Below are 144,179 nucleotides of genomic sequence, written 5' to 3' on the forward strand. Positions count from 1 at the left end.
TTAGATATTTTTCAGTACTTTCAGTAAAAATCTCATTGGAAAGACAAATTTTTTAATGGCACAGAATCAAAGAATTTAGATGTTGGTTTTAGAAATTCTCTTAGTACCAAGAATAGAAAGGTAATTTATGTACTGAGCAACTTATAATCACCTTTTCTGCTGCTGTCACAAATCAAGTCAACTCTGTATGTTAGCACAGAAGAGACACAGCTAACAGTGAAAGTGGAAAGAATGCACACTGCTCCTTATTAAGTGGAGGAGGAGCCAGCAAGCAGTATCATATTTTTTAGCTTCTAAAATAATAGTAACATCTCCAATACTGTTTCACAAAATCTGGGCAACCCAAGGAGTGAGTGTCTTACCAAAGGGACTCTTCAAGATTTCCTTCAGAATATTACTATGGAACATTTTTACAGGATATTTTAATCACTTTAAAGTATATAAAGTAAAGAGAGTATTGCTGGTAAAAAGTCAACTTGAACAAATGGATAAGACTGGAGGTGGTGTGATACAGTGAAACATTTATGGATCAACCTAGGTTCAAATACTGCCTTTCCCACTTACCAGCTGTGTGACCTTACGTGCGTGACTGAATTTCCTGGAACTTCAGTTTCCTTATCTAAAGAACGGAGATAAATAATTTTCTATTTCAAAGAATTCTTCTAAGGATCAAATGACACTGTGTATATGTCTTACAGCAGGTTGGGTATATATTAAGTATTTAGTCAACTATGGTTTCCCCAGTAGGAAACCAGCACATCAGGGGGGCCTCCAGGCACACTAGCCTACATAAATAGACATTTAAAATAACTACCCATAAAGTAAATATTTCTACAAAATCTTAAATGTATTCTAAATTTACCTATCTAATTTTCTAAATCATGAAATTCATTCTCATCTCTATCACAAATTGCCACAAATTCTCAGTTTGGGAAGCTTGAGTCAGATTTTGCTATGATTGCTATCATATGACAATTCCAGAGCAATCTACACTAAGATACATTACTGCATACTGTACTGTGATTATTTCTAAATGTTTATCAGAACGCAGATTTAGGAAATTATTTAACCATCCATAGGAAGCAGTCTCGACAACTTGTGAGATTTCCAAAGAAATATATTAAGGGAAGATCAAAGGTTATGGTGCGATATTGCATAAAACGAAGCAACTGCTTATTAGAAGACAAAAACCTTTGATTCATTCCTCTTAATTAAAGGAATTAATGAGCTATGTATGCCTATGTGCAAAGAAAGGAAGGTGGAGAAAGTATGTAAATGCACAGGGGCTTTCATAAAAATCTACAGGCTGAGAGTACTTTATTTAAGCTTCTGGAAGAAAAAAATTATCTGAGTTTCTCAGATTCCTCCCTAATGTTTAAGTCCATATTTTTCAGAAAGCATTCGTTTCTATTCTTTATTCCAAAGTAACAGAGGTCTCTATATTTTTATTTTTTCATTTTTCATGCATTCATTTATGGCTGCATTGGGTCTTCGTTGCTGCGCACAGGCTTTTTCTAGTTGCGGAGAGCAGGGGCTACTCTTCGTTGTGGTGCACAGGCTTCTCATTGCAGTGGCTTCTCTTGCTGCGGAGCACAGGCTCTAGGTGCGCGAGCTTCAGTAGTTGTGGCTCGCAGGCTCTCAAGCGTAGGCTCAGTAGTTGTGGCGCATGGGCTTAGTTGTTCGGCGGCATGTGGGATCTTCCTGGACCAGGGCTTGAACCTGTGTCCCCTGCATCGGCAGGCAGATTCTTAACGACTGCACCACCAGGGGAGTCCCTCTATATTTTTACTGCCCGGATAAACTCATTTTTTTCTCTGCTTTTTGAAGTTGAACTCTTTCCCAAGACTTTGCATATACGAAAGTGTTCTGAATTTGGAAATAACTGAACTATTAATTTGAATTTAGAAATCTTTCTGTAACACAGTGATTTGTTGTAGCTCATCATTCTAGATTTTTAATTTTGTCCTTTAAAAATTAGACTTGCTAAAAAGTAATGCACATTCTTGATGTTCAAAGTACAGGGGGAAAAGGTGAAAAAACAAAGTAACATGTATACTACAACCCAACTATAATTAGTTAAAATTTCTTATATTTTTATAACATTTGTTATATTATTATATTTTTATAAACTCTTCTCTCTCATATATCTATATATTTGTAGATAGATCTATATATATATATATTTATATAGATATAAATATATTTATATAGATATAGATTTATCTCCACATCCTTGTATATGAGACCAGACTATATATACCATGTAACCTCATATCCACTTTTCTCTTAATATTAAATCTTCAGCATTTTCTCACATTATTAAAAATACTTCAAAAATATTTAAATGCATTATTTAAATACTCACCCACTTCTGAGCATTTTGATCATCTATTTTTTTCACTATCATAAATAATTCTGATGAACTGCATTTTACAATGCATCAGGTTTAGACCTATGAGGCAAATGTACAAACTCAAACTTAAGGTATATTCTGAAGGAGAAATGGAAGAGGAGATACTAGGGGAAGGAGGGAGACCAGGCATTCAAGCGTTCAGCCTGCGTTTGCCTGAGTGTAAGGGGAAAAAACTCATTACCACTTGACAGCTGCTTCACGGTTTATAAAAGTTAAGGGTTCAAACCTTTTCCCAGTGACCAGATGCCCATGGCTTCAGGTGCTATGGAACGGTCAGTAATTGACTCACGATTTTGATGACAGTTCATGTGAGAGAAGCTACAGGAGGCAAGTGGAACCCCACACAGAGCACCTTGCTCAGACACAGTTTGATTTAAGAATACAACTGTGTACCTATCAATTTATAAAGCATGTAAGCTAAAAGGACTAAAGACTAAAAGGGAACCTAAGGAAGAGAAAGCAGTTAATGCATTACAATGATAGAATTCAGTGAAATAGCTTCTAAAATTTTTATCATTGTGCTTTAGATTTCTTATATTAAAAACCAAGAGAGAAATAGATAAGTATTGGTGAAAAAAACTAATTTTATGACATCATTGCATGAGCAGAAGTTCCTGGGTTATGGGGAGGGAACAAGTAGGGGGTTGGGGGGAGGGTGGTGAGACTTTTAACATTTATAACATCAAAATCCAGTAAGATACTTTGGGATTCCTTACAATACCCCTACCTTATTTTCAAAATGCAATCTCACTAATCTCACTAACACTGTCGAGTTTTAAGCAATTCTCCTGTCTAAAAGTGATCACTGATAAAGTTAACAGCAATCTAAAAACACTCAAGACCAACTAGGCCTGTGAGCCACAACTACTGAGCCTGCACGCCTGGAGCCTGTGCTCCGCAACAAGAGAGGCCGCGACAGTGAGAGGCCCGCGCACTGTGATGAAGAGTGGACCCCGCTCACCACAGCTAGAGAAAGCCCTCGCACAGAAACAAAGACCCAACACAGCCAAAAATAAATAAATTAATTAATAAACTCCTACCCCCAACATCTTCTTAAAAAAAAAAAAAAAGAAAACACTCAAGACCCGCACACTATAGTTCCTCTTTACTAATTTTGCCACTGCTGTAGCCATTGCTGCTTTGTACCTGGCATATAGCTTCTGGCCATGGGGATAATTTGATAGGTTCTTTAATGCCCAAAGAAAAGGTACTTGAGATTCAATTGTGTTTTTTTTTAACATCATTAATTTAAATATTACAGTAATGTTAACTGGTATCTTTGATAGTTAGCTATTCTCCTAGAAGAAAGCTACGAGTTCCTGCTCTACTGACTCATGGTCCCCTTTGAAAATTAGATGAGAGCTATGTATTCTCTGCATAGAAAAATGTGCATGCACACATATAAAATTCTGCAGAAAATTTCCAGAGGTCCTTGGACTCCCTGAATCCCTGTTAACCTCTATGCCAGAAAGAGAAGAATTTATAGAGAAATAGTAAACAGGCTGAGAGGTGTAAAGGGAGATAAAGGAAGGATGGGAAGTAGACAAGGAAGTTTCCCATTGTAGGCCAGACTTGGCCTAGACTTTCCCTATTGACTTTTCACAGCAGCTCTCTGTACTACATATCATTTTCTATGGTCAAGGAAACCAAGGTTCAGAGAGGTTACCTAACTTCCCCACAAGGTCATACTGCTGGAAAGTGGCAGAGTCAAAATGCAAGCCTGGTCTCCTGACTTTTTAAGTCCCATGTACATTTCACTTAGGACTTACTAAGTCAAATTACTGCTTTTTCATCTTGGACTTCCTAATATAGAACTGACCTATTAGAATAACCACCTAGTAGACTATAAACTCCCTGAGAGTAGAGTCCATGTCTCACTCATTTTATATCTCCAGTGCCTGACACACAGAAGGCACTCATCAAAGGAGAAATGAATATATAAATTAACACCCTGGGGCAACAATCCCTTAGACAGTGGGAGAAGCTACATGCAGCTGTGTGTGATCACAAAGATCCTTATCATCACTAAATATTCCTTTAGATGACCACTGGGCACAGACTTCAATACATTTTAAACTACAAATGGTAAAACTCTTGTACAGAACCAGCATTTAATTCTTTTGAAAAATAACCTATGTATAAAACACAAAGTGGCTTTACAACAAACCTGTCTAATGTTATCATGTCAACAACATCTTCTGATAGTGAACTATTGCACCTTATGAAAACCAAACTCATGTTGAAAATAAGTGCATAAATTAGGACTGTTTTCAAAAGACACTTTACAAATGTTATAAGAAGTTAAATGTATTTTTGTTGTTTTTGCAATAATTGCTCTGAAGATGAAAACTAAAGCACCATTTCAATGTAGTAAAGGTAATTGCTGCATTTACTGCTCATGTCATGTTGATGTATGACCATGTATCAAAGGTCATCCTTCTGTACTCATACATTATCAAATCTGAAAGCACAATATCTGATTCTGACCAACCTTTAAACTGCCCACAATGTGTGTGAAAAATAGATGAAGTTCTACCTTGGGTTTAAAAAAAAAAATTGACCCATGTTTCAGAAGCAGAAGGGTCAAGAAGCCAGTGGCGAGGTTAGATATCAGCACCATGAACCTCGCAGTGTCTTAACTTATCAGTGAGGTCTAGTACAACGATCACAAGCTAAAATTGCTGTACTAATGAAGACAAAGGTCTAAAAACTTACCACAGGCCCTCTGACAGAGGGCAGTATCTTGTGGACAATTATGCAGAGATAAGGAGATAAATCACCCTTTAGAGACAAGAAAACCTATAATGCACAAATGGAATTGTTTACATGTCTATTGGAGACACTGTTAAAGACAGAAGTGTTGGCTGCCATACCTTGTTACTCATCTGCAACACAGTAGCCCTGAATCCCACTTCTTCATTAGAAGGCAAGTCATCTGCTTCCCTTCTCCTCTTCCTGCTCCAAACACACAGCACTACTGTCCAATTTAGTAGCCCTGTGCCATCCTGACCTAAAAGGAGTGCTGAGCATTCATGCTTGCTTCAAACTATTGCTTACAATTGTGTGCTGGGAGGAGAAACTGGTCTTATCAGAATCTCCTAAAACCTGAACAGCTGCTGCTCTTGCCTTTGCTGGTTGGGGGAGGGGAGGAGGTGTGGCAGGGTGGGGCATCAGGCAGCAGGGAAGGAAGAATCCCCACTCTTCAGTAAGGACTGTGGCTGTCTTTAAATAAATAAAACGCCATTTAATTCCATCAAGCCCAACTACAGGAGACGGCCTTATTGAAGAGAAGAAAGATCATACAAACATACAAAAAGAATCCAGGTCTTCAAAAACCAAAAGAAAAAAAAATTTGAAAAGAATACACAACGTCCACCTAAAACATGTTTCAAGCATATCAATTTTATTTCAGCCAATTCTCAGGTTATTTTATAAAATCCACAACATTCTATACTGAAAACTCATGTATTCTTTGGCTGTATGAACACTCATAATTGAGAATACAAATTCACTCCAAAATTTGACTCCTTCTTGTTCCTAGGAAAAGGGTTTTTTTTAAGCATACCACTATAAATTAATAAAATATGTCAACTCTTGGCAGGTAGGCCAAGCCTTTAGAATTCTTGCTATAGACAATAAGGCACAAGTAGCCTTTCTCATTTTCAGAAAAAAATAACATAGCTGACTATAATTCATAAAATATACCACACTAATGCAAGTTTTAATTATACTTGCCATGTACTGCAAACTTTGCCTTTAATGATTTTTTGAGGAAAGTACTCAATTTTTAGGTCTGAATTCCTATAGCTTATATATTGAAAGAGGAAATATTCTTAAATTATATATATATGTATAGAGAGTGCGTGTGTGCGTGTGTCTGTGCGTGTGTGTGTGTGTCCAAGCTCCACCAATGTCCAAAAAGCAGAAACTTAATCCAGAAAATTCCTAACTTAATGTCAGTTGCAACATTAAATGGTCAGAAATGAGATAATGAATAAAAATAAACATAAAAACAAGGTATTTTTTAAAAACCCATTCCACAGGTAAGTAAAATATGGGATCAGGGGTGGGGGGAGTATAGGAATCTTCAAGAATGGGAGTTTGCTAAAGAACACAAATTATACATACAATTTAGAAATCATACCCAAATAATGGACTCACATGAGTCAAGGAGGAGCTCTGACACTGTGGTCCCCCCCAGCACACCAGTTCTTAGGCCTTCTCCAGGTCTGTTCATTCAGTTATTGAGCATCTATATCAGGCATTAAGAATTCAAAACAAATGAATCCTTCCCACCCTCAGTGTGCTCCCAGTTTCCATTTTCTTATATCTTGAGCCAGTCCTTCTCACTTTCTAGCCCCAATTACTGTATTTGTAGGAGTTTCAGATGGAAGTAGCACACCAACCTCTAGTGCTGATCAACTCGGGTCTATCTCTTATAGAAATCCACTCTCTAAACATGCCAGGTTTTAGTTTTGTTTTAATTTGTGCTGTTTTGTTGGAAGAGAAAAAAAGTGAGAAAATAAAAACTGAGAAACATGGCCTTTCTTCAGTGTTTACAATCAAATGATTGTAAATTACAATCAAATGAGGGAGGCAAACATCAGGAGACTACAAGTTACACCTGGTATATAAAGTACAATGGGAACAAAAGGCAAGTGACTGCTTAGGAAGGCTGAGGAAATCACTCAGATTACAGACAGAGTTAGTTCTTAAAGAAATGAGAGTTGACAAGAGTAGCATCATGCAAGATCAGTGCAGGGCACCTCTCAGAGGTATGAAAGACTCACCTGTGGTCAGAGCGCAAGGGAAAATAGTGGGAGACGAGGCCGGAAAAGTGATTTAGATTCTGAAGGCATGCTTACAAGCCACCTAAGGAGTTGGCCATACACAAAGGAGCCTTACAATAATTTTTAAAGTCTGTGTTTTAGAAAACTACAACAGCAATGTGGACAATGTATTAAAAAAAAAAAAAGACAAAAGTGTCAATTGGAATTTTCCTAAATTGTGAGAAACAAGCTTTCTGGCCCTTTCCCTTCTCAATAATTCAAATAATTTGAGATTTGCAAAATTCTTCACACTATAAAATCTGCATTAAGACTGCAGTGGCATTTCCCATTGTGCGTGTGTGTACATGCACGCATACTACCATGCAACAGATAATTTATTATCTCTTCTATACGCCAGGCACTAGGAATATAATAAGCAAAACCAGACGTGTCTTTGCCTTCAAGGAGTTCATAGTCTGGTGCAAAAGATAATATTATGAAAGAATTTCAAGGGGAGAGTGTGTGTGAGTGGAAAGTCTGACAAGTGTTAGGCTAAGAGAAGATTGCCCTGAAGAAGTAACAACTGAGTTATCACAAACATGAGAGACCCAGGAGCCTGGGTCTATTTCTTTCAGCTACCAAAGAGAAAGAAATAGAGGGTAGTGAAAAGGACAGGACTTCAAGATCCCAGGTTCCAGTTCCATTTAAAATATCCATCAACTAAGTGATCCTGGGAAATTAGTTTAATCCCTGCTTGACACGATTCCATCCTCTCACATAGCTCATAGTCTCACACGGACGGTAAGGGAACGTATATGAAAGTACCCAGAGCACAGTGCCTGACAAAGAATAGGTATTCAAAAAAATGTTCATGTAATTCCCCACTTTCTTTATCCTTCAAAATCAGACTAAGATAGAAATATTTATTTCCACAAAAATAAATGATTTTTCCCAGTTTTCCTAAATCAAGTGCCAGGGATCTGGTAAAAGTCTTTAGCAGTTGAAGATTTGGCCTATTCTCATACAATCCTGGAATAAGAACTTAAAAAACTAATTTAGGAGGGAGATTTTTGAGAACTCTTTTTAATCTTCTCAGAGTGCTTCCAGATTCTATCAGTTGTGCTGCCAAAGAAAAAAGGAAGGCATAACTATCTTTTTAAAAAGAGAAAAATGCATAAAGCAGAAACTCTAGGTTTTAAAAAACATCAAATAATACAGAACTATATAAGTGGATAGTATCTTCTTCTCCTAAAACTACATGCGTAGTATAAATTAAACTACATATAACAGGACCTTTGAAGGAGAAAGAATGGGAAATTAAATGGAATCTAAGTTTCATACAAAGGCAAACTGATAAAGGTAACTGGAGGGATATCTACTATCCAATAAATGCAACAATTTTTTAAAGGAATTTTAAAATAGTATTAAAGTAGAAAATGTAGATTAGTTTCTGAGGAGGAAAGAAATTAGACAAATAGTTTATGGATTGATACAATTTAATAAGGTTTAATTCTGTACTCATTTCAATTTTTATTATGATTATATTCTCATAAATGTACTTTTCTATATTTATATGTTTATCTTTCCAAACTCAGAGCCTGAATCTGTGGACATTAATCAAACACTTTAAAGGAGGTCCCCAGCAAACTTGTTAACCAATCTCATTGGCTTCCATCTTTTTTTATGCATAATAAAGTCAACTGACCAAGTGACCATGAACAGAGACTGACTGGGGCTCCTGTTTTTTTTTTTTTTTTTTTTTTTTTTGTGGTACACGGGCCTCTCACTGTTGTGGCCTCTCCCGTTGCGGAGCACAGGCTCCGGACGCGCAGGCTCAGCGGCCATGGCTCATGGGCCCAGCCTCTCTGCGGTATGTGGGATCCTCCCGGACCGGGGCACGAACCCATGTCCCCTGCATCGGCAGGCAGACTCTCAACCACTGAGCCACCAGGGAAGCCCGGGGCTCCTGTTTTTTAGCAGCTGTTCCTCTTCAGCTGACCATGTTGTTGTGTGATTATCTCAACTGGTTTTGATCAAGACAGAAACTGAAGCTCTATCACTGAACTGTTTAAAAATAAGACACTAGTTTCTTGTATTAAAATTGTTTGCAGTTACAGCAACAACACAAAATCTCTGTTTGTTTTATGTCCACATTTTACTTATTAACTTGGTAGAGTTAATATATTTAGGTCTTTAATAACTTTGAAACAAGTCAAATTACAAATTTTAAGATTTAGCAGATCATTGATTCACAACTATCTCTATCTTGGTCTATCTTTACATAAGTACTTTTATTATTTTTAATAGCTCTTTGGGAGTTCATAAACTATATCTAAATCCCTTCTATAATTTTTACAATGAACTGAAGTTATACTAGATGACTTACCACATTATTTTTCTTTCAATTTTCTAAAGCAGCTCTGTTCTCCATAATTGTTTCAAAATAGCTACCATAATTCCATAAATTATCCTCATTCTTCGACCCTTCCGCTAACTGATCTGCACACAAGCCAACAGGTAATACTGTAGAGTAATACTCTAAAGTGGTATAAGAAAAAAAATAAGGAAAAAGTTTTAAGATAGTTAAGTAGTTACTGTCAGCTGGAAATAGAAGTAAACATGTTACATATTTTAAATAATCTTAATCTCTAACACCAATATTGATTGTATATAAATGGTGTGTAAAATGTATAAAAATGGTGGTTTAATATAAAGCATCCTACATTAAGAGCTGAGATCTGAGTTCTGACTTGGCTCAGGTGCTAGCTCTCCCTATGACTTTGTATAAGTCATTTAGTATTTCCAACACTTAGCATACAATATTTAATGAAAAAATCATTATATAATTAGAATCTTCCCCCCACCTCATGAAACGGTAGCTCTTCTGATTCAATTATGTTCACCAAACAATAGTGATTGTGTCTAATGCATACAATGAGAAAGACCAATTATAAGAATAAAGGGCAAAAGTTTAATAACAATAATTAGCAAAATTTCTAAACCTGGGTTCTAACTGGAACTATTTCAATTGAATTCAACAACTACTTACTGAGTGTCCCCATACCTATGTGAGTGGAAAGATACCCCAGGCAGAGAAAGAGTACCAGGAGACTGGGGGATTAGAGAAAGAAACACTGCATATGCAAACCACTGAAAACGGTATAGCTACATTAAAAGCATGGGGGAACAAGGGGAGAGGAACAGTGGCAGTAGCTGTGGTGAGAAATGCCAGAGTTAACTAGGAGCAAAGTTACACAGGCTTTGTGGGCCATATGGGTAAGTCTGGACTCCATTCCAAGAACAATTAGAAATAATTATAGGGTTTAAGCAATGGTATGACATGATTTGTTTTCCAATTGTGAAAACTCTTTCAGGCTACAGTGCACAGAATAGATAGCTGTGGGCAAGACTGGAGACGAGAAAACCAGTTAAGTGACAGTTTTGAGATGAAGGAGGCTTGAATTAGAAGGCAGTACAACAGTAATAAGAAGTAAGACTTCTGAAGTCATTTGCCTGCATTCAAACCCCAGATTTTCCACTTACCAAGCTGCTTACTCCCTATACCTGTTTTCTCATCTATAATCCAGAGGAAAAAATCCTCACAGGATTCTTGCCAAAGAACCAATAAAATAATACTCATACAACAGTTGGCAGGTTGACTGGCACATAGTTAGAATGCAAATGTTTACTATCATTAAGTAATGTTAATGGGATGGAGAAATGAGAATATAACTGAAAGATGTTTAGGATACAGGAATTGACAGTTAAGGTACAGGAAAAAGGGTAAAGGAATGAGTGAACAGATTCTAGTTTCTGGCTTGAATAGTGGCACTATTTGATGAGATGAGAAACACAGAAAGTCTGAAGTGTTCATTTTTTAATAAATTGATTGAGAAAGACATTCCAACAGGCATGTGAATATATCGCTCTAAAGTGAAGGAAACAGATCAAGGGTGAAGATCTGAGAATGAGAGAGACAGATGGTAATTAAATCCATTGGGGCTGACCAGAACCTCTAGAGAGAGAATACATAGAGTGAAGAAATGCTGATAAGGTATAAAGTATGAAACACCAACATTTAAAGGATGGGCAGGGGAAGAGAAACCTGCAAAGGACACTGAGAGAAAGGGGCCAGAGGAATAAGAACAATAGTGTGAGAAGTCAAAAGCCAAAAGAAAAAAAGTGTTTCAAACTAAAGGAAGTACTCAACAGCGTCAATACTGCCAAGCAGTGGAATAAGTTAAGGACTGAGAGTTTTCACTGGATTTAGCAACAAAGTTATTCATTCACATCATAAATGTGTCAAACATTGTGCTAGGCCCTGGAGAAACAGAGGTAAATAAGACAAGAGCCCTGCACACACAGACTCTAAGTCTTGAAGAGACACAGTAAACTAGTAAACAGATAAAATACTTACACATTATGATAATAAAGTAACATGACAGAGTAAAAGGCAGAGGCCAGCTTTAGATGCGGAGCTTGGGAGGGCATCTCTCTGAAGAAAGAACATTTAAGCTGAGACCTAAGATGGGAAAGGGTTTAGCTTGGTCAGAGAACTGAAGGAGGCCCTGAGACTGCAGCATAATGGTGGAAGAGCCAAGGAGAGAGAAGCCAGGTCATGACTGTAGATTATGCTGAGGGTATAGTGGGAAAAATTTAGATGATGACCTGTTGAGCATTAGTAAGTAGGGAAGTTAAGATCACTCTAACTAACGGCACTTATTAGTTTGCTTTTCCTCATTTATACTGGTCTTAATAATCAGAAATAGGAAATTTTACCACTCTTTCAACCATTAGCTGTTTATTACAATGTCAGGATAAACTTTTCTATTTTAAAGGGTACTATATGATTACAGTATGTTACCCATTGCATTAATTTACCTTTTAACCTTTTAACCTTCTTCCATAGATACTTCTCATAATATCTGCTTAATTCTATCATTAAATTATATTTCTCTGAGGTACTCCTCATTTTCCAGTAATGTACATCAGAATTTGAATGTTTTATAACAAGACTCAGCAAGGTGTTACTAAAGTGTTATGGGCCAATAATGCACAAAAAATCAGACGGGCTTCATCAAAAAAAAAAAAAAAGAGAGAGTGTCTATATTCTGTAGTATTATATTCCACAGTTTCAGGTTCCTATTTCCTTAACCTATGCATTTATATACATGTATACGATAAAGAAAAGCTGATGCAGAAAACTTTGGCTTGATTTTGAACAGCTGAATTATATGTGCATATTGTTTTTTCATTTCCTTATCTGCAAGAGGAAGAACTTATAGACCTTCCATATTTCACAAGGATATCAATAGTATAAAATGCTACCATTTACTTAATATCTATTAATTATCAGGCAGTGAGCTAGGCACACTACATAAATTATTTTTAATTGTCCCCATACCTGAAAAAGTAGGTATTATTCTTCCAATTTTATAGATGAAAAAACAGTCTCAGAGAAATCAGCTGACTTGCCCAAGACTGAAGAGCTGGAATTTAAGCCCAGTCCTGTAATCTTGAAAACTCTGGTCACTATACCATGATGCCTCAGACTATTAACAGATTTAGGTTCCTTAAAAATACCTATCAGATATAAGATATTAAATCATAAAGATGAATTTTTAAATGATAACAAATGGTATTTTATTAAATTTTTAACAAACTGTGTACAACTTAGAAATACTTGCCATATACACCATTCCTATATATTCCTCCCTTTGGCATAATTTGATTTCAATTTTTTTTAATAATAGAGAAGAGAGATAAAAGGAAGAAAGAGGGGCTTCCCTGGTGGCACAGTGGTTGAGAGTCCGCCTGCCGATGCAGGGGACACGGGTTCGTGCCCCAGTCCGGGAGGATCCCACATGCTGCGGAGCAGCTGGGCCTGTGAGCCATGGCCGCTGGGCCTGCATGGCCGGAGCCTGTGCTCCGCAACGGGAGAGGCCACAACAGTGAGAGGCCCGCGCACTGCAAAAAAAAAAAAAAAAAAAAAAAAGGAAGAAAGAAAAGATAACATTGTACTTAAAGTACAAGTATTACTATTCTGGGTCAAAAAAATTTCCCAGTTAATCCTTAATACACATATTAAATCCAATGAACTACTATAATTAACTGCCTATTCTCACAAAACTATGTCTCTCAAAATTAAAAACTACAAATGGCCTAAGGATTTCATGAATCAGAAAAATCTAACCTCTGATTAGAACCTCTAAATGTCACTATTTCTCTGAATTTGAAAGGCAACAAGTCTGAATAAAAAGATCATAATTTGCTCTTAGCAGAATCTATTGATTTATTGAATTGTGAGCTTTTCCTCCTAAGACTTTTCAGGTAGCCATGTCAGCCACCAAGATACTGTCTGAAGAAGTCTAGGTATTTAACAAAAAGAAATTGCTGCCAGGTCATCTTTATTTTCCTTAACAAAATACACAATAGAGCACAAAATTCACTTATAATACCATCATTATTTTACAAATATAAATAATGCTCAAAATTCAAGTACAGTCAAGTGCAGAGATAGTTCCTATATGTTAATATGTAAACATAAGCTAATTATATATATCAGGTACCTCTGGCCCAGGTGCAAAAAAAGAGACGTCAAAAGTAACACTGGGGCCTCCCTGGTGGCGCAGTGGTTGAGAGTCCGCCTGCCGATGCAGGGGATACGGGTTCGTGCCCCGGTCTGGGAGGATCCCATATACCGCGGAGCGGCTGGGCCCGTGAGCCATGGCTGCTGAGCCTGTGCATCCGGAGCCTGTGCTCCGCAACGGGAGAGGCCACAACAGTGAGAGGCCCGCGTACCACAAAAAAAAAAAAAAAAAAAAAAAAAAAAAGTAACACTGCACTTGACTGTTCGACTGCATTCTTACTGAGAATTCATACCAATGCCTATATTGTTACTGTAATAACTTTCATACCTCTTAATATAAATGCCTAAATAGACATTTTACCCCCTGGAAAATATCTCAAGAGTTAAAATTCTATCCATTTTAATGATATAGTATTAAAATCTTAATTGAGTTTCATTCCTTAAGACAAACGCTATTAGAACTTATTCCTAACCCAAGTTCTTCCTATGTCAAAATGGATAGTATTTACAGGTCACAAATAAAAAACAAAACTGCTATCATATTTGTTTACATTTAGAATGGAAAAAAATACCTAAAAGCTGTCTAAACAGTGTGGGTTTTATACATTAAAAAGGATTTTACTTTACTGATATCACTTGCTTTTAATTTTAATAGCCAGTAGACCTAACTTTGACATATTGAAATAGCTAGGCAATCTGAAATTCAGATGACATCAAGCATGTCTTTAGAGGGGGGAAAAAAAAAGAAAGCACCACCTAAGAAAGCAATAACTGACATCAACAAGACTACAAATATCCAGCTGAAGGCACGTGGAAGCATTTACTACATTGTCGAAGATTCTCCACTTAGTTCAGGATTAGGAGTAGCATCAGCTCTGGGAACTGCTGATTTGGCTTTATTCATTGAGGTTTCCTCATTCTCGGTCTCTTCTTGCTTCTCCTCTGGTTTCTCTGTGCCAGATGCTTGTTCAATCACTGGGTCTGTCTCCTCTGTATCCGGTATTTTGTCATCTGTCTGCTCTGTACTGTTATCTAGAACATCTTGTTCTTCTAAAGATTCTGAAAAGATAAAGAGTCAAGACTTTAGGTATACCCGAATGTTAAAACTACTAAATAAGATAAGCACATGCAAACATGGACTAAGAAACAGTAGAATGGTCTAACATTAACCTTAAAATCTTAAAAAATATGTACTTAACTCCCTACAGCATACCACATATGAATTGGTATGAATGAAGGAAAAAAAAATTGGGGGTAAAAAACCCATAAACATACTTTTACCTAAAGACCCATAGTTCATGAAATATATGAACTTTCATAATATTTAAGAACTTCAAGATGGATTTGAAAGTTGAATGTCCAAATATATCAAAGTCCCAACAGAATTATGTGCTATAAGACAACAGTCCAGCAAAAACAGCAAATGTATTAACTCCCAGATTATGTTCCCTGAAGGAACTGGTCTCTCTCTTGCGTCCAGGCAACGCTGTGACCAATGTGTAAATGTGTACCTTTGTGTGTGTGCATGTGGTGTGATTTCCCACACTGATTTACATCTCTACTATCCATGACTGTGGAGGTCTGGATCCACCTTTTCCAAAGGCATGACAAATCTTTCCTCATCCCTCTGCAAGACAAGTCCTCAGGATTTAAACCTCTGGGTCAGAATATGCTACATACCTTGAATGCTAGGGAGAGAAAGGGAAGGGTCTTTTGCCCCTGTCTCCACAGCAGAGGCCAAGTAAGGGTCTTGGTTCCTACCTGAAAACTTACTCCCTTCAAACTCTCTTTTGAGTTTCATTAAATTCAAATCTCTTAATAATAATTTAATAATAACAATAATAACTACTTTAATTCTTTAAAGTTTATAGAAAGGGATAGGAAATGGAATGACAGGAGCAGAAAGCTTTGAGCCACCCAATTTCCAAATCAAAGATAAAAACCTAACTTTGAGGTGTTTCTTTGTTTTGTTTTTGTAATAAACAGCAACTAATATTATTGTTACAAGAAATATGGTTAAACTACATCGGCTAAGCAAATAAGCCGATTTTCATACCATCACAGAAGATCCCTTGCAATAAACTATAAATGTTAGTGATTCAAAAAATCTGGAGGAAAGGTCAGTCTACACTAGTAAAAAGTTCTAGTTTTGTTCCTTATATAGTACAGGCCAGAATTTTGCTAAATAAAATTAATTAATAGTTCTGCAAAGAAATTATGTGCTATATGCACACATATTGACATGGAGGTCTTACAAATTCATGGTTTTATCATATCAGTTTTAATAAATACAAATTATCTATATATCACACACTCTATGCCAAGAGTCGAAAAATATTTTTTAAATTATATTTAAAACAGATATCTTAGACCCGTTTACAGAATTAATTACGATCTCTTTCTCTCTTTTTATATATAGAACAAAAGGCCAAAATTGCATAGTTAGGGACATCCAAGTTAATGAGGTTTTACCGTATGAAAATTTCACATGCTCACAAAAAGTAGTGAGGAATGTTCACATGTCACAAAAATGCTAGTTTTATCTTAAAAGGAACTTAAAATGGCACTGCTGCACCACTTGGAATCTTACAAAAATCCAAAGCAGAAAAGCAGTAGGTCATTTGAGTTGTGTTACTTGAATGTTCCACTGCTCAAAGAAAAAGCAGAAAGTGAAATGAAACTCTATGGACATGTACAGATCATTTCTGCTATAAGGGCAAGCAAGCTCTTCAGTGGAAAATTTCAGGAGTCACTAACCATTTGTAATTCGACCTTCACATATTTATCCAGAGTAGAATTTTAAGAGTCATGGTTTTCCACAACTCTCTGGCCATAGAGCAATACTTACTTGCCAAGAACTTTACAAGTGGTTATAATTTAGTAAGCCCTCCAATAAAGTCACATGAAATGAAAAAAAAAAAAGCTCAAAATTCAGGACTCAACTCATCAATAAACGTGCTTAGGTGAACACAGGCCCACATAGTTTGTCATATTCTGTTTGACAGATTGCCTCAGTACTAAACTTAAAACAGGAGAGGTATCAAAGTTCATGATTTATTGTATTAAAGCTCTGTGATGTAACTATTTTCAGAAACAGATACATCCCCAGTCAAATCCGATTTAATTTAAAAATTCTGGGATCTTAAAGAAGTAGTTAATACAAAGAGAAGAACTATAATACTTAACTTTTTTTTTTTTTTTTTTTTTTTGCATTACATGGGCCTCTCACTGCTGTGACCTCTCCCATTGCGGAGCACAGGCTCCAGATGCGTAGGCTCTGTGGCCATGGCTCACGGGCCTAGCTGCTCTGCGGTATGTGGGATCCTCCCGGACCGGGGCACGAATCCGTGTCCCCTGCATTGGCAGGCGGACTCTCAACCACTGCGCCACCAGGGAAGCCCTAATACTTAACTTTTTAATGTCTATAGAGATGAATCCTAAGAAATACCACGTGCTGTCATAATTAGAAAATAGCATTATATACAAAACTTGCTCATCAATACTGCACTGTATTTCAGAAAATATACAGAAGACTAAAAACTGGTGAAATGATGAGTAGGGCTGGAGAACAATCAAAAAGCCTAGTCATGACTACTTTTCTTCCCCCAGGTTAATTTTTAGAAAAGTAATTTTAATAGCAGTTAACACTACAAAAATTTGGTATGTGTCATAGTGTCTATAATGCAGATATCAGCTAGTCTAAACGACATAGATATTCAGTGTCTGGATGCCAATGACATTTTGTGAGAGGTCATCTCAATAAGCTTGAAGTAAACTAGGTGTGCAAGATTAACAGAGAATTAATTACATATCAGTTTAATAACTAAACCACAGAGCTTTATAACAAGTTTATTAAATATATTTCAAAAGTACTTACTTTATTTCTGTGGGGGGGTGTCATTTGCCTATTCTAATAAAAACAGTGAATTTTTTCTGTGAAGTTTAAAACAGCTTGGTGGTATAAAATACATTACAGTATATGTCAATATTTGGGCATAAAATACCAAAAGAGAAACCAGCTTTCATGTTCATACTAATAAAACAGGCCTACTCTCCCTGTGCAGCACCAGTTTAAGACTAAAATTGATGCAAGTTACATGAATGACCTAATTCAATCTGTAAGAAAATTTTAAAATTTGACATCTGTAATGCCAAGAAAACAATAGATCACAATGTGATAAAACAAAAATTACCCAAGGGATTTGCTCCTTACCTGACTCCTACCCCTGCCCAGTTCCCACCCCAATATCCTTGAGAGAGAAACTTTTTCCACAAAATTGTAACAACTGGCTTCCACTTGTCTGGGCAAAGCTTCAGTTCAGCTAGACAGAGCTCAAACTCGTAAAACTGAGTCTAACTGTACAGTGAATACCACTGCCTCACCTGTAAACCACACACATGCAAAAACATCTAAGAAGATCACCTTACCTTTAGGTTTTTATTCTAGCTCTTAAAAGGATAACTTTCTAAGAAAATTAAAGAATAGTCTAGCAAAACAATTTCATATATCTCCAAAAGAAACACATAACTTCCACAGCAAAATACATGATTCTATTTAGATTATACCTTCCAAAACCTCTCATATTTTAGTGATTTAGATTCTTACTTCTTATTCCTTTTTACAATAACTTAAAAATTTTTTTTGCCTTGCTAACACATCAGTACCTGCTATATGCATAGACTATAAAACTTACCCAGAAGAAATTTGTTAAATTAAGATGGACAATTTGTCTTTGAACTCACAGATTTTAAACAAACAGTTTTTGCAAGATTTTTCTGCCTTAAGAAAAATGGCCAACTTATATTTAAGGATCAAAGACATGAATTTCATCCCAAAACTCAACTCAATGGTTCAACGAACAAAATTCAAATAAATGATAACCACTTATGAGAAAACAGCTTATCTTAAACACACAGAATGTTGTGTAATTATTTACCACTGGTGAACAAATCCATTAGATGAGACTTTAGAATGTCATTATTAAGTAATAATGTAAAACTATTAGGTGAAGGTGTTTTAGAAAAGGGAATCAAAAGGCTAAAAGATCTATATGTCTAAAACAAACATACAAAACCATACTACAGGCAAGTTTACATCTTGAGTAAGCTATACATAGCTAAATATAAATAAAGGTATAAGTTTTTTTGATCTGATAAATACACAGAATTCAATAAAATTTATATTATCAAATAGTTCAATTTCCTAGAGCATCATAATAAGCAATACTAAAAACAGAATTTTCCCTAGTTCAACATAGCCTAATGGTAACAGTATATTGCTAAAGGAAGAGCAGAAATCAGATCAAGATAAATTTCACCTTATATAAATTTTAATCACTATTTTTGATAGTACTGATTAGATGCCACGAGTTTTATTATTAGCAAGTTATTGCCAGTTGAATAAAAACTATATTCTACTAAAATAATTACATAAGATCTAGCCAAATATAACTGAACAATGAAAACGATATTAACATTTTTCAAACATGCTAACTCCAAATCACTTTACTAAAATACTAACAGTGTAGAACCCTTGTACTCTAATTATTACCATATCTAACAAAAAGAATGCTATGTATCAGTTATTTTGGAAAATACATTTTTTAAAAAAGCAAAACTGATAAACCCACTTTAACATGGCTTAGCAGAGACTCAAATATTACCGTACTATTCATTTCACAGTAAAAGAAACCGAGGAACCAAAAACCAGTTCATTAGTTTGCCATACCATATCTAGTATGCTTTTAGATAAAATGACAATCCTAATATCTTGCTTTCTCTGATAGTCTATTACCAAAGCATCTGTATACACAGTTCTAGAAAAAATACTAGGAATTCAAATGAGCAATTAATGGGAGGAATTTCTTCTAGGTCTCCTTCTTTGATGAAAACTTTCCAAGGTTTCATATGTTGTTCTAAAGAGTGGTCCAAAAATTTCAAAAGCCTTGTGCCTCATCCTAAATGCAAAATCTTCCAGTAGCAGGATCAAGACAAAACTTAATTTCAGAGTCTTGCATCATAAATTGAAAAAAAAAAAAAAAAAGGTTTCTTCTATTAACTCCAGATTTATATAAATGGTGTGGAATATTTTTTGAAAAAAAATTCAGATGGAAGAAAGTTACCTTTTGGTTCCATCTGTAAATTCAGTAATGCAATTTCAAGGAGCTATTTCAATACTTTAAAAAAATATAAATATTAAAACAGGGAAGTTTTTCTTTCAGACCTCAAGTTTCTATGTCAAAAGTGTAGAAATCAGCAATCTAAGCCGTTAATCACATTGGCTGTCAGCAGAGAGAGTAGCTGATTGAGATGATATGCTCCTTACTTCATAGTTCAATTTAATCATAAAGGTATGCTACTAGCATTCAAATGAATGCAGCTTCATCCGTTCATCAGAAATACTTCCTGTCGTTTACTAATAGAATCCAGCTTGGAATTGATAACTGTATATCAACAGTGTTGAGACAGGGGTCTTCAAAAAAATTTTCAGTTTTCTGGAAAGCCAAAGAAGTAAAAAGGTGCTCATAATAGCCATTTTGCTGAATCCAAACAGAAGAATGAAGAAGTTACTACTCTACAGACTATCTTAACCAAATGGAATCGCTTCAGTTTCTAGCACTGTGGAACTATCAGACCCTGCCTCAATGTCTTCACCTATTAACGTTACCTTATTAGGGTTGACTTTGAGCCAGTTAGACTTCATTCCAGAGATTTCTGACAGAAAATGAGACATCTGGGGTATTGCTCCTCCTAGATTAGATGAGAAGGAAAGGTATAGCTGGGTGTTGTTTTGCTAACTGTGCATCTTGACCTTAGCAGAAGATATAAAGTATGGGACTCATTATCAAGATATCTATTTTGTTGGCTGTTTTTTCTTTTCTTTTGTCCCAACTATTGGCTTTCAAATATTCACTTTAGCTTTCATAAGCAAGGTTACTCATGGAAAGTACTCCAATTTTTCCTCTAGGCATCTTCAGTACGGAATTCTTTAATTTTCAGTTCCAAGAGGCTTGCAATGGCAAAGCAGATGATTTGCATGTGACAGCATGCAGCTCAGAGCATGACTTAAGCAAAAGAAAAAATCTGATATTGTGTTTGGAGTCGATGTTGCAGACTTGGAGAAGACGAATGCACTGATTCAGTGTTGGAAGTACAGAGGCCTCTTGTCATGGCTATCTGTATTCAAATTCATTTTGATATTTATTAGTAAGCCAAAAGCCAAGCCCAAGTCAACACAAATATTTTAGGTTCATTCTTCGAAGTTAAAAAAAACAAAAAAAGATACTCAAAGTTTCATACTAAACTTTAGATATGTGAAAATTTACTGCCTCATATATTATTCTCAGTTTAAGCACTTTTTCTACTACTCAGTGATTTTATAAAGAAATCAAATATATATAACTGATAATTTCAAGAAGTTAAAAAGATGCATATTGACTACTACTTAAACTATGTGAACTAAACTTTCCATATGGATTTTTTTTCTGTACCAGGTAAAGCACCAAAATATCAGGGCCTTTGTCATAATTTTAGCAATCTTCATAATTCAGAGCTGCTTAACAAGCAGCTCCTTACCCAATATTAATAACAAGAAATAGCTGGCAATTAATAGTCAGATCTTCCATCTCATCTTTTCCATTTTTTCATGAAACTTCCTCAAGAATTCCTAAAACGGAATTAAAAGTTCTAAAACTCAATGAATCCTGATAACTTCAGTTTCTCTAAAATAAGGTTGTTTTACAACAAAGGCATTCATCAGCAGTATTAAATCTTGTGGACCTCAATAAATTGTTTGTTTCAAAGGAACACCAGTCCTATCAACATAGTCTTCCAAAAAATGTAAGGCTGACTTTCCAACTCCAAAGTTTCCGGCTTTCAAGTAACTTCTATTCATTGAAATGGTAGGCACAAACCTATTTTTATCAATGTTAATTATAAAGCTTATAAGAAATTTACCCTTATGAGTAGTAGTTTCATAATTCTCATACTGCTTCATTTAAATAAATTGAAAAATAATTTCATGAAAACATTACTAGTTAAATCTCCCAACAGTTATTAAAAGAGGTAACTCCATAAATAATATTTATCTAGCTATTTCTAGATGCTGCTTAACACAGTATAACCTGTATTTTAAAACTGAAACACATCAGGGGCTTCCCTGGTGGTGCACTGGTTGAGAGTCCGCCTGCCGATGCAGGGGACACGGGTTCATGCCCCGGTCTGGGAAGATCCCACATGCCGCGGAGCAGCTAGGCCCGTGAGCCATGGCCGCTAAGCCTGCGCATCTGGAGCCTGTGTTCCACAACGGGAGAGGCCACAACAGTGAGAGGCCCGCATACCGCCAAAAAAAACAAAAAAACAAAAAAACTGAAACACATCATACCAGTTGCACAGGAGGCCACAGTATCAGAACAACAGCTGATATACGCATGCTGCAAAATCTGATCCATTCTTGTCTAAAACATTATTAAGAGACAAAACTTTAAAATTAACATATTCATACCTTCACTGATCTGGTTCTCTGATGAAATCACACTTCCTGAGGGCAAGGAACCAACTGTGCTTGAGCCTTCCAAAGTCTGCCCCTTCTCAAAACTAAACTCTGGAAGTCTTGGAGCCTGGGGTCTGGTTTTTCTTGCAGGATTCAAGAAAAAACAGTAGGCACAACGAAAAGCTGCAGAGAATTAAAAAAAACAAAACAAAAATCATAAAACCAAAGAAATTTTAAGGACTAATCAAGTAACTCTCAAGATTACTTTTACAAGCAGTCAAAGAAACCTTCAAAAGTTACTTAGCCCTTGTGAAATTACTCGTGATTTTAATAATATTATGGCAGGTGTTCTAACCAAAGTTTATTTTAAAGCATACTCTCTAATTATTATTAAAATTATAATATCAATTTAAAGCAGAAAAGATAAGCTACATAGCAGGTTAACTAATAGCAAAACAATATTAATAATGATCTAAATGTGTTACAGAAATTATATTTCTAGTCACCGGAATCATTAGGTATCTTAAAATCCAGAATTTTGCTCACTTGACCCAAAAAATGTAGTATGTCATATTTGAGAAGTATAATTAATTTAGTTCAATATTTTTAAGTACTAGTAGCTGCACATAAAAATATTATGAGGAGCTTTAAAAAAATGCTGATTCCTGGACCCCACCCCAGATCAATTAAAGCAGATTATTTGTAGGTGGGACCTGGGCATCACAATTTTTAAAAGCTCTTCATGCGATTCTGATGCACAGTGAAGTTTAAGAATAACTGGCCTAGGGACTTCCCTGGCGGTCCAGTAGTTAAGACTCCATGCTTCCAATGCAGGGGAAGTGGGTTCGATCCCTGGTCGGGGAACTAAGATCTCACATGCCGTACCGCATGGCAAAAAAAAAAAACAAAAAAAAAAACTGTATACTGCATGAAGAAAAAAACCTGAGTTGTCTTTCCTACTTTGCTCTGTGTTCTACAATATGCCTGAACAACATATAAAGAGTAGTACCTAAAATAAAATGGCATTACATGGGAATTGGCATAGAATGAAATATTTAAAACATTTAAATCTAACTGCCAAATAATTCTTACCAATGTATTCAAATTCTTCTTTCAAAGCCATGCCATTGTGAGAAAAACACTGCTGACATATAAGGGCATACCTACACCAAAAGGAAAAATGAATAGACCAGTTACAAATGCAGATAAAACCCATGGGAGAGGCTACTTCAGCCATCACAGCTAAAGTACACAGTACATAGCATTTAATATAGCTAAACATGTCATAGTAGATTAGATATTACTTATAAAACAATAAACAATACTCTTTAAACATGCTAACAGTCAAAATTTCAACTATTTTAAAATATAATTTATACATCAAATTAAAAATAAACTAAGAAACACTCAAATGAAAATATTCTTGTCCATCATCGGATGAATGGATAAAGAAGATGTGGCACATATATACAATGGAATATTACTCAGCCATAAAAAGAAACGAAACTGAGCTATTTGTAATGAGGTGGATAGACCTAGAGTCTGTCATATAGAGTGAAGTAAGTCAGAAAGAGAAAGACAAATACCGTATGCTAACACATATATATGGAATTAAAAAAAAATGTCATGAAGAACCTAGGGGTAAAACGGGAATAAAGACACAGACCTACTTGAGAATGGACTTGAGGATATGGGGAGGGGGAAGGGTAAGCTGTGACAAAGCGAAAGAGAGGCATGGACATATATACACTACCAAACGTAAGGTAGATAGATAGTGGGAAGCAGCTGCAGAGCACAGGGAGATCAGCTCGGTGCTTTGTGACTGCCTGGAGGGGTGGGATGGGGAGGGTGGGAGGGAGGGAGATGCATGAGGGAAGGGATGTGGGAACAGATGTATATGTATGACTGATTCACTTTGTTATAAAGCAGACACTAATAAAAAAAATGGAAAAAAAATAAAATATAATAAGAAAATATTCTTACTAAGTAAGCAGAAACATATCTGATAACAGAACACTTAAATTTTAATGTTTTCTAACATATATTCTTGGGGATGACAGACCCCAAATCTGTGGTCAGATAAGACTGGAAAAGATGAAACCTCTTAGAGATTCACAGTATTATTAAAACCTCTGAGATGTCTTGTAGTAAAGAAATGAATTTAATTTTGTTTAGTCCAGTCCAAAGGTTAATTTCTGTACATCATGATTCCTGTATCTATCCCAGTTACACTTAAACATCTTCTGCATTTTCTACTTATGTAATCTTTCTGTTCTCTGCATATGTACTTAACAAATACTTGGCCCTATCAAACAACATACTCTCTGTTTTGAATAACATATAATTTTTTACATTAACATTAAATTCTAGTCCCTTTATTAAAACGATAATATTAACCAATAACCTTGTCAAATATCTACTCTAAGAATATCCTAAGAATTACTTAAAACTCTATACTATAATAATTGCTCTGCTCACATCATACCTATAATCCTAGAGTTATTATAAGGATCAATTAAGATAATAACTGGAAAAGCATTTTGGAACTGTAAGTGCCAAATACATGAAATTGTCCTCACTGTTATTAAAATTATCACCATCAAGTCCAGTACTCACATTTATAAAACTCCATTTCTTACAACCTACCAACTTTTCACTATTTACATGCTCTTCAAGTTCAGAAGAGTCAATGAAATGATTCAGTTTCTCTAAAAATTACCTTATAGTATGGTTATAACATAGCAGAGTTACAATAGTTTTTCTGTTATATATAATACATTTTTAAATGTTTTATCTAGATACTTTAAGCTATTACTAAAAAATAATTGAATATGTACTCTTTTGCAGCGCTATAAAATACTCCATTATGTTCTAAAATCAGGAAACAAGAACCACAAAGTTGTAGAACATCTAGTACATGTGCACACACACATACCCTAACCAATAATCTTTTCTTCATTTTCATTTATCTACCACCCTAGTAAACATTACCTGTTCTGTGGACCATCACCAACTAAATATTCAACAATTCTATCCAGAGCACCTCGTTCTCGGGGCAGAATAGGTCTTGCTAAAGGTGGACCAGGAGGATGAAGACCTAGTAAATAAATAAATATATATATAACTTATATGTATAAAATACATTGAAACTTTAATTCAGTTGCCAAAAACTATCTATGCTTGTCAGAACTTTTAAATGATTTTAACAAAACAAAAATAATATTGTTATTAACCTCTGTATTCAAATTTTCATTGAAAATACTGTACTACAAAAAATATATTTATACATGTGCTATATTAGAACCAGGAACATAATCTATTAAGGAATAAAGCTATGTTGAGTTCTGTACAAATTAATTTTTTAAATGCTCAGACCCTTAAAAGTTTATGTAATAATAAACTAGGGGACTTCCACTTTGTACCACAATAGAATAACCAGGGTCAGATTTAATCTTCCCACCTGAAACAACTAAAATACTGTGTAAAATATGTGATGCAATGGTTTTAAAGACACTGGATATCAGGCAATGTAGGATAAAGATCCCTGAAAGACAAAAAGCAAATAAGATGAGCCTACTGCCAACTGCCAACAAACAACTGTCCCCAACCTGTTGCCTGGAGAGAGTTTCCAGGTAGCAACTCAGGCAGGGTAAATCCAGGTGAAGTTCATCAGTCTCCTTGAGTTGAGGAGATAAAGCTGGAACTCTGGGGAGGCCAAGACAGGTTGAGTTCACTGGAAAGAGTACCAGAGAGGAGAGAATGCACAGAGCAAGAACACCAAAGATCTGCCCAGGATGCATATGAGGAAGACTACCTGAGGACAGAGAAATAACTGCCCCAAAATACTAAAGCTACCAGTGCTCACATGGGATCAAAAATATCACATGTTCCCACCAGCCAGGGTGGAAAACTTCATAACTCACAGGTCATCGGGTAAGTATTCAGAGGAGCTTTGTATAGGAATATGAAAACATCCTGTACCCAATAAGGTTAAATCTACAATGTCTGACATCAGATAAAAAATTATTAGACATGCAAATTAGCAGGAAAATACAACCCATATGAGAAAAATCAATCAAAAGTGACCCAGAAATGACAAAGATGACAGCATTAATAGACAAATATACTAAAACACTTATTATGACTATATTCCATATGCTTGAGAATCCAGAGGAAAGATTTAATATGTTAAGTAGAGACATGAAAAAAATTTAAAAGATCCAAATTGAATCTCTACAGATGAAATCTATAATATCTTGATTAAAAAGTCCACAGATGAAATGAATAGCAGTTTGGACATTACAAAAAAAAAATTAGTAAACTTGAAGGCAGAGCAACAGAAACCATACAAAATGAAACACAAAGTCTAAAAAGATTTTTAAATGAACAAATCATCAGTGAGCTGTGGAACAACCTCAAGCACCTAGTATACATATAACTGAAGTTCAGAAGAGGAGAGAGAGGGAAAGAAAAATATATTTGAAGAAATAATGCACAAAAATTTTCCAAATTGGATGAAAACTGTAAACAAACACACAGACCCAAGAATATCAACAAACCCTAAGCACAAGAAATATAAATAATATTGTGCCAAGGCACAGCATACTCAAACTGCTTAAAATCAGTGATAGAAGGAAAATCTTAAAAGCAGTCAGAAAAAGATACATTATATACAGAGAAACAGAAATAAGAATGACAGATTTCTCCTCAGAATATAAGCAAGCCAGAAGACAGTGAAACAGTATCTTTAAAGTTCTGAAAGAAAAACTATCAAATTAGAACTCTGTATTAATGAAAACATCTTTTAAAAATGAAGGCAAAATGAAGACTTTTTTTGGACATACAAAACTGAAAGAATTCATCACTAGCAGAACTGTACTACAAGAAATGTTAAAAGAAATCCTTCAGGCAGAAGAAAAATGACATCAGACAGAAAGCTGGATCTACACAAAAGAAAGAGGAGTACCTGGAATCGTTACCATGTGGGTAAATATATAAAATTTATTATTTAAATCACTTTAAAAAAAATCAGTGGCTTAAAGAAAAAGTAATACATGATTTCCCTTCCTGTCCAAAATTTCCCATGAAAGCTTTTGTAAGCCAAAATGGCATAAAGTGAAGAAGCAATTACCTTAGGATACATCTTGCTAATGGATGCACAAAATAAATTGAGATAAAACACAGATGTTCACAGACAAAGTTCAAAGCTATGGCGGCTTGATGCTGAGATGCTGAGTGTAGTTCCCAGGGAAGGAGCTTGGCGGTGCCACTCTTGCTGCTCAGGATGTGCGCTGCCTCTATAACAGCTCACTGCAAAACAAATGCTAAACGCTATTTTTGCTTTCCACCTTTTTTTGTAAAAGTGAAAACCCTCTTCCGATTTCTTTCAGTTAGTGGAAACAGGTACTAATGTAGGTCTTTCATAAAAGCAAAGTGGTGTAAAGTGAACTTTCAAAATGTGGGGATATCTGTAATTTCTTCTGGGGTTTATAATACATATATAAGCAAAATGTATGACAACAATAGCACAAAGGCCAGAAGGAGAGAAACATAAGTACACTGTAGTTCGATTCGTAAACTATGTGAGAAGTGGTATCATATTACTTGAGATGAACTGTGACAACTTAAAGATACATACTGCAAACTCTAAAATACCTGCTAAAATAACAAAAACAAAAAAGCACTATAGCTGATAAGGCAACAAAAAAAATTAAATGGAATCATAAAAGACACTCAACCCACAAGAAGGCAGAAAACAGGAGAAAGGTAGCGGAACAGATGGGACAAATAGAAAAAAAAATAGCACAATAAAAGATTTAAACTCAAACCTAAACATACTAATCATTACATTAAATGTATGTGGCCTTAACATCCTCACTATAAGGCAAAGATCGTCAGAATGGATAAAAAAGCAAGACCCAATAGATGCTGCTTACAAAAACCCCATTTTAAATATAAAGACACAAACAGGTTAAAAGTAAGTAACAGGAAAAATATATAAATACACTAACACTAATCAAAAGAAACTTGGAGCACTTGTATTAATAGCAATCAGAGTAGGTTCTGGAGCAAAGAATATAATCAGGGATAAAAAGGGTAATTTCATAATGACAAGGAGTCAATTCATCAAGAAGACATAATAATCCTAAACATATATGTGCATCATAACAGAGTTTCAAAAACTAACAGAACTACAAAAAGAAACAAAGACACAATTATAGTCAGAGATTTCAACAGCATTCTCTCAATAATTCACAGAACAAACAGACAGAAAATCATTAATGACATACAATACTATCTACTACCAACTTGACCTAATTGACATTTATAGCCATTCTACCCAACAGGAACAGAATATATATTCCTTTCAAGTGAACATAAAACATACACTAAGACAAATGATAGTATGAGGTATAAATCAAGTCTCAATACATTTAAGAAGATTCAATAATACAAAGTATGTTTTCTGATAACAATAGAATTAAATTAGAAATCAGCAACAAAAGACATTAAGAAAATATCCAAATTTTTGGAGAATAAATAATAGACATATAAAAAATCCAGGCTTTAAAGAAAAATCAAAAAAGAAATTAGAAAGCATTTTTAACTGAATGAAAACAAAACAAAAAAAACATGTCAAATTTATGACATGCACCTAAAGCAATACTTAGAGGAAAATTTATAACACTAAACACTATACCACTAAACACCTACAAAACAGGATAGGCCTAAAATCCATGAATTCAGCTTCCACCTTAAGAACCACAAAGGAAACAGCTAATGAAACCTGAAGTAAACAGAATAAAGGAAATAATAAAGATCAGAAAGGGAATTAATAAAAGAGAAAATACAGAAATAATAGAGAAAAGCTAGTTCTTTCAGAAGACCAACTGAATTGATAAACCTCTAGCCAGACTAATCCGGGGGGAAAAAAAAAGGAAGATACAAAATACTAACGTTAAGAATGAGACGGGAAAAAAAAAAAAAAAAAAAAAAAAAAGAATGAGACGGACTTCGCTGGTGGTGCAGTGGTTAAGAATCTGTCTGCAAATGCAGGGGCCACAGGTTCGAGCCCTGAACCAGGAAGATCCCACATGCCAAGAAGCAACTAAGCTCATGAGCCAAAACTACTGAGCCTGCGGTCTAGAGCACATGAGCCACAACTACTGAGCCCGTGCGCCACAACTACCGAAGACCAGGCACCTAAAAGCCTGTGCTCCACAACAAGAAAGCCACTGCAGTGAGGAGCCTGCACACTGCAACGAAGAGCAGCCCCCACTTGCTGCAACTAGAGAAAGCTTGCATGTAGCAATGAAGACCCAATGCAGCCAAAAATAAATAAATGAATAAATAAATTTACAAAAAACAGAATGAGAGAAATGACATAAATAGAGATAGTAAAGATATTAAAAGAATAAGAAGGGGGGCCTCCCTGGTGGCGCAGTGGTTGAGAGTCCGCCTACCGATGCAGGGGACGCAGGTTCGTGCCCCGGTCTGGGAGGATCCCACATGCCGCGGAGCGGCTGGGCCCGTGAGCCATGGCCGCTGAGCCTGCGCGTCCGGAGCCTGTGCTCCGCAACGGGAGAGGCCACAACAGTGAGAGGCCCACGTACCGCAAAAAAAAAAAAAAAAAAAAAAAAAAAGAATAAGAAGGGTATATTATGAATAACTTTATGCCAGTAAACTCTAAAAGTTAGATGAAATAAATTCCTCGAAAGACTACCAAACTACCACAACTCACTCAACAAGAATAACATAACTATTCAATTTGTTAAAATTTTGTTAAGAATTTTTGCATCCATGTTCATGAGGGATATTAGTCTGTAGTTTTCCCTTTAAAAAACTGAATTTTTAGTTGAAAAAAAAACCTTCCACAAAGAAAACACCAGGCTCAGGTACTTTAACCTGTAAAATTTTAATTTATTATTAAGAAATAATACCAGACCACAGGACAGACAGCAGAAGCAAGAAGAACTACAATCCTGCAGCCTGTGGAACAAAAACCACATTCACAGAAAGACAAAATGAAAAGTCAGAGGACTATGTACCAGAGGAAGGAACAAGATAAAACCCCAGAAAAACAATTAAATGAAGTGGAGATAGGCAACCATCCAGAAAAAAATTTCAGAATAATGATAGCGAAGATGATCCAGGACCTCGGAAAAAGAATGGAGGCAAAGACTCAGAAGATGAAAGAAATGTTTAACAAAGACCTAGAAGAACTAAAGAACAAACAAACAGAGAGGAACAATACAATAACTGAAATGAAAAATACAATGGAAGGAATCAATAGCAGAATAACTGAGGCAGAAGAACAGATAAGTGACCTGGAAGACAGAATGGTGGATTTCACTGCCACGGAACAAAATAAAGAAAAAAAAATGAAAAGAAATGAAGACAGCCTAAGGGACCCCTGGGACAACATTAAACACACCAACATTCACATTATAGGGGTCTCAGAAGAAGAAGAGAGAGAGAAAGGATGCGAGAAAATATCTGAAGAGATTACAGCTGGAAACTTCGTTAACATGAGAAAAGAAATAGCCACCCATGTCGAGTAAGTGCAGAGAGTCCCATACAGGAAAAACCCAAGGAGAAACATGCCAATACACATAGTAATCAAATTGACAAAAACTAAAGACAAAGAAAAATTATTGAAAGCAACAAGGCAAAAATGACAAATAACATACAAGGGAACTCCCATAAGGTTAACAGCTGATTTCTCAGTGGAAACCCTACAAGCCAGAAGGCAGTGGCATGATGTATTTAAAGTGATTAAAGGGAAGAAACTACAACAAAGATTATTCTATCCGGCAAGGATCTCATTCAGATTCAACAGAGAAATCAAAAACTTTACAGACAAGCAAAAGCTAAGAGAATTCAGCACCACCAAACCAGAGCTAAAACAAATGCCAGAGGAACTGCCCTAAGTGGGAAACACAAGAGAAGAAAAGGACCTACAAAAACAAACCCAAAACAATTAAGAAAATGGGAATAGGAACATACATATCAATAATTACCTTAAATGCGAATGGATTAAATGTTCCAACCAAAAGACACAGGCTCGCTGAAGGGACACAAAAACAAGACCCGTATATATGCTGTCTACAAGAGACCCACTTCAGACCTAGGGACACATAAAGACTGAAAGTGAGGGGATGGAAAAAGATATTCCATGCAAATGGAAATCAAAAGAAAGCTGGAGTAGCACTACTCATATCAGATAAAATAGACTTTAAATAAAGAATGTTATAAGAGACAAGGAAGGACACTATGAAATGATCAAGGGATCAATCCAAGAAGAAGATATAACAATTATAAGTATGTATGCACCCAACACAGGAGCACCTCAATACATAAGGCAAATGCTAACAGCTCTAAAAGAGGGAATTGACGGTAACACAATAATACTGGGGGACTTTAACACCTCACTTACACCAAAGGAAAGATCATCCAGACAGAAAATTACTAAGGAAACACAAGCTTTAAATGACACAATAGACCAGATAGATTTAATTGATATTTATAGGACATTCCATCCAAAAACAGCAGATTACACTTTCTTCTCAAATGCACATGGAACATTCTCCAGGATAGATCACATCTTGGGTCACAAATCAAGCCTTGGTAAATCTAAGAAAATTGGAATTATATCAAGCAACTTTTCTGACCACAACGCTATGAGATTAGAAATCAATTAAAGGGGAAAAAACGTAAAAAACACAAACACATGGAGGCTAAACAATACGTTACTAAATAACCAAGAGATCACTGAAGAAATCAAAGAGAAAATCAAAAAATACCTAGAGACAAATGACAATGAAAACACAATGATCCAAAACCTATGGGATGCAGCAAAAGCAGTTCTAAGAGGGAAGGTTATAGCAATACAATGCTACCTCAAGAAACAAGAAAAATCTCAAATAAACAATCTAACCTTACACCTAAAGGAACTAGAGAAAGAAGAACAAACAAAACCCAGTTAATACAAGGAAAGAAATCATAAAGATCAGGGCAGAAATAAATGAAATAGAAACAAAGAAAACAACAGCAAAGATCAATAAAACTAAAAGCTCGTTCTTTGAGAAGATAAACAAAATTGATAAACCTTTAGCCAGACTCATCAAGAAAAAGAGGGAGAGAACTCAAATCAATAAAATTAGAAATGAAAAAGGAGAAGTTACAACAGACACTGCAGAAATACAAAACATCCTAAGAGACTAGTACAAGCAACTCTGTAACAATAAAATGGACAACTTGGAAGAAATCGACAAATTGTTAGAAAGGTATGACCTTCCAAGACTGAACCAGGAAGAAATAGAAATATGAACAGACCAATCACAAGTAATGAAATTGAAACTGTGATATAAAATCTTCCAACAAACAAAAGTCCAGGACCAGATGGCTTCACAGGTGAATTCTATCAAACATTTAGAGAAGAGCTAACACCCATCCTTCTCAAACTCTTCCAAAAAATTGCAGAGGAAGGAACATTCCCAAACTCATTCTATGAGTTCACCATCACCCTGATACCACAACCAGACAAAGATGTCACAAGAAAACTACAGGCCAATATCACCGATGAACATAGATGCAAAAATCCTCAACAAAATACTAGCAAACAGAATCCAACAGCACATTAAAAGGATCATACACCATGATCAAGTGGGGTTTACCCAAGGAATGCAAGGATTCTTCAATATATGCAAATCAGTGTCATATACCATATTAACAAATTGAAGAATAAAAACCATATGATCATCACAATAGATGCAGAAAAAGCTTTTCACAAAATTCAACACCCATTTATCATAAAAGCTCTCCAGAAAGTGGGCACAGAGGGAACTTACCTCAACATAATAAAGGCCGTATATGACAAACCCACAGCAAACATCATTCTCAATGGTGAAAAACTGAAAGCGTTTCCTCTAAGATCAGGAACAAGACAAGGATGTCCACTCTCGCCACTATCATTCAACATAGTTTTGGAAGTCCTAGCTATAGAAATCAGAGAAGAAAAAGAAATAAAAGGAATACAAATTGGAAAAGAAGAAGTAAAACTGTCACTATTTGAAGATGACATGATACTATACCTAGAGAATCTTATTAAAGATGCCACCAGAAAACTACTAGAGCTAATCAATGAATTTGGTAAAGTAGCAGGATACAAAATTAATGCACAGAAATCTCTTGCATTCCTATATACTAATGATGAAAAATCTGAAAGAGAAATTAATGAAACACTCCCATTTACCACTGCAACAAGAAGAATAAAGTACCTTGGAATAAACCTACCTAGGGAGACAAAAGACCTGTATGCAGAAAACTATAAGACACTGATGAAAGAAATTAAAGATGATACCAACAGATGGAGAGATATACTATGTTCTTGAATTGGAAGAATCAATACTGTGAAAATGACTATACTACCCAAAGCAATCTACAGATTCGATGCAATCCCTATCAAATTACCAATGGCATTTTTTATGGAACTAGAACAAATCATCTTAAAATTTGTATGGAGACACAGAAGACCCCGAATAGCCAAAGCAGTCATGAGGGAAAAAAACGGAGCTGGAGGAATCAGACTCCCTGACTTCAGACTATACTACAAAGCTACAATAATCAAGACAATATGGTACTTGCACAAAAACAGAAACATAGATCAATGGAACAAGATAGAAAGCCCAGAGATAAACCTCACGCACATATGGTCACCTTATTTTTGATAAAGGAGGCAAGAATATACAGTGGAGAAAAGACAGTCTCTTCAATAAGTGGTGCTGGGAAAACTGGACAGCTACATGTAAAAGAATAAAATTAGAACACTCCTTAACACCATACACAAAAATAAACTCAAAATGGATTAGAGACCTAAATGTAAGACCAGACACTATAAAACTCTTAGAGGAAAACATAGGAAGAACACTCTGACATAAATCGCAGCAAGATCTCTTTTGATCCACCTCCCAGAGTAATGGAAATAAAAACAAAAAATAAACAAATGGGACTTAATGAAACTTAAAAGTTTTTGCAAAGGAAACTACAAACAAGATGAAAAGACAACCTTCAGAATGGGATAAAATATTTGCAAATGAATCAACAGACAAAGGATTAATCTCCAAAATATATAAACAGCTCATGCAGCTCAATATCAAAAAAAACAAACAACCCAATCAAAAAATGGGCAAAAGACCAGATATACATTTCTCCAAAGAAGACATACAGATGGCCAAGTAGCACATGAAAAGGTGCTCAACATCACTAATTATTAGAGAAATGCAAATCAAAACTACAATGAGGTATCACCTCACACCAGTAAGAATGGGCATCATCAGAAAATCTACAAACAACAAATGCTGGAGAGGGTGTGGAGAAAAGAGAACCCTCTTGCGCTGTTGGTGGGAATGTAAATCGATACAGCCACTATGGAGAACAGTATGGAGGTTCCTTAAAAAACTAAAAATAGAATTACCATATGACCCAGCAATCCCACTACTGGGCATATACCCAGAGAAAACCGTAACTCAAAAAGACACATGCTATTTGCAAATGAAACAACTGACAAAGGATTAATCTCCAAAATTTATAAACAGCTCATGCAGTTCAATAGCAAAAAACCAAACAACCCAATCCAAAAATGGGCAGAAGACTTAAATAGGCATTTCTCCAAAGAAGATATACAGACTGCCAACAAACACATGAAAGAATGCTCAACATCATTAATCATTAGAGAAATGCAAATCAAAACTACAATGAGATATCATCTCACACCAGTCAGAATGGCCATCATCAAGAAATCTAGAAACAATAAATGCTGGAGAGGGTGTGGAGAAACGGGAACACTCTTGCACTGCTGGTGGGAATGTGAATTGGTACAGCCACTATGGAGAACAGTATGGAGGTTCCTTAAAAAACTAAAAATAGAACTACCATATGACCCAGCAATCCCACTACTAGGCATATACCCTGAGAAAACCATAATTCAAAAAGAGACATGTACCAAAATGTTCATTGCAGCTCTATTCACAATAGCCCGGAGCTGGAAACAACCTAAGTGTCCATGATCGGATGAATGGATAAAGAAGATGTGGCACATATATACAATGGAATATTACTCAGCCATAAAAAGAAACGAAACTGAGCTATTTGTAATGAGGTGGATAGACCTAGAGTCTGTCATACAGAGTGAAGTAAGTCAGAAAGAGAAAGACAAATACCGTATGCTAACACATATATATGGAATTAAAAAAAAAAAAATGTCATGAAGAACCTAGGGGTAAAACGGGAATAAAGACACAGACCTACTTGAGAACGGACTTGAGGATATGGGGAGGGTGAAGGGTAAGCTGTGACAAAGCGAAAGAGAGGCATGGACATATATACACTACCAAACGTAAGGTAGATAGATAGTGGGAAGCAGCCGCAGAGCACAGGGAGATCAGCTCGGTGCTTTGTGACCGCCTGGAGGGGTGGGATAGGGAGGGTGGGAGGGAGGGAGACGCAATAGGGAAGGGATGTGGGAACAGATGTGTATGTATGACTGATTCACTTTGTTATAAAGCAGAAACTAATAAAAAATAAATAAATAAATAAAAAAAAGACACATGCACCTCAATGTTCACTGCCACACTATTTACAATAGCCAGGTCATGGAAGTACCTAAATGTCCACTGACAGACAAATGGATAAAGAAGATGTGGTACATATACAGAATGGAATATCAGCCATAAAAAGGAACAAAATTCGGTCATTTGTAGAGACGTGGATGGACCTAGAGACTGTTATACAGAGTGAAGTAAGTCAGAAAGAGAAAAACAAATATCATATATTAACGCATATATGTGGAATCTAGCAAAATGGTACAGATGAACTGGTTTGCATGGCAGAAATAGAGACACAGATGTACAGAACAAATGTATGGACACCAAGGGGGGAAAGCGGGTGGAGGGGGTGTGACGAATTGGGAGATTGGGATTGACATATATCCACTAATATGTATAAAAAAGGTAACTAATAGAACCCGCTCTATTAAAAAATAAAATAAAATTCGAACAAAGAAATAATACCATTTCTACACAAACTTGTCCATAAAATTAAAGATGAGAAAATACCTTCTCATAGTGAGGCCAGCATTACTCTGATACCAAAACCAGAAAAAAAAATTACAAGAAAAAACAAAAAACAAAAACAAAACTACAGACCAATATCCCTAAGGAAAATTGATGTAAATATTTCTAACAAAGTTTTAGCAAATTGAATCCAACAATATATATAAAATAATAAAACATCATGACCAAGTGAAATTTACCTCAGGAAAGCTAGGTGGTTTAACATCTAAAAATCAATGTTAAAAAAACCAATCAGGGACTTCCCTGCTTCCCTGGTGGAGCAGTGATTAAGAATCCGCCTGCCGGGCCTCCCTGGTGGCGCAGTGGTTGAGAGTCCGCCTGCCGATGCAGGGGATACGGGTTCGTGCCCCGGTCTGGGAGGATCCCATATGCCGCGGAGCGGCTGGGCCCGTGAGCCATGGCTGCTGAGCCTGCGCATCCGGAGCCTGTGCTCCGCAACGGGAGAGGCCACAACAGTGAGAGGCCCGCATACCACAAAAAAAAAAAAAAAAAAAAAAAAAAAAAAAAAAAAAGAATCCGCCTGCCAATGGAGGGGACACGGGTTTGAGCCCTGGTCCGGGAAGATCCCACATGCCGCAGAGCAACTAAGCCCGTGTGCCACAACTACTGAGCCTGCACTCTAGAGCCCATGTGCCACAACTACTAAAGCCCCTGTGCCTACAGCCTGTGCTCCGCAGCAAGAGAAACCACCACAATGAGAAGCCCATACACTGCAACGAAGAGTAGCCCCCGCTTGCCCCAACTAGAGAAAGCCCACGCACAGCAACAAAGACCCAATGCAGCCAAAAATAAATAAATTTATTTTTAAAAAATCAATCAGTGTATTTCACCATGTGCAATAGTGATGTTAAAACAAAAAAACAAACTAAAACCCTACATGAGCATCTCAATAGATGCAGAAAAAGCATTTGACAAAATCCATCATCTTTTACTGATAAAAACCTTTGCAACTAGGATTGGAAGGGTACTTCCTCAATCTGACAAAGGCTATCTATTAAAAAGAAACCAAAAACCCGATAGCTTACATCAGGCTGAATGAAGAAAAAGTAAATGCTCTCCTCCTAAGATCAGCAATAAGGCAAGGATGTCTGCTCTCACCACTTCTATTTAACACTGCACTAAAGGTTCTAGCTAGTATAATAAGGCAAGAAAAAGAAATGAAAGGAATCCAGATTTTAAAAGAAGAAGTAAAATTGTCCTTACTTACAATCTGACAGCCTAAGTAGAAAATACTATGGAATCTATAAGAAAAAAAAGCTATCAGAACTAACAAGTGAGTTTAGCAATATTACAGGATACAAGATCAATATACAAAAATCAACTCTATTTCTATATATGTTAGCAATGAACAATGGAAATAGTTAATAAAGTACCATTTAAAATAGGATAAAAACATGAAAAAATTAGATGTACGTTTAACCCCCAAAAGGTGCAAAACCTATATACTGAACACTGCAAAACATTGTTGAGAGAAACAAGAGAAGATCTAAATAAATAGAGAGATACATTGTGTTCATGTAATAAATTAGCCAGTATCAGAGGAGATGAATGGAGAATGGGGAATGGAGGAATAACCCAGAATTTAGTTAATGATTACATCATATAAAAACAGTAGCAACAAAAACAAAGAATTGCACATTCAAACTTTATGAATTGTTAACTCCACAGTCTCTGAAACTGAAACAGAACTGTGTGCAGGAGATACTCTGAACTGAGAGACTACACAGAAGGCACTGAGAAGAAAGTGAGAGAATAAAATAAATAAGATGTGATGTTTGCCTTTGTAAAACAAGGCCAGATAAGAGTAAGATAGGCAGCAATGGAGGTACGGGGAGACCTCGTAGAAGACTTTGAAACAAAATGCGGTCTTGTTGGAATAAACCCTGCAATACATGGATAAAAGGTTTTCAAAATGACTGTGACAAAAACTTTAAAGCATTAAAAAATGGCTTTAGGGCAGCAATATGATATTAATATGTTAAAAGATAAGAAAGAGATTTGCTTTGTAAATAATCACAAATCTAAAGGTTGTTACCATCTTTAAAAAGGCAAATGATGTAGAATTATAGCTAGTAAATGAAATTTAGGTTCTAGAATAAGTTTTTAGTATTACAAATCAAGTACATTTTTCAGATTTCATCAGTTATTGGTATAGTCGTACTAACAACATTCAATCATTATCATCAAAACATTAACTTGAATGTAGACATTAAGTGTCATCCCTCATTACCAAATTTTCAACTTGAATAAACATGCCAAATTAGATTTTGAAAGCATTTAAGCCAACTTAACTTTTGCTGGAGTATTTTACTCCTACATGTTTAAAATGAAAATGTCCAGAAAGGAATCTGGATAAATAAAACGACAGATTTCATAAAACTATCTTAACTCCCTTGCATACTAATAACTTTTAAAATAACACATCTTTGTATTCATGCTGTTATGGGTAACAGTAATTAATAAAAACATCAAGAGCAATCATTGTAGGAATACTGGTCATTTTTACACAGCTTGGCAAATTATCAAGTACCTGCTGGTTATTAATTTCCAAACATATGGGAGCCCTGTGGTAATACACATTAAATTGATTCTCTTCCACAAATATGGCATAATGAAAATATGAATTATTAATCTTCTCTGTAAGAAATCACTTAACTCATTCATACTTTTGGCAATGTACAACTTAAATACAAAGTCTTTTACACAGAAACTAATTAAAAACTTCAGTAAAATATGTTATATTTACATGATCATGAAATGGTAGGCCATTGCTCCTGCTATAATCCTGTTCTTACATGTGCTAGTATATAATTTTTATTATTTTATATAAATTGCTAAACTTTAATTTCTTTAAAACTAGTTACACAAATGTATATAACTCATGCATTCTCACAAAAAAGTTCTTTCATTAAACAACTAAGAACTTTACAAATATGGGTATCTTGGATCAACTAGATAACAACTGAAAGATGAATAATTTTCAATCACTTTAATTTACTCAACTTCACAAAATATATGGCTGCCTTGAGTGACATCATTATATGTCAAGTTTAAAAGTATTTTTTCAATAACCAATAATTAAAAGTTATGTTTTGTATTCATTTCATTTGTAGCTAGCTTTCTTAATGCATTTATAAATTAATAGTTTTCTAGTTTTCTAAAATCTTATACTGCTTTTTTTGAAGAAAAAGCAGGAAAAAAGGTCTACTGCATTAGTAACGTTTAGATTGCTTATTGATTTTATTACATAAGTGCCCTGAATACCTGATATCAACTACTAACTAGCCTCAAAATCATTATAAATTATATGTAATTAGTCATGAAATATGAAAGTAATCTAAATTAAAATTAAATATTCTAAAATAAGATAAATAATTTACTATCATATTCAATAATCAGACATGGAAATCTACATAAACTAATGTGATCTGCTGATGTAGTGGACTTCCATGTCCCAATCACACTCCAAAAGAAAGCTGCAGGGTAATATTATCTATTACACTCCAAAAATGGGATCTCCCCCTAGAGATCTACAGCACTGAAAAAAGAGAATCCAAAGAAATGAAATAGTAGTAAAGGCAATATGTTATTAATTCAATAGAACTTTATGTTAAAGTATCTGTCAGAAAATACTAAGGTTCTATGGCTTAAAAATAGAAAAATCTACCAAGCCCACACTAACATTAGTAGTATTATACACCACAACACATGAATATTCTTCCTGAAATATGTTAAGTAATTGTCATATTTAAAAATATATATGAAGGGGCTAGCAAAAAGCATGAATACATTCCAAAAACGTTCTCTTCTATCCTCATTTTATATAAATCTGGGACCATTCTAAAGCTGAATATAAAAAGATATGCTATACTGTTGACTACAGAATACTACAAAGTTTTATTGCCATTTAAACAAAGAAGCCATAACAGTTAAATGAGCTCAAGAAATAGGTTTCAGTAGCACAAGGTGCCAGCTGTAAAGAGTTATGGCTAATTGCATATGGAACTCCTGCTTAATCAGATAACTGCTCTTCTATTTCCAAATGAAATGCCATTTCCATACTGTCTGAAAATGGTCCGTTTTATTGGTAACCAGAGAAAACAACAGAAACTGTAAATAACATTAAGTGCTCTGTTTACCCATTCCAGGCACTGTAGTAGCAGGGGATCCAAAACGTCTTGGTAACACATTTGACGAGAGGGCTGGAATAACAGTTCTTTCTGGGGGTCCACCAGGGGCCGAAGTGTCCTTTGGTGGTCCAGGAGATACTGGAACTTTTGGGGGAGAGCCCTGGCTAGAGCCTGCTGGTGCTGGAGAAAGGTTTCTTTGAGCTGCAGGTCGCTGACGAATCTCTGAGAATAAGAATAAAAAGTATATATTAGGTTCAACATCCAACATACCACCATTAGTCAATATCACAAATGACTTACATTTAATAATGTTTTGTGGCACTAGAAAGCATCTGTAGGGTCAAAACTACTTGTAATAAGAAATCTATAAAATGTGACACTGAAAGCTGACTGTAGAGTACTCCACTTCTGAACCTACAATTCAACTACATGTATATATGTACACAACAAGCCTTGATCTAAGTCTACCTGCTGATATTATTTTTCAAAATAAATTCAAATAAAATAAAATCATCACCCAGTTATGCATCCTATCTTTTTACAACAATCCTTCCCAAGTTATGATAAAGAAAGTTTATCAGAAATAGTGAAAATGCCAGTGAAAACTGTAGAATTGTTTTTTCAAGATAAAAAAATGGTAATGCTAAGAAATGAGTAAATAAGTATATTCTGTAATTATCAAGTATTTATGAAGTAATTAATCAAAGTAGTCATAGAAATGCTGAAAAAGTATTCTTTACTATTAGGTACCATTAGCTTCCCATTCTCCTTTATACTATTGCTATCTTTTTGGGTAAACTTTTTTTGCCAATACAGTTTACAAAGGAAAACTTCCACTCTGCATAAACAATATATTATCATAAACAAATCTTATCTTTTTCTTGCAAAAATTACAAGAAGTGGGCAAATGTGCCAAATCCAGGCTGCTGCCTCTTTTTGAAACACAATAATGCTGTTGTTTACATACTGTCTATGGCTACTTTAGAAGAGTAGTTATGACAGAGACCATATGGCTCTCAAAGCCATTTACTATATTTACTATCCAGTGCTTTACAGAAAGTTTCATGATCCCCTGCCTACTCGATAACATAAAATTCAATCCTGTCGTTCCCCATACCCACCAATATCTTACTTGAATGTCGATGGTAAGATCTCAAATAAAGATGCACTTCTAGCTTTTTAATTCTACATATCACCTTAAATTATCACAAATCCTGAAACTGTAGGCTAAAATTAAAGAAGTTAAATTTTAATTAGCATGACTGGTAAAAAACGCATACTTCCAGAAGCAAAACAGTTTAGATTTGGACTCTATTTGACAGTTAAAGATTTTCATGAAAAGTTCATTGCAATCAAAAGTACAGCTTGAGCATCAGATTTCAGTTTACTATAATCTAGTCTACTAGTTAAGAACATGGGCCCTGCGGTCAAAAAGGTTTGGTTAGAATCCTGGCTGCAGCTACAAGACGACAGGTGGGCTAACTTCACTAAGTCTCTGTCTCTTTATCTGTAAAATTAGGATAATAATATCCTAACTCGGAATTGTTATGAGAATTAAATAAGATAATATCTGTAAGTTGATAGCTCACATTTACTAAATACATATTTCAGATGACAGTGTTTTCATACAGCTAAGTATTTCAAATCACCATTTATCTGTAATTAGTGGGACCAACTAATTTTCCATTGGTTCTTAATTTAATCTCTAACCTAGCCACTGCAATAATAAATTACAAGCATGTCATCATTATATAAATGGAACTGCCCTTATACTTGGCTATTTTCCTTACAGTTTATAGAAAACTTCAGATTTTACCTAGACTAAGTGTATCTTAATAACTCCTGCAAATTAGCTGGTCACTTAATATCTTTTATTCACAAGGAACACCTGAAAAGATGGTTACACATTAGGAAAGCCATTAAATGCTGCAAAAGGTACTGAGATCAATTAAATCATATAAAGATCTGGTCACTGGAATTAATTTTAAAAAACAAGGCATCAAATGCTGTAAATCATTTCTTTAGCAGATTTTTAGGTAAAACATAACTCAAAAATTACATTTTTCTTGCAGATAAATAAATGCTTAACATTTATTAGACTACCTTAAAAGTTACTATTATCCTTTCACTTCTTGAACAAAGACTTGAGACTGCATCCTCTGAGTGTGCATTTACCCAGTGAAAATTAACTAAGGCACTCTATTTTTTAACATCACTCATATGCTACTGAAAGGTAAGGTCTATAACTAACTATTTAACAAAGAACACCATATCTAGCATTCCATAAAAGAGATGTGGCTTAATAATTTCTAAATCTAAAATTAGGCAGACAAAAGGGAAAACTGATACAGAAGAGTCAGGAAAGGGAGAAAAAGTTTCAATGTTTACAAAGGAAAAGCAGGTAACAAAGAGCTACCATGACAAAGGTTGAAAACAGCTAGCAATACAATACCAAATCTATATTTGGTAAAGTGTTATGGAATATTCTGGTAGTCTCAATTTAAAATATCTAAGATTTATCTACTTTTAGCTACATGGCACTTACAAATGCTTTGTATTATAATTCTCTTAAAAAGTTTCTACTACTCAACAAAGTCATATCGGTTATATTGAACATTTCCCACATTTAAGGGTAAAATACCATCCCCCAAAAAGATTTACCAAGCATTCTATGTCAGTCGGGTTAAGTATAAGGACTGTCCCATAAAGCCACCTCTTGGCCAGAGGATGTTTTAACATCTTTATCAATGATCAATCAACTATTCAATAAAAATCATACCAAGTATGAGAACATGTCTATAATTTTAAATTCAAAATGAAGCAGACTCAAAATGAGATTAAAAACTACTATTTTATGATAAACAAAAGGAAGAAAACAAAGTTTAGAATAATAAGATAGTTGTTAAAAGCAGAGATTCTGAAATCAAACTGTCTTGATTTAAATTTTAGCTCCACCCTGTTTATTAGACGTGCATGCAGCCTTTTCCAAGTTGACATCTCTCAGTTCAGCTTCCTCACATAATGAGAATACTTACCTCCATGGTTGTTACAAAGAACAAGGGCCTCATCTGTCTTCTACTTACTTGACCCTTTGCAGAATATGACAACGGATATCATCCCTACTTACACTTCAGCTTTCTAGATGCCAGTTTAGTTCTGCTCTTAACTTTGATCATTTCTTCTTTTTCCTGGGCTCCTCTTTCTCCATCTACACTTAAATGTTAATGTTCTTATACAGGGGTCCCCAAACACAGGGTCGCAGACCAGTATCGGTCCACGGCCTGTTAGGAACTGGGCCGCGCAGCAGGAGGTGAGTGGCGGGCGAGCGAGTGAAGCTTCATCTGCCATTCCCCATCACTTGCATTACCGCCTGAACCATATCCCGACCCCCTATCCCACCCCTGTCTGTGGAAAAATTGTCTTCCACTAAACCTGTCCCTGGTGCCAAAAAGGTTGGGGACAGCTGTTCTTATAGGTCCTCTTACACTATTTTCTCTCCCTGGGCAATTTCACTCGATCTCATGGTTTCAATAAATATCACCTATGCTTCCCAATGACTCCTAATCTGTATCTATAACTTCAACTTTTTTCTAAGCTCCATTTGAAATAATTAACTACCTATAAACCATATCACCTGGATTTAACTCCTACTCAACAGATCCAAAAGCTGTGTTGTATCTTCAACACAAACCTACTACTCTGATTCTTATGTTCCTTATCTTGCTTATAACACTAACATCTAACCAGTTGCTCAAGCTAAAAATCTTTACTCTTCCTTCGACTCCACACTTTCCAAATCTAATAGCCATCAAGTCCTATCAATCTATTCTTAAATCTGAATTATCTCTTAAATGTCTTCTGTTTTCAACTTCTTTGCAATAATCTATCTAGTGTAGGCCCTTATCTCTTACCTATATTAGTTGGTAACCTAATTGATTTCCATGTGTTCAGCCTTGCTCTCTCCAATCCATTCTCCATGTTACAAAAAAAGAAAAAACCAAAACCAAACAAACAAAAGCTGTTCTTTCTAAAATGCAAAGCCTCCAGTGGTTCCCATGTTGCATATAAGATAAAGTCCCAAACTCTGTAATGCTGCATACAAAATCCTTCATAATTATTCCTCCCTCACATAAACCTTACCTCCCTTTTTCAGGCATATGGCACTATTTGCAGTCCCTCAAGGTACCAAGGTCTCTTCTTGGTATCTTAGAGTAGACCTGAAGAGTCCTTTCCCACCATGTTCTCAAAGCAAATTGTTATTAAAACATATGCACTGTGATTCGTGATGACCTTCACTGTGGTCCTTGGTATGTTAAGATTATTTACATGTGCATAACTTTTTTAACCAAGAGCTAATAGGCAGTAACTGCATCTTTATAGCCCCAGGATGTGGCAAGGTACTGGCACAGAGTATGAGCTTAATAAAGTCTATGAAACAAATTTATGTTCCTCCTGCACTTTAATAACGAACTTCCAACTGCCTATTACCCAACTTACGTGGTATAGTAGGCAGAATAAAGGCCTCCCAAACACATCCATGTCCTCATCCCCAGAAAATATAAATATGTTATGTTACATGCAAGAATAAGTAAGGCTGTACATGGAATAAGACTGTTAATCAACTGAATTTTTATTGCCTGCTACATTGAGAATTTCAGCCTAATTTCAGGAGACCATACAAAAAAGCTATCTTCAAGCAGAAAATTTTCTAATAATATATACCACTTGCCAGCCTTTAGTTGAGTTTACTTTTTTGTTGCTCTGCTTTTTAAAGAACTATTAAGCAAAATGTACTCTTAATTTATTGAAACATTTTTCTTCATCACCTTGATGATTTATTTCTACTCTAGTTTGTCTCCTACCTCTCTCAATTTTAAACAACCTGCACCTTGCAGTTCACCAAGGTCTCATTTGGTTAATCAATTTTTTACAACATTTAAACAAAATCTATGAATCCTTTAAAAAAGTTTCCTTTTATTTCTTTTGACAACACACTTATTAAGCAACCACTATGAGTAAAGCACTACTGAATGGAATTCAGAGTTGCAATATAAAGGTGGCAAGCAAAGATAACACAAAATTATAACATACACTAATGCAAGGTAAGTGCCACAAAAAAAGGAAACAACAAAGTACCATGAAGGGTTCAGGAAGGGGGATATTAAAATCAGTGACGGGATGAAGAAAGGTTTCATGGTAATGTTGGCATTTAAGATGAACACAGAAAAATGGATGGGGATAGAAATGCCTTTGTTACCTGTATTAAGGTATATGTAGCAGTTTTAAAATAAGAGTCCAAAATTATTTGAGTCACCTCCATTCAAATGGGAGAAGGAGAATGCCTATGTCCCCTCTCTTGAATCTGTAATACTGCTGTTTGACCAAGAGAATATAGGTGTGCCAGCTTTCAAAACTACTTTCTGTCTTTGGGGTGGCTTGCTCTTAGAACCCAGCACCACATTAGGAGCAAATCCAAGTGGCTCCATTAGAGAGGTCCATGTGGAGAGGAACCAGTGGCCAGCACCAATTTGTCAGTCATGTGAGTAAGCCATCCTGGTAGTAGATACTCCATCCCCAATCAGGTAGCTCCAACCCACGTTGGGTAGAGATGAGATGTTTCTACCAAACTCTGCCGAAATTGTAAATTAATGAGCAAAACAAATGAATGCTGTTTTAAGCCACTAAGTTTTGGAGCGGTTTGTAATACAATAAATAACTACAACGGTATAGCTATAACACATAAGAACACCCAAAAAAGTGCATTTGCTATTTTATGTTTTCACAGATTTTCTTTATCAAATGTACATCCCCCAAAACAGCAAAGTATGAAGTATCATTCCATTTACTATCAAGAGCAAAAAAGATTCATGACTTCTACTTTAATCTTCCATATCTGCCATGGAACACAAGTGAGTAAACTCTAAAAACCTACTTAAATAAGAAGTTGTAATCCATTTGCTAGAACCATTAACTTTTTTTCAATACTTTTTGATTTCAAGGTTAGCTGTGGCAGGATATAACTTACTTTCCTTTTGTTAATCTCACTAGTACAAGATGCACTTGTACACTAAATCCCATCCCTTCTTGTCTCCTCATGGATGGTTCTCCATCAATTGTCCCCACTCTCTCCATCATCAATTATTCCATGTCTTCTAGGCCGTTCCCAGTAGCACATAAACATGCACATGCTATCATTTCTTTCATACATCATCCTCACTCATACACACAAAATGCTTCCCCCTCCAGCTACCCATTTTTTCAATTCCCTTTACTCAAAAGAACTGCCTCTTCTCATTGTCTACAACTTCCCTACTCCCTTACTTTCTTAAATCTACTCTAAACAGGCTTTTACTCCATTCCTCTACCAAAACTATTCTTCTCAAGGTCACCAAGTTCCTCAACATTGCTAAAACCTATGGTCAATTTTCGACCCTCAACTTACTTGGCAGTAGTATGTGCCACAGATGACCATGACCCAGAAACTTCAATTAGTGTCCAGGACACCACACACTCTTGGGATTTCCTATCTCACTGACCACTTCTTCTCACTTTCTTTTTCTGGTTCTTCTTCATTACTCCAAATATCTTAATGTTAGAGTACCCTAGGGTGGCCTTGGTCCTTTTCTCTTCTTTCTCCACATTTACATCCTTGATAATCTCATCTGGTTTCATGGTTTTAATAGATACCATCCAAATACTGATGACACCCAAATTTATATCTCCAATCCACATAATTCCTGTTTGCCAGACTCATATTCAACTACATCCTTAGAATCCCCACTTGGACATCTGTCTAACAGGAATCTCAAACATACATATCCAAAATCAAACCCTGTTCTTCACCACCTCACCTGAAACCCCATCCAAAAAGTGCTCCTCTTGTAATTTCTACCATCTCAATAAATGGAAACTCTATCTTCCCAGTTACTCAGGCCAAAACACTGAAGGTCACCTCTGAGTCCTCTGTCTCCAACCCAATATCCAATCCATCAGGAAATCTTTTAGGTTCCAACTTTAAAATATATGCAGAATCTTAAACCACCTCTTATGTTACTAAACAAAGGTTCAAGCCACCATCAGCGCTTTCCTAGATAACTGCAAGAGCTTCGTAAGTACTTTCCCTGCTTCTACCTTTGCTTCCTTTGCAGCCTCAACAGTCACCTTCCTTTCAAAACATAATTTAAATCATGTCAATCCTCTGCTCAAAACAAAAAACAACATTTTTTAAAAATTGAAAACTGAAGTTCTTACAGTGGTCTACATTCTACAAGACCCCACATGATATGACCCTTTGCTACCTCTCTTACTGTCTCTCCTACTGTTCTCCCCATTGTTCAATCCAGTCCAGCCATATTGGCCTCCACGCTATTTCTAGAGTAATCTGGGCATGCTCTCTACTCAATCTCTGCACTTACTGATCCTTCTGTCTGGAATGTACTTCCCTTAGATATCTGCATGACTCATTCCCTCACCTCTTTCATGATTTTAATCAAATGTCACCTTATCAATGTGGCCTTCCCTGACAACCCTATTTAACGCTTCAACCCACCCTCACTCAAGACAGTCCCTATACATCATCCTTTCTTCATTTTCCTCTATCTAACACTATACAGATAAACTGATAGATAAAATTGTCTACCCCCACAACATGCACAAAGGGAGATTTATTTTTTTGTCTCTTTTGTTTTACTACTATGACCTCAGGGTGTAAAACAATGGCTGACAGCACACACTCAATAAACATTTACTGGAAAAAACAAAAACAAATGAATAAATCAGAAATTAGTACATACAAGTCAAATTTATTCCCATATACCAATTAAAACCTTAAAAAGGAGGTCCTCCCCAAGGACTGAGGAGTCCAATCCCATCACTGGGCTCCCCAGCCCAGGGGTCCCACACCAAGATGAGCCCCCAAAATGTCTGACTTTGAAAACCAGCAGGGTTCACATTATGGAGAGCCAGAGGGCTGCAGGAAACTGAGACTGCTCTTAAAGGGTGCAGGCAAAAACACACTCAATTTGAATTCAAGCAGAAAGGCAGCAGTGTGAAAGGTGCCAGGGTCAGACCTACTTGCCGATCTTAGAAAGCCTCCTGCTGGGACTCCCCCTGGGGACTGAGATGTTGGCAGCAGCCACTTATGTGATCTCATATTGCCTAGATGACACCAGAACTAGCAGGCACGCTCTGGAATCCTCCCTTGAGCCTATTAGCACCAGGGGCCTGCCTCGCCTACCAGTGTGCTCACATCAGTTGCCTGTCACTGAGCCTCACAGCCAGATGTGCTGGGGGGCCTGCACCGCCCACCAATGTATCCCCCGTAATAGCACAAAGCAGGTCCTCTCAGCCAGCTGGGCCCAGGGGCCAGCCCCACATACCAGCAAACCCACGGCAGTTAGCCCCGCAACAACAGAAAGGCACACACAGCCCACACAGGATACACCCCTGAAGCATCTGGCTCTGGTGGACAGAAGAGAGCAAGTGCCTGGGCCCCACAGGACACCACCTACATAAGACCACTTCTTCAAGATCAGGAAATGCAACGGGCCTACCTAATACAAAGAAATAAACACAGAGAATGAGGCAAAGTGAGAAGACAGAGAAGTAAGTTCCAAATGAAAGAACAAGACCAATCTCAGAAACTAAATGAAATGGAGATAAACAATCTATCTGATAAAGAGTTCAAGGTAATGATCATAAAGATGCTCACGAAACTCAGGAGAAGAATGGATGACCACAGTGAAAACTTCAGCAGAGTAAGAAAGTACTTTAAAAAATCAGAGCTGAAGAATACAATAACTGAGATGAAAAACACACTAGAGGGAATCAATGGAAGATTAGATGATACAGAAGAATAGACTAGTGATCTGAAAGACAGAGTAGTGGAAATCACCCAAACTGAACAGAAAAAAGAAACAGAACTCAGAAAAATGAGAATAATTTAAGGGACCTCTGGGACAACATCAAGCATACTAACATTCGCATTACATGAATTCCAGAAGGAAGAGAGAGAGAGAAAGGGGCGGAGAAGTTATCTGAAGAAAGAATAGCTGAAAACTTCCCCAGTGTGAGGAAGGAAAAAGACATCCAGGTCCTGGAAGCACAGACAGTCCCGAACAAGACGAACCCAAAGAGGTCCACACCAAGACACATTATACTTAAAATGTCAAAAGAGAAAGATAATGAGAGAATCTTAAAAGCAGCAGAGAAAAACAACTAGTTATACATAAGAGAGCCCCCATAAGACTATCAGCTGACTTTTCAGCAGAAACTTTGCAGGTCAGAAGGGAGTGGCACAATATATTTAAAGTACTGGAGAAAAAAAGAAACAACCAAGAATACTCTACCCAGCAAGGTTATCATTCAGAATTGAAGGAGAGGTAGAGTTTTATACACAGCAAAAGCTAGAGGAGTTCATCACCACTAAACCAACCTTATGAGAAATGTTAAAGGGACTTCTCTAAGTGGAAAACAAAAAGCCACAACTAGAAATAAGAAAATTCTGAAGGAACAATCTCACCACTGAAGACAAACATATAGTGAAAGTAGTGGCTCAATCACTTATAAAGCTAGTAGAAATGATGAAAGGCAAAAGTAGTAAAATCATCTATATCTATGTAGTTAAGGGATACACAAAATAAAAGGATGTAAATTCAAAACATAAAACATGATGGGGGGCTAAAAATGTAGGGCTTTTAGAAAGTGTTTGAAGTTAAAACAAGATCATCAACTTAAGACAGACAGCTATATACATAGGTCATTATATATGAACCTCATGGTACCTAAAACAAAAACACACACACAAAACAAAGGAATCCAAACATAACATTAAAGATATTCATCAAATCACAAGGGAAGAAAGCAAGAGAACAAGAAAGAAACAAAGAAGAACTATAAAAACAACCAGAAAACAATAAACAGAATGGCAATAAGTACATACCTATCAATAATTACTTTAAATGTAAATGGACAAAGTGCTCTAATCAAAAGACAATGGATGGCTGAATGGATCAAAAAATCAAGACCAGGACTTCCCTGGTGGTGCAGTGGTTAAGAATCCGCCTGCTAATGCAGGGGTCACAGATTCAATCCCTGGTCCGGGAAGGTCGCTCCCACATGCCGCGGAGCAACTAAGCCCATGCGCCACAACTACTGAGCCTGCGCTCCAGAGCCCGCGAGCCACAACTACTGGCCCATGCGCCACAACTACTGAAGCCCACGCGCCTAGAGCCCGTGCTCTGCAACAAGAGAAGCCACTGTAATGAGAAGCCCATGCACCACAATGAAGAGTAGCCCCCACTCAACGCAACTAGAGAAAGCCTGCACACAGCAACAAAGACCAATGCGGTCGAAAAATAATTAATTAAAAAAAGAATACTAGCAACCAAATTGAACAATACATTAGAAAGAGCATAAACCACAATCAAGTGGGGCTTAAACCAAGGATGCAAGGATGGTTCAATATCCACAAATCAATTAATCTGACAAACCACGTTAACAAGACAAAAGATAAAAATCCTGATTATCTCAATACATGTAGAAAAAGCATTTGACAAAACCCAACATCCATTTATGATAAAAACTCTCAACAAAGTGGGTATAGTGGGAACATACCTCAACATAATAAATTCCATATATGACAAATCCAGAGCTCAGACTCAACAGAGAAAGCTGAAAGCTTTGCCTCTAAGATCAGGAATAAGACAAAAATGCCCACTCTGATCACGTTTATTCAAAATGTACTGGAAGTCCTAGCCACAGCAAGCAGACAAGAAAAAGAAATAAAAGCATCCAGGCTGCTGCCAGTGTCCTTGTCCTCCTGCCACCTCCTGCCTCTGCAGGAGACATTCCAACACTAGCAGGGTGTTATAGACTGGAAAAGTCCTGGTTTAAAAATAAAGAGATTAGGAGAGGACAGACAGCAGAAGCAAGAAGAACTACAATCCTGCAGTCTGTGGAACAAAAACCACATTCACAGAAAGACAGACAAGATGAAAAGGCAGAGGGCTATGTACCAGATGAAGAAACAAGATAAAACCCCAGAAAAACAATTAAATGAAGTGGAGATAGGCAACCTTCCAGAAAAAGAATTCAGAATAATGATAGTGAAGATGATCCAGGACCTCAAAAAAGAATGGAGGAAAAGACTCAAAAGATGCAAGAAATGTTTAACAAAGACCTAGAAGACTTAAAGAACAAACAAACAGAGATGAAAAATACAATAACTGAAATGAAAAATACACTAGAAGGAATCAATAGCAGAATAACTGAGGCAGAAGAACAGATAAATGACCTGGAAGCCAGAATGGTAGAATTCACTGCTGCAGAACAGAATAAAGAAAAAAGAATAAAAAGAAACGAAGACAGCCTAAGCGACTTCTGAGACAACATTAAATGCAGTAACATTCGCATTATGGGGGTCTCAGAAGGAGAAGAGAGAGAGAAAGGACGTGAGAAAATACTTGAAGAGATTATAGTCGAAAACTTCCCTAACATAGGAAAGGAAGTAGCCACCCAAGTCCAGGAACTGCAGAGAGTGCCATATAGGATAAACCCAAGGAGACACACACCAAGACACATAGTAATCAAATTGGCAAAAATTAAAGACAAAGAAAAATTATTGAAAGCAACAAGGGAATAGCAACAAATAACATACAAGGGAACTCCCATAAGGTTAACAGTTAATTTCTCAGCAGAAACTCTACAAGCCAGAAAGGAGTGGCATGACATATATAAAGTGATGAAAGGGAAGAACCTACAACCAGATTACTCTACCCTGCAAGGATCTCATTCAGATTCGATGGAGAAATAAAAAGCTTTACAGACTAGCAAAAGCTAAGAGAATTCAGCACCACCAAACCAGCTCTACAATAAATGCTAAAGGAACTTCTCTAAGTGGGAAACACAAGAGAAGAAAAGGACCTACAAAACCAAACCCCAAAAAATTAAGAAAATGGTCATAGGAACATACATATCAATAATTACCTTAAATGTGAATGGATTAAATGCTCCAACCAAAAGGCACAGGCTCACTGAATGGATACAAAAACGAGACCCACATATATGCTGTCTACAAGAGACCCACTTCAGACCTAGAGACGCATACAGACTGAAAGTGAGGGGATGGAAAAAGATATTCCATGCAAATGGAAATGGAAAGAAAGCTGGAGTAGCGATACTCATACCAGATAAAATAGACTGTAAATTAAAAATGTTACAAGAGACAAGGAAGGACACTACATAATGATCAAGGGATCAATCCAAGAAGAAGATATAACAATTATAAATATATATGCACCCAACATAGGAGCACCTCAATACATAAGGCAAATGCTAACAGCTATAAAAGAGGAAATCGACAGTAACACAATAATAGTGGGGGACTTTAACACCTCATTAACACCGGAGGAAAGATCATCCAGACAGAAAATTACTAAGGAAACACAAGCTTTAAATGACACAATAGACCAGATAGATTTAATTGATATTTATAGGACATTCCATCCAAAAACAGCAGATTACACTTCATCTCAAGTATGCATGCAACATTCTCCAGGACAGATCACATCTTGGGTCACAAACTAAGCCTGGGTAAATTTAAGAAAACTGAAATCATATTAAGCATCTTTTCTGATCACAATGCTATGAGATTAGAAATCAGTTACAGGGAAAAAAACGTAAAAAACACTAACACATGGAGGCTAAACAATACGTTACTAAATAACCAAGAGATCACTGAAGAAATCAGAGAGGAAATCAAAAAATACCTAGAAACAAATGACAATGGAAAAACTATGACCCAAAACCTATGGGATGCAGCAAAAACAGTTCTAAGAGGGAAGTTTATAGCAATACAATCCTACCTCAAGAAACAAAAAATATTTCAAATAAACAATCTAACCTTACACCTAAAGTAACTAGAGAAAGAAGAACAAACAAAACCCAAACTTAGTAGAAGGAAAGAAATCATAACAATCAAAGCAGAAATAAATAAAATAGAAACAAAGAAAACAATAGCAAATATCAATAAAACTAAAAGCTGGTTCTTTGCGAAGATAAACAAAATTGATAAGCCATTAGCCAGACTCATCACGAGAAAGAGAGGACTCAAATCAAAAAAATTAAAAATGAAAATAAATTTACAACAGACACCGCAGAAATACAAAGCATCCTAAGAGACTACTACAAGCAACTCTATGCCAATAAAATGGACAACCTGGAAGAAATGGACAAATTCTTAGAAAGGTATAACCTTCCAAGACTGAACCAGGAAGAAATAGAAAATATGAACAGACCAATCACAAGTAATGAAATTGAAACTGTGATTAAAAATCTTCCAACAAACAAAATTCCAGGACCAGATGGCCTCACAGGTGAATTCTATCAAACATTTAGAGAAGAGCTAACACCCATCCTTCTCAAACTCTCCCAAAAATTTGCAGACAAAGGAACACTCCCAAACTCATTCTATGAGGCCACCATCACCCTGATACCAAAACCAGAGAAAGATACTACAAAAAAAGAAAATTACAGACCAATATCATTGATGAACACCGATGCAAAAATCCTCAACAAAATACTAGCAAACAGAATCCAACAACACATTAAAAGGCTCATACACCATGATCAAGTGGGATTTATCCCAGGGATGCAAGGATTCTTCAATATACGCAAATCAATCAATGTGATACACCATATTAACAACCTGAAGAAGAAAAACCGTATGATCATCTCAATAGATGCAGAAAAAGCTTTTGACAAAATTCAACACCCATTTATCATAAAAACTCTCCACAAAGTGGGCACAGAGGGAACTTACCTCAACATAATAAAGGCCATATATGACAAACCCACAGCAAACATCATTCTCGATGGTGAAAAACTGAAAGCATTTCCTCTAAGATCAGGAACAAGACAAGAATGTTCACTCTCACCACTGTTGAGTTTTGGAAGTCCTAGCCATGGCAATCAGAGAACAAAAATAAATAAAAGGAATACAAATTGGAAAAGAAGAAGTAACACTGTGACTCTTTGTAGATGACATGCTACTATACCTAGAGAATCATAAAGATGCCACCAGAAAACTACTAGAGCTAATCAATGAATTTGGTAAATTTGCAGGATACAAAATTAATGCACAGAAATCTCTTGCATTCCTATACACTAATAATGAAAAATCTGAAAGGGAAATTATGGAAACACTCCCATTTACCATTGCACCAAAAGAATAAAATATCTAGGAATAAACCTACCTAGCGAGACAAAGACCTGTATGCAGAAAACTATGAGACAATGATGAAAGAAATTAAAGATGAAACAAACAGATGGAGAGATGTACATGTTCTTGGATTGGAAGAATCAATATTGTGAAAATGACTCTACTACCCAAAGCAATCTACAGATTCGATGCAATCCCTATCAAATTACCAATGGCATTTTTTACAGAACTAGAACAAAAAATCTTAAAATTTGTATGGAGAAACAAAAGACCCCGAATAGCCAAAGCAGTCTTAAGGGAAAAAAACGGAGCTGGAGGAATCAGGCTTCCGGACTTCAGACTATACTACAAAGCTACAGTAATCAAGATAATACGGGGCCTTCCCTGGTGGCACAGTGGTTGAGAGTCCGTCTGCCGATGCAAGGGACACGGGTTCGTGCCCCGGTCTGGGAATATCCCACATGCCGCGGAGCGGCTGGGCTCGTGAGCCATGGCCACTGAGCCTGTGTGTCCGGAGCCTGTGCTCCGCAACGGGAGAGGCCACAACAGTGAGAGGCCCGTGAACCGCAAAAAAAAAAAAAAAAAAAAAAGATAATATGGTACTGGCACAAAAACAGAAATATAGACCAATGGAACAGGATAGAAAGCCCAGAGATAAACCCACGCACATATGGTCACCTTATTTTTGATAAAGGAGGCAAGAATATACAATGGAGAAAAGACAGTCTCTTCAATAAGTGGTGCTGGGAAAACTGGACAGCTATATGTAAAAGAATGAAATTAGAACACTCCTTAACACCATATACAAAAATAAACTCAAAATGGATTAGAGAGCTTAATGTAAGACTGGACAGTATAAAACTCTTATAGGAAAACATAGGAAGAACACTCTTTGACATAAATCACAGCAAGATCTTTTCTGATCCACCTCCTAGAGTAATGGAAATAAAAACAAAAATAAACAAATGGGACCTAATGAAACTTAAACATTTTTACACAGCAAAGGAAGCTACAAACACGATGAAAAGACAACCCTCAGAATCGGAGAAAATATTTGCAAATGAAGCAACTGACAAAGGATTAATATCCAAAATATATAAACAGCTCATGCAGCTCAATATTAAAAAGACAAACAATCCAATCAAAAAATGGGCAGAAGACCTAAATAGACATTTCTCCAAAGAAGACATACAGATGGCCAAGAAGCACATGAAAAGGTGCTCAACGTCACTAATTATTAGAGAAATGCAAACCAAAAGTACAATGAGGTATCACCTCACACCTGTTAGAATGGGCATCATCAGGAAATCTACAAACAACAAATGCTGAAGAGGGTGTGGAGAAAAGGGAACCCTCTTGCACTGTTGGTGGCAATATAAATTGATACAGTCACTATGGAGAACAGTATGGAGGTTCCTTAAAAAACTAAAAATATAATTACCATATGACCCAGCAATCCCGCTACTGGGCATATACCCAGAGAAAACCATAATTCAAAAAGACACATGCACCCCAATGTTCACTGCAGCACTATTTAAAATAGCCAGGACATGGAAGCAACCTAAATGCCCATCGACAGAATGGATAAAGAAGATGTGGTACATATATACAATGGAATATTACTCAGCCATAAAAAGGAACGTAACTGGGTCATTTGTAGAGATGTGGATGGATCTAGAGACTGTCATACAGAGTGAAGTAAGTCAGAAAGAGAAAAACAAATATTGTATATTAACGCATATATGTGGAACCTAGAAAAATGGTACAGATGAACTGGTTTGCAGGGCAGAAACTGAGAGGGAGATGCAGAGAACAAACGTATGGACACCAAGGGGGGAACGTGGCCAGAGGGAGGGGGGTGGAGTGATGAATTGCGAGATTGGGATTGACATGTATACACTGATGTGTATAAAATTGATGACTAATAAGAACCTGCTGTATAAAAATATAAATAAAATAAAGTTCAAAAAAATAATAATAAATAAAAATAAAGAGATTAGGAGCAGTTGCTCTGCTGACTTGCTGTATAAAAAAAAAAAAAAAAAAAGCATCCAGATTGGAAAGGAAGAAGTCACTGTCACTATTTGCAGATAACATGATATTGTATATACAAAACCCTAAAGACATCACCAAAAAACTTTTAGAACTCATTAATGAATTCAGGAAAGTTGAAGGATACAAAATTAATATATAGAAACCTGTTTCATTTCTATTCACTAATAACTAGCAGAAAGGGGAAAAAAAGAGAAAACAATCCCATGTATAATTGCATCAAAAATAATAAAATAGTTAGGAATAAATTTAACCAAGAAGGTGAAAGACCTATACTCTGAAAACTATAAGACACCGATGAAATAAATTGATAATGACACAAATAAATGGAAAGATATACCATGATCATGGGTTGAAAGAATTAATACTGTTAAAATGTCCATACTATCCGAAGCAATCTACAAATTCAGTGCAATCCCTATCAAAATACCAAGGGCGTTTTTCACAGAACTAGAACAAATAATCCTAAAACTGGTAGGAACCACAAAAGACTCCAGATAGCCAAAGAAGAACAAAGCCAGAGTTACTGTGCTCCCAGAGTTCAAACTATACTACAAAGCTATAGTAATCAGAATAGTATTGTACTAGCACAAAAACAGTCACATTAATCAATGGAACAGAACAGAGCCCAGAAATAAGCCCATGTGTATAGTCAATTAATCTATGACAAAGGAGGCAAAAATATAAAGTGGAGAAAGACAGTCTCTTCAATAAATAGTGTTGGGAAAATTGGACAGCTACATGCAAAAGTATTAAATACCATATACAAAAATAAACTCAGGGCTTCCCTGGTGGCGCAGTGGTTGGGAGACTTAAGTGCAAAACCTGAAACTATAAAACCCCTAGAAGAAAACATAGGCAATAAATGCTTGACATCAGTCTTAGCAATGTCTTTTTGGATCTATCTCCTCAGGCAAAAGAAACAAAAGCAAGAATAAACAAATGGGACTAATCAAACTAAAAAGCTTTTGCACAGAGAAGGAAACCAACAACAAAACACAAAGGCAACCTACTGAGTGGGAAAAGATATTTGCAAATGATATATTGAATAAGGGGTTAATATCCAAAATATCCAAAGAAGATACACGACTCAATATCAAAAAAACCAAGCAATCTGATTAAACAATAGGCAGAGGACTTGAATAGACATTTTTCCAAAGAAGACATATAGACGACCAACAGACACATGAAAAGATGCTCAATATTACTAACTATCAGGGAAATGCAAATCAAAATCACGATGAGATATCACCTCACACCTGAATGGCCATTACCAAAAAGACAACAAATAACAAGTGTTGGCAAGGAGAAAAAAGGAACCCTCATACATTGTTGGTTGGAATGTAAATTGGTGCGGCCACGATAGAAAACAGTATGGAGCTGGCTCAAATAATAAAAATAGAACTACCAGAAGATCCAGCTATTCCACTCCTGGGTTTCTATCTGAAGAAAACAAAAATACTAATTTGAAAAGATATATGCACCCCTGTGTTCATTTCAGCATTATTTACAATAGCAAGTGTCCACCCATAGATAGGTAAAGATGTGGTATGTATTTATGTATACAATGTAATATTGGAATGTATACAATGGAATATTACTCAGCCATAAAAAAGAATGAAATCTTGCCATATGCAACAACATGGATGGACCTAGGGGGTATTTTTTGCTAAGTGAAATAAGTCAGGCAAAGAAAGACAAAAACCAAATGATTTCACTTATATGTGGAATCTAAAAACCAAAACAAAGGAACAAACAAAACAAAACAGAAACAGACTCACAGATACAGAGAACAAACTGGTAGCTGCCAGAGGGGAGGGGAGTTGGGGAATGGATGAAATAGATGAAGGGCATTAAAAGGTACAAACTTCCAGTGACACAATAAATAAGTTACGGGGATATAATATAGTGTACAGCATGGGGAATATAGTCAATAATATTATAATAACTTTGTATGGTGACAAATGGTTACTATACTTATTGTGGAGATCATTTTGTAATGCATGTAAATGTTGAATCACTATGTTGTACACCTGAAACCAATATTGTATGTCAACTATACTTCAATAATTTTTTTTTTAAATAAAGAAAAACACAAGAGATAAAAAAATGGCAGGGGGGGCATGAGAGGCTGGCAGTCAGGTTAGTATTATGTTCAGTAAATATTTTACTCTTTTTAGTGCTAAACCTAAGCAAATCAAAGAATACTATTCTCAAATTTTATAATCATTCTTAGTGTAATATATATCATTTACACATAAATAATAAAAAATAAAAGAAAGGTATCTACTACACATGAATCCAAGTTCTGGTTCAGAAAACATGCAAGAGAGCTAGTAAAATAAGGACACCGCAATGAGATTCAGTTTGGAGAGCCACATACATATATACATACATCCTTTAGTATTTTTTTCCCTTTTCTATTATTTAAGTTCAGAAATAGGTGAAAGAAACAAAAAGGAAAGAAAGGGAGAGGGAGAGAAGAAGGTGCTGGGGAGAAAGGGAGGAAGGAAGGAAGGAAGGAAGGAAGGGAGGGAGGGAGGGAGGGACTGACGGACTAACAATGGTCCAAAGCAAAGAAATAAAGACAATTTTAAACTCACAGAAACACAGAACTTAAACATAAATAAAATACATGACGAAGTCACCTATAATAACAAGATCAAATTAAACAAGGAACTAAATTATAATTCTCAAAAAGTAGAATAAAGTTGAGATACAGTTTAGAATTTTTTTAAATAGGGAAAAAAATTCCAAATATCAATTAATATCTACAGACCCAGAAAAGTTAGGAATATTAGAATAGTGTACCTCAGAAGAAATATTTTTAAAAAATAGGTTATAGGGCTTCCCTGGTGGCACAGTGGTTGAGAGTCCGCCTGCTGATGCAGGGGACACAGGTTCGTGCCCCAGTCCGGGAAGATCCCACATGCCGCAGAGCGGCTGGGCCTGTGGGCCACAGCTGCTGAGCCTGTGCGTCCGGAGCCTGTGCTCCGCAATAGGAGAGGCCACAACAGTGAGTGCGAGGCCCGCGTACCACAAAAAAAAAAAAAAAAAAAAAAAAATAGGTTATAAGCTTCTTAAGGTCAAAAACCATATTACATTCATCTCTCTATACATACATTCTTTGAAGTGAATGATTCATTTATATTATAGCTAAATGTTAATTCTCCCTAAAAGAATATCCAAAAGCAGTGCTGCAGGAATCCAAAGTAGAGAGACTAGAAATGGTTTTTCTATAGTTACAATATGACAGCAGAAGACAAAAATTGGGGCTTCAAAAGTTTCTAAGGAAAGGTAAGTTTAGATTCTTAAAGGAACTAATGTTGCCTAATATTAATAAATGCTTAAGAATGTCAATAAAGGGCATCATACATCTGTTCTTTTTCAATAAGAAAGAACAGATTTTTGTTAAAGTAACAGCAACAGCTTTCTGCAAAATATCACATTTTAAAAATATATTCACTAAGGTTATTCAAGAAGCACTTTTGAAAAGTTACTACCAGTCATACAAGTAAAAAGTATAGAAACCTGGCCTGCAGGCCAAAAAAAATTTATAATTACTAGTAAGAAGTATAAATTATAGAAAAATTTAAACTGATTATGAAAGTAGGTGTTACATTGCAAGTATCTATGACTAATTTTCTTTTTTTCGGCAGCACAGCGCGGCTTGTGGGATCTTAGTTCTCCGACCAGGGGTTGAACTCACACCCCCTGCAGTTGGAAGGGCAGAGTCCTAATCACTGGACCTCCAGGGAATTCTCTACGACTAATTTATTTTAATCATATTTAAACTTTTACATAATTTTTGATAGACTTTTACATTTATCAAAAGAGCAGGCTAATATTTCTATAAACCAGAATCCTACTTATAAAAGACAGAAAACAGTGGGATTCTTCCCACATACCTCCGCCAATTAGAATACCTAAAACTATATGGCTTATTTAGTACCCATGGTCTTTGTGGATATTTATAAAAGAACTGACTTCTCGAAGTTCTAAATGTCACCCTAACTTTATAAACCAGGCTCCAATTCCAATGATTTATAAGAGTAGAAGTTGAATTTTTGTAATAGTATATTCCATATAGCAACAAAAGCCTTACAAACTACAGGCATACCTCGTTTTATTATGCTTCATTTTACTGTACTTTGGGAATACTGAGTTTTTTCACAAAATGAATTTTACAAATTGAAGGTTTATGGCAACCCTGCATTGTCAGATGATGGTTAGCATTTTTTAGCAATAAAGTATTTTTTAATTAAGGTATGTACATTTTTTTAGACATAATGCTATTACACACTTAACAGACTACAGTATAGTGTAAACATAACTTTAATACACACTGGGAAAGCAAAAAGTGTGTGACACTTTATTGAGATATTCACTTTATTGGGGTGGTCTGGAACAAAACCTGTAATATCTGAGGTATGCCTGTTATTTTATTATACTCTAGAGAAGAGAACAAAAAAGGAAGCCAATACAAACTCAAAAATATCTTTTCACATGCCAGTCTTGGGAATACTTTATGTGACCACTTAAAATAATAACATAATAGTAATGGTTTCACTAGTAATCTGGCAATATAACCTCAAAAAGAAAGAGTTAATGTTATTATATAGCAGTAATTCAATTTTTTTTCTCATTTCTAAATTATATATTTTTTTCTTTCTAACAGTGTTACTTTAGAAGGAACTCAAGTTTGACAAAAATCTTCATTAAATTCCTCAAAAAATAAATCATAAAAATGTAAGAATTTTCATAATAGCAGATATTCCAGGAGACTCTTATTTGAAGGGGGGAAAAAAACCTTACAAAATATTGGTGAAATCACTTAAATTTCAAAAGATTAAAACTAATTATATATTTAATCTCAACAGATAATAACATCTTTACTCATCAACATATTTCTATAAAATCAAAATGAAATAAACTTATTGCCATCTATTTTAAGTCATATCCCAAATTACCAAATATAAATTAACATAAAATCATCCTACATAAGTTTTTCACACTTCTATCACACTTTTGAACTCACTTGGGTAAATATGGATCTTTCCAACAGCAGCAGGAGTTTCTACAAAGTTATTTACCTTGTCCAGGTCTTGCAGTTATAGTTGCTCCAGCAGATGGCGGCTCCAACTCCTGTCAAATACAATAATGTTATTACAGTGACCTACTACAATGTGCGATTTATAATAAAATAATAGTGATATTACAGCCTTACCTTTGCTTTCTTTGAGTCTGGATCAAACCTTTCAAGAATTAATTTAGCCGTTTTATAAGTTTCTTTTTCCATGACTTCTTCAAGCTGCAAACAAAAATTTCCACAAGTTGTCACATTTTAAAACACACATACACTACTTACTTTTATAAGTCCTATTCAAAAAGTGTTCAAGTACAAGGCTTAAAATAAACAGCACATAATATATCCAGATAGCATGAAAGACTTCCACATTCAAATAACTAAAATCCAGATTTTAAAATGGCTTCTAACCTCTAATATGTTACTTGTATTTAACAGCTTTACTGCAAGGAAATACCAAATATTGCTAATTGTTTACATATAATGAGGAGAATAATTACATGCACCAACTTCAATAATGGAATGTGCAAAAATCTATCAGCCATCATTATTGGAAGTTATTAGACATGACAAGCAAATGACAGGCAATTCCTCAGATTTATTTCCTCCTAGCACTTAATGCTATTAATTTAAAGAAGGTTGTTAGCCAAGAGCTTTACAAAATAAAATCTCTGTGCCAATTAACTGCTGTCAGCATCGATTTTAGATTATTTATTAGCAGAAGCAATTAGCTTGCTGCAAAATGCAGTGAAAACTCACTTAACTGGGAGAACAGCCATGCTCTCTCATGGAATTTGCTCAAATGACTTTAAAAGCTGAAGTTCCCCCTTTTTTACTTAGATTCAAACAACTTTAGAGGGAAAAAACTGAACATAATAAGAATTTAAGTAAAGATTTTACTGAGTTCTATGCTCACACTAGGGACTGTAATTAAAGCACTTCATTATTATAGAATTTTATTTACAATGCGCTCAAGTCACTTTATGGCTTAATATGTGGGTTTAATTTAAAAAGTAATCACTAGTAAAGTATCATTTCAGCAGTTACAGCCCAATATCAGAAAAAGTTTAACTTTAGTACAAGACAGTCATAGTTATGACAAATAGCTAATATATACAATAAAAATGCTTTTGCAAAACTTGGAAGAGGACCTTTTCCTTCTCAGTGACCACTGAGAGCCACTTAGATTCATTAAATGTCATGTTTATTCCAAAGGACATTTATTTTAAAATGCAAAGCAGAGAACATTTACCAAATTAAAATACAATTTAAAATATGCTGCCACAATAGTTAATAGATTCCTCATTAAAAACTCAATATAACAATTAAGAAGTGCTTAGATGAATGATTTACTAACCTTGGTTTAGTGAAACTAAAATATTTTTCTAATTATTTCAAAATTATGATAAATTCTCCAACAAGCAAGTTTAAATTTCTGATGTAAAGAAAATGTTTGTAACATTACTACTTTAGGGTTGGGGAAAAACTTGGGATGGGGACAGAGAGAGGGCATGATAGAATCTATCCTCATATTAACATAATCTACATGAAATAGCAAAGAACTGAATCCCTGATCTCTACAAATTAATTTTTGATGGTCCAGACCAGTGCTGTAACAATAGAACTACATGTAATGATGGAAGTGGTTTATATCTGCACAAGAGAGTAGCTACAATGCCATATGTGATAAATGATCACTTAAAATATTGCTTGTGCAACTGAGGAACCCAACTGTAGCTACTTTTATTCCACTTTAAATAATGTAAACTTTAAAAGCTACATGGGTCTAGTGGCTACTTATTTGGACAGCACAATTCTAAAGTAAGACTATTGGTAGGTTTAAAAAGAAGATTAGATACAACTGTGATCTTTAAAACAATACACAAAACTCAAAACTAAAATGCCATTTTATTAAACGATTGCCATTCCTAGTACATCATTCAGCAAGTATTCATGTTTATGTTTATGTACATGTAAAGTATCTTAAATAAAAACATTTTAAAAAGCAAAAGATACAAATCCATTCTCTTTTTCTTTTACATTTACTTTGAAAAATTCTTTTTTCACGTAATAGCTTAATTAATACATATATTCCTACTACATTTTAAGTGAATAATTTGTTTTATAAATAGGGAGACATCTGATCAGTGGGAAGAATACAAACTTGAAACCATGACATCAGAAAAGATCTGGGTTCAAAATACATCTCCATTGTTAATTAGCTGTAGAGAGACTGAGCAAGTCTGTTAGCCTCAGTTTCTCCTTTTGTAGAGCAGAAACATTAACACTTTCTCGTAGCACTGTTATGCAATTTAAATAATGTAGGAGAGTCTATAACAGTACCTAACACAAAAACGCATAATCTTCAATGATACCTCAGTTATTCAGAGTGGATCTGAAACAAGCAGTGTTCTCAAATACCCACCGTATTAATATCAGGATTCAGGAATGAGAAATTGAATTCTCAGAATTCCCTAAATTACAAATTACTCTGTATTCTTCCTAATATTTTACATATTTCAAATAATAATGAATGATGTAACAAAGAGTGAATTGTTTTTCTGTGATATGAGTATACTAAAAGTTTTAAAGTTTTTTATTTAAAAAAGAGAATAATAGGGACTTCCCTAGTGGTGCAGTGGTTAAGAACCCGCCTGCCAATGCAGGGGACACAGGTTCGAGCCCTGGTCTGGGAAGATCCCACATGCCGCAAAGCAACTAAGCCCACGCACCATAACTACTGAGCCTGTGCTCTAGAGCCTGCAAGCCACAACTACTGAGCCCGCATGCTGCAACTACTGAAGCCCGCGCGCCTAGAGCCCGTGCTCTGCAACGAGAAGCCCACGCACCACAAGAGTAGCCCCTGCTTGCTGCAACTAGAGAAAGCCAGTGTGCAGCAATGAACACCCAACACAGCCAAAAATTTAAAAATAAAATAAATTAATTAAAATTAAAGAAATAAAAATAAAAAAGAATAATAAACACATGGTTGCTTATTTATTATGAATCAACATTATTTTGGCAAGATTATATATTTTGAGAACATATAAAAATTATTTCTACCTGATATAGAATTTCATCATAGAGAATACTAAAAGGGAACACTAACAAAATAAATGTCAATTTTTTTAATTTTGAAAGATAATTATACAATATTTAAATTATAACTCTTGAAATAAAATTTTAAAACACACAAAGCATTAATTGCCCTATCCAATATTCTTGATCCTTGTTTCGTAACAAATATTCCAGATGTAGAAAAATGTCTTCTGTTTTGTACTGACTTTGGTCAAATTATTAAAAGAATCTTCAATTCACAGCTTTAGGGTGCATGTTGCATTATTTAAACTCTTATTTTTTAAATGATGAAAATACTGTCTGCTTATCCTGATTTTGTTTTGCTGTTGAAATCAATATTGTTTTTACTAATTCAGATTTTAAATCATTTTCTGATTTCATATAGGAGTATTCTACAATAACAGTAACACCTCTCTCAGCATTTCTTCTGTTAAAGTATTTACAAAGACCTGTATGTAGCCTACAGTGAATATTCAAACACTGGAAAACACCAGCAGATATTACTGGGTAATATGAAAATGTAACATATGAAACTTCTAGTGAGGTTAACAGCCCCACACAGAATCACACGCTAAAATTGCCAATTTAAGGACTTATTTTGCTTCTAAAATTTATTTCATGGAATATCACTCACAGGATTTTATATAGAGTATTCTATATATATAAACTTATTAACATTTATTTGTAAGAATAAGTCACCATTAATAAGAGACAGGGCCCATAAACCAGACTTATGGCCACAAAAGCAAGACTGACTAATTAGATTGTGCCACTTCTCCTCTATGTGCTCCTGTCCTGTTGCCTGAAATGTCCACATTAACCTACAGCTCAGCATGTCAGCATTTCTTGCTCTTGCTTTCAACTGACACTAGTGGATTATTTTGAACCAGTAACATTTGTAGTGATTGTTAAGTTTTAATTCTCAGAGAATTATAATACTTCTTTCCCAGGTTCCCAATTTCTCAACCGATTTTCCTCAGGACTTGGAAAAATATAAATTGCCTGAGAAATGCCAGAAAGGAATTACCACATAGAAACACCTGTACTATTCTGAAAAATGCACAGCATTTTCATGAAGCCACTTAAAGAGGTCATTTTGACTCGAGTTTTGATGGATTTTGATTTTGAACTGTTTTGATGGGATGCTCATGGATACAAAGCGATTATCTATTGAATAGTGATATTTTTTAAACTAAAAGTTAAAAAAAAAAAATGTGAGTGGCAAAATGTACACAACCAGACTTGGGAGGTTTTTTAGGTAACTAAAGATTAATTCCTAGCTTTATTTTAGTAAGTAAATACTTACATTAAGTTCTTAGATTTAAAACATTGTTTTAAAATATTTAAAACATTGTTGTCACTCATTTTCCTTTCTAAGTAATTTAACTTTTTAATCAATTGATAATTCATGTTTATTGTTACAAATTACACTTTGACAAATTACAAATTACATTACAAATCTATCCAGATTAAAGAGAGGCATCCCTGAGGAAACCACCTTTAATAACACCTCAAGTAGTAAATACAATTTACATTCATTTTTTTAGTGAAAGAGAAGGGTTAGGAGTTGGGTACTTTTAAACTGATGGCTATTTTTCCTGCCAGCATTTTTAAAGCTATAAATGTAGAGTTAAACATCAAGGAACAAGATCAGTTTTGATTACATTTTGCTTTTGCTCAAAAGTAATGTCCCTTCTTTTTCCTCTCATTACCAGTACAATCATTAGCTAGCATTGTACTGCTTACAAATTCACCCTTAACACCTACTGTTCTAAACAAAGTATAACGCTACTACTCAAACAAAGCAGCTCTGTTAAGGGCTTGAGCAATAAACGCAAGGGACTAGTTCCCAACAGCAACAGTACTGAAACCAGAAACAATCAAGTCAATGCAAATTGTGTTCCCTAATTAACAAAATGAGTTAAAGCAGCCAACTTATTTTTCTTTAATCATACACTGCAAGAGAAATGCCATACTGAAGTATTCTGTAATATTGATGTCTCATGAACCATTTAGATATACAAAACTATTGAACCTTGAACTGAGCTTCCCAACTGTCAGACCTAGATGGAGCAGCGTTTACGCTGTGATTCCATCAAGGGCTATTAAAGAAGTAAATAGCTTGGTTTGCCCTGTCAAAGAATTTTCTAAGTCTGCTCTGTTACTCTACTGAGAGTTCTTCACCAATCATATGTTCTCTAAGATTCTGTTTTCTGTTCATGTGATGCCACTGACATTGAATCAGCTTCTCATCACTTAGAATTTTTTCATTTTCTTCTTTTTTTTTCTCTTTTTTCTTTTGTCTTCCTCCTTGTCTCTTCTACTTTAATCAATATTTCTCCATTTTGGTACAAGGCTTGGCTCTGATCAACACTACCAGCTCTTCTTTTTTTATCACACCAGCAAACCAAACCAATCATATCATAACTTCTATATTATTGAGAACCATCAGTATTTCCTCACTTTGAATTTCTGGCTGTTCCATAATGTGTAGAATGCCAGAAATATAATAAGATACAATGGAAATATTTCTACGTTTCAATTTAGGACCATCAAAAATATCAATGCAATTTTGATAAATACCTCACTGAACACTGAAGAGGCATCAAATAAAAAAGATAAGGAATCCTTTCAGAATTAAGGTTTCTTTATTTTTCAGTTACTTAAATCCCTCAGGACCAGTGTCTTTTCTTACCAATTCACAGAACAATTTTTAACATTAATCTTAACCTTCAGAATTTTTATTAGTTTCATCCATAATTGTTACTCATTGTGTTAGACTAAAATACATTAAATTGATTTTGCATCTGATTAAATTTCATTAAGTTTCCATATAACATGATACTCCTATCAATTATCATTTTTATACTTCAAAAATAATTATATGAAAGAAGTATATGTAAATTCAAGCCAAACACCAAGTTCAACCCACTTATTAAAAACTATTACATATCAACCTCTAAACATCTAGAGTCCTTCCTCTCTCTTGATCCTCCTCTTTCCAACCCATCTGAAGGATGCATTTAACTGGCCCCACAACAGACACCCATGTGATCAGAACTGCTGATAGAAAATGAAAGAAACCAAAGAAAAAATACTTTGTCTTTCTCTCTCCCCAGTTTTCTTCGGCTTTTTTTTTTTGCATGTTAAATTTGTTTTTTACAACCAATCTTCTTGATTCCTTCTCTCCTCGCCTTATTATGTCAAGAAAATCTGAGAACTGACATATGATGTTTGGTCTTTTTTTGGCCCTAATAATAAATCTGGATACCCACCTTTTTACCACTCTGCCTCATTTAATCCTCCAAAATGATTCATTTACTTACTTCTCAGCTTCCAATTGACATAGACACTCAGACTCTCAAAAGTTCACCTAACTACTTTTTCCTGTCGATCATTATTAACTAGCAAAAATATTCATAACTTAGCTTCACCATTAAACTGTTATCTAAAAACATACTTGTTCCTTGGAGAGTCATTACTTACAACATATAAACATTAATTATTCAGTTCTTAATTTATTATTTTTATATAAATTAACTTAAATAAAGTTAACTTACTATTTTCTTCTTCTGGGATTTTAAATCATCCAATGCTTCATCTAGAAAACAAGATTTAAACCAAAACTAAATCAGATATTAAGATATTTAAGATACAAGAAAAAAAATCATGTCAAATGATATACATTAAGCAACTGCAAGAAAACAGTCTCATTTTAGAATTTCTCACAGATGTGTACAGACAGAAGTCATCTCAATTTTTACCCATATATATTTTATATGTTTGCTTATATTATATATTACAAGCTCAGGAGGGGAAAAAATGGACTTTACATAGAATAAAACACGTTTCCAAATTTTAAAAGATACATATTTTTAAAACGTTTTCAGAAATATTACTTTTTATTATTTCTCCTTCCTTTCAACATCCCACCCATGTTAATTTACAAAATTAAAACCAATTCTCTTTTTATACATTGGTAATAAAAATGTTCTCTTTATTTATGAAGAAAGAAGTACATATTTTATTAAGTTATTTGATCTTCAAGATATTGAGCACTAATTAAGAAAACCTTTGAAAATCTATAGTATTATATACCTGAGGAGGGACTGGAAAGGAAGAGGATACTAATTACTTTTCAAAATTAAACTTTTCCAAGATTTGCCTGTTTAGTTAGGTTGCACTGGTGGAACATAAAGAATCATTTCAAAGAATATAATTTATGAATGTCAATATCTGCTTTACAAATTTATTTTAGATTTCTAGTTTTTCTCTAGAAATACTGAACTAGTATAAATAGGAATACTATTCCAGCTGGAAAGAAGACTTATAACTTGATTTAAACATTTTACCAAATAGAATTTAAATAACTGTTCTTAATGTTTAATTAAATTTACAAATAAAATTATTATCTTTTATTTGAAGTTCTGGAGTAGCAAACATCTGAATACCCAATTCAAATAATACTATTTACGTAAAAATCCAAAGAAATACAAACTTATGAAAAGATGATTTTACTAGGGCTTCCCTGGTGGCGCAGTGGTTGAGAGTCCGCCTGCCGATGCAGGGGACATGGGTTCGTGCCCCGGTCCGGGAAGATCCCACATGCCATAGAGCGGCTGGGCCTGTGAGCCATGGCTGCTGAGCCTGCGTGTCCGGAGCCTGTGCTCCACAACGGGAGAGACCACAACAGTGAGAGGCCCGCGTACAGCAAAAAAAAAAAAAAAAAGATGATTTTACTATATATTTTTTTCAAAGTGTTCTAGCAGACTTATTACTGAAAGGGGAAAAAAACTGCTGACATCTTTAAAGAGAATAGTCATCTTTAGTTAGATAAGACCAAGCCAAATATCTAACCTTTAATGCAGAGACCAGCAATCTTTTTCTATAAAGGGCCAGACAGTAAATATTTTAGGCTTTATGGGCCAAAAGTCAAAATTAGGTGAGCACTTTTAAAGTAGTAAACAAATTTCCACAAAACTTTCATTGACATAATTCAAATATAATAATAATTGAGTTCAATTTTTTGTAACATAGGTCTACCAATGAAAAGAATGGAATCTGGAGGGGTAGGTGGGGGATAACATTTCACTTAATTGAGATTCAAAATTAGTGTCCCCCATCCTCAAAATTGATCACATATGTCAATCTGTTAGTTTATCTGTAATGAAATTTCACACATTTTATTTTTGAAAAATTTTTTTCACACAGATATGTGCTGCTAAATATTGAAATCAATCCACAATCACATGATTTTAATTGAGCATATTCATTGTGTGAAAGGCATTTATAAAATTCTTTAGATTCTTCTCTTGATATTTGCCTTTTATCATGTCATTGCAAATTAATCACTTCCAGTTAAATGGATTTTTTTTTTTTTTTTTTTTTGCGGTATGTGGGCCTCTCACCGCTGCGGCCTCTCCCGCCGCGGAGCACAGGCTCCGGACGCACAAGCCCAGCGGCCATGGCCCACGGGCCCAGCCGCTCCGCGGCACGCGGGATCCTCCCAGACCGGGGCACGAACCCGCCTCCCCTGCATCAGCAGGCGGACCCCCAACCACTGCGCCACCAGGGAAGCCCAGTTAAATGGATTTTGAAATACGGAAATTTCCTTTGTACTTGCATGAGGTCTGAAAAACACTGCTGGAATCGCAGTTTGAGCTCAGATAATGTATCTGCTACAAATCGAGGTGGGAATGGAGATCTTGTTTCTTAACTTCTCATAGCACTTTTAAAAAAATTACCTTTCGTCATTAAATTGTTATTTGCTTTTCTAAATCACTTTATAGCAGTATAGGTTTCACATATAAGGACTGTTTTGTCTTGTACTCTTAGGTTGAATTCATTAAGAACCATTATCAAGTCTGCAGCAAAATCTAATTTCCAAAGCCAGTTCATTCATAATGGTTGAAGGTGGTTCTTCTCATTCAGAAACATTTTAGTCTTGGCTCTGAGCTCAAAACATCACAATAAAACTTTACTACTACTACTAACCATCCAACTGCTTGTATTTCTGATAAAAGTTCACATAACTGATGATGATTAAGTCCATGAGAGCAAATGAAGTTCCCCATTGACAATACTCGTTCAGTAACACATGATAGGTTCAAATATGCTCTGCAAGTACCTGCTGTTGAGTAACACAGTGGATAACCACAGAATTTAAACACCTTACAGTTTCATGAGCTTTGTAAATTAATCCACTAAGCCTCTTTCTGCTTCACACATATTTTTACCACCAATAGTTGTAAATACATCTCAGTAGATTCCACTTCAGCTTGTACTAAATTGGTGTTTTTTTCAACTTCTTTAAAAATATTCTCTCCCAGAGTGTTCTACACAGACTGTTCACAGAGGCTAATTCTTTAGTCACTTCAAGTTCAGTATTGACTCCTGAAATAAATTACAATTGAGCTGTATCAGTAACATCTGTCAACTCATCAAGAGTCAATGACAGGGAATTCCCTGGCACTCCAGTGGTTAGCACTCGGCACTTTCACTGTGGTGGCCCGTGTTCAATCCCTGGTCAGGGAACTAAGATCCTGCAAGCCTCGCAGCATGGCCAAAAAAAAGAAAAAAAGAGCCAATGACAATCACTTGAAATAATTTTTTTTAATGATCTTGTTTTTAAGTTAACTATGTTGCTTCCAGTGTTCTTAATTCTTCAAGCAATTGTTCTTGCTAAAAAGGCTACTAGCCAAGCAAGTATTTTCTCTAAACACATTTTTTCAGCTGCTGCAATTACACAATTTAATTAACTCAGCATTGGTAAATAGCTTTCTTTGCTTCACAAATAAGCCACTCAGAAACTTACTTTGAAGTTCCACTTTCATTTTTTATTTTTATGAAGAAATTCTGCTATGATGAGATATTCCATTTTAAATGTTCTAATTTTTCTAACATTGCTTTTCTGTGCATTGGGAGTATCATGATGAGTACTTAGCATGATAGTCAATGTTTATGTGTATTCTTTTAGTACAATCGCATTCCATAATAAGCATAATGCTTTGTGTTTTGATAATAAAATAGTCCACAATCCATTGTGCCTTAAAAGTGCAACATTCAAAGTCCAATTTTCTCTTGTTTTTACATAATGAGTGTATAATAAATAAAATTAGTGTACATAATGAGTGTATAATAAATAAAATAGTTGCAGTACAGCAATATAAATGGCACGTGAAATGCTGTCAAGTTATAACAGTGTCACTGTGATTTGTTGTGCATCCTACAATAGGCTGAAATGTTGACAGCACCATACAGTCTGTCACAACTACTCAATTCTGCCATCATTGAATGAAAGCAGCTACAGATAACATATAAATGAATGGACATGGCTGTGTTCCAATAAAACAGAAATTTGAACTTCATTCAAATTTAACATGTCACAAAATATTACTCTTTGAATTTTTTCAATAATTTAAAAATGTAAAAACCATTGTTAGCTCATGAGATGTACAAGGTGGTGGGCAGGACTTGGCTCACCAAGTCCAAGTCCTTGGCTGTAGTTTGCCAATCCTTACTTGAAACTATACTAGGTCCAACTTGTAAAACAAAGGAAATACAACTAACAGAGAACAAAAAGCAAGACATGATCAGTAGCTTCAGACTTAAAAAAATATATATATATATATATATACACACACACATATATATATACATATGGTACCTAACTTTATGCTAAAAAGAAGTGTAAGACTGCAAGACAATCTCTTATGAAGTCTATTTTATCTACATGCAATACCTACGCAAATGAATTCGTACAATTTTTTTAAATGAAAGGATCCGTAAAATAAAATTTTAAAGCAAAAAAACTCCTTTATATAATAAGCATGTCCTAATGTGCCTACTTGCAAGTCAAAATATTCACACATTTTCCTTAGAGAAGTGTTTCCAAGGGCTCTTTTAAAATAAATTTTCTTATATTTTTCACTATTTTGTTAGTTCCATGAGGTCAAAGATCATATTTCTTTTAAACTTCTTCCTGTCTTCCCGGTATCTACTATATTACTAAATATCGCCAGAAACAATGCCATAAGCTTAATTTCTCTAATCTGATTAAAAGTATCAATATTTTTTAAAACCACAGCAAACATCATACTTAATGGTAAAAATTAAAAGCTTTTCCACCAAAATCAGGTGCTAGACAAAGATACCTGCTATTCCCACTTCAACTCAATATTATACTGGGTCCTAACCCATTAAACAAGGCAAGAAAAATAAAAAATAATAGGAATTGGAAAAGAAAAATCAGTACCATCAGCCCACATGTATGTAACACTTTACAGTTTTTATATGCTTTCACACATAATATTATCAGTTAAAACTCATAACTGTCTTGCCAAAACAAATATTTGTTTCTAGTTTATAAACTAGCAAACTGAGGTTCAGAGGACTTAAACTTATTTGTAGGACAAAAAGATGGCTAATGTGGCTGCAGCAAAGGTGAAAAAAGGAGAGTGGAAAGAGATGAAGTTAGAGAAATAGACATAAGCCAGAAAGTTGGGGTTAAGGTCAGATTTTACTCTGGTTGCAATGGGAAGCCACTAGAAGAATTTAAGTAGGAGAGATACAAGATCTGATTTATACCTTAAAAACAGACTAGTTGGAAAACCACTGCAATTGTGCCAGCAACAGATGATGATGACCTGAATTAGAATTGTAGTAGTAGTAGTAAAGAAAGTTAGAAGTGGTCATATTCAAGATAATTTTGGAGGTAAAAATGAGAGAACTTTGAAGGGGAGGGAGAAATGCATTGTAAGTTAAATGGAATATGGAGTCAGGATGGGATTTTTCCCCCAGATGATTGTATTGAGACAGGATTATATGCCAAATAGGGACAAGCTAATACAAACAGATAAGGCAAAAGAGATGCAGGTAGGGATAACTGTAAGAGCAAAGTTCATGAGATGGTCAGAGTATCTAGAATCCAGAGCATAAATGAAAGGCTTAGCCAGAGATGGGATCAAGGTTGGTCTTCCAAATTACCATGATGGATGACAGCATACTGAGTAACAGATGGGGCTCACTTTATGTTTTTGGTGGTGGAGATAGCGCTCACCTGTTTACATCTATTTTCTTCATGAAGTGAGACTATCAGGTCAGAGTGGCCAGGTAGATTTTGTGAAGTTTTGTTTATTTGTGGCTTCTGAATTTTTATTTGGTTGGTTGGTTTTATTTTGGTTTGGTTTGGTTTTGGTTTTGGGGTTTTGGTATGGTGGTGGGTATTAGTGATTTGAGGAGAAATACAGTGTCAAATAATACTCTCAAAGAGAAAAAAGTAAATTTATTAGGGAACTATAATAGGGTTGTATAGCAGTGTTGAGTGTCCATTTGATATTTGCAATCATAGATTTAAAGTGAGTCTAGTCAGCATGTTGTATGACTTTCCTCTAACAAATTTAGCTTTCCTGATGCAGATACAGACTAAGCATATAAATGTTTTTAACCAGGATATGGTTTTGCCAGTCACAGATTAAGCATATAACTGTATTTAAACAAGGTATGGTTTGCCAGACAAGTAGAATGGGAAAGAGAGGCAAAGGAGTCAAGGGTGTCTAAAAGGGATGGTCATTGGTCTAGATCACAGAACCTTAACTGGGTCAAAGATAAGTCATACATGAGGAGGGCAGTTTGAAAGTCATGTATCTGTATGAACCTTGCTTGGATCCTGAGTCAAACAAACAAAATATTTTTTAAAGCAAATGACATTTGTAAGATAACTGGAAATTTATTATTTTTATATTTAATATTTTATAATTTTAAGAATTCTCTTTTAAGTATAATAATGTACATTGTTTACACACTTTTTAAGTACATTATGGATAGATATATCTAGGATATACTTCAAAATAACAGAGATGGAGAAGTGGGTGGGGGTAAAAATGAAATAAGATTGACCAGGAGTTGATGATTGTTTAGGTTGTGCGATAGGTAATATGAGTGTTCATTATACTATTCAGTCTATTTTTGTATGTGCTTGAAATATTCTATAATGAAAAGTTAAAACAAGAAAAAAATCACACGTAAAGTTCATTTAAAATGAAATTTGCATATCTTGGGTTAATTATAACTCATAGTTTCAAGACCTGAATATCTTTAAAATCTGCACATATACAGAATACAGGAAAATTGTCATAATTTACATACTTCAATAAAAACAAAAGCCTAGGGGCTGTGAGCCTGAAGAGAATGATGCAATTAATAGAATAAATCAAAAGATGTTTAACTATATTTTACTCCATAATAACGTTTTCTATAAAGATAATTTAATAAATATAATTTCTCTTCATTTAAAGAAATGAATTGTTTTGTGTATTGTGTAAAAAAAAAATTCTAAATGGACAAGACAGAAATAACACAACTGAAAAACAGAACCAGTTTGATCATTCATAACCTTTCTTACACTTTACAGTAAACAGCTCTTCAATATTTACCACGTGTCATTTCAATATACCATTTCACAACCTGTTATTCAATTACAAATTAATGCACCATAAGATGGGTTTTTTAATGTATTTATAAAAACTTCAAAATTAAACTTACTATTTCTTTCTGTTCTCTTGGAAAAGAAGAAAATAAGCACCGTTCTTATGCTCCAAATGCTGTAAAACAAGCAAAATTCAGAAACAAAAACCATCATTAGGATACATGAATTAGAAGCCACATAAAATGAAAACAAACACACATTTCCACTTACAGTTAGGGACATTGTATCCCTTTGTATTTTGAAAATCAAAAAGCACTCCTTTCTTTCAGAAGCCACCAGAAGTCTACCTGTGCTTTCAAAGGAGGAGTTCTCAATCTAAAATCCATGGATCTCCTGAGGGTCCCTCCAAATTGTGAAACTGCCTTTGTGTGCATAAGTGCATTTCTCTGGAGAGACCATTACCCTCATCATTCTCAAAGAAGTCTATGAATCCTCCAAAAGATTAAGAACAAATTATAAAATTCCTTCTTACTAGGTAAGCATCAACTCTAAAACTTTATCTATTCCCATACGTTAGGGAAAAACACGTTTTACAAATCCAAGCCATATACAAATGTAAGTTGCTACTCCTTCCCTGTTATTTTTATTTATTTATTTATTTATTTTGCGGTACGCGGGCCTCTCACTGTTGTGGCTTCTCCCGTTGCGGAGCACAGGCTCCAGACGCGCAGGCTCAGTGGTCACGGCTCACAGGGATAGCCGCTCTGCGGCATGTGGGATCTTCCCAGACCGGGGCACGAACCCGTGTCCCCTGCATCGGCAGGCGGACTCTCAACCACTGCGCCACCAGGGAAGCCCCTTCCTTGTTATTTAATATTAGAGGGATTTTCTCTACTAAATAGGATAAGCTATCTGGAGAAAAAATAAAATCTTACCATCAAGTAAATAACTGATAAGTAAATTTAGCAAAACATCGCCTTTCAAAGATTTTATGAAGGTAATTCTTTAGGCCTTGCATTAGTAAGTCGTCAAATGATACTAAAAGAATTAAAAGAAAATCAAAGAATGATCCTAATCACAAACTTGTCCAGGTCATCTCTTAAATTCAATGTAAATAAAACAAAAATCCCTTCTCCATAGAACATGGCCCAATAAGTATACAAACATTATCCATCATTTTATAAAAGAAATACATTGTATCTAAATGCAAATTCAGATAATAGGTATGAAAATTAGTTCTTCACTCTGAAATATATCATTGCTATTCTTAGGAATTAGCCTGCAAGGTCATCACCAGTGAACCCTGTCTCCTGGTATTCATAACTTTGTGTAGTTCTCTCTCACCAGTGTTGGTCTGTGTGACCAATAGCATGTCACTTCAAGATTAGGTTATAAAAATATGCAGTTTCCATCTCAGGCCTCTTCTTCTGCTTGCTTTCTTTCTCTCTCTTGGATTACTCCCTCTGAGAGAAGTCAGCTGCTATGACATGAGGACATTCAGGGAACTCTACAGAAAAGCCCATTTGGTGAGAAACAGAGGTCTTTGGCAAACAGCCAGTGAGGAGCTGATGCCTGCCAACAACTGCATGTGTGAGCTTAGAAGTAAATTCTCCAGCCTTAGGTAAGCCTTGAGATGACTATAGGCCCAGCCAATAGCTTAACTGCAATTTATATATGAAAAAAGACCCTGGGCCAGAACCATCAGCTAAGCTGCTCCCATTTTCTGTCCCTGAAGAACTCTGAGAGAGAATAAACATTTGTTGTTTTAAGCTACTAAGCTCTGGGGCAACTTGCTACATAGCAATAGATAACTTGTACATGTTCTGGGGGTTGTTTGTTTGTTTGTTTTCGGCTGCGTTGGGTCTTCGTTGCTGCACGCGAGCTTTCTCTAGTTGCAGTGAGCGGAGGCTACTCTTTGTTGTGGTGCGCGGGCTTCTCATTGCAGTGGCTTCTCTTGCTGTGGAGCACAGGCTCTAGGCACACGGGCTTCAGTAGTTGTGGTGCGTGGGCTCAGTAGTTGTGGCTCGTGGGTTCTAGAGTGCAGGCTCAGTAGTTGTGGTGCATGGACTTAGTTGCCCCTTGGCATGTGGGATCTTCCTGGACCAGGGCTCCAACCCGTGTCCCCTGCATTGGCAGGTGGGTTCTTAACCATTGCGCCACCAGGGAAGCCCCTACATGCTTTTTACATGGTGATGATTTATTTTTATGATATGAAAATACCAAAATAACCAGTACCAGATTCCTACATGGTACTTGGACAACTATCTAAGCACTAAAAAAAGACACTGGGCATTGTCCTTATCAAGGGAAGGGAGATGAGAAAAGAGGTTAAACATACAGCTCACAACCCTAAATGATCCTACAACAGTAGAAAAGTCCCATAATATTTCCCCATTGCAAACCCCCTGAAACAGTGGCAAGCTGAGAGAGATGATTTAGGAAAAAAAGTATAGGGAAAGAAAACTGAGAACACAAGAGAAGGAGTTGCAGAGATAATGACTAAAATTCTGAAGAAAATCAGTAAATTTTCTTAAATAGTAGATTTTTTTAAAGCATATATAATTTTCAAAGTATAAAAAGTACAAGAATGGAAATATACTCCCTTACTTCACAATAAAACTCACTAACTTCCCTTTGTGGACAACAAATTCTTCTTTTGGTTTTTATCAGAACTACTGGTGGAGAAAATGAGCTATCAAATAATACACATTTCTAAGTGTCAAGCCTTCAAGACTTGAAAAGGTAGAATATAATAGAGTTAGTTATTCCTTAAGGCTAAATTAAATGAAATTCTTTTACATAATTCTTTAAAATAAAATTTAGGAAAAGAATTAAAGTACTTCAGGAATATGTGTTCTACTTATCCCAACAAAGATGTTGCTCTCCCAATAATTAAATATAATTTATGGAAATACAGCAACATGTTTTGTGAAGATATTAAAGATATTACTATTGACTCCTACTTTGAGAATACTGGCATAATCTCCATTTCCCCCTTCTCTTCTTAGAAATCATCCAAACAGGAAGGAGACAAAAACACAAATTCTTTTTCTGATAAAATTAAGATAAACTAAAACTCAATCCTCAAAATATGTGGAAGTGTTCCCCAAAACAATGGAGATCATGCAGGGGCTCAAAAGAGTAAAAGCAGAGAAGGAAAACTGCTTATCTCACTAAAAGGTAGGAAGATAAAACTTCTCAAAGTGTAAAGCCTAAAACTCATGTTTATTACAGTGAGAATAAGATACACATGCTACAGGCAGAAACTCCTAAGTTTGGTTCCAACAATGAAACAGAAAAGGCAGGGCTTAAAGAGAAATCATTCAGAAATGCCCTATTTACAAAGAATATTCTGTTTCTATGGCAGCAGGGGAGAAAAGTTTTGTACTATGAAAAATTTTATACACAGTTGCCTAACCCTGTTGGCTGGAGAAGGATAAAAGCTGAACAAACTAACACACTAAATCCTGGATCGTAAGGAAAATTCTAGATAGCCTAAATGTAGGAAGACTTGCCTCTATACTCTCACATAAACCTCTTACAAATAACTGGGCCAAAGCAAAGGAAACATACCACATAGCTAGAGATTTTCTATTTAAGGTATAAAAACCAAAAGCAAAATAGAAAATTAGTTTCAAAACTTAGACCAACATCTTTCATCTCAATGAATGTAAATGAGCTAAACTCACTAGAGCAAAAGAAAAAGACTTTCAGACTGGATCATAAAATAAAAACCAACCCTTTAATGTAAACTGACACCTAAAACTGTTTTTGAAGGTTGAAAATAAAACAATGGGCAAAAAATATAGTAGGCAAATACACACAAAATAAAGGTTGTGATCTTAATATGCCACAAGACTGAATTCAAGACTACACCCCCACCAAAAAAAGCTTTAAACTAGAAAAAGAAGGTCATTTTATAGTATTAAAAAGGATGCAGTTTCTTTCCAACAAATAGAGCTGGAGCAACTGCACATCCACGGCAGAAGAAAGAAAGAAAGAGAGACAGAGAGGGAGGGAGGGAGGGAGGGAGGGAGGAAGGAAGGAAGGAAGGAAGGATGGATCTCAATGTGAACCTCACATCTTCTATAAAAAATTGGCTCAAAATGGCTTATGAACTTAAATGTAAAATGTTAGAAGGAAAAAAGCATAGCAAAAAAATAAAGAAGAAAATCTTCAGGACCTATAGATACAGAGGGGTTCTTAACAACAAAAGCACAATCCATAAAATGAAAATTTTAAATAATAAATTTGGCTCTGTGAAAAACCCTTTATAAGGATGAAAACCCAAATTACAGACTGAAAAAATATATCTGCAAACCATATATCCAGCAAAGAACTTGTATCTACAATATATAAAGAACTCTCAAAACTCAACAGTAAAAAGACTAATTATCCAATTAGAAAATTAGACAGCAGACCTGAACAGACATTTCAATGAAGAAAAGATACAGATGGAAAATAAGCACATGAAAAGATGTTCAGCATCACAGCCATCAGGGAAATGTAAATTAAAATCACAATGAGCTATCAATACACACCTATCAGAATGATCAAATCTGAAAATAGTGATAATACCAAATGTTGCCAAGGATGCAGAGAAACAAGATCACTCAAACATCACTAGTGGAAATATAAAATGGTACCTCTACTCTGAAAAAAAGTTTAGCAGTTTCTTATAAAAGTAAACGTGTACTTACAAGCATCTCAGAAATTACACTCTTGGGCATATACCCCAGAGAAATAAAAACTTACATTCAGACAAAAACCTGTACACAAATATTCATGGCAGTCTCATTTGTTAGAGCCAGAAACTGGAAACCATCCTAATGTCCTTTAACAGGTGTTTGGCTAAACAAACTGTGCTACATTAATGCCATGAAATATTACTCAGCAATAAAAAGTGATTACTGTTACACTTAACATCTTGGATGTATCTCAAGAATATGCTGAGTTTAAAAAGCCAATTTCAAAAGGTTACATACTATGTGATCCCATTTTATAACACTCTTGAAATAAAATTATAGAGATGGAAAACAGATGGGGTGGAAGGGGTTAGGAATGGGGCATGTGGAAGAGGGTTGGTATGACTGCAAAGGGGTAGCAAAAAGGAACTCTGTGAACAATTCTGGATCTAAATTGTGGGATACTTACATGAAGCTACACATATGATAAAACTGCATAGAAATATAAAACACATACACACAAATGAGTGTATGTAAAACTAGTGAAATCTGAATATGCTCTATGAATTGAACCAGTGTCGATTTCCTGTTGTGGTATTTAACTGTAGTCATGCAAGATGTTACCACTGGGGAAGGCTAGGTGAAGGGTACACAGGACCTGCTTGTACATCTGTTTTTTCCAATTTCCTGTGAATCTATAATTATTTCAAAATAAAAAGTATTTTTTAAAGGATGTGCCTACAATGAAGATGTAACAAGAATATTTACTCATCAAATAGAAAAGCATAACATTCATAAAGCAAAACTAAAGGAAATATAGGGAGAAGTAGAAATATACTGTTATTAGGATACAGAAGACCTATATAACACAGGAAGGTAGTTTTCAATAATATTAAACTCTGAAAAAAAAATATATATATATATATATATCTTCAAGTGTTCATGAAACACAGCAACGGATCAAATAGCATGCCACCAAAACAGGTCTCAATAAAACCAAAGTAGAAATATTATTAAACAACATTCTCTGAAAGCAATATAATAAAACTAGAAATAGTAACTAAGCCAAAAAACAAACATACAAATACACATTGCCACCTGGAAATAACTCTTAGATTATCAAAACTTAAAAAAAAAAACTTAAAAAAAACTTTTAAAAAATGTAATGAAGTTTTAAAAATAACCAAAGTAAATACATATCACTACCTATCAAGACCTGTGGGATAAAACTAAAGCAGTCAGAAAAATACCATGGCCTCAAATACATGTGTGGTGTATTGTGTTAAGAAATAAGAATGAAAATAAATACATTAAAGCATCCATTTTGAGTTACAAGAATAAAGTAAGCCTATGGAAAAAAAAGAATTAATAAAAAGAAGTAGTTTTTTAAGCTGGTTATTTGGAAGAAACAGCTAATAAAAACAATCAAAAAAGAATTACAAATATACAAAATAAGAAATAATAAGGAAGCAATAATCATAGCTACAAAGAAAATTTTAAAAATCAATGAGACAATGATTACTGCTATTACAACACTATGCAAATACACTTTAAAACTGTAGAATGGTTAACAAAACTAACCTTGGAAGAGAGAGAAAGCCTAAAAAATTAACTACTGTTAAATTTTAGAAGTTAAGAGCTACCCTCTATAAAAAACACCAAGCCCAAAAGACTTCAAATGGAATACTACTAAACCTGTAAAGGACAGATAATGCTAGTACTATTTTAAACTGTTCCAGAGCATTAAAAAAGAAAGGAAAGCTTCCTGATGTTCTTATAAAATGACTACAACTAAGAAAGTAGAAATTTTCCTAGAATTCAAGATTTCAATATTTGATTTCAATATTTAATATAATCTATCATTATCAAGAGATGTAAGATGAAAAATCACATGGCTATTTCCATAGATGATGAAACAGCATTTAACAAAATTCAACAATCTTTCTTGATTAAAAAAAAAAACTAAATAAAATATAAATAGCTAGAAGATTCCTTAACATAAAATATATCTGTCTCAATCCAAAAGTCAGGATAATGCCCAATGGGGAAACATCAGAAGCATTCCCAAGGAACAAGTTAAGGATGTTGACTATTTTCTCTGTAACTTAACATTGTCCTGAAAGTATTAGCCAATACAATTACCAAAGAGGAAAAAAAATCTGAAAGGAGTCAAAAAGTCTGAAAGGAGGTAGTAAAATTATTGCTATTTACAAATAATATGACTGCATACTTAGAAACTCTCAAAGAATCAACTAAAAAACTTATTAGAAACAATAAGACAATTATTATAGTTGAATACAAAATTAGTATAGAAAATCAGTAAGTTCATATATACTATCAGTTCTAAGACATACTAAATACCCTAACTCACATTCATGAAATCATTCCTGTTGTTCTTTTCTGAATGAAACTGATGCTATTTGAAATGTAAGTACAGCATGAATTTCTGTTAAATATTATCCAGTGACTTGCACTATAAAATTATAAAGGTGTTCTAACAGGAATAACTGGAGCCTCAATAAAACAGAATCATACTTTAGATTCAGTAAACATTTTAAATCCATAATACTAAGTGTTTTTACTGTACTAAAGTTAGAAATGCTAAAAGTTAAAATGTAGCAGAATACCTAAAACTCAATTAATATAATAAAACCTTCCTCACTTTTACTAAAGGATTAACATTCCATAAACCTCTGATGATTTTTCACCAACCTTCATATAAAAAGGAATTTTTACTTATTTCGTCCTTTCTGCCAAATTTAAGTGCTTTCTTTCCAACAACTACACAAGCCCAATCCAATTTACTGAAATGTTTTTAAGATGAGACTTAACAATATATAAAGCTAAAAATGAAAAGATACAGGTCTCAATACTTATAACTATGTTGACAATTTTGTCAGTTTATTTAACCATCAAAGGCTTTAGGGAGAATTACCTTCACATTTAGAAAAGTAACAATGATTTAATTTGGTATAAGGAACAAGCTTTATTTATTTATTTATTTTTATTATTTGGTGGGGGTAGAGATATAATTCAACACTGTTTTCCCCCAATGATTTGAAATGCTATCTTTATCATATATAAAAATCATATATAATAAATATTCCTTTTGGGATTTATTTCTGGATTCTTGTATCTCTTCCTTTGGTCTGTGTCTCTACTTAGACCCTATCAAACTTTCAGTTAATGAAGTTTTACAATGCATTTGATGCCTGGTAGACCTCTGCTTCTCATTCTGCTCCTTTTTTAGACTTTTCAAGACTATTCTTATGAGCTTATTTTTACATTAAAAATTATGGAATAAGTGTGCCAAGATTTTTAAAGTATTGTTAGTATTTTTATTGTGTTCACACATTTTTAGATTTAGGGAGAACCAATCTCAGAATAGGATTTGTCTTCCCATCCAAGAATAGGATTTGTCTCTTAATTATGTCTCAGTACATAATTTTTTAAGTACAGAATTATATCAAGTGAATATCTATATTTTAATATCAATATTATAAAAGGGATGCTTGCAAAATGATTTTCTTACCTACAAAAACTAAGAGTAAATACTCCCCTTGAGTAAATATCAAGAGATGTTCAGATACCTTCTCCTTTAAGAGCCAACTATAGTCGATGGGAGATACTTTGTACTATTATTAGAGTGCCATGAAACAAACTTTTAACTTTCCTGAAAAGGCTACAAATTATGTGTTAGCTGCCTAGCTGGATTGAGGAAATATATACCACAAACTGGTTGGGAGGAGGGGAAGTGGGAAGGAGGCATTCCCTGACAGTCCAGTGGTTAAGACTCCGCCTTCCAATGCAGGGGGCCCGGGTTCAATCCCTGGTCGGGAACTAAGATCCCACATGCTGCGTAGTGCAGCACAAAAAAAAAAAAATTGTATAAAATCAAAGCTCTAACCTCAAATGGCTTTCAATTCAAGTAGAAAAGCAAGAAAACAAAAAACAGGAGGAAGGAAACAGGAGACAAAACCACCTTCCTCAGTTCCTTTGCTTAAATTTTTCCCCCTCAAATCTCATTTTAAGAGGAAAACACACATACACATGGAAAGAAAATATGGCCAAATCCTCTGGGAAGGTTAACATTTTATGCTAATTGGTCTCTGAAATGACCTTATAGAGAATGGAATTTCTAGAAAGTTATTATTTGTAAGAATAAGGTATCCAGGAATAAAAGTCTGTAAGATTGCTTGCAGAGTCAGTTAAGGGTAGAGGCAAAGTTTATGGTTGTTCATTCTTAGAAAATGAGCCAACTCCCAAGATAATGCCTATCTGCCAGCATAATGCAGAAATACAAAAATTTAACTGTAAACCAAACCTTCCCTCACTATGGAGCACAATCTTAATAATTCCTATGAAATCAGTTCACCATAATTTCAGTTTCAGTAACAGTTGAAAAGATCAGAGAGATATATATTATTGAATCTGAAAAGCAGAAAACCAATAGACTGGAATCTCACCAAGTTCTTCCCTATTACATCCTAAAAAGAAGACAGGGCTTCCCTGGTGGTGCAGTGGTTGAGAGTCCGCCTGCCAATGCAGGGGACACGGGTTCGTGTCCCAGTCCGGGAGGTTCCCACATGCTGCGGAGCGGATAGGCCCGTGAGCCATGGCCGCTGGGCCTGCGCATCCGGAGCCTGTGCTCCGCAACGGGAGAGGCCGCATCAGTGAGAGGCTTGCGTACCGCAAAAAAAAAAAAAAAAAAAAAAAAGAAGACAAAATAAAATCTCAAACCTTCTTAGGTACTGATATTCTACCAAAAAAGATAATTAGGGAATAGTTATGATTAGGCAATATATGCTCAGTCCTGAATCCATGACCTCTCTGCCAGTAAAAGCATTTGGGAAACTTGGAATGCAGAGACAACAGTCGCTTTTTGCCGTTATCAGGTAGATTTCTAAGCTTTATAATTAATGTAGACAGTGATGAGTAAAGCAATACCTTTTATTGCTCCTTCTGCCTCCATTTCTTTAAGCAAACCCTGGTCTAGACATCAAAACTTTGTTTCCAAAGAAAAAAAGTCCAGGGGTAAGCTTGGGCGAGAGCTCACATTACACACAAAAGGCAATGTCCTGTGGTAAGTCTTCTTTCTGTTCACCACAACATCCACTCTCATGTTGTTGTATTCTATTTCATGCTTTTTTGATTGTCATCAATCAGAAGGACAATTCTATTCTTTGTTGGATAACTGGTCTATGCTTCCAAAAGTGAACAACAGCTCACTGAAATAGAAGCTGCAGCAGTTGAGAACCAGGTCACAGATGTGAATGAGACAAAGTGAGAAATGGCTCTGAAGCTTAACAAGCCAAGAAATACTAGATGCAGGTGATGCAGAACAGGCAGAAGGACACAGTAAGGATAACAAAGCTTCATACTCAGAAGAGTGGAAAAATCAAACTGAAGAAATAAAAAACATTTTTAAAGAAACTAAGTTTTTTTACTTTTTTTAACTTTTTTTTTTTTTTTTTTGCGGTATGTGGGCCTCTCACTGTTGTGGCCTTTCCCGTTGCGGAGCACAGGCTCAGGACGTGCAGGCTCAGCGGCCATGGCTCACGGGCCCAGCCGCTCCGCAGCATGTGGGATCTTCCTGGACCGGGGCACGAACCCATGTCCCCTGCATCGGCAGGCGGACTCTCAACCACTGCGTCACCAGAGAAACCCCAGTTTTTTTACTTTTAAAAACAATTAGTATACAATTTATGTGCAAAACAACAAAAACAAAAAATCTTCTGAGTCACAATAGCCAATCACAATCTGTGCATAGGCATTAGAATTAGCACAGAGAGTTCCCTGTCAGGTATTCTTTTACCACTAGATAAAAATCTTCTATAATCAGAAAATCAATTTTTATATGGAAATGGATGTCAAATGGAGTTTTTTTAAGTACCTAAAGACATTTAAATCAACTAAACATCTCACACTTATTCCCTTTCTAAATTTTTCTCCCTTCTTTTCATAAAAAAAAAATAGAAGGTTAACAAGGGAAAGGGGCTCAGCATTATGAAATCTGAGACTACACCTGGGATAAGAAGCATTCCAAAAGATTTCAAAAGAGAAGAAACATTTTTTAAATGGCAGAGACAATTATTTTATAATATGCATGTACCCGATTTTTGGCTCTTTACCTACATACAAAGTTAAAATTGTATCAGCACCAGGAGTTCCTGAAGACTAAACCAAAAATGTTTACTATAGTAGTCCCAAAGAAAAAGATCCTACCCCACCCACCAATGTCAAACCAAAAAACCTAAGTATCACCCTGATTCCTCCTTTTCCCTTACCTTCCATTTCCTCCCATCAAGTTGTCTCAGTTTTTTACTTCCAAAATATTTCCAAATCATCTGTTCATCTCTACTGCCACTGGGCAGTCCAATCCGTCTTCATTTTTTATTAAACTTCTATAAAAGCCTCCTAGCTGATCTCCCGGTTTCTATTCTTGTCCTCCTCTTACTCCATCTCCATAAAACATCACACACGATCTTCTTAGGCCTCATCATGCCATTCTTCTACTAAAACCTTTACACTCTTTCCATTTCACCCAAAATAAAATTGAGACTCCTCTCTGTGACCCTCCATGACCTAGATTGTGAAAGCTCACCTTGCATCACTCTTCCTCTCCATCACACACTCCAGATATACCTATGTTTTTGACCCTTGCGTAAGTCACGCTCTCTCCTACTTTACAGACTTTGCATATTCCGTTCTTTCTTCTTGGAATTTTTTTATTTTAAGAACACACTGATGTGGGCCTCCCTGGTGGCGCAGTGGTTGAGAGTCCGCCTGCCGATGCAGGGGATGCGGGTTCGTGCCCCGGTCTGGGAGGATCCCATATGCCGCGGGGCGGCTGGGCCCGTGAGCCGTGGCTGCTGGGCCTGCGCATCCGGAGCCTGTGCTCCGCAACGGGAGAGGCCACGACAGTGAGAGGCCCGCATACCACAAAAAAAAAAAAAAAAAAAAAAAAAAAAAAAAAAAAGAACACACTGATGTAAAAAATTCTAACAATACCAAAAAAAAGCACGTGGAAAGAAACGACTACTTAAAATTCCAACACCTGAGAAAATTACCATTATTATTTTGAGGATAATCCTTTCCTATCCTATATCTCTCTATGGATATATGTGCTATTACACACTGTATATATAAATAATCTTCCATATATTCCAACTCTTTCCATAATGGTTCTTTCTCATACTTTAGTTCTCAATTCAAATACCTCCTCAAAAGAGGCCTTCCAGGACCATCTTAAAGCATCCTATTCTTCTCTATCACATCACCTGTTTATTTTCTTCACTGCACTTATCTCTCTCTAAATTAACTATGTTTGTTTACTTGTCTCATTTTTTGTCTGTCCAATCCCAACTGAATGTAAGCTCCCTACTTTCTCAATCACAACAGGCTAGCCCAAAACCTAACACATTGCAGGTGCCAAATATTTACTGAATGAACAGATGATGGCTTTGACTAATATTTATAAGCTGCCAAATCCTAAATTTATATCTCCTATTCAAATTTCTCTCCTGAGCTTCATAGTCATACTTAATCATCCCACTTGGCAGCTCTATCTGGATAGACCATAGGTATTTTGGTCTCAGTGGGTCAACTACCTGCTCCTCCTCATGTTGTTCCCTATTTAGATGAATGATGCTACCATCAACCAAATTTCCCAAGCCATGAACTTGAATTTTATCCTTGATGCAATTCTTCCTCTTCACCCCACATCTAACCAATCACCAAGAGCCTCTCCATATTACCTCAATTCTACCTCCTAAATCTCTTCAACCCATCCACTTCATTCAGCCCATCTGTTTCTCTTCAACGCTGCTACCACCACTCAAGTGCAAATCACCATCAGTCGTTTCTCCCCTAAACAACTACAATAAACTTCTAACTTGATGCTCCGGATCCATTCTTACTCCCCTCTAATTTACTCTCCATGCTGTAGCCTCAGTGGTATCTTCAAGATGATGATATGATCATGTCATACTCCTTAAAAATCTTCAGTGGCTTCCCACTATTCTTAGATTAAAACCTAAAATCCTTATCATGGACTATAAGGCCCACAAGAAATATCCTTCGTCTAACTATCCAGACTTTTCTCCATAATCCAGTCTTTGGCCTTCTTTCAATTCTTTAAACCTACCATGCTCTATCCTCCTTCAGGGTCTTCAAATATGCTCTTCCTTCTGCCTAAAACACTACCTACCATGTCACACCATCCTTGCTACACATACTCATCCTTCAGGTCTCAAACTCAAACATCACTTCCTCAGGAAGGCTGTGGTAGGCAGAATTCTAAAGATATCCCCCTTCTCTCCCCAAGATTTCCATTCTCTGGTTATATAATCAAACAGTAATCTAGGTACTACCATGAAGGGACTTTGCAGATATAATTATTACTCAGTTGATTTTAAGATAGGGAGATTAACCTAGATTATCCTGGTGGGTCTAATACCATCAGTTAAGCCCTTAAAAACAGAGGTTTCTCACAGCCAAGGGCAAAATAGGAAATCAGAGAGATACAGGAGAAGTCAGCCAACACCCTGTTTGAGCCTAGAAGCAGATTCTCCGCCCCCAGAGACTCCAGGCCAGCTGATAACTATGATTTAAGCCTGCAAGACCCTAAGCAAAAAACCCAGTCAAACTACCTGGACTTCTGACCTACACACATGTGATATAATAAATGGGTGTTAAGTCACTAAATTTGTGGCAACAGTAGTAAAGAATACAAAGGCCCTTCCCTGACCCCCATGTCCACTCCAGACTGTGTTAGGGACCCATTATAATATTCATTATAGATTACTTAATTTAACGTATGCAGTCTAAGATAGACAAAGGTTCTGTATTTTTGTGTACCATACACCATTATAATCCAACATGCACACAATTGGTACCTATAAATGTTTGTTGATTGAATGAACAAATTTTTCATTCAACTTTCTCTCAAAATTCTCAATCATTCTCAATCATTCTCATCTCAATTCACACCTCCTGTAAAGTGCTGTATTACAAAATATTTCTGTAATAAGGGTCAATTGCTTTATAGCAGTTACTAAAAAGAGGGGAAGGGTGAGATGAATGGAATACATTCAACGTGGGGCAGTTGTTCTTTTTGTTTTACAAGTCCTTCCTCACTTGCCACTACCCACAATCTGAAATGCCTACTCCATGCCCAATACTCCTAGGGAGCATGAACATCTGTTAGAGAATCACAAAAGATTACCGTACAGAGCCATTATTACTAATGTCACAGGGTCATATTCTTTAAGTATGTTGGATTATAAATAAAGGTTTAAAATAATTGTTCTACTTTTTAAAGAAACAGTTTTCAAACTGCAAAAAAATGCAAATTTATTCAATCTGCAACATTATTATTTCATAATAAAAAGAAACTGACTATATTAAAACTATCTAGTCAGGAAGAGGAAAAGTCAACAAAAAGAACATTTTACTTACATTAATGGGAAAGCAAAAAATGGGAGTGTCATGGCAAGTCTTGCTGTAAATTCATCGGGAAGGTACCATAAGTATACAATTAAACATGTAAACAGATAGAGAATTGAAGAGTAGAGAATTAATCTTCCAACCCATAATTTTTGTAATCTCTGATTTTTTTCCCTAAATTCTTCCAATGCTTGAATTTCCTGTGAAGAGAAAGTTATTATGTATTATTAAATCTCAAATTCATAAAGAAATTAAAATGGTAAAAAAATTTTTAACATGATAGAGAGGTTATAAAGAACTCTTAAAAATTCAATGAAACCTAATACCGTAATATTTTAAATGGAACATAATATGAAAAAGAAAATTTTAAATGAAGTTAAAACATATGAAAAATGTCTATTATGATTTCACAAATCTTTTTTAAATTAAAAATTAAGATATTTAAAAATAATATTTGATAACCTATCAAATTAGCAAAGATCAGAGGTATAAAATTGGCATCAATAAAGTCTTTGTTAAATCAAACAAATAATAATTCTCCCTGTATAAGGCCTAAAAAAAAAAACCTCTGACTATAAAAAGAATTAATAAAAATTGAAACAGTGACCCATACTAGATTCTTTCAATCCATTCATCACTCTCAATATTCTCAAAGAATAACCACTTTTTTTACGATAGAAAGTATAAAAAGCTGTGAAGTTTGCAAACTGATACAAATAGTTGCAGACTATTTTATAATCTACTTTGTCCTATCTGTAACATTGATTTACACCATGCTGCAGATCAAATTTCATTCTAACATTCACTGTTACCTGACACAGACTTCTTAGGTCACTGATTGACTTCAGATTTTAACACTGAAGTTCTCAGGCTTACTCTATATCACCTCTAAATTCCCATACCAGATCTAGTCTCCAAAGTAATATGCACTAAAATAATATTTACGTAACACATAAAATGAATTAAAACACCGCAGAGCCAAAGAACATACCTTATCTATATTTTCCAGAACCTCTACAGTTGAAGGTTTTGTCTGTTATAGAAACAGAAATAAGAGGCAGCATTAAAACTTGTTATCGCTAACTTAGAAACACTTTGACTTATATAATCATAAAAGAACATTTAAATCCAAAATTAAGTTTTTTCAATGTTATCAAGCAATATGTATTCCTGTTTTTTTACAAATGAGATTTATACTTAAATAAAAATTATAACTATAAACAAAATTACACAAGACTAAAGAAATAAGAAATAAGATGTACCTACTTATTTTTAGTCCTACAAGTGCTTTCAACTCTGATAGCTCAATTTTTACCATCCTTAACCAACCCCAATAAAACACACTTTTATTGAGAGAAAATTTGTTTAAATTTTCCTCCAAGAAAAATTTTCTTAGATATGATTATTCAAAAGAATTCTATTAAGTTATTATAAATTATTAATTCTATTAAATTATTATAATTATAAATTCTATTTAAAAATTCAAGACTAAAGATGGTCTGATTTACTATTGCTAAAAGTTCACTTAGGACTCTGGAGGTCGAAAATCAATAGGCTACCTTCATTCTGAATTCCTAAAGTACTTTTCTGAAGATCAGATTTTTAAAGGGTGTCTAAGAATACTTCACTATTGCAGAGCTTGTTTGTCAAAGGTATTTTTTATATCACCTAGAATAAAAAACAGCCAAAATGGCTCATACAACATTTGAAAAAAGTAATCACCAATTATATACTCAACCATCTAAGAGGGTAATGATTATCAATTCATTGTAGCGCCCACAGGAGTTGTTAATATTAGGTTGAACCATATGAAATTGCTGTTTATGTAGTCAAAACTGGCAGTTTCATATGGTTCAACCTAACAAGAAAGACAAAGGAAGAATAGATAAATTTGATTCTCAGGCAGAACTGTAATAAGGTTTTAAAGGGGGGTGGAGGGTGTCAATGTAATGCCAATCCAAAACAAAGCACCTCCAGCAACAGTCCAAAAACTACATTGTGTACCAAATATTGCTAGACTCCATTGTTACGGTAAAAAGGAATAAAAAAATAAGCAAAGTAGTTGTCCTAGACTGCATTACCTCCTCTTATATTAGAGAAGAGCCACTGACCAGAATATTTTGTATTTTATAGCTCTAAATTTGAGATACTTCCTCTAAAGACTTAGCCAATAAAATCAAACTATATTTTTAATTTTCTTTAACCTATTAATTCCTAAAAGTATACCTAGTGTGACTTTAGTAAATATTTGTGACAAGCTTTAAGCAAAAAGATATAGCCTATAAAAACATAAATATTGTATAGAATACTTAATTTCAACTATCTTTCAAGTAAGATTGAAATTTAGGCAGTATGAATACAAGAAAAGATAACCATTTGTACACAAGTGTATAAACAGAGAAATAAAAATAATTCATAGGTCAACGTGAAATAATTCTGTTAAACAGAGACATCAGACACCTGTATAGCAAGTAGAACCATTAAAGTCCAAATAAAAAACTAATTCATAAGAGAAGAAAGAAAAAAAATTAAATAGAGTTAGGGATAATATTAAACTACTACTCAAGTCTACACCACAAAGGAGACCCTTACAAATAGCTGTATGTGACACTTTTATATTAGACTAAGAACTGGCTGTAAAGAAAAGTAACTTACCCTCCATCGAGAAAATAATCCACCCATTTTTTTATTTGTAGAAACTGGGCACAATGATAAATATCATCAGTTGTCCAAAGGAATTCACAGCTAGAAATAAAGCAATTGTTTTTAAAATTTAAGTTAAACATACAGCATATTCACTATAAAATTTAGATGTTGCAATACTACCCAAAAATACTATAAAATATTAATTTATTTGGACTCCACTTATGTGGAATTTTAATTCAGACAGTCTTGCAGACAGCCCACCTTTTAAAGATTCCTTTCTTCCAAGCCAAAACATATTTAAAAGTGAAAATAAAGCTGGAAAGACTTTTTAAGTAGCAAGGCATTTTAAAAGTGTATATTCATACCACTTTGCAATTTTCTGTTCCTTGAAGTAGGTCCCCTATATTGTTCTTCTAAGAAAAATTCTGCTGTACTACTTTCATTCTACATTCTTAGATACAGTCATTTCTACCATTCAACTGTCTCCCAGCTAAACTAGTTATTTGGAATTAGGGGTGTTCTACAATGTTTAGAATAACATCACCTTACAATAATAGAAGCCAACAGGATTTTGAGTAAGCAAATAAGGTTTATAAGGCTACCTGTGACAGTGAGCATATCAATTAATGTTTCTGAGCCATAATTTTCTTTTCTGTATATTAAAGTTAATAATACTACCACTTTTCACAGGATAGCCTTTATTATTACCATTTTACAGACAAGAAAATTAAGTGGAAAGAAGTTTAGTGATTCACCCAATAGCTCAGAAGAAACATTACCCAAAGCCACTCTATCTTCAGACTTCTGGTCTGTTCACTACCGTTCAACACCCAAATAAACATTTCTTTCTGAAATTGTGTCTAAGTCCCTCAAGTTAAACTGTCATGTCAGCTAGTTGTATCTCATATCCCCTTTTTTTAGCTGTTTTTCTATGACTCTCAAATGTATTAAATATTACCATAGGTATAAAAATGTATCAGCAATATTATATCCTAAATCAATTTACTAGTCAAGTTATATAATTTTTAATTCTTTTAAACTGAAATAGTGAAAGTATATTTTCAAACTTACATAGTTTTACCAGGTTACAATTGTCATATACTACCAATGTATAAAACTCCTTCATTTCCACCTAAAAAAAGTTAGACCATAATTCTTTTTTAAACCCATAAATGTAATCACAAAATAATGCCAGTACAAAGTAACTACATTCACTCTGCAATACTATTTTTAGGTTGGAATTAGCGTCAGGCATGCCTATCTTGAACTATCTTGGTTAGAGAAGTAACAAAAAGTCTAATTATGAAACACACAGTGATTTTTACCAACAGAAATACCTATAATCTATACTGAAAACTTCTGAAGTTTATAAATGTAATCAATGTTATAAGCCACATTTAAGTTGCAATCTAAATATTATTAATCCTTCAATAGTAAATCAGTATTCAAATTTCTAAAGTTTGGTTGTAGGAAATCCAGGAACTTTAATGAATAAAAGTATAAATTTCTGAGTTAAGACATTAAATAGACATTAAATTAAACCTTAAGATGCTAAAAATCACCAAGAAAGGTGGCTAGAAAGGGAAGATTCAGATGAACCACTTAACTTGTATATTTTCAAAGTATACATTATCCCATGTATATGCTGAATGTATGTGCTATACACCACTATGTATGGTGTATAGCACAGTGTTTTGTACACAACTGACCTACACATTTTGGTTTGAAATAGTTTAGAGCTATCAAAAATCAGAATTTTTAATATTTGAAAGTAATGACAACAATAATATCATTTAAACACTTGGTAAGGACTTAATCTTCTAGCAGGCCCTAAAACAAATGCTTTTCATGAATTTTATCATTTAGATACTACCATCACTCTATTTTACAAATGACAAAACTGAGTCTACAGAGTGAAGTAATTTGCTAAGTTCCCAAAGACAGTAAGTAGCAGAGCCAGACCCAGTATTTTAGTTTTGATTTTTTAAAAAGCAACAAGTTAGGGGTAGTGGCTTAAGAGATACAAACTACTATGTATAAAACAAATAAGTTACAAGGATATATTGTGCAGCACAGGGAATATAGGCAACATTTATAACTATAAATGGAGTATAATCTTTAAAAATTGTAAATCACTATGTTATACACCTGAAACTTATATGATATTGTAAATCAATTATAGCTCAATAAAAACGGCCAAAAAAAAGCAACAAGTTACTTCTAATAACTCAAAATCAGAAATTAAGTCTTTCTGTAGGTTAGATTGGAATATTTATATATAAAACGTATAAAAGCACCTCAGACATTCTCAAATAGCTGGTAAACAGAGCTACTGAAGTGGAAAGTTATAAACATAAGACACAGGGTTAGTACAGTGTATCATGTAGCCCAATTCCTTCATTTGATTAAATCTGAATGCTTAAATCTGCATGGAAGAGAAGCTAAATGACATGCCAAAATCATGCAGGTCCAGCTAGGGGCAGAACTGGTGCTAGAAGTCTGCAAGTACTGCCTCTACTTGTTTACTGCACGTCACTTTTAAAATACGTGTAATATGAAATGTATGCATAATATTACAATTAATACCAACTTTGACATCAATTATTTGCTTGGAGAATTGTTTTGATGTTAATGAAACAAATTACATAAGATCCCTTTAAGATCCCTGAAGCAGAGAACTGTGCTTCTAAATTCGTCCTCTAGAACAACATACTATGGTAATAGTCATTAAATGCCATATTCATTCTTTCAGGTTCATAATCAAAAAGCCAATCAACCCTCATTGTCCCAACGTTTTTTCTATCAAATTCTGGTATTTGTTAGGGAAGCCTGATTTACTATAATACACATGTATAAGTAGTACTTTCCAACAGATACGAAAGTATAACAAAATTAAATAAATCAACTATTTCTCTACAACTTTAATTTCATACCTCTTCTATTTCCAAACACTTTTTCCCTCCTTGCCACCTGAACATCTTAACTCCAATTCCTGTGGCCCATTACTATGAAACCTTGGGCAAATAAATAACTTAACCTCTCAGTTACTCATTATCTTCATCTGCAAAAGAGCGATAGTTAAGAACCCTCTCAAATGTTGAAAAGCTTAAACAACATAATGTATTCTAAAGTACTTACAACAGTGCCTGACACATACTAATTTCTCGATACAAATGGTTGTTTTTACTGCTGTGGTTGCTGCCCTTTTCTAGTCCATCTCTGCTTCCTTTCAACATGTGGAAAATACATGGGAATCAAATAACTAGCATTTCTTTCTGAAGCATAAATCAATTTGCTTGCCCTTGAGTGGACAGATGGTTCAATCTCAAGTGGCCTGTTCCAAGAAATCTTCCGTGAACGTGTATAAAGAGTCTCTTTCCACTCTGATATCACAATGAGATCTGACATGACCTTAAGAGCCGGGTGCATCTAATGTGTTTTTCAATAAATAATAACACCCACCATATTATTTGAATCTTTTCTATTAACTGCTATTCACACTCAGGTTTAGGTGTCAGAATTTGAAATGTTGGGATGTGTTATTCTCAAATTTTGAGCTTACTTCAAGTCATACTGAAATAATGGAATAAAAAAGGTCTTGATTCAAAATATGACTCAACCACATACTAGCTATGTGATTCAGTTCAGCATTTGTAAAGCGGTGAAAATATCTACATATATGCTTCACAGAATTGTTGCACGAGTTAAATGAAATTACATATCACTTGGTAATGAAATAATAAGTGTATAATAAATTATAGACATTATTACTACTATTACCAGGAAGCACATGTAGTACAGAAATACTTCTCATATGGAACACACTTCTTTCTAACTTCTTATAAAGGAACTGTTTCATAATTTTAAAATTGGAAAATAAAGTTAGTTTGTATTTTAACTGAAATTGTATTGCTCTCATTTTCTCCAGTATAAAAAATAAAACAAAATACTCTGAAGACTCTTACATTAAAATAAATTTTAACAGCAAAGGAAGTTTAGTTTTATGTTTATCAAGTTCCAAACTTAAGTAGGAACTATTGTCACCATCAACAGTACCTCTATAACACACTGGACTATTCAATTTGAGATTAAAAGTGTTTGTTCTAGAACTCTAACTTTCAAATATCCTAACGGAAAAGACAATTCTGAAATATCCCAAACTACCACATTTATTGCTCAAAAATAAAATTACTGAAAAGAAGTACATGTCTAAAAGCACTTTTATTACACAATGATTAAGTTCCGGTCTTCATGGTAAGTCAATGCTCGTTCTGAACTAAATACTACCAAAAAATGACTATTTGATTGTAAAGATTTCTCCTATAAATCATACCTGTTGTAAGCCATATCATTTCTTCCTTTTTTTATTCTTTCAAGTTAATAATATGTAAACACTAAGGTTTTTAACAGCAATGGGTTGATGCCAGTAGATGACGGAGAAGCGTGAACTCCTAATTTTAAATGTTTAAAAAAATGTGCTGAAAATCAACTTAGTCCTCCTAAAATGAAACTACGGGGGCTGTTGAAGACAAGAGATTAGCATTCCCTGCCAGTTTGAACATATGCCTAAAACCAAGTTTACTCACATCCACACAAACTGCTGTTGAATTTTGTGTGGTGACAATTTTGTCAATGGTGACACCCAGGCCACTGAGAAAGGAGAAGAAAGTTGACACTAGGCACCACAAACCAGAAGCCTACTGGGAAAAGCGGAACATGGAAAATTCAGTGAGTCACGAATTTTACTTAGTAGAGTGAGGGCACCATCAGCAAAACTGAGTGCGCCAATCCCAACTCTCTCTCAATCCCCTTACACTGTATTCAAGAATTAAAACTATGATGTAGTCTAGATTTGTTCTTCTCCTTCTGCCATGCCTATGACACCCACGCAATCTCGCCCTTCCCTCCACCCCACCATTGCTCAAAAAAGGACTACAGTCGAAGACAGGCTTCTCTAAGCAGCATACAATCCACGCCCACACGCCTGGGCCGAGCAGCGTGACACTGACAGTTTTCGGTCCCTCCCGCTCTCACCAACTCGTGGCGCCTCCGCACAACTCAGCAAAAGACGACAAGGGTAGAACCCACTCAAAGCGATGGCTTAGTGCAGGACTTTCTGACCCTTCGACCGAACAGGGAGGTGGGCCAAAGAGACGATGCTCAGCTCAACCCAGTCACTGCCCCCCTTCCCCGCCCCGAATCTCCGAGAAAACGCTGGGGAACCAACTCCCCGCGGGGAACAGAAAGAGGTCTCCAGCACTCCAGAGCCACCCCTGCCACTGTGCTGGGAAACCAAGGGGATCAGAGGGCGAGACAGGATCAGCACGCAGCCGGGCAGGAGCTCGACTAGCCGCCGCCGCAGAGCTCGTAGGCCACTCGGCATGGGGCGGAGGCGACCGGGAGAGGCAAGCGGGGGAACCCGAAGCGTATTTCCCAGGAAAGCTCAGCGCATCTCCCCTCTGCCGAACCCTTCCAACGACCCTCATTTTGACCCCTCTACCTTCAAGTAGAAGCGGGCAAAGCCCGGCGCCGGCGCCCAGCTCTACCAGCTTCGGCCGCCACAGCGCAGCCCGCCTCCGGAGCAGGCAGCAGCCGCCACGGACAGAGCGATGGGCTCCGCCAACTTCCCATCAAACCCCGCGCTCCCGCCGCCGGCCAATGGGCGCCGCAGCCGGCGCGCGGCGCTCCCCCGTCACGTAACCGTGACCGGGGCGGGCAGGGGGCGGGGCGAGGCCGGGTGTTGGCCGGAGTACTTCTGTCCCTGTGGTTTCCGCGGCAAAATAGGGTGCTCATCGTCGCGTCTCACAGGTGGACTGTCATGTATTATGACTCTTACCAGTACAGTTACTTCTTACTCTCCTCTGCCTCCTTTTCTTTTAGAGCCTGTTCTGCCAAGTCTTACAGGCGAAAGAAAACCCCGAAATTGGTCCTGATGGTCCTAGACCGCCGCGGGAGAGAAGAGTGCGCTTGGGTGGAGATGGATGCACCTGGAAAGGAGTCCGCCCTGAAGAGTGCCCGACCAGCTGTCATCCAGCCGGCAGCAGAGCAAGTTAATGCTACACCGCTTAGAAGAGACGGGTTCCCAAACAAGCCAGTGGAGAAATTCAGCCTAGACTCCAGGAGTGCTTGAGGCTTTTATGACTCTTGGACGCCAAAAAGGGTCATTTGATATCTGGGCGCTTACCATTGTGTGGTAAACGTCGAATGCCCAAGGATGTTGATTTCAAACTTGTGGATAACAACATAAGCTGAGTTTTCTATCTCTTACCTTAAGAACACTCCCTTCACAGGTCCTGGTACTAGGCCCACGAATAAACCACCTAGGTTTTATTTGCCTCAGATTTGAAACATTGGCTAAAGAGTGTTAAATCTCCTAGTCAACTGGGAATGACAAGTCTAAATAACAAATGGTACTTGAACCACAAAAGGTAATGTTGGAGAAGGGTAGAGAAACCTCAGCAAAAGCTTTTGTCCCATTTTACCCCTGTGTGCAAACATTTTTCATGGGATTTTTCTATTTTATTTAGTTACATACACATTTTAAAATAATGAAAAGTGTCCATAGTTTTTAAAGAGTATAATCGTTTTAATATGCTACGTTTAAACTTTGACAACCAAACAGGTAAAGTAAGAAAAGAAAGTGAGTATAGTATCTAGTTGGTAAGAATAATTTATTATACTGGAAGCTACCAGATAATTCACTGTAGAGTTGCTCAACTGCTAAAATCTTTAGTTATAGCTTTGTAAACTTGAAAAGAAGGGAAGAGAACCAAAGTCTTTTCTCGTACTCTGGGTCAGACACTTTACAAATCTAAAAGAAAATGAAAAGAAACATTTCACCTATTCTGGTATGGAAATTTAATCATTCTGTTTTTTCAGCCTTTGCTTTTTCAAAGTTTTTTTCTTTTTTTTTTTAAAGGCCTGTGCAAGACTTAGAGGCTGAACTAATGGTTAACAGGGGGAAGGGTGGGGGGGAGGAGGGATAGTTAGGGAGTTTGGGATTGACGTGCACACACTGCTATATTTAAAATGGATAACCAACAAGGACCAACTGTATAGCACAGGGAACTCTGCTCAATATTATATAACAACCTAAATGGGAAAAGAATTTGAAAAAGAATAGATACATGTATATGTTAAAAACAAAAAACAAAAAAGGCCTGTGCAGTTTTGCAAATGAATCTCCTCACCTCAGGACAATCTCTTTTCCTAAGAGAACAAGGAAGAAATGTTTTCTACTTGCTAATGATTTGTTCTCTAGTTTTTTAAAATATTTATTTATTTGGTTGCACCAGATCTTAGTTGCAGCTCACAGCCTCCTCAGTTGCAGCATGCAGGCTCCTTAGTTGTGGCATGCATGAGAGATCTAGTTCCCTGACCAGGGATCAAACCCAGGCCCCCTGCATTGGGAGTGCAGAGTCTTATCCACTGCGCCACCAGGGAAGTCCCTGTTCTCTAGCTTTAATTGAGCCATCAAGATCTACTGTAAAGGGGACAAAAACAGGAGAGGGAAGCAGAAAAGAGCTAACTGGGTGCAAGAGATTCCAAAAACCTAATCCTGAGACAAAATTCCCTAGGTAATTGATCTACAAGAGAAGAGATTTGGCCTGGCAAGGGGGAGAGAGAAATTAAATAATTAACTTTTTTAATCCTCCCAGCAACGTTTTAAGGTATCAGTATTCAAATGAAGAAACCGAAAAGTAGAAAAATTATACATATATCGTTGAAGGTAATGCTAACACTGCCTCTACCAAGTGGTAAGAGTTTGTAGGCACAGTGAGGGAAGACGTTAGAAGCAAAGAAATCAGCATATGCACTATATGGCTGTACTACAAGCTACAACGGTCATTCCAAATATTTACTGAGGACAAGACCCTGTGTTAAGTGCTACAGATACAGTGATAAGTAAAACAGCTGTCCTAAAGCAACTGATCCTAGTGAGAGAAACCTTCAAGAAAACAACAAAAAAATACAATATAAGGTAAATAAGTGTTGTGGTAGAGGCAAATTTCAAAAGATTGGGAAGTGACTAGGAAACAAGAGCCAGAGGGGATGTGGGAAAGCCAATGAAGGTGGTTCTTCAGTTGAGTCCGAATATTCATCCTAAAAATTGTCCTGGAACAGGTTCTAAGGAAGTGAAATCAAACAAGAGAGAAGATAAGCAAGGAAACAAACTATTCTAGGCAAAGGAATTCGAAAATGTCTAATTCAACAAATAAGTGAGCCACATTTATTTAGATAAATAAATGAAAGTTGCAAGAGATAGGTGCTCTGAGAGCTTACATTAGGGTCATTCACTGATCTGGTCAGAAAAGTTAGGTAAGGCATGCTTGAGGAGGTCTCCTGGAAGAGAGATTTGAAGGCTGAGAGACTGAAGAAAGGAGAAAAGGAAACGGAACATCGTGTATTTTGTCAGGAGTGAACAGTGCAAACCTGAGGGACTGAAAGGAGGCCATTGTGGCTAGAGCATAGTTTGCAGGGAGACCAAACTAAGCAGAACTTGGTTGGCCATACTGAGAACCTTCATCTTTTTCTTCAGAGCAAAGTGGGGAAGGGATATGACCTAATCAGATCTGTGTTTTGAAAAGATCATTCCAGATGCAGTGTGGGAACATGAACAGGATCAGACTTGGACCAGTTAGGATCTATGGGTCATGGTTAGCATTGGTAGTAAGTAGTTCAAGTGGACTGGGATGGGCACAAGGAGATGGAGACGAGTGCGGAAAATGGAACGATTTAGGAAGTGAAATAGGAGGTCTTGGGAATGGATTTAGATAAGGCAGAGTGGAATGAATGGGGATTGAGGGAGAGGAAGGAGTCAGAAATGACGGGATTTCTGGCAGGCCCAGTGGGTGGATAACAATGCTCACTGAGGTGTGGGGAACACTGAAGGAGAGTAGGATTTGGGGGAAGATGACGATTTCAATTCGAACACGTTGAGTCTCAGATGTTTTCGGGACTTCAAGGAGAGATGTCATGTAAACAGATCTATGGGTCTGCAGCACTGAGGAGAAGTCTGGGCCAAAGAAAAAGTATTTTACAGTTTGTAATATGTTCTTTTCCACAAGGTACTTATTTTTTCAAAATGCAAATATTATAAATATTGTGGAAAAACAAAATAAAAGTAGAAGTCTCTAGAGCTGTTTCCCAAACTTCCTTTCAAATTACCTGGGGACTTCATTATGAAGAAAACAAGTTCTCAGGCTTCTACCCTATAGATTCTGATTATACATGTCTAGTATGAAGCCTCAAAATTCGGATTTTTAACAAGTGCCACCGGTGATTCTTCCTCTCAGTGATTTTCTCTGGGCAATGGTACTCCAGTGCCAGAGGCCCCCTGCATGAGAGTTATCCTAAGTGCTTATTAAAATATAGACTCTTGGGCCCTGCAGACTAAAATCTCTAGGGATGGGAGGACTGGAGAAAGGAAGATGGTACAGTACCAGGTTGTCCAAGATTTCACCATCTATGGCAGAGGTGTCCTAGGCCCTCCACCAGGCAGTTCAGAGGAGAGCTGGTGTCCTTTGTTGTATGATGCAAATGTAGGCAGCAGGCAGCCCTGGCAGGCTGGTATGATGACAGCTTTCCTGGCTCCTAGCCCAGGCCTCCCGCCCTGTCCATTGAAATGGTGCTCAGCCTATTCCGATGCTCTCTTTTTCTGCCACTCCTATCAAACCTCATCCTTCCCTCCCAGGGGAAGGTGTTATGCTCGATATACCCCTCCCAGTTCAGAGGTTTCTTTTAGCTAATCTGGCCAGGGTTGGGAGAGAAATACGTTCAAATGCTATGTTTCACTCTCAGCAAAGTTTTTTTTTATTTTCAAGAACCTACTTTGTAAGCGTTTTGTTTTTAAAGACTGAATTGTTAGTGTCACTATAACATCTCTATTTCTCTATGAGGTACTGTAGATATAGAGGAAGAATCAGAAAGTATGGGGGGAAAAGAGAAGATTCGATTTTTTTTTTTTTTTTGGCTGTGCCACGTGGCATGCGGGATATTAGTTCCCTTACCAGGGATCGAACCCACACTCCACACTCTCTGCAGTGGAAGTGTGGAGCCTCAACCACTGGACCGCCAGGGAAGACTCTAGAATTATTTTTTGTGATGGGAAATACAGCAAACAGAATAGTTCATTAAACAGATGTGTACTGCTTAAAGACTATAACCCAAACACTCATGTAACCCCTACTGGGTCAGAAAGTAGAACATTATCAACATCCCAAAAGGCCCCAAAGTGCCCTTCCCTTATAACCCCCAAGTACCTAGGGTTAATAACCACTGTTATGATTATTAACATATTCACTTTCTTGTTTTTCTTTATAGCTTTATTGACTAATTTCTCAAACAATATAGCTTATGCCTGTCTTTCAACTCTATGTAAATAGAATCATAGAGTAAGTTTTTTTTCACATCTTGAATGTTTTTAATCAAAGTTATATCTTTAAGATTCATCCATGTGGATGTGGCTATAGATTTTTATTAAAATTTCTTTAACTGTATGTATTAATTTCAGGGAGAATAATATCCTTCCACATGAGCCTTCCCTTTCTGGAATGTGGTATAACTCTACATTTGTTCAAGTGTCCTCATGTGTTTTCCAAAAAATTTTTTGATTTTCATCATATGAGTCTCATACGTTATAATAGGTAGAATTCTAAAGATGGCCCTCCAAGATTCCCATCCCCTGGTTAGCCAGTAAAACAATAGTCCTGCTGTGAAGGCCTTTTACGGATGTAAAAGAGGCAACCCCGAGCTCCAGGGACTGGGCCTTGAAGGGCATGTTCAGGTTGGAGGGCGCACATGTGGACCAGGACGGGACCACGCTCTGCTCCAGAACCAGCCTCTAGAGTGAACTTTCTAGCCCCAGGCTGTGCTTGTGCATCCTCGGGGGACGCAGGAGGCAGATACTGCCATGCCTGGGCCCCGCACCAGGCTAACCACATGCCGTTACTCAAGATGAGCCACAACATGCCTGGATTTCTGATCTGCAGAACTGCGAGATAATAAATGAGTGTTGTTTTAAGATGAGAGTGTTTCAGTAATGTGTTATGGCAGCAAAAGAAAATTAATACACACCTTTCTTATTAAGCAAAAATCTTTTTGGCTCATCAAGTAAGCCTTTACTCAAAGTAGGATGATACCAGGGAGGTCACACTACTCAAGTCCTATAGCTGAGATCACTTTACCTTTTAGAATCCAGACTAAAAATGCACGTATATCTACTGAAGGTGGCACTTGAAGCTACTCTCGGCTGCCTCTGAAGCTGGGTTTGGTAGATTGATAGTGCTTGGGAGGAGAGGGACGACACGGCGGGGAAAGCACAGCAACAAGAGCCAAGAGCTTGCAGTGCAGCAGAAGGAACACTGTGGCTCCTCAACCTGTTTGCTCACTTCACATTTAGATTCGTCCAGCCCACGCTCTGGAAGCAAATGCATGCTAAATGTAGTTCCCATGTTCCAATAAAAAAGTGAAGAAAGAAAGAAAGGCTAGATTGCTGTGAAATAACTGAAAATAAAGATTGACATTTATCAAGTCTAACATTAAAGATTCATCTATTATCATAAATAATGCGTAATTCCAGAGACCATTTGTGTCTGAAAGGCATAATTTAAAATTAGAACACAAAGTATCCTGGCATGTAGATAGTTCCATGTGAGCTCAATCTAGTTACTGAAAAAGAAAGGAACATTTCCTTCTTAAAATGAAAAAAAAAAAACAACTTTGCTTTTTCTGGAAAATATATATATATAAACTAAGTTAAAATAAATTATTGGCTTGCTGCCCAGTAATTCTAAAAGATGGCATTCTAATGCTACCTGAAAAATAATGATACACATGACAAATCAGGGAGCTAGTGAAACTTGAGTCTTCACTTGTATGCATGTAAAGCTTACACATAAAACAAGGAAGATGTAGCTTTAGCTAATTCATACTGAGATTTATTGTTAATAGGAGTCATAAGAGTACATGGGATTTTACAAAGCATAAAATATGGAAGACAAATTTTCTGGCCTGAGGAGCTTAGTAAAACATGTGTAGACAGTAGCTAACAGGAAAAATATTAAGTCATGATGATTTACAAGTGATCACCAATGGGAGACTGGGTATTAAAAAAAAAAGATGTCACAAAAACAGAGAATTGGGAAATGCCAGGGATTTGAAAAAAGATTGCAAAAGCTTGAAGGAAGAATGAAAAAGAGATGTGAGAAATGAAAGACAAAGGTCTAAGAAATGAGGAAGGAGAAAAAACTGAAGATAAAGATGGAAGAAAAGACTTGCCACTGTGAGGCATGAACCAATACATGAGGAAAAACGTAGGATTGATTTGCTTGACAAACCTCTGAAATTAGACAACTGGAAATCCTAACTGTACAATTCATTTCTTATAAAGTTTAAGAGCTAATTTTCCCAAACAGTAGACACTAAACCAAACTTCTTGTTCAAGCCAAATTATTCCATCTATAACATATGTATATATAAATAAGATTCCGTACAACTCTGTATGCAGCTGAATTGTGAACAACTTAAAAGCTTAAGAATATTTTTTAGCTATAATGTAAAAGGAACTTCACTTTAGACTATATATTCAAAAGCAGTAGTTTTCTTTATATATACATATGTTCTAGGAAAGTCCTAATGCTATGGCAATACTGAAATCAGACCCAATATTTCTCTCCAAGATAAAGGCCAACTTCCTGTGCAGTGTATTCAGGGCCCACACCATCTCCATGTGCTACCTTTGTGGACACAGCAGGTGTACAGTTTTCTCTTCATTCACCAAATAGGTCATACTCGGGAAATTATCTGTTCAAAAAATTTGCACATCTTTAAATGACATTGTCTTTTTATTAATGAGTTTTGAGCATTCTTTATAAATTCTGGGAATTACTTTTCAGATATGTGACTTTCAAATATTTCTCCCAGTCTGTGGCCTGTCTATTCATTCTCTTAAGTGTCTTGCAAAAGGCATGAGTTCTTAATTTTTTTTTTTTTTTTAAATTTTATTTATTTATTTATTTATTTATTTATTTATTTATTTATGACTGTGTTGGCTCTTCGTTTCTGTGCGAGGGCTTTCTCTAGTTGTGGCAAGTGGGGGCCACTCCTCATCGCGGTGCACAGGCCTCTCACTATCGCGGCCTCTCTCGTTGCAGAGCACAGGCTCCAGACGCGCAGGCTCAGTAATTGTGGCTCACGGGGCCAGCCGCTCCGCAGCATGCGGGATCCTCCCAGACCAGGGCTCGAACCCATGTCCCCTGCATCGGCAGGCAGACTCTCAACCACTGCGCCACCAGGGAAGCCCGAGTTCTTAATTTTAATGAAGGGAATTTATCATTTTTTTTCTTTTATGGGTTGTGCCTTTAGTATCATATCTAAGAAATCTTTATCTAACCCAAGATCACAAAAATTTTCTCTTAAGTTTTCATCAACAAGTTTTATGCTTTAAGGTTTTGCTTTTAGGTCTATGATCCATTGTGAGTTAATTTTATATATAAGGTGTGAGATATGAGTTGAAGTTCATTTTTAAAATTTTCTTTGCATATAGATGTCAAACAGTTTCAGCACCAACTGTTAAAAAGATTATCTTTTTTCCATTGAATTGCCTTTGCACTTCTGTCAAGAATCAGTTCACTATATATTTGTGTGTCTATTTCTGGGCTCCCTCTTCTTTCTATATTTTTGCTGTTTACCACACCATCTTGACTACTCTACCTTTACAGTAAGTAAATGAGGTGGTGTGAGTCCTCCAACTTTGCTCTTTTTAAAAATTGTTTTGGCTATCCTAGTTCTATATGAAGTTTTAAGTAAATGTATCTTTCTAGAAAAAATTTTGCTGTAATTTTTATTGGGATTGCATTGAATATATATATTATTTTGAGGAAAATTGGCATATTAACAATATTGAGTCTTCCAATCCAAGGACAGAGTATTTCTCCATCTATTTAGATCTTCTTTGATTTCTTTCATCATTATTTTATAGTTTTCAGCATATAGATCCTGCATATTTTTGTTAGATTTATATCTAAGTATTTCATGGTTTTGGTACTATTTTTTAAAATAAATTTATTTATTTATTTATTTTTGGCTGTGTTGGGTCTTCGTTGCTGCACACAGGCTTTCTCTAGTTGCGGCAAGCAGGGGCTACTCTTCATTGCAGTATGCGTGCTTCTTATTGCAGTGGCTTCTCTTGTTGCAGAGCACGGGCTCTAGGCACGTGGGCTTCAGTAGTTGTGACACGAGGGCTCAGTAGTTGTGGCTCATGGGCTTAGTTGCTCTGCGGCATGTGGGATCTTCCCGGACCAGGGCTCGAACCCAGGGCCCCTCATTGGCAGGCGGATTCTTAACCGCTGCACCACCAGGGAAGCCCAATATGTGAATTTTAAGAATGGCTGTCAAGTGTGGGAAAAGTGCTATCAGATTGTTAGTTTTTTCATATAGGCATTGTAAGATGTCAGGGTTTTCATGTTTCTTTGTGCAGTAATTAATTGAAAATATTCTTTGAATCAATAGCAGTTATTACTCATTCTTGATGTCCTTGTTGTAATAGCACATTATGAGTTTTATATTACTTTTTTCAAAGTAATCATTTTGTGTCTAATCAAAAAGAGTTTTAAATCGTTTTCTAGTGTGTTCATATGATTCCTTCCTCTCATTAATTGCATTATCAAACAATCCAAGAGCCTATTCATCACTTCTATTTGAAATGTATCTCCTCCTTTAGTGAATTCCTGCTTTTGGTGATGATTTGATACCTTTTTTGTTGCAAATACTTTTTGATGTCAGAACAATTTCTATTAATTTAATTGCTTACCTTTTCCACTTTTGTTTCATATTCCATTAATTTTTTTATCTGAATTTTTTCTCAGTTCTTTATAGATTTAAAGATGAAGAAAGATGGTCTGCTTTATGTAATTCAAATAAGGTGATTGCAATTTCTTAAATATAGAAGCATTTCAAAGTGTCTTTCTGTATTACAGTTATAATGATGTATTTGCTGGTTGTCAATTTTTTGAATAAGCTTTTTGGGTTTTCTTGTGTGTTGGGGTTTTTCTTCCAAATCTTTGAAAATATATTTTAGCATCTGTAAAATATCCTTGACCCATGTTGTAAAGCTTGAACAGCTTTGTAATGGATAACCCATTATATCACTCTTAGACTTTTTTTTTAATCCATGTTGATACGTTTATGTAAAATACTCCATTTGTGAGAGGAACCTGAAATGAAAATAACTGTTGTAAAATGCCGAGGTGGTTAACAACTGTGAAGCAGCTTTTTCTCTTACCAGATTAAAGGAATGAGCTGCATGTGGTGTATATCCTGCACACTTATTAACATTCTTTAAAGGTTGCTGGGAGCCCTTTTCCTCACCTTTGTTGGACAACACTCCATGAATGTTTTCTACCACAGGTTACTATTTCCAAAAGTTATTTTACACTGCTGGATAAAGCCACAAGCTGGTTTTCAGTCGGTGAAAAAATTTAAAACTATACATAGAGTTTTCGATAACAGCAGTAGAGCACAATAATGGCCAACTAATGGAGTAGTATTTGGTTTCTGGTTTATTTATCTGTTAACCCTTCCATTATATAAATATTTTCCCATTACTTCTATTCATTCTTCGTAAACTGTTACTTTTTTTTCCTATTTTGGGCATTTTTCCAAGTTCTCATGCAAAAATTAATTAAATTTAACAATTATTTCTAGGATTGCCATTAAATTTCTGTTAAATGAATCATGATTATTGTTTCATCATGAGCTCTGAAAGTTCCCTTAAAAATGCAATAACCTCAACTACTCTTTTCAGCTCTTCAAAATAATATGGAATGTTCTTACTCAGCTGTTTTTTGATTTATGGGTAATCTAAGAAAAGATAGTTGTCTTGTGCTCCATAGAATAGTCACAGCTTTCGAGGGCTTTCGATATATTCGTTTAGTCTGAAAACCCATCCCGTGTAAGTAATGTCTGTCTTGCTGAACATAATTTACAAACAAAACAATGTTTATGATCTTTTTTTTGCCTTGGCATAAACCAGCTAGAATCTCATAAGAGCATGACTATTTAAAACGTTTTTTTTTCAAAATATCTTTTTGAGAAACATCTCTCTTGCCCATTTTATGTTCTGTTTGATTCTATATAAATATTATTGGAATCACAATTTTGAAGGAAAAAATTTTCTTTAATTAAAGTACTGAATGACATTATTACTTTTTGCAATAGGGCCATAATAAAAGACCACAGTCCTTATTAAGGTCAATGAAGTCATCAACATGAAGCTGCTGCCAACCTTTGTTGACTATACAGATTGTATTTTGCTTGACTATTTTCTATTTCTCCTGCTTTTTCATTTGCTCTTTGGGAGTGCCCTGATTCTCATAATCTTTATCTCTTCTGTTGTCATTTTAATCATCTAAATTTTCTTGGCTCTAATGAATGCTTTCTTTTCTTCATGATTTTGGCAGTTTTAGTATACATTCCAAGCTAATAAAGTTTTTGATATTTTGAAGCTTTTGTGAATCTTCAGTTTAAATTTTTTGCTTCCAAAAGGATACTCTCTTCATGAGAACTCAATTTTCCACTTATAATTTTACTCATCTGATGATTGAAAGAATTTTCCACAGACTATCTTCTAGCTCCATATGTTGCAAACCTTGTTTCTCCTCCACTAACAACCTATTCCCACCATCCAGGTACCACTCATCTTGTGGTAGCCTCTGGCCTTGCACCTTCATACCACCATGCCAAGTGAGCAGGCAGAACAGGCAATTGAAGTATGCTGAGAGGTTATTCTTACCCTGAGTGCTTAGCAATAACCATAGGAGTGGCTGTGAACCATGTAACTATATCCCACTAAACCTAAAATAGCATATCTCCAAATCAACTACCTCTAAGCTGGATCCCAAAACTGCCTAAGCAATTGCAAAGCCACCTAACACAAGGGGAAGCGTGATGAAGGGAAAGCCAGAAAGGAAAGACACAGCAGTCTTCACTGGTTGGAGTTAAAATATCTTACTTGGGCAAATTTTGCAAAAATAAATAATTTGGGGAGCACGTCATTAGAGTCCCTATCAAGAAGCTTTATTAACATTTTCTTCCAAGGAGTCATGACACATCAACCTCCTTAGCTTCTTGGTAAATCTGCCTCTGGACATTACTTCCAGGCTTTATCCACAATTTCCCCAACTGCCCGAAATGTCTTATCTCTTCTTCTACTCCTAGCAAATCCCTACTCTTTTTTCATGGCTTAATTCAAATGTCAGTAATTCCCTGAGAAAGAACCCAGTGTATTGGAAAGAATTTGGGCTCTGATAAAAGACAGATAGAGGGTTTCAATCTTGGCTGGCCTTCATGTTCTTTGTGTGTCACAACCAAAGTACTAACTTCTTTGAGCCTCAATTTCTTCATATATAAAATACAGATAAAATATATATACATTGCTGACTTGTAAGAATTTTTTTAAATTTAGCAATTTCATCAATTCTATTTTTTCTCATTTTAATATCTCTCCATAGAATATTGGAAACATTGAGAAAATGGTGCTTAAGAGAGGCTTTAAATTATTTAATTTAAATTTAAATTACATTTGTTACTCTTCTTTTAGCATTATTTTATTATTTGGGTGTTCAAAAGAACTGGCACTAGGATGAAGTGAGTGAGACATTTGCCTTAGGTCCAAACTACAGGGAGATGTCAAAAAACTCAGTAATCAGGGCTTCCCTGGTGGCGCAGTGGTTGAGAATCTGCCTGCTAATGCAGGGGACACAGGTTCGAGCCCTGGTCTGGGAAGATCCCACATGTCGCGGAGCAACAAAGCCAGTGAGCCACAGCTACTGAGCCTGCGCGTCTGGAGCCTGTGCTCCGCAACAAGAGAGGCCACGACAGTGAGAGGCCCGCGCACCGTGATGAAGAGTGGCCCCCGCTCCCCGCAACTAGAGAAAGCCCTCACACAGAAACGAAGACACAACACAGCCAAAAATAAAATAAATAAATAAAAAAAAAAAAAAAAAAAAAAAAAAAAAAAAAAACTCAGTAATCAATATAAATTCAATATTTTGAAAATATCAGTGCAAAAAAATCCATAATGAACAAAATATCAAAAAAATTTTTAACGATGGGATCACTACTACTGATTTTTCCTTTGCCTTAGGCTCCAATATGACTCACATTGGAACTGGTGATCAAAACTTGATGGAAGAATTTGGAAGATTATTTTTTATAACTATGCATAGCATTTAAATTATTCTCTTTATATTCAGTTGTTTTTACAGATGCCATATTTCAATACCTCCAGTATTAATTTTTCTAGCATCAAACCATAACCCTCCACAATAGATGATTATGAGCAAATTATCTTTGTTTTACCTTAGAAATATTGTTTGCTCTACTGAAAAGTAGGTTACTGTTTTGGAAGTCAATTTCTATTACAGATAACCTCACTCTAGAATGATCTACTCCATTTTTTCCTACACTGAAGCTATTTAAATTTCACTCTCAACCTTTTGCAAAATGACTCATTTCAGAGTCCTTCAGAGATCTTATGCTTCCTTTAGGAATTCTACCTATATACAGTAAGTTGTTCTTATTTTCCATCTAAATTATTTAGCCAAATTTATTTATGACTATTTCTCTGAGGTGATGGAGTAAAACACTTCAGATAGTCTACTTGAGATATGCTCTGTAATGTGTACTCTCATACACTGTTGGTGAAAGTATAAATCGGTACTTGCTTAAGGTCAATTCTAACATAACCACCAAATTTGAAATATGCATGGCACATATTACTTTTATAATTAAAATAATAATTTTTTAAGTGTATTTTTTTCCCATTCTATCCTTCTAGGTGAAAGAGTACAGAATCCCTGGCTTCAAGGACCTCATTTTTTTTTTTTTTTTTTTTTTTTTTTTTTGCGATATGCGGGCCTCTCACTGTTGTGGCCTCTCCCGTTGCAGAGCACAGGCTCCATATGCGCAGGCTCAACGGCCATGCCTCACGGGCCCAGCTGCTTTGTGGCATGTGGGATCCTCCCGGACCGGGGCACGAACCCATGTCCCCTGCATCGGCAGATGGACTCTCAACCACTGCGCCACCAGGGAAGCCCCAAGGACCTCACACTTTAAAGGTGAAGGAGAAAAGAATAACTTGTGGTCTTTACATAGGGTGATATTTTAAAATTGTTTTGAGGTGTGTTTCAATATTATAAATATTAATTATAACCCATAATTATAGCCCACATAGAAAGTATAAGGAGAGTCTAAGGGCTTCCCTGGTGGCGCAGTGGTTGAGAGTCCACCTGCCAATGCAGGGGACACGTGTTCGAGCCCTGGTCTGGGAGGATCCCACATGCCGCGGAGCACCTAGGCCCGTGAGCCACAGCTACTGAGCCTGCGCGTCTGGAGCCTGTGCTCCGCAGCAAGAGAGGCCGCGACAGTGAGAGTCCCGCGCACCGCGATGAAGAGTGGCCCCCGCTTGCCACAACTAGAGAAAGCCCTCGCACAGAAACGAAGACCCAACACAGCTAACATAAATAAGTAAATTAAAAAAAAAAAAAAAAGGTTGAAGCCAGATTGGAAAGCCATTTAAAAAAAAAAAAAGGAGAGTCTAAAAATTTTTGAAATTGCCTTAATTCTATACTTCGAAATTAAAGATAATTTTGTGTTAAATGTAAATAAATCCTCAAACTCAGAACAAATGAATAATTATACTAGTCACATATTTCTTTTTAATTATTTTGTTTATTTTTTGAATAGGTAACATGCATATGATACAAAATTCAAAAGTTGCAAAAGGGCATACAGTGAAAATTGTCTCTCTCCCACCCTGTTCTCAGGACTCATAGTTACTCTCCTTAGAGGCAACCACTGTTGCCAGTTCTTGGTTAGCTTCTCAGATGTCTTTTGTGAATATAAGGATATATTCTGCTTGCTCTCTTTCTCTTTTTTTTTCTTTTTTTGCACAAAGATTATTTCATTCTATACGCTATTATGCATATATCTTAAGAATGACAGTCTTTTTAATGGCTGTGTTATATTCAACTGAAAGGATGTAGCATTCTTCATCATCATTATTTAGGTTGCTTCTGATCTTTTAACAATTACCAGCAATGAAAAAAGCCCGTAACCTTTTACATGTGCCGTTTCTTTCTATATCAATATACATCTGTAAGAAAGAATTTCTAGAAGCAGCAGCTTTGAAGCCTGAGCAACCGAACTTGGCAGCCACAACCCAACTCAGCTGAACTCAGCTTCACTGAACCCTATCCGAGACGTTCTGTGCCCTGGGCTTGCAACAGCTCCCTGATCCTTCCTGGCATCCTCTTCAATTCCAGCTAGAATGCTGTGGCAGGTGCTTTGCAGATTTGGTCAAAAGCTGGCACGCAGACATATACTGGAGACAGGCATGGCTGAGACTCGCCTTGCCAGATGCCTGACCACTCTGGATTTAGTGGCCCTAGATGTGGACAGCACATTGGGTGCAGGGCAGCACATTGGGTGCAGGCATGTATGTCCTGGCTGACGAGGTGGCCAAAGATAAAGCAGGACCATCCATTGTGATCTGCTTTCTAGTGGCTGCCCTATCTTCTATGTTGGCTGTGCTGTGCTATGCAGAGTTTGATGCTCAGGTTCCCCATTCTGGTTCTACATATCTCTACAGCCATGTCACTGTGGGTGAACTCTGGGCTGGAACCTCATCCTCTCCTATGTCATCGGTACAGCCAGTGTGGCCTGGGCCTGGAGCTCAGCTTTTGACAACCTGATTGGGAACCACATCTCTCAGACCCTTCAGGGGAGCATCTCACTGCACATTCCCCATGTCCTCGCAGAATATCCAGACTTTTTTGCTATGGGCCTTGTGTTTTTGCTCACTGGATTGCTGGCTCTGGGTGCTAGTGAGTCGGCCCGGGTTACCAAAGTGTTCACAGTGGTGAATCTTTTGGTTCTCGGTTTTGTCATCATCTCTGGCTTCATTACAGGAGATCTGCACAACTGGAAGCTCACAGAAGAGGACTACAAACTGGCCATGGCTGGACTCAATGACACCTGTAGCTTGGGCCCTCTGGGCTCTGGAGGGTTTGTGCCTTTCGGCTTCGAGGGGATTCTCCTTGGAGCAGCGACCTGTTTCTATGCATTTGTTGGTCTTGACTGTTTTGCTACCACTGGGGAAGAGGCCCAGGATCCCCAGCGTTCCATCCCCACAGGCATTGTGATTTCACTCTTCGTCTGCTTTTTGGCCTATTTTGGTGTCTCTTCAGCACTCACGCTCATAATGCCTTACTATCAGCTTCAACCTGAGAGCCCCTTGCCTGAGGCCTTTCTCTATACTGGATGGGCCCCTGCCCGCTATGTTGTAGCCATCGGATCCCTCTGTGCTCTTTCTACCAGCCTCTGGGCTCTATGTTCTCCATGCCTCGGGTGATCTACGCGATGGCAGAGGATGGCCTCCTATTTCGTGTCCTTGCCGGGAACCACACCGGCACACACACCCTCATTGTGGCCACTGTAGTCTCTGGCACTATCACAGGCTTCATGGCATTCCTCTTTGAACTTACTGATCTGGTGGACCTCATGTCACTTGGGACCCTGCTTGCTTACTCCCTGGTGGCTATATGTGTTCTCATCCTCAGGTATCAGCCTGACCAGGAGATGAGGAACGAGGAAGGTGAAGTGGAGTTGCAGGAGGAGAAGATCCATGAAGCAGAGAAGCTGACCCTACAGGGACTATTTTGTCCACTCAGCTCCATCCCCACTCCACTCTCTGGCCAAGTTGTCTATGTTTGCTCCTCACTGCTTGCTTTACTGCTGAGTGTCCTTTGCCTGGTGCTGGCCCAGTGGTCCACCCCACTGCTTCCTGGAGACCCAGTGTGGATTGCAGTGCTTGTGCTGCTCCTGATGCTCACTACTGGGGTCACTGGAGTCATCTGGAGACAGCCGCCGAGCTCCACTCCACTTCACTTGAAGGTACCTGCTTTGCCTCTCCTCCCACTAATGAGCATCTTTGTGAATATTTACCTTATGATGCAGATGACAGCTGGCACCTGGGCCCGATTTGGGGTCTGGATGCTGATTGGGTTTGCTATCTACTTTGGCTATGGGATGCAGCACAACCTGGAAGAGGTTAAGAGTGACCAACCCCCACTCAAGTCTAGGGCCAAAACTGTAGACCTGGATTTCAGCAGTGCCTGTACACATTTGATCTGACATAATCACACCTGAGTGCTCTCTGGTCTCCCCACACAATAATGGAGAGTACTCCTGACCACACGGAGAGCTAGGCTTCCCATGGGATGTTGGTGGGGGAACACAGATAAAGCTCTGTAGTTATCGTGGAGCGAAGAATGTGTCTTTGCTACTTCTTATCTTTTTTTTTTCACTTGTCTACTTTTTAATTGTATCTGTAGCTGCTTACTGGCCTTTAAAAAATTATTATTAAGAGAAACTAGAAATAAAAAAAAGAATTTCTAGAAGTAGAATTGCTGGGCTAAAGGATCTATACAACTATAGTTTCAATAGATATTGCCAAATTATCCTCCACGGAGGTTGTACTAAGTTACATTCCCACCAGAAATGCCTTTTTCCCTACCCTGGACAGCACAGTGTATGATCACATTAAAAATTTTTTTGACAGTGGGGCTTCCCTGGTGGCGCAGTGGTTGAGAGTCTACCTGCCAATGCAGGGGACACGGGTTTGTGCCCTGGTCCGGGAAGGTCCCACATGCCACGGAGCGGCTGGGCCCACGAGCCATGGCCACTGAGCCTGCGCGTCCGGAGCCTGTGCTCCACAGCGGGAGAGGCCACAGCAGTGAGAGGCCTGCGTACCGGAAAAAAAAAAATTTTTTTTTGACAGTATGATAGTTTTAAAAAATGGTATCTCACAACATTGTAAATCAACTATACTTCAATTTTTTAAAATGGTATCTCATCATAGTTTTGTATTTTTTCTAATTATGAGGAAGGTGGATCATTACTTCATGTGTTTAAGAGCAACATTTACTTTCAAGGCTCATTATGTAAAGAGTAGTCTATATTTCCTTCCAAATTTGACTAGATTTTTTTCCTTTCAATGAAAAAAAAAGAACCCTCCTACTGAGTTGTAGCTTTATAACAGCTACCATTAAAATAAATAGATAGATAGATAAATAAAAACATTACAACACTTTAGAATATAAAAGCAGAGTTTTTCCACCTTTTCTGGAAGAATTCAAAAGTTTGTCTTTGGATTGTAACAAAGATGTGAAATTTCACTGAGATTATCTATTAGTAAAGTTAGAAATCCCCACAGTATATAAATGCTCAATTTGAATTGCTTTTCACAATTCCATGCCAAAATGCAAAAAAAAACCCCACCAAAAACCAATAAAAAATGTTTTCCTTCAAAACAATAGCTGTGATATTATTCAGTAATAAAAAGTAAACTTCTAAGACTTAGAAAATCCCTCTTCTAATGAAAGCTTGTCTTTAGGGACCTTCTAACATGATTATTGATGAGTAACATAAGTATAGTATAAATTTTAATGCAGTATCCATAAATAACATTCTTACATTGTTGCTAGAGTTGTAACACCAATGTAAATAAACATTATAAATGAATGTCAATAGTAATGTTTCCCTCTGTTCTATGTCATTTCACTGTTGGCATTAAACCATTCTCTTTCTTGTTTTAATTTTTTAAAATTTTTATCGGAGTATAGTTGATTTACAATGTTGTGTTAGTTTCTGCTGTATAGCAAAGTGAATCAGTTATATGCATATACATATATCCACTCTTTTTTAGATTCTTTTTCCATATAGGTCATTACAGAGTATTGAGTAGAGTTCCCTGTGCTATACAGTAGGTCTTTATTAGTTATCTATTTTATATATAGTAGTATATCTTTTTTTTTTTTTTTTTGCGGTACGCGGGCCTCTTACTGTTGTGGCCTCTCCCGTTGCGGAGCACAGGCTCCGGACACGCAGGCTCAGCGGCCATGGCTCATGGGCCCAGCCGCTCCGTGGCATGTGGGATCTTTCCGGACCGGGGCACGAACCCGTGTCCCCTGCACCGGCAGGCGGACTCTCAACCACTGTGCCACCAGGGAAGCCCTACCATTATCTTTTAATCATTGTTATAGAAGTTAGTCTTACTAAATAAAATCTAGCACTTGAAATGTATCAAAAATCTCAGAACTTTTCTAGTTAGTTTGTATTGATAGTATGGAAATACTTAGTATTTTTAGTATCTTTTTTGAGGGGGGTGGAATCAGTCTTCTTACTCCCTACTTTCCACCCACCCAATCATCCTCATCCAGAGAAATAGCTCTCTCAAGTTACAGATAAGAGATGCCAATTAATCAATCCGGCTGGTCACTGGAGTGAAAGATGTCACTGCCAGATCCCCTGATAACCTGTATAGTGGCACAGACTCCTGGAATTGAAAAGGAGCCAGCTTGCGGAGTCATTTAATCCAGACCTCTCTCTTCCTGCAAGGCTCTGCCTGAAATGTCTAAGACAGATGGTTTGTCCTTAAAATTCACCAGGGACAGAGATTCTACAGTATTACTCTGGAGCCTTTTCTAATGTTTAATCACTATTACTGTCAGGTTAGCTTAAGCTCTTTCCTGCTAGTTTTTCCTCTGCAGACATGGAAAACAGTTGGTCAGCAACCTCTTTATAATCACCTTTCCAATAGGCAAAGACAGTTACCAAGGTGCCCTTCAGCCTTATTTTTTCAAGTTTACACAATTTATCTTCTTTTTTTTTTTTTTTTTTTTTTTTTGTGGTACGTGGGCCTCTCACTGTTGTGGCCTCTCCCGTTGCGGAGCACAGGCTCCGGATGCGCAGGCTCAGCGGCCATGGCTCACGGGCCCAGCCGCTCCACGGCATGTGGGATCTTCCCAGACCGGGGCATGAACCCGAGTCCCCTGCATCGGCAGGTGGATTCTTAACCACTGTGCCACCAGGGAAGCCCATCATTAAACTCTTTCCATTTGTTCTATATCACCCCTAATTTAACATTATAGTAAGTTCTTTAATTGTAATGTGGTTTTAAAATTTTTAATTATTGTAGGATAAGGTAACAACACTTTTGTTTATTCACTAAATAAGTACTTATTGAGTATTTTGTGCCAGCAAGAAAAAGATAGGCAGATCTCCTGCTCTCATATAATATATATTCTAATAGAAGAAATCAAGAATAAGCAATTTAAAATGGATCTATAAAGTAATATAATATAATGCTATGATAAGAATAAAGAACCTTGTGTGAATTAGAAAAAAGCTAGGCTGCTGTGATAGAAACCCAACAATAATTCAGTGGTTTGAAGAAGAGGTTTGTTTCTTACCTAATAGTCCACCCTGACTGCTCTGTCATCAAGAAGTTCTGCTCCATAAAGCCATTCAGGGATGCCAGTCCTTCCATCATGTTGCATCATCAAACCTTAGGTCATTGTCGCTATCTTTATAGTATAAGCTGGGTGACCCAGAGTTCCAGCCAGCAGAGAGGAGAAAGACAGTATGGATGAAGCTATCCCAGGCCCAGAAATGGCACACATCACTTGCGCTCCTTTCCAATGAAGAGAACACAGTTACAGGGCCACACTTGGCAAGAGAGACTGGCTAGCCATGTGCCCATAAAGAAGAGGAGAATGGATTTCGGGGGACCCAGATAGGGAGTTGCAAACACTATCAACTTTGGGACTTCCCTTGTGGTCCAGTGGTTAAGAATCCGCCTTCCAATGCAGGAGATGCAAGTTCGATCCCTGGTCGGGGAACTGAGACTCCACATGCCATGGGGCAACTAAGCTCGCGTTCTGCAACTACCGAGGGCTGCAACTACCGAGCCCACCCGCTCTGGAGCCCTCGTACCACAACTAAAGAGAAGCCCATGTGCCACAATGAAGAGCCTGCTCAATGCAACAAAAGATACCACATGAAGCAGTGAAGACCTGATGCAGCCAAATAAATAAATACATATTTTTAAAATGTAGATTTGTTTTTTTTAGAATATAAGGATTTTTTATTTTCCAGGACAAAGAGAAAAAGAAAATATTTTCAAATTTTCATTGAGTTGTAACAAATTCAAAAAATAAAGAATCGATTAAAATGGAAAATTGCCTATCAATGCAATGCATATACATGATTATATTTAATAAAAAATATTTCAAGGCAAATATATATATATATTTTATATTGGAGTATAGCCGATTAACAATGTTGTGATGGTTTCAGGTGCACAGCAAAGCAAATCAGCCATACATGTACATGTATCCATACTCCCCCAGACTCCCCTCCCATCCAGGCTGCCACATAACATTGAGCAGAGTTCCCTGTGCTATACAGTAGGTCCTTGTTGGTTATCCTTTTTAAATATAGCCGTGTGTATATGTCAATCCCAAACTCCGTAACTACACCTTCCTTCCACGATGTTTCTCCCCAATAGCCTCAGATCACATTTTACCTCTTTATGTGTTTCTGCTTCCAATGTCAAACACTGGACTGTTTCTCAGAAGATGCTCTAGGAGCACTGGAAAGTCCTAGGAATTTACCTCCCCCCACTCTACCTCACCCAGGGGGAACTGATGAGTGCAGGAGTATGAAAGACCAGCCCCCTTACCCTCTGCTGTCAGGATGATTCTGAGGCATAAGTTACATTTCAGAGTTCCCATGTAAGCACAGGCTGAAGCTGCTCTCTATGGGAGTTGGCCTGAGACTCATCCTTGCTTGGATGTCTTCTCTTTCCTGTCCTGCTTTCCACATCTCCTTCTTGGTTTCCCCCAAGAGTACTTTCTTAATAAATCACTTGCACATGAATCCTCATCTGATGGTCTGCTTCTAGGAAACCTAATCTAAGACACAAGGTAAAGCGTTAAAGGTGCTGGATCATTTTCAGTGGCTTCACACATATGATCAAAAAGGGTATTTGGATAAGTATGAATGACTTAGCTAGCAGCTATCACCACTACTGTGGGAAAAAAACAAACAAACAAATGAAAATGTGTATTTCTGTTGCTAGGGGTACATTCATATACATAAATTTAGCTTTTGTGATGTGGATATCTACAATTTGTTCAAAAAGTGCACGCATTTGCATCTTGCATATTACCAAATTAAGCTTCATAAAAGCAGTCTTCTAATTGGATCTTTGAAGATAAAGGGAATACAGTTAAGTTAATAGAGAGAATGGGCAACGAAAGTGCTCAGCAACACCTCAGCACTGGGTAACCCACAGGTACTTAGAGCCTTTCCAAATACAAGATATCATGGATTCTAAAGCACCAAAGAGTGACATCTTTTGGGGGCCCAAAAATATTGCATGTAATTGTTCTGAACAAGGGTACTGGTTGCTGAACCACAGGGAAAACCATGCGGGCCTCTGGGTATGGGGAGGCAGAAGGACTGCAGAAGAAGCAACTGGCAAAAGATTCGCTGATTTAGTTTTGACTTTACTAACTGTAACCATCTGTGATTCTCTTCTATAATCCCAATTAATAACTTAACACAGAAGTTTATGTTGCACAGTATTTTTTACAATAATATTAAAGTATGTAAATATGAGACTTATTTGTGTGTTGCAGAATTACTAGGTTTTGTATGAGTAATTAACACAGCAAGATAGAATTTTTTAAAAATAGGTTTCTAAGTTAAAATATCGCCTTTGATAAATACAAAAATCAGGAACTAGAGATGTTAAAGTAAAATTCTACAAATTTTACCCTCTCAGAGCCCTGCAGACTCCTCTGAGACCCTGTGGCTTTACTCACAATTACAATTGTACATTTATTTTTGTGCTTATTTGATTAATGAATGTCTCCTACACTAAACTATAGATCTGTGAGGGTTACTTTTGATCACTGTTGTATCTCCAGCATCAAATGCAATACCTAACACATAATAGGTACTCAAAAAAATTTTGTTGACCAAAAAAAATTCATGAATATATAAATACAGAATAATTTATATTAAATTTCAAATAATAAAATCTTTACCATCTAAAGTACATGGTGCAAGTATTCTTATACACTACTCTGTAAATTATAGAAAATGGATAATACAAATGATTCTTGTCCTTAGAAATGCAAATAAATTATATCCAGTAGAATGCAGTTGATTATTGCTCTATGCATAGATCAGTTTTGCATCATTTGTAAATGTATTTTAGCTTTCCATACTGCCCACATGTATGTGGTTCTTTGAATTCTCCTTTGAAATGTATATAACATTCTACTGGTTCCCTCATTAATCAATGCATTAAATTAGATATTTGATATGTGTTTATATTTGTATGAGTCATGACTTTACCTTCTTTTAGAAAATATGCTTTAATGCCTTAAAAACATCTTAAATAATACTAATAGCTTATTTATGTAGACAAAGATGTATTGAGAATGAACTACATGAACACTGTGCTATGCCTGAGCAGGAACTGCATACACATCTTTAAAGAATTTTACTAGTCAAGCTGCAAAGAGATTACTAAAAAAACTATTCTTACATATTTTGCTTTTTATCACTATTGTTAATTCATGTAACAAAGTACTAGCACTTCACTGTATCATTCAGACCCTTCCCCAGCTTCTTAGGATTTGCATACTAAGAAAATATTTTACAGAGGCCATCCATATAAGTATTTCAAAATGTCCTGGTTTGCAGTTAAAGTCATTCTTTTATTTTCTGTTTTCTTTTGTTGTTGTTATTTTGTTCCATTTTATGTGCTTTATAACCGAAGAATTACTCAAAGTTGGAAAAAGAGACAGCTCAAGCACTGGAATTTCAACTCCATACATGTTTTGAAGAGTGCAAGAGGTTGTATTACGGCGGGGGGCGGGGGGGTACTAAATTACATACGATTTTTTTCAAACAAATGCCAAGAACTATATCTGCTAATAAGTTTTACCCAGCTTGGAAACCAAACTCAGCCACATAGTATGAGAATACCAGATATACGACAATAAATATTTTTGGCGTAGTTTCAAAGCTACATAATGCCAGACATAGACATGTAAAAGTAATGGCAAAAACTACAAAGATTATAAAAGAAATAAAGTCACAGTTCGTAATTCATATGATTATGTTCAATAGCAGGTTTAGACAGCTTTTCACATAATAAGATCCACATGTAAAAGCATTAGCTTATTTTACTCAGAAAAAGATAACAAATATTTAAATGGCTTTTAAAAGTAAAATTTTATTGAGAGGTTGTAAATGTATTTTTGTAAGCTGAAGGAGAGTAACTTAAATTGTCTTTTTGTTTCTGTTTAGATACCCAACTTCTGCTTCCCTTTTTGTCACATAGAAAAGTTAAATAAGAAAAGAAAATGTGGTTTCAAAGATTGGGCCATCTCTGAATTACTGTCACTGTAGTCTGTATATTAAAACTGGAAAACACCATTCCCCTAAAATTAAATAAATTGTGCATTGCATTTAGAGAAAGGATGAAGGAAATATAGTTGTCAGATGTTCAAACCCTGATTTGACTACTGGGTACAGATTGTAGGGCTCAAAGCCAAAGTTAATAAAATAGTCCGAAGCAATTCCATTATATCCTCCATTGCAAGGTATCTCAGGCTGGTTTTTTTTTTTTTTTTTTGGCTGCGTTGGGTCTTCGTTGCTGCGCACGGGCTTTCTCTAGTTGCAGAGAGTGGGGGCTACTCTTCCTTGCTGTGCGCGGGCTTCTCATCGCAGTGGCTTCTCTTGTTGTGGAGCACAGGCTCTAGGCGAGTGGGCCTCAGTGGCACATGGGCTCAGTAGTTGTGGTTCGCGGGCTCCAGAGTGCAGGCTCAGTAGTTGTGGCACACGGGCTTAGTTGCTCTGCAGCACGTGAGATCTTCCCGGACGGGGGCTCGAATCCGTGTCCCCTGCATTGTCAAACGGATTCTTAACCACTGTGCCACCAGGGAAGTCCCTCAGGCTAGTTTTTAAGTGCAGATATTCTAACAACATTTTGTGCTACTTGGAATATTTTATTTGGGACCTAAAGACCTCAGACTAAATTGCGTTTGTGATGGGTTTGATTTCCAGAGATAAAAGAAGCATACTTTTGTGTTTTCCTTCTGCTTAATTTATAGATTAGAAATGATCAGCCATCAGGGTGGGCTAATGAAAAGCAAGACTAAGGGGAAATGCTAGTGAAAGAAGGATGGAAGAAACTGTAGAACCTGAGATAAACTGTCAGTCCCTTAGGCAAGATAAGCCAGAACACCACAGTGCCAAGAACAACTAGCTCAGATTTCAGTTCTCAGTCACAAGCAACACTGCGAATTGAGGTTTAGTTTTTAAACAATGAACTTTACCAGGATGGAAAATAATACTTTAGTAGGTGAACTGAAAATAGTCACATTTTAAGATTTCACAGTAAGTGCAATAAAATATTTGTTAGTACTATATGTCTATATTGTATTGATTTTTTATTTTGTTGGATAAAATATAAAAAATGCTTTTGTTTCTGATCAACCCAGTGAAAACTTATAATGTAGGATAAGTTATGTGTCATCTCTATCAACTGTTATAAAGGGAAAAATAATGTTTTGCAAACACATATTTTCCTTAGTTCCAAGTTTTGCAAGAAATTTTTAAATACCCCTCTAGTGATGCACTATTTGTATTGAATACACGTGTAATTCATTGGTGGGAATATGCACTCTTACTTAGATGTGGGTGAAAACGTTTGTTACAAAAAGACACTTTCAGATTGAGCTCTATCCCCATTTACACATGGATCCCTTTAATGGATGTTGAGAGTCTCGGTTTAGAACTTTTAATTGGCTCGTTTACATTTTGCAAATCTCTACCTTTGAAATAAAAATGTAGTGATCCACCCATCTGCAGACAATTAGGACCAGCAGCCAAGTATAAAAGGGTGGAGAACTTTTAATAGGTGTTTATAGATTGGAAGCACCGACCCCCTTTTAAATGAAAGGGGCCTAAGAAGAAATAGTAAGTGTTAAGGATAACCATGAAATCCATGTAACCCCCCAAGCAGAAGATCTGTTATCAAAGAACTGACAGAAGTCTACTCCTTCTAACTTAAGGTTCTTAGCTTGAGTACTTAGCAAATGTACTTAGAAAGAAATATCTTATTTAGAAGTGTTTCGATTATAAATTCTTAGCCGCTTTAAGGTCAAAACACAAGCCCACAGGAAGACCAACAGTAAGGTATGAGATATAAAAACAAATATTTCCATAAAACCTTTGCCCTAGCAAAAAGGGAAATTCTTAGTAGGTTCAAGGTGGGAATTTAGGGAATAGTATTTTTTTACAGAAAATACTGATTAGGCATTTTATATAGGGGGTTCTGCATTTGTGAAGGGATAATTTGCTCTAAAATATGTGGGCAACCAGCCTAAATTCTCTAATTGAGTAGTTTGCTCATAACCCCAGGCCATTAGGTGAATGTAAATTGTTACAGGCTTAGTAAGAAAATAGTCCCATTAGGATTTTTGTATTTGTATGAGGTTGTGGGTTAGAGTAACTGTTTCCAAAATCATGGATTAATGAAAAGCTCTTTTTTCTGAGTTTGTAAATACCAGCTTTGAAATGCTCAAGCTCAAATTAAGCCAAGGATTCTTTTGTTGTTGTGGTGGTGGTTTTACAGTTAAAATTTTTTTTACAAGATCAAGTCTCAGCTATAAGCTCCATTGTAAGTTATCTAAGGAAAGTTAGAGATATTTAATTGACTGGTCATTAATAAAGGAAAGCAGCCAAATTTTCTTTGATACTGTCATTCAAATACTTTGCTCACATCCTAAAATTCCCCTCATCGGCCACTGCCAAGGAACTTGATGCACAGAAAATGAGTATGACTTTTAAAAACTAAAGACTAGTACACAAATTCAAGAAATGTTGTGTGCATGTGTTTCATTTAGTACATGTGCGGCGGGTAAGCTCGTATTTCTGTGAAGGAGAAGACAACTTTATGTGCTGCTTCTTGCATCCAGTCTTGGGCTCCTCTCATAATGGATCCCTTCAGTTAAACAGTCTACTTCCTTTCCTGTTGCATGATTCCCGTTAACTCATCACATTGTTTCTTACCAAGCATAGTATACTTGTACAGCAGGGCAAGGCAAGAACCCAAAATAGACTATGTAATACTCCTTTCAATCAGTAACTGTAAAATGCAGAAGAAATTCAGTCAAAGGAGGAAAATATCTGACCAAATATATCAGATAAATTATACAGACATTCAAATTGAGATAATCCATGTCTTTTTCGTGTCTCCATTTTCCCACTGTAATTGGCTCTAGTACTAAGAAGGTTGTGGATACTAGTATTACATCAAACCTTCTTTTTTTTTTTTTGCGGTACGCGGACCTCTCACTGTTGTGGCCTCTCCCATTGCGGGCACAGGCTCCGGACACACAGGCTCAGCGGCCATGGCTCACGGGCCCAGCCACTCCGCAGCATGTGGGATCTTCGCGGACCGGGGCACAAACCCGTGTCCCCTGCATCGGCAGGCGGACTCTCAACCACTGCGCCACCAAGGAAGCCCAAACCTTCTTTTAAAAACTGAATTACACAAGACCTTTTCTTCGTAATTAAATAAATAACAAAATCACAGTTAGAGTCCAATACCAATATCTTAGGGCACCTGGGGCAGTGCTAGGTGTTTTCATAGGCTGTTTAACTTTTCACTCTGTCAAGTTTCCTTTTTTCCACTTAAAAATTTCCTATTTCAAATCATTATAACAGTACAGCAATACCATAAATATATATTTGCCTAAACCATTTAGTTGAGAAAGTCAGAATGATGTGATATGGGAGGAAGTATAAATATAAAAAGAAATTCTAAAAAGAAGATACTAAAGCAGAATTGTTCTGAAATGACTTGTAAGAAGAAAAATTAAACTCATATACACAGGAGGATGTGAAGAAAGAAGGGATTTTTCAGAGGGCCCTGCTCTACCGTGAAAGTATGTGGAAACTCCATACCTTGAAAGAATGTACTAAAGATTTCTAGAATAGTTGGATAGTTTTGAATAGCTTTCTTAAAAACTTTCTAAGAGATATAACAAAGAGATTGTATTTATTATATTCTTTGGATTGAGACTGAAGCTTGATACTTGCATAATAAATTTTGGACAAGCTGAGAGATGAGATTTGCTGAAAGAACCGACGATAAAGGAAATACAAATTGACTCTAGTAACAATGAAATGGAGAGAAAGGACTTATCTTCAAAATTCTTCCCTTAATTTATCATTTTCAAAAGTAATAAAATAATAGTATAGAGAGGAAAGGCAGTGATTCATCAGATTTTTTCACATGCCGGTTTACCAATATTTTTAATACTAGCATAGCTATGAATTGTGTTAAGAGCAAAGTGAAAATATGTATGTAGATATTTTCATGGAGAACAATCCCACTTGGAGTGCCCAAAAGACAGTAGAATGTTAATGAGGGCTGAGACCTAACAGAGAAAAAAAAAATCCATAAATATAAAATTAGAAACTATCTGCATATAAAGATGCTTCAAGAGGATCCTAGATGATTTTTTAGAAGAGATATAGGTGGAATTTTTAAAGGAATAAATGCCCCATCCTTCTTAGTTTCATCTTGCACATAGAATACTTTTAACAAGTATTTTTTTAGATGAATTAGAAAGAAAGAAGAAAAGCAAGCCTATTACGATACAATATCTATTTTGTAAGAAAGAAAATACTGTACGTCTAAATATTTGCTCTTTCAAGTTTACTAAAATATGGTTTAAAATAGGTTCCTGGCAGCTAACTGTTGAAGCCAGGTGAGGGGGTTTCATTTTCTCTCTTATATAGGTTTGAAATGTTCCATAATAAATATTTTAAAAATGAAAAAGTGTATTCCTTAGGGTCTGTAGAGTAGATAAAGTGGCATTTGCAAAATTCATAGTTAGTAATCAAAACTTGGAGATTATTGTGGAATTTCGCTTCTAGGAAAGACTTGTTGGGGGAAGGGATAACAACATGGGGTCTGCTCTGTCCAGTGACGGTGAAACAAGTAGGTGGAATGAGGCAGAAAGGGAAGTCAGAGGGAGGGGCAAGGCAGCCGTTTTAAGCCTGGTGGCTATTTCAGTGTTACAGGAGTTTGTTCTTCTGAGGCTTCACCACCTCATTAACCTATGCGTCATTCTGAATTCTTTTGCCATGCTCTCATGATGAGAGACTCGCTCGCTAACAACACAACATTTTAAATACAAGCTCTTCCCTGGCGTCGCGGTGAATTAATTTTCAATTAGCTTTCATTAATGAACTTCATTTTTATGGGTCTAATTGCTGTCCCAGCTTCAGGAAATTCAGCAAGTACTTCGGTGGTGTGCAAGGGGGCAGCTGTAGGAGCCAGGAATATCCTGGGCCCTTTGCAGAAGACCTTACTTCAGTCATCAACCAAAACAAAATTTATGTCTAAATTATAAATCAAACGTGTACCAGTAGAATCTATGAATATTTTCTGGGGTCTGTAGAGGTAAGTTTTATTGCTAGCTTCACCTGGTGTTTATTTTGTATCCAAAACCAGACTCAAGAAGGGAAAAAATTGAATTTAAATAGAAAAATGCTCTGGGCTCTGGCACTCATCTTTCTATACCTTCACTTCCTCTCATGGAAAAAGGTTTAGTCCAGATTGTCTAGATCCAAATAATATGCACCTATAATAGGTGGCAAATGATCGCAAATAAATCTAACACAGAAAGACAAACTACATAGTAAAACCAACGTTCTTGGGTTGCTAATGAAGGACTAGTAGCCTGGATAACACGCCCACACACCAAAACTTTAGCAGCTTCTCGGGAAGAGTGTGATACTCTTGTGCCCAAAGACGGTAAGGTTTCTATGCTCTTTCCACTTCCATTAAAAATACCAGCAAGGGAGAGCCGTGATCTACTCCCACCCTGTAGCCTACGACTTTGCCTTAATAAAATTTAATAAACATTTTTCTTTCTCATGATTTTTCCATGAAAATGCTAAGTCTGTTGCTAAATTAATCCTTTGGTGTTTGCTCTTAAGGAGGCACACGTTTTTTAAAGTACACTGGGATTTTAGAATTATAAAAATGTATTAATTCCATCTTGTTTCTTTGACTCAGAAATAAATAAATCCTATTTCTTAGTTAATGGAGTTAATTCTTCCCTTCACACATAAATGATTAAGCATTCTTTTAGTAGGCATTTATTGAGTGCTAATTTATTCATAATACCAAGATCTTCAGGATCATAATCTAAAAAACAAAAACAAAAACCTAGAAGATGTTCCAGTGAAAATATAAAGTAGTTGGGATGACAAAAGAGGAGTGTATGAAACTGTAGAACAGTGACAGTGACTGATGAATCAGTGCAAAATAATGCAGTAGAAATTTTAAGGGGAAGTACCCAGGGATGATGCTGTAAAACTGAATTGCTGTTTTATTATTTTTATTTATTTTCTTCATCACAAGCAGTTTCTCTGCATTACTGATCATTTTATTGTGAAAACAAACTCAGATTTTAATTCTTTTTAAATGAGTAGTATCTTATAGACCGAAGCATTTCCTAACATTTAGTTCCTTACCACAGAAGGGTGTAAAGATAAAAATGAGGATCTTGTGTAATGATGTAAAGAAAATGACTCCACCCAAAATCAGCAAGAAACTAGAAATGTGAAATACTTTATAATGTAAGTCACTTTTAAAGATCTGGAACATCACAGTACAGATTAGAATCTAATCCTGGAAAATATAAAAGGAACAATAGATCATAAAACTGAATTAGTGATGTACAGGAACAAAACTAACCCTCAGAAGAAATAGGTGGCCCATCTGTTAATGCAGTGAATAAAAGACAACTTGTCAAAGCCCTGAGACGTGTTTAATCCTTAATAAATTTATGCATTTTTAACAAAACATTGTCTAACTATGTAATTGGTTATGAACTTAAGATCTGGAGTCTGATGATAGCATAATAGAAAGAGCTCAGATTTTAGACTCAGACAGACCTGAATTAATACCATTTCTGACATATATGAACAGGTTCTTGGGCAAGTTTCTTAGCTTCTCTGAGTCTCAGTTTCATTATTGGTAAAGTACAAATAATAATATTGCCGACATTATAGGGATTTTTGTGAGGATTAAATGGGATAACTCACGTAAAATGTTTTGCACATGGTAAGCACTCAATAAAAATGAACTATTGCTATGATATATACTCAGCTAAACATTTGGAACCAAGCAAGATTCTCTAGGCAGATAAGGAGTTCTCTTACAAAATCATCTCATTAGTGGAGTCTATAGAATATTTTTATTGAAAACCACTAATAAATTTGGAGGCATAACCAAATGAGAATTATGTGACTGCCATTACTTAGGCTGCCTGGTGGTCAATTAAAAAAATTGATGAGATGTCATCAGTTTCCAAATCTCAACTTCTGGCACAAAAAATCAAGTATTTAATATTAGTTTGCCTTCACAATTCCACAGAAACACCAGATTATTGGGTTCTACCTTTTGTCCTAAACTCCAGGTTAAATCAACAATAATGTACATGTCCTGTGTCTTCCCATGAATAAAACATAAGTGGATATATATGTGGTGTTATTAGGTCAGCTGGGAAAATAAACTCCCCTGCAGCCATCTACCTGTTTTCTACATATTCCAATACGGAAAATGTCAAATTTCTTTGAAAGAACCACTGTGAAACTGGCCTCTGAGTACATTTTTCTAAACTCAACATAATAATGCTTTTTTAACATAATACTTTTTTTAAAACATTAAAGGACTTTTTCAGGATTCTCTAATCTGAGTCACAATGTTCTCATAAGATGAATGATTTTTACTACTTTTTACAGAAATAGCCATACTTAGTAGCTGAAAGTCAAACAGTAATACCAGAAAATAGCAATGAGAGAGAACACAGAAAAATTATAATTCTGACTCTGCAAGGTATTTCATTTTAGGTGTAAATAAACTTATTTACAAAACAGAAATAGAGTGACGGATGTAAAAAACAAACTTATGGTTACCAGGGGACAAAGGCGGAGGGAGGGATAAATTGGGAGATTGGGATTGACGTATACACAACACTATACATAAAATAGGTAACTAATAAGGACCTACTGTATAGCACAGGGAACTCTACTCAATACTCTGTAATGACCTATATGGGAAAAGAATCTAAAAACTAGTGGATATATGTATATGTATAACTGATTCACTTTGCTGTACACCTGAAACTAACACAACATTGTAAATCAACTATACTCCAATAAAAATTTTTTTAAAGGCCAAAAAAAAAGCCATTTTACCTGCACTACAATAATAGAATATTATTGCCCCCATTCTAGCCTAATAAAATATTAATTGTTTTGTTTTCTTTTTTTGAAACAGTAATACATGTACATAGTTTCAAAAATTGAAAAGTTCAAAAGGATATGCTCCCTCACTGATCTCCCAATTAAACTTATTTCTTAAACTGGGGCATTATGCTGTCATGCACATTATAAATGTAATTTTCCATTGATTTTTCTGATAGATAAAAACTTTTACTTCTGACTTAATATATGTAGTATATATATTATATTTTATATTTTAATATTAGTTGATAATGTAGTATATTAAATCAGAAGTAAATTAACAAATAGGACTTAAGTTACTGAAAGTCTTTCATGACTTTTAGTTTTGAAGAAAACATGCAACATGAGAAGTAGTCTATTGTACTGTAAAAAGACCATTAAGAAAAGTTTTAAAAACCATTTTACTTAAGGTTTTATTTATATGAAGTCAAAAGGAGAATTGAAGCAAATACCATAAGCTCCTATCTAGCCAGACCGAAATAACCGGAGTTCTTTGTAGTCATAGGCAATAATTCAGGTTCCTATAGATGGCCCTACAACTCCACAAGATGAAAGTGCCTTCTGAAGCACAATGCAGTACAGTTATGTTTGACTTAGTCTCAGTATTAAAGTCATCTTATTATTTCCTTGAAATGTATGATCCAGGATTAAAAGTTTCATATGTGTGGCAATTACTCAATTACTTCATTACTCAGAACATTAAATTAATCATAATATTTCATTATCCTCAAGTTCTTTTAAAAAGGAATTTCCTTTAAGTTTAATGTGGAAATAACAGGACCTGTGGAGAGAAGGGTAGACAATCTTCGCCTACACCACGTTATGAGTAAGACCGCTGTTTGTCCTTATTCTTGAGTTCAGTAGTATTAATATTGCCTTAAAGTGTGCTAAGCAATTTCATCTTTTTTTTTAGTTTTTCCTAATAGATGAATTACATATATAATCAAACATTCAGATGTTTTCTTAATAGATTTTGATTCCACAAACACAACATTTTAAATGCATATAAATGTATTTTAAATGATTAAAGTGCAGCTCTTCAGATATTTTCTACAAGGAAGAGTACTTTCCGTAAATACAGGTTATTGTGCTAAGATATCTTAAATGTACATTTAACATTTATGGTACTCAGGTTTACAAGTTAACGATTTAATGCCATTTACTGGGTTTTTTACATAATTTAACTCATTTCTTCAGAGCTAATTACTTCTATTTTTTACATCCATTTTAATAATTATGCATTATACATGGTTTGAATAACCACCTTAAAACCTCTCTCCCTGAATCTAATTTAGAAGATAAATTATTAACACAGAAACTGTTTTTAAAGTTTCCTACAGAAAAATTTTAAAATATTTTATGTATGCTTTGCTTCGAGTTTTAAAAATGTTTGGAGCAGACTACATTGTTCCATTATTAACCATTAAATTTTTATATATATATATGCATAACATTAGAATACTTCTATTTCGACAGATAGAAACGAAAGGAAGCAAGGAAATGCACAATGACACCAGAAAGATACTGTGTCATCCAACACTCAAAACAGGGTATGCTAAGAGAGCCATTAAAACAGCATTCTGCTGTGTTCCAATGACATAAGGTAGGCTTCCAAAATTAACAGAGTATTTTGCTGCCTACTGGCTTATATCACAGTCTTAATAGTTTGGGGGGGCGGTGTATTTTGTTTTTGCAGAGTTGGGCATTTAAAATGTCTTCTGTGTTTTGATAAGTACTTTCGAGAGTTTATGAAGCATTAGTCTCTTTAGGTATGTGATTCTGGTTAAGAAAACAAAAATCACACTTCTGTTTTCTTTACAGTTTTTTCCTCCACTCCATGCCTCTCTCTCCTCCTTGTACATTGGGGTAGTCTCTCTGTTCTCTCCCTCTCAGCCAAACTGCATTTTTTAAAAGAAATTTTTAAAATAGATTAGGAAGGATACAGATTTGCTCGGTTGTGCTGTTTCTCATGCCTGACCTAACAGGTTGTGAGTTCCCCTTGACCTTTCACGTGTGCAGCAGCATCTCCAATTTTGTTCAAGACATACAGGGTTAGCTCTGCCTCAGCATACCCTTGACACTCATGACTGGAGTCACTCTTACTTAACTTCAGCTTGGTAAAATATTCAGTTTATGCCCCAGAATGTGTTCACTATATAAATCAGATTTCAATAGGATTCCAAAACAAAAATGTACTTCTAAGCCATAAGGAAAAGTGTAGAATCTCATCTCAAACTACACATAGTCAGGTCACTCCGTGGCACTGACTGTTTTCCAAATGAAATGAAGGTTTTCAGAGTCATATAAACTCAACCTCCATGTCCAAGTATACACTTTCTAAATATTCATTAGAAGACCCTGTGTCTTCGATAAACTGTAGTGGGGTCTCCTTCTCCAAATTTCCAACCACCGCCATCTGGATCTGAAGCATCCATTGGCCATTTGTTCTGCCAGGTGTCGAATTTCTTTTTGAGAGTGTTAATATTGAGATTACTGAAAGAGATGGTAGTATTACTTAGCTCTCTGTTCCTCACTTACCCCCAGAGGGATCAAAGGGTAGTACATATTTTGAGGTCAATTACTCTGTCTCTTTGGTTTCGAAGGATCTTAGTTATGCAATCTTCAAGACACAAAAGGTAAAGGAGTTTCTCTGCACCTAAAATTACTGACACCACATGGTGAGAGATTCTAGCCCTGCCAAATTCTTCTTCTGTGGTGTAACACAACACAGCACAGACATGGGTTCGCAAGGCAGAGGATAGCTGGGGTGCTGTTAGTTGCCTTTAGCTGATGTTCTGCTCCTGGAACCGGGGGAAGACTCAGACGTAGCACGTTTAAAACACAGGCACTGGGTTTAGATGGCCTGGATTCAAATTTCACACATTGCTAGCTGTGTGACTTTGGACCAGTTAATTAAGCTCCCTTCTCCTCTATAAAATAGAGTTAATAACAGCATCTACTTCATAGGGCTTCAGTGTGAAAATGTGTGTAAAGTGCCTATAGCCCCCGTGGTGAGCATTCAGTAAGTGTTGGTTATTAGTATTTCATTCATTCATTCAACAAACACTGAGCACCTCTACAAAGCTTTTTACAGGTGAAGAAACGGAGACACGGAAATCTTGGGCAGTCATCCCAAGCTCCTGTTGAAATAGGACGGGGACACAGCTGGCCTACTGTCTATTTTCATCTCACCAGGGCGAGCTGGTTTTCTTAGTGGGATATTAAAAACCCAACTTAGATTTGGGAAACAGCCAGGAGATTCTCAAAAAATGAAATATTTCGTAGAAAAGCCTATTTCCTGTTTCAGTTTTGTGAAGGGTGTAATGATTTCAAACATGTCTAAAATGTTTTCAAGAGCAGAACAAAATAAGACTGTGATGTAAATGTGACCCACAAAAGAAAATGCCAATAGACCCTGAAGCCACATAAAACTCCATCTTACCTGTGTCTTGCATGATCTAACAAATATTCCTTGTTGTCAAGTGAGGGCCTTTTAGTTCTTTAATTGTACATATTTTCCTTATTTCTTCATATAATGAGATTCTTATAAATTTTAATCAATATCATATATAAGAAATAATCAATAGTCAATAAGGGCAAATAATGGGTGAAGGGGAGGAGGAGATGATTTGAATTGACAATTTATTTTCTCAAATGAGTGCTACTCCCAGAGATTGCCTAACAAAGTAAAGTTTTTATACTAAATAGATTATTAGCCCACATCCTACCAAATGCTGATTTTAGATTTCCTATGGAACAAATACTACTTAAATCTTTAATTTCCATATTACTACTACTGAGTTGAAAATTTCAGGCCCTATAAACCCAGAATAAGTTAAGAATGGATAAAAGACTGTGATGAAATCAAATTAAATATAAATTTCTTCACATATTCTAATAGGAGTCTAAACATACAATTCTTTGGTTGTTTCTGCATAACAATGCAAAAATATGTTTATGTTAAAAAGTGATAAAATCAATAACTAGTTAGTGTGGTCATGAAAACACTTCAGTGTTTATTCAGGACCAAAACAAGTATGAGACTTCCCACTGAAAGCAGAGAAAATAGTAATGTTAAGGCTGTCCAATTAATTTGACCAAATTTAAGAAATGCTCTATAGGTGGATTTTCCAAACATCTTTAACCAGATGCTGAGGTTTGATAGATAGAGTAGACCTACACTTCATGAAATGAATATTTCAAAGTGTTGAAGCTTGATTTTTCCTAAATCCCTCTAATTGAAAACTGTACCAAAATTAACATGAAAATAAATTTTGAAACAGTCAGGAGTCAAAATGTATATTTTGAATGGTTTAAAAGTTTAAAAGCAGTTCTACTGGCTTATAATAATTTCTTTAGCACATATTAAAGCCTCTTTATAGCCCCGGTTCCACGATTGTGCATTTCTTTTTTAATTTTATTTTTGGCTGCGTTGGGGCTCCATTGCCGCGTGCAGGCTTTCTCTAGCTGCGGGAAGTGCGGGTTACTCTTCGTTGCAGTGTGCGGGCTTCTCATTGCAGTGGCTTCTCTTGTTGCGGAGCACAGGCTCTAGGTGCATGGGCTTCAGTAGTTGTGGCACGCGGGCTCAGTAGTTGTGGCTTGCAGGATCTAGAACACAGGCTCAGTAGTTGTGGCACACGGGCTTAGTTGCTCTGCAGCATGTGGGATCTTCCTGGACCAGGGCTCAAACCCGTGCCCCCTGCATTGGCAGGCGGATTCTTAACCACTGCGCCACCAGGGAAGCCCTGATTGTGCATTTCTGATGCAGATAATTTATTATAAGAAAAGCAAGATAGGGCTTCTCTGGTGGCGCAGTGGTTGAGAGTCCGCCTGCCGATGCAGGGGACACGGGTTCGTGCCCCGGTCCGGGAGGATCCCGCGTGCCACGGAGCGGCTGGGCCCGTGAGCCATGGCCGCTGAGCCTGCGCGTCCAGAGTCTGTGCTCCACAGCAGGAGAGGCCACAACAGTGAGAGGCCCGTGTACCACAAAAAAAAAAAAAAAAAAAAAAGGAAAAGCAAGATAGTTCTGGTCTGTATAAGTGCATTTAAAATTTGCTCTGCTGTGAGATATAACCTTGATTATAAAAGAAAGTAGGAATGAATATTATTACAAATGACAAGATTTTTAATGCAAAACTGGCATTTGACAGTGTCACTTACAAAAACAGTGAGTCTTTTAAACCATGTAATTCTTGGAATACCTTATCTGTTGCAGGTGATACTTACCAGTTTTCCATCACATTGTAACAAAGCTCTGAGCTTAATTTCACTTTTATGTTCCCCCTGTCTGTACAATAGCAATTTTGAAGCTGATCAAAGTAAGACTTCTCCTTATTGAATAGGAGTTGAGACGAATTCATTCATTCACTTCACACTTTTTCACAGAGTGCCTATTATGTGCCAGCTAGGGACCTGTGCTAAGAAAAATTCAAGGTCCCTGCTCTCATATAGCTTAGAGTCTAGTGGAGGAACCAGACTTTTAACAAATAAATGCACAAATAAGTATCACTTAAAGGTGATAAGTTTTATGAAAATTAGAGGGGTCCATGCGTTAGACGAGGAAGATTCTAATTTAGTTTGAGAAATCAGGGAAAGCCTCTCTGCAAACCCGACATTTAAGGTAAGAACTAAAGAAAGAATATGAGTCAGCTAGGTAATCTAGTGGAGCAATGTAGTAGACTTTGTGATTGCTTCTCTCCATACCCCTCATCCCGCATACCCCTACACACATAGTACACTAGCCACAGGTTTGGGCTGGTATACAGTCCTCCCCCATCTCAAGGACTGGGCCCAGATTGGTCCAGTCAAATCTTCTTGCCATAGTGATTGGTTCAGAGTTGGACTGGCTTAAGTCAAGCAGTTCATGCCAGACTTCATTCAGGTTGAAGTAATTGGTTCATCATGGGCATGTGACCCAAGTTGGATTAATTGGAATGAAAGTCAGGGCTTCTGTTTGAAGGTGAAAGGGAAAGAGCTCTTTTCTCTTCCTGGATGTAAACAAGAACATGTAGCCTGGGAGCTAGTGGCAGCCGTCTCTCTACCATGAGAAAAGCCAGCTTGAAAATAAAGCCAACACACAGGAGAGGGAAGAACCAGAATTATCACAGTGAAACAGAGCCCTGATAGTATTATGAACTGAAGACCAAACCAGCTTCTGGTCCATTCGTCTTGGGTTTTTTTATTAATGGTGACCAAAAGCACTCTGTTATAGGTAAAGAGGATTCCTGACAGAGAAAACAGCCCATGTGAAAACCCTGAAGCAGGAAAGAAGGTGATACAATGTTAGACACTTCTGGTTTCCAACATATATCCATTCATTTTCCCCCTAAGAACACTAGGCTCCTGGTCAACTCAAAGCTACACTCATATTGTTTTCTCTGGTGTTTTTTCCCCCTGCAGTCTGCCTAGGAAGTACTTCCTCCTTCTCCACAAATTCTTCTCTAACCATTGTTACCCACAATGATGCTATTTATCCTAACTGATCCTAGCCAACTTCTTTCAAATTTCAATTTCAGCATCTGCTGTATCACTCAACTTCCCCTTCCAACCTGTTCTCCAATGCACTTCTGCACCTTCATGCCTTTGCCCAACATATATTTCCTCAACCTGGACTGATCTTTCTCTTACACTATCTGTTGAAATCCTATACATTCTTCAAACATCTATAATTCCACCTCTCTTGGAAAGCCTTCTCTAATCCCCTAGTAAGACATGAGCATGTCTATTTCTCTCACTAGATTGTCCTTCCTTAAAGACAGGGACCATCTTTTATTCAACTTTGAGTTCCCACTGCATTATTACAACAGAATAGACACTAGAGACACATGTTCATTGAATGAATAGTGGATGGCTAGATGGATGGATGATTCCTCTAAATATACATAAGTATATGTATAAAAGTTCTTAGAAAAAGGAACCATAGCTAATGTTTACTCTTCTCAGTACATAGCAGAATACACTTGCATACTATAGGATCTAAATATAAATATTTTTGAATGAAAAACTTACATATGAGGTGCTAGAATTTAAAATATCAGAAGTATAAGAATTTAAGCAAATCTGTGTTTGATGTTTTTCTTTTTTTAAACTGGAAGCTACAGAATGTCATTTAGCCTTTAATGACATTTAGCATTTAACTTTTCCTTTAATGCCAAGAGTTACGCACATTCTTTACTTATGAGCTACATCATCACAGCCATTACTAAAATCACTGATATAAAAGGATAGGGAGCTAATAGAAAACAGAAGTGTTGTTCATGTGGTAAGCACTAAATTTTGGTGAATTGAATTTAAATAGCAAATAGCTTCAGCTGTAAATACTAGACTAAAATAATAAAGACCAATATTTACTTCTTTCTTTTTAAATGACAAATAGGCTTTTATGGTGAGAATGTCTTTCGATAGATCAAACTGGAAACTTAATTGCTTTATCATTTTCTTTAGAGTAAGTAGCTTCAGGTTTTTAAGTTACGTAAAGATTTTTGGTGCCACTCATACAATGTTTGGTGGGAATATAATTGGTACAGATTTTTTGAATGATAATTTGACATTATCTATCAAAATGTAAAATATGCATAACCTTTGACCCACTGAATTCACTTTTAGGAATCCATCCCAAATAATAAACTGGAACACAAAGAAATATGTATGAAAAAATGTTTGACGCAATATTATTATTAGTTAGAGATATCTAGCCATCAGTATGGAAATGGTTATATAAACTAAAGTATTTTGATACTATACAATACTATTCTGCTACTAAAAATAATGAAGTAGATGTGTAAGTATTGATATGGAAGAATGTCAGTGATAAATTCTTGCAGAAGCTGGGTGGTGAGTACTTACTCTTCTCTCTACCTCTCTAAACGTTTGAAAATTTCCATAATACAGAGGATTTTTAAAATACCATCTAGAGTTCCACTTCTGCTTAAGATCTATAAAGCTTCAAGAGAACATCACTCTTATCCTAAGAAAAAGCCAGATAATCTACAAAATCATAATATTTTGAATCCATTAGAGACCTGAGTACACAAGGCAACTAAATTAACTAAATTCCAAAGAGTTAAAAAGCCCTCCAAGGAAAAAAGAGAACATATAAAATTTACTTTTGGCACAGCATGGAAGGAAGGATTGGCCACCATTAAGGTAGGTAAGAAGAAAACAGCTAAACTTTTAACAAATTCTTAAAGGCCAAATGTGGGCTGGTGTATCAGTTTAGAATAAATGGGAACCCCAGACTTCTTCAAGGTACACTGCACTTATTCCCAAGCTCTTATCCACCAGGTGATCACAAGAAAGATTGGGGGAAGAGCAGGAGGAAGGAGAGAGTCCCCTGTGGGGGCTCAGGTATTGCAGGTAATGATCGTCTCTCACTGATCACAGCCCACTTCCCCACAACCTTCTCTCATATAAAGCAAAGGCTTTGAGAAGCTAAGGGGCAGAAAGAGGGTAGCAAAGCCTCCCATGCAGTGACCCAGGCAAAGATTCACCACTTCTGGGAAAAGTGTAGAAATAAAAGCCCCTTGCCCTAGGGGAGAGCTATGAAAACCTATGGGCCTGAGATCCTGCACGAATACAAAGAAGGGGTTCTCTCCGCATAGGGGAAGAACAGGAAACTCATCTGCTCAAGACTCAGTACAAATGTCCTTGAGATCCACCCATAAATTTCATAATTTTTAAATAACTAACTTACTTAAATTACTAAAATTATCTCTTCTATTAAGGATCATTTTTCTCTACATGAAGTAATCAGATGATAGTGGAGAATTTTGCAAGTAATCAGAAACAGCTAGCGAGTGATCCTCCAAATCAAGCTTGAGAGGATATATTCTCTTCACTTTCAAAGAGGAGCTATAAAACTGATGGTGATTACATTCTAAGGTTGGGAAGACTGTGTCTACTAATAAGAATTTTTTCCAAACAGTGTTCTCCTGTAAATATGGTGTCTTGGTTTATTGCAGGCAGCCTGATGCAGGGAAAACATGACCTTTGGCATCTCCAAGGCCTTTAGCTGTGGGACCATGTGCAGAATGCTGAGCATCAGTTTCCTCATTTGTAAAACAGGAAGTAGGGGAAAGTAATGCTTACTCTTGCAGTTGCCTGTGAAAATCAAATGAGTACAGTATACAGCCATTAAAAAGAATGAAATAATGCCATTTGCAGCAACATGATGGATCTAGAGATTATCATACTAAGCAAAATAAGTCAGAAAGAGAAAGACAAACCAAATTATATCACTTATATGTAGAATCTAAAATGTGACACAAATGAACCTATCTATAAAACAGTAACAGACTCACAGACATAGAGAACAGACTGTGGTTGCCAAAGAGGGGGGAATGTGGAAGGGAAGGATTGGGAATTTGGGATTAGCAGATGTAAACTATTATATACAGAATGGATAAACAACAAGATCCTACTGTATAGCATAGAGAACTATATTCAGTATACTGTGATAAACCATAATGGAAAAGAATATGAAAAAATATATATATGTATGTGTGTGTGTGTGTGTGTGTATATATGTATGTGTATATATATATATATATATATATATATATATATATAACTGAGTCACTTTGCTGTACAGTAGAAACTAAACACCACACTGTAAATCAACTATACTTCAATAAAAATTTTTTTTAAATGAGTTCAATATAAAACAACCACCCCTGCACTTGGCATATAAAAGACACACACTACAAATGCTCGGTGCCTTTTCTTCTGACCCCAACACTACCCTATTGCTGCGTATTTTGTCTTATGGATTTCGCCATTGTTTGCAGATCTTCTTGCTATATACCACTCTTAGACAAAGACTTTGATCTAGTAAGCCATATTCCTTGTTCCTTTGCACCTGGCTGACCTGTGAACTATGTTTTATCTTCTTGCCCTTCTGCCTCAAGGCTCTAAGACATTTCTTCAGCCCCCTTCAGCTTCTATCATAACTGTGTATGTAAGTTTGCTGATACTATTTTTAAATCTTATTATAATCATTGTCATTAAGCTGAAGTTACTTCTCTGTCATAGTGAATAAATGACACATGGGAATATTTCTAGGCAACAAATTGCCCTGTACTTAGACATTTTCTACATCCTAATTCTTGATCAATTCATCTTCCTTCTTAAAAACAATATTGTATCCAAGCTAGAAAAGAAGTTAGAGGACATTTAGCTCATCCCCCAAGAGAGGTCGGTTAGCCAGTTAATGACAGGGCCAAAACTGAAACCCAAGTCTCCTGCCTCATCCCATCATTATAAAATCGAATCAGCTAAGTGATTTTAAAAATCAAGTAACTCGGGCTTCCCTGGTGGCGCAGTGGTTGAGAGTCTGCCTGCCGATGCAGGGGACACGGGTTCATGCCCCGGTCCGGGAAGATCCCACATGCCGCGGAGCGGCTGGGCCCGTGAGCCATGGCCGCAGAGCCTGAGCGTCCGGAGCCTGTGCTTCGCAACGGGAGAGGCCACAGCAGTGAGAGGCCTGCGTACCGCAAAAAAAAAAAAAAAAAAAAAAAAAAAAAATCAAGTAACTCTGCTCTACATCATAATTAAAGATCTCTAAAATGTGTAAAAATCCCATGGTGAAGGTTTCTATGGGTGAAAGCACTTCAAGACCCAAGACCTCAGGAGAAAAGAAGCCATATTAATCCAAAGTTGTAGCAGCATTCATTATTATTGTTATTGCTATTCAAACAATTGAATTGTTTTAGTTAATTTTAATATTGTACCCTGTTGGATTAAAGATGGCCACACATTTTTTGCTAGCCCTCCCCTGGAATCTGGGCTGAGTTTGATGGCCTGTGTGACCTATAAAATACAGCAGAAGTGAGGTCCTAGGACTTCTACAGCTAAGTCATAGGAAGTCTTGCAGCTTCCACTTGGGTCTCTTAGAATCCTCTTTCTGAACACCATGAGCTGGCATGTAAGGAGTCCAAATATACAACTTAAAAACAAAAACAAAATAACTCAATTTAAAAGTGGGCAAAAGACTTGAATAAACATTTCTCCAAAGAAGATATACAAATGGCCAATAAGCATATAAAAAATGTTCAACATCACTAGTCATTAGGAAAATGTACATCAAAACCACAATGAAATACCACTTCACACCCATTAGGATAATCGCTATTTTTAAAAGCAGAAAATAAAATATGTGGGTGAAGATGTGTAGAAATTGGGACATTCATGCACTGCTTATAGGAACGTAAAATTGGTGTAGCCACTATGGAGAACAGTTTGATGGCTCTTTAAAAAGCTAAACATAGAATTACCAAATGGTCCAGCAATTCCACTCCTAGGTATATACGCAAAGGAATTGAAAGCAGGGACTTGAACAGATATTTGTACAGTCATGTTTACAGCCGCATTATTCACAATAGCCAAAAGGTGGAAACCACCTGAATGACGATCAACAGATGAACGGATATACAAAATGTGGCATGTATACAATGGAATAGTAATCATCCATAAAAAGAAATGAGGTTCTGACACATACTACAACACGGATGAAACTTGAAGACATTATGTTAAGTGAGCTAAGCCAAACACAAAGAATGAATATTGTATGATTCCACTTATATGATGTTCCTAGAATAGGTAAATTCATAGAGGCAGAAAGTAGAGGGGTTGAGGGGAAAGAGGAATGGGGAATGGGGAGTTATTGCTTAGTAGGTGCAGGGTTTCTGTTTGAGGCAATGAAAAAATTTTGGAAATAGACAGATGATTGTACTAAATTGTGAATGTACGTAATGAAACTTAAAAATGGTTAAAAAGGTAAATTTTATGTTATGTATATTTTACCACAAAAAAAACCAAGAAAAATGGCAAATGATGTCATATATTAAAAAAGAAAAGAATAGGGAAAGGCAGAGGAATAAGAAGGAGGAGGGGAGGAGGCTGTCCTAGCCCTAATGCCTTGAGACCCTCACAGGAGAGGCCACATGTAGGTGCTCTGGTTGACAGACCTGGCTGATCCTGACCATCCAAGAATCCCTGCAGGAGCCAGACATGTAAGTGAGTCTGTCTTTGATGCTCCAGAGCAGCCTAACCTCCAGCTGATTACCTCTGAGTGACCTCAAGCAATGTCGCCTGGAACTGAGGAATTCCCCAGCTGGGCCCTGTCCTGCTCCTCAGAATCACAGACATGATAAATCCGTTGCCATTTTAAGCTGCCAGGTTTCTGGGTAATTACACACATGTAATTCTTTAATGACATGAGAATCTTTGTGGGTAGGACTCAGTCCTCAGGAGTTTTTAAAACTCGCCAGTACTTTCCAATATGAAGTCAAGGTTGAGAACCACTGACATGGAGGAATGAGGCATGGAGAAATCTTTAAAATTTCCATCCAGCTCTAAAAATGTTATACCTTAGCTATTTTATCAGTGCACTGGAAGAAGGTGGTCCTCTTTTCATGCCATGGACCTTGGTCCCAAGAAGCATCTGAAGAGTGTAGCAGCTGCAAAGCATGGGATGGTGGATAAACTGGTCAGTGTGTTTGCTCCTTGTCCATCTACAGGTCTCCACAAGCTGAGAAAATGTCTCCTTCTCATCATTTTCCTAAGGAACAGGTTTAAGTATGCCCTAACAGGAGATGAAGTAAAGATCTGCATGCAGCAGTTCATTAAGATTGATGGCAAGGTCCAGAATGATATAACCTACTCTGCTGAATTTATGAACGTCATCAGCATTGACTAGACTGAGAGAATTTCCATCTGATCTGTGACACCAAGGGTGGCTTAGCTGTTCATCGTATTACACTTAAGAAGGCCAAGTACAAGTTGTGCAAAGTGAGAAAGATCTCTGTGGGCACAAAAGGAATACCTCATCTGGTTACCCATAATGCTTGCACAATCTGCTACACTGATTCCCTCATCAAATTGAACAACACTATTCAGATTGGTTTGGAAAGTAGCAAACCACCAACTTCTTCAAATATGACACTGGTACCCTGTGTCTGGTGACCAGAGGTGCTAACCTGGGAAGAACTGGTATGATCACCAACAGAGAGAGACACATTGGTTCTTTTGATGTGGTTCCTGTGGAAGATGCCAATGGCAACAACTTTGCCACCTGGCTCTCCAACATTTTTGTTATTGGCAAAGGCAACAAAATACGGATTTCTCTTCCCCAAGGAAAAGATATCCACCTCATCATTCTGAAGAGAGACGCAAGAGACTGGTAGCCCAGTGGGTGGGTGAGTGAGCAGTGGGTGAAATGATCTCTAAGTGACATGATTGGAAAAGTCTTTTTACTTAAGTAAAGATAATATGGCATGAATATTGAGTGAATAAATATTGTATAACCAGATACCTCCAAATGTTATCATTCCTTTAATAAATATTTATCACACACTGTGTTCCAGGCATTCTGCTTGACACCACAGATTCCAAGAGTAGTTCAGTATTCTAGATAGTGGGGGGCAATGAGGGGAATAAGAAAGAAATACAGGGGCTTCCCTGGTGGCGCAGTGGTTGAGAGTCCGCCTGCCGATGCAGGGGACACGGGTTCATGCCCCAGTCCGGGAAGATCCCACATGTCGCGGAGCGGCTAGGCCCGTGAGCCATGGCCACTGAGCCTGCGCGTCCGGAGCCTGTGCTCCGCAACGGGAGAGGCCACAACAGTGAGAGGCCCGCGTACCACAAGAAAAATATAAATAAATAAAAAGAAATACAGACAGTATTCAGTCTCAAATCAAGGGAAGAAATGGAGTGGTCAGTTCTCCTTGGAGCGGGGGAAAGAGATTCAAAGAGGAAGTAACTTGAGCCAAGTCTTCAAGGATGATTTGCTGCTTAATGAAGGTAAGGTGCAGGCAGTGGAGGGGAGAGGAAGGACATCTCCAGTTGCCCAGCACCCTGGTGTCTGAAATTTATAGTAAAATTATTGATGTAATTAAGTGGGGACCTCTGTTTTGGTTAATTCTGTGACATCAGTGAATGACTTTCCTAAAAGGGCTTGGCTTATGAAGGAAGAAATGGTTCACAGGCAGTGTGATAGTACAACAAATAATAACGGCTACTAGTTATGAGGCGCTATCGTGAGCCAGCACTGTACTAAGCACACAATGTTCATGAGTTCAGTGACTTCTGATCTCACAAGCAAACTGCCTCAGGATATTCAGGGACCATAATGTGACAGATCATTTGGATTTGTTCCATGTGGTCCTGGGTTAGAACTAGGATCAATGAGTGGAAGCCATAGAAAGACAGACTTCAACTCAACCAAGGGAGTAGCCACCAAAGAGGCTACACCAGGATGGACTGAATGACTTCTGGACAAAGTAAGTTTTCCACTTTTAAACACTTTAATACCTTCCTTTGTAATAGCTTTTACCCCCAAACTACTTAGAATTAAGAACAAGTGGCAAAGACAGAATTTAAAGAATTATTTGAGTTTGTTATCCTGCCCACGCACAGATAAATCTCTATTTCCTACAAGACCAGCAAGCAAAAAAAAAAAAAAAAAAAAAAAAAAAGATAAGGAGAGAGAACCTCTTCACTCATGTAAAATGCAAGCTTAAGCAGCTCAAGCACATTGAGTTCAACTCGGATATGCATAAGTTACTAAGGTGTACCTCACAAAACTCTGAGACAAAGTGGTACCTGAAGCTTCTGCTTCAAGCTCAGTCCCCTCTTCTTCTTGTAGAGCTAGACTGGTGCCCAGAGTGCCGGTTCCAGCTGGCAGTCCCTTGCCCAGGTGGGTTCTTGTCCCCTGCCATCCATCTATGGAGTCTACCTACCCATATGCTTTTGACTCTGAGCCTC

General features: G+C 36.3%; 1 protein-coding gene and 2 pseudogenes across 3 annotated transcripts; 2 read left to right on the forward strand and 1 right to left on the reverse strand.

Annotated features, from left to right (window-relative positions):
* Positions 1 to 14,418: 14,418 nt before the first annotated feature.
* On the reverse strand, positions 14,419 to 97,793 carry LNPK (lunapark, ER junction formation factor; the record flags this gene model as incomplete). The annotated part of the gene is given in 14 exon segments (XM_079710491.1): positions 14,419 to 14,830; positions 22,275 to 22,445; positions 23,355 to 23,425; positions 25,254 to 25,359; positions 40,534 to 40,746; positions 61,888 to 61,939; positions 62,022 to 62,105; positions 68,519 to 68,559; positions 75,501 to 75,559; positions 89,529 to 89,716; positions 90,508 to 90,549; positions 92,167 to 92,202; positions 92,204 to 92,261; positions 97,666 to 97,793. Coding segments are annotated over 14 exon segments (1,485 nt in total). The 3' UTR covers positions 14,419 to 14,594.
* Positions 97,794 to 112,491: 14,698 nt separating this feature from the next.
* On the forward strand, positions 112,492 to 114,356 carry LOC307057573 (cationic amino acid transporter 3-like; annotated as a pseudogene). The gene has a single exon. The product of its transcript is annotated as a cationic amino acid transporter 3-like (transcript).
* Positions 114,357 to 141,834: 27,478 nt separating this feature from the next.
* On the forward strand, positions 141,835 to 142,620 carry LOC307057527 (small ribosomal subunit protein eS4-like; annotated as a pseudogene). The gene has a single exon. The product of its transcript is annotated as a small ribosomal subunit protein eS4-like (transcript).
* Positions 142,621 to 144,179: the final 1,559 nt, after the last annotated feature.

The sequence above is a fragment of the Hyperoodon ampullatus genome, assembly GCF_949752795.1.
Source record: "Hyperoodon ampullatus genome assembly, chromosome: 8".
NCBI classification, from domain to species: domain Eukaryota; kingdom Metazoa; phylum Chordata; class Mammalia; order Artiodactyla; family Ziphiidae; genus Hyperoodon; species Hyperoodon ampullatus.